General features: G+C 46.3%; 6 protein-coding genes and 1 long non-coding RNA gene across 13 annotated transcripts; 3 read left to right on the forward strand and 4 right to left on the reverse strand.

The window, feature by feature from the left end:
* The first annotated feature begins 9,092 nt into the window (after window positions 1–9,092).
* On the forward strand, window positions 9,093–30,313 carry LOC125751550 (solute carrier organic anion transporter family member 3A1-like). The gene is made up of 10 exons (XM_049030522.1): window positions 9,093–9,764; window positions 15,181–15,646; window positions 25,360–25,458; window positions 25,944–26,216; window positions 26,933–27,097; window positions 27,176–27,374; window positions 27,611–27,746; window positions 28,333–28,505; window positions 28,819–28,883; window positions 29,551–30,313. Exons 1-10 carry the CDS (start codon window positions 9,609–9,611, stop codon window positions 29,925–29,927), a joined length of 2,109 nt encoding a protein of 702 aa, XP_048886479.1. The 5' UTR covers window positions 9,093–9,608; the 3' UTR covers window positions 29,928–30,313.
* A 6,876-nt stretch (window positions 30,314–37,189) lies between these two features.
* LOC125751553 (alpha-2,8-sialyltransferase 8B-like) lies at window positions 37,190–47,906 on the forward strand. Of its 2 annotated transcripts, XM_049030532.1 has the most exons (6): window positions 37,191–38,483; window positions 40,581–40,631; window positions 44,057–44,188; window positions 44,276–44,533; window positions 44,742–45,035; window positions 45,305–47,906. In XM_049030532.1, exons 1-6 carry the CDS (start codon window positions 38,386–38,388, stop codon window positions 45,588–45,590), a joined length of 1,119 nt encoding a protein of 372 aa, XP_048886489.1. In that variant the 5' UTR covers window positions 37,191–38,385; the 3' UTR covers window positions 45,591–47,906. The 2 variants fall into 2 exon arrangements, with proteins under 2 accessions (XP_048886491.1, XP_048886489.1); XM_049030534.1 differs by lacking the exon at window positions 40,581–40,631 and having other exon boundaries at window positions 37,190–38,483.
* A 524-nt stretch (window positions 47,907–48,430) lies between these two features.
* On the reverse strand, window positions 48,431–52,416 carry LOC125751555 (membrane protein FAM174B-like). The gene is made up of 3 exons (XM_049030536.1): window positions 51,529–52,416; window positions 50,501–50,632; window positions 48,431–49,575 (listed from the first exon to the last, which is right to left on the reverse strand). Exons 1-3 carry the CDS (start codon window positions 51,789–51,791, stop codon window positions 49,572–49,574), a joined length of 399 nt encoding a protein of 132 aa, XP_048886493.1. The 5' UTR covers window positions 51,792–52,416; the 3' UTR covers window positions 48,431–49,571.
* A 555-nt stretch (window positions 52,417–52,971) lies between these two features.
* Window positions 52,972–61,815, reverse strand: LOC125751551 (repulsive guidance molecule A-like). 3 transcript variants are annotated; one of them, XM_049030525.1, is made up of 4 exons: window positions 61,353–61,815; window positions 59,153–59,268; window positions 57,021–57,529; window positions 52,972–56,441 (listed from the first exon to the last, which is right to left on the reverse strand). In XM_049030525.1, exons 1-4 carry the CDS (start codon window positions 61,364–61,366, stop codon window positions 55,767–55,769), a joined length of 1,314 nt encoding a protein of 437 aa, XP_048886482.1. In that variant the 5' UTR covers window positions 61,367–61,815; the 3' UTR covers window positions 52,972–55,766. The 3 variants fall into 3 exon arrangements, with proteins under 3 accessions (XP_048886482.1, XP_048886483.1, XP_048886481.1); XM_049030526.1 differs by lacking the exon at window positions 61,353–61,815 and adding an exon at window positions 59,472–60,398; XM_049030524.1 differs by lacking the exon at window positions 61,353–61,815 and adding an exon at window positions 59,383–60,398.
* Window positions 61,816–69,064: 7,249 nt separating this feature from the next.
* LOC125751558 (uncharacterized) lies at window positions 69,065–85,459 on the reverse strand. 2 transcript variants are annotated; one of them, XR_007400671.1, is made up of 4 exons: window positions 85,321–85,459; window positions 75,001–75,973; window positions 74,089–74,880; window positions 69,065–69,887 (listed from the first exon to the last, which is right to left on the reverse strand). It is a non-coding gene; the product is annotated as an uncharacterized LOC125751558 (long non-coding RNA). The 2 variants fall into 2 exon arrangements; XR_007400672.1 differs by having other exon boundaries at window positions 75,001–75,152; window positions 85,321–85,396.
* On the forward strand, window positions 85,328–87,882 carry LOC125751556 (uncharacterized). Of its 3 annotated transcripts, none has more exons than XR_007400669.1 (2): window positions 85,328–85,413; window positions 87,184–87,289. XR_007400669.1 is itself a non-coding variant. In XM_049030537.1 (2 exons), exons 1-2 carry the CDS (start codon window positions 85,559–85,561, stop codon window positions 87,522–87,524), a joined length of 336 nt encoding a protein of 111 aa, XP_048886494.1. In that variant the 5' UTR covers window positions 85,519–85,558; the 3' UTR covers window positions 87,525–87,882. The 3 variants fall into 3 exon arrangements, 1 of the variants encoding a protein (XP_048886494.1); XR_007400670.1 differs by having other exon boundaries at window positions 85,338–85,413; window positions 87,217–87,286; XM_049030537.1 differs by lacking the exon at window positions 85,328–85,413 and adding an exon at window positions 85,519–85,586 and having other exon boundaries at window positions 87,217–87,882.
* Window positions 87,883–92,084: 4,202 nt separating this feature from the next.
* Window positions 92,085–96,671, reverse strand: lysmd4 (LysM, putative peptidoglycan-binding, domain containing 4). Its single transcript, XM_049030535.1, has 3 exons — window positions 96,543–96,671; window positions 95,469–95,737; window positions 92,085–94,689 (listed from the first exon to the last, which is right to left on the reverse strand). Exons 2-3 carry the CDS (start codon window positions 95,733–95,735, stop codon window positions 94,165–94,167), a joined length of 792 nt encoding a protein of 263 aa, XP_048886492.1. The 5' UTR covers window positions 95,736–95,737; window positions 96,543–96,671; the 3' UTR covers window positions 92,085–94,164.
* Window positions 96,672–143,695: the final 47,024 nt, after the last annotated feature.

Here is a 143,695-nt window from a genome sequence, read left to right on the forward strand (position 1 = left end):
TGGGCTGGCCCCCCATCCTGGGTTGTTCCCTCCCTCGTGCCCATTGCTTCCGGGATAGGACCGTGACCCAAAAGGATAAGCGGTTTGTAAAATGGATGGATGGATGTCTAATGACACATTAAGTTAATATGGGTTGCATATTTATTTTGAGTGTCATACGATTTGGGTAAAACGCACGAGTCATTATGTCATTTGAAAAGACAAAAAAATTCTATGAGGGAAAAGTAGCCCATTATAGACAGAGGTGCAAAGTCACAGAGTCACAACTGAGTATAAAGAGTCACAGTCACAGAGGACTCAACTGGTTGGTTGAAACAAAACCTTGGTCTGGATTTGTACTCTGAGAACGGAGCTGAACTTTCCACCTCCGTCTGTAATAGATTACTATTGAGAGTAACTTCCCCAACACTGGCTACCATGTTTGGTTATGATGGAGAGGAGGTTGTGAGATAAACCCACTGGATTATGCGGCAACATTGTCAAACATTTCTTAAAGTCACAAGGGATTTGTGATTTTGCAATAAAATCTACTTTTAACCCACATAAATTCTTTTAACACTGAGCTTGCTTTTGGCAGATGTGACCTGCTTATAAATCATTTTGTAAAACGTGCTCACTCTGAAATCAGGGCGTGTGCGTAGATCCCCTCCAGGCTCAGATAGTACCTGCGCTGCGGAAGGCGCGTGCCCTTTGAAGTGCCTTTAGAGACACTGAGCCACAGTGACACCCAGTGAGCAGCCAGGGGAACCTGCGGAAGCGCTCTTCATCTTCCATCATCGCCACATACAGTATGTACCACCAGAACACACAAGTCGAGACTGCCGGCAACATTGATTTCTTTAACGAAGGAGGTTAAACGTCGTCTCTGTGACAACGGGAGGTGTGTACCGTTTCACGTAGGCTGCCCCTAATGAGTGTTTCATAGAAACGGTAACATTTCCTTTGGTTTGTGGGTGTTCCTGAATCTCTGAAGACTTAGGCGGGTCTGGGACAGGCCAGCAGTCGGTCATCTTCGCTGGCTGCTTTCCTCTGCCGCACGCTACATCATGCTGAATTCTGGGCTCTCTGCGAATTTACATCCGCCCGATAGCACTGCATGCGCTGTCATGCAGACCGGCATGTCGTCGCTAAGCCCACGGCCCCCCCCTGGTGGCAGCTCGCGGTGCAGCGCGTACTCCTCTCTGACGCAGGACTGCAGCGGAACAGACCACTTCGCCCGCTGGGCTGGGAGTCTAATTACTACCAGGCTCATATAAAAGCAATTACATTTTCCACTTGGCCAGATCCATATTGTTTAGTGATTTGTACTAATGAAAGATCGCTGATAAGGCTGGTTTGAAAATTCAGTTTTTTTTTTTTTTTGCAGTATTATAACTCATTATTGCGTGAATGTGAATGTGTGTTATGCGGCCTCTGCACTGTAATCTGTAAATAGAGGAAATCTAACGAGCTCACGTATGATCATCATCGGACCATGTCTGGGACTGTTTCCCACTGCAGATATAACACTGTGTGGCTTCATGCTCAGTCTCGTCACACCCTGGTGTCACATCTGAGTGCATGCAGGTCTACACATGCACACCGGTGTGCTCAGGTAACTGTAACCGTGTTCAGGGTCTAATGGCAGCTGTGTCAGATCCTGACGAAGATCTCCTAAGAGCTTGGTCTCCTAAGAGCTGCGAACTTGAAAATTAAGTGTTTAACCCCAAAACGTGACATGCAGCTTGAACAGATTGTTGAAGCATTAACCATTAATTTACAGTGCAAAATCACTGGCATAGCTTATCAAATTTATGGGGTGGTGCAGTGGCCAGCACTGCTGTCTTGCACCTCTGGGACCAGGCTTTGGGTCCCCGCCATGGCTGTGTGTGTGGAGTTTGCATGTTCTCTCCGTGTCGTCGTGGGGCTTTCTCTGGGTACTCCGGTCTCCCCACACATGGTGGTTAATTGGAGTTACAAAATTGCTCATAGGTGTGAACGGATAAGCAGATTCCAAGGATGGATGGATGGATTATATCTTCTGTACTCTGGGCTCATCTGAGACCTAAATGGTAAATAAAGCAGAAAATGTTGTGTTTTTTGTTGTCCTGGAGAGGAACAAACCATGTAGATTGTGTGGGATGAGTATGTGGGTGAGTATGTGGGTGAGGAGGGTGGGATCCCTGCCAGGAGCAGAGGCAGACATTTCCGGTCCAGAAAGTAAAAATCCAAAACAAGATTTTGTTTCAACCAACCGGTTGAGTCGCTGTGACTGTGACTCTTTATATTCAACTGGTCGGTTGAAACAAAATCCTGGTTTGGATTTTTACTTTCTGGATCGGAAATGTCCGCCTCTAGCTAGGAGAAAGGGAAGAGCCCCCCCAGCCCCACCGCAGTTTCCAGGGTGTCATCTGCCCTTTCAGTTCAAACAGGACCAGAGCTGGACCACAGGAGAAGGTACCTCAGTCCACAGGGGGCCATTTGTGTGCCGCCGGCATGCTCTCAAACTGTCCCACAGATCTCCCGGAAAGAGATGAGCTGCCTCTGCCGTGCTCCAAACAGCGGGGCTATTTTAAGAAGGGGGGGGATGATACCCCAGGGTCCCGTTAAGCGTGAACTCACAAGGAAGATGGCTCTGTGTTCTCGGGCCGAGGGTCTCAGGGGGCGCAAGGGGATTTCGGCTGTAAAGGCATAAATGTAGACATTCAAATGACTTTCATATTGTCTGGGTTGTTTTAAATCGAACAGGGTTTGGTTAAAGAGCCCCCCTACCCCGGCTTGCACTCAGAATTAACACATCCATGTCCATGAGGCGACCAGTGCCGTTATTGGGTGAGTGACGTTTATTGTCAGGAGCCTTTTGTTTAGCCCTTCTGTGTCACACAGGAAGTCCTCATTCTGCCCCCCCCCCCCCCCCCCCCCATGTGTGTTTGGTTTAATAGCATCATACATGTATTGTTAGGTAGTAACATTTTAATAATGTTTTGAATTTGTGTGGCTATGAGGTTCAGAGGTCTATGACCTTATGTACCCTGTGAGCAATCAGGTGGATGTTATCAATATTATTAATATCACAGCCCTCAAATAGATATGTTATATAACTTCACGTTTTATTTTTCTATAAAATCTCAGATTTATGGGTTTCTGTGAGCTAATCCTCCATCTGAATCTATACATTAAATAATACATTAAATCACCCATCCATTCGACCCTGTCCTGCTCAGGGTTGCGGGACATTACATAATCATTTTATTTTATTTCAACTTCAGTTCCTGCTTTTATTAATCTGCTGTGTCATGCTGGTCAGCGGCCGCCAAAATGGAGCAGGAAGGCCTCAATCAAATAAATAGAATTGCCAAGGTCACTGATTTATTTCTGTGCAGGTTCACACCAGTGAAATACGCCTATGAACGCCTCCCACCCAATACAGAGGGGAAGGACACATATTTAATTTACACACAGGTCATATCAGCAGTTGAGATATACAGTTTTTTAAGCTGATCAGTATTCATATACAGTAGGTTTGGTGCTTACTCCAAAAATATCATAGTGTGTGTTGGTTTTTATGAAATAGCTTTAAATAATATTGCAATAATAGCTATTATGTCTAGCAATGACCTAAAACATATTCAGTCACAGATGGATGTGTAATAATATATGTGAGAAGGATGTGTGAATTATGCTGAAAGGGCACTTCCTGCCATGGTAAAGTGTTCAGTGAGACAGTCCAGGCCCCCAAACACCGCGTCCAGGGCACTGAGCGAAGGTCACATGACGCGCTCGAGCTTTTGTGCCAACTTACTGAAGCATAGGAAGCAAGGCGGCGGACAGTCCTGCCATCTGCGGTCGGCTTACGGGCCGGGTGTCTGCGTCCCCCAGAGGTCCGCCAGCCTGCTCTGTCCTCCGTTCATCACAGCACGGATCTTTAAAAGTTCTGATGTTTCCGTATTTACATCATTTTTGGCAGCCGGTGATGAAAACGGCCCTTTGTGTTTGAGCTCTTTCTGGCGCGATCCCTCTGGAGATCACAGCGTATCGGTTTCTCACCTTAACTTTAACGTCTGCTTCAGCGTCCGTGGGAAATACCGCGAGTGAATCCGCCCCCTTTGCTGACCTCTCAGCCCTTGTGCGGGGTACGAACGGTCCGCTGACCTCGCTGCGATTGTGGTACGTTTCTCGCTAGTGTCTTCTCAATTCTGGTCCCTCGGGGTCTTTAAAAGCCTGCATTTTGCCGGCCAGTGTTTTGGCCTGAAACCGTGGGGGTGTCCCCAGACCCGTGAACACGCCCAGGGACAGAGTTCCTCCATTCCTGCTGGAATGGAGACAGAGGTGCCCAAGCTCTCAGCTCCGTGCTCTGACATCCACGGAGGTCTGTCCCTGTGCTACACACTCGGCACACACCCTGCAGGACTGACCCGTGACAGTGTCTGGCCTTCCAGAGACACAGAGCAGACGCTATGTGCAGCTCCAAAACACCGCCAGCAGCAGAAGATTTTAAAGGGTGTTGACCCCCCCTCTGATTCTCCCAAAGGAACCCATAGTTTTGTCCGGAAAAAAGTGGGTTTTCAAGTAATACAAGTTAATTATTTGTTGAGAAAAAGGTGTGGTATGTGGCCTGCTTGTTCTCCATGGAAGGTCTGCTTTCCATCCACTGACCTGTGATGGCCGCAGTGACTTTGGAGGGAGGCGTGGCCACGGCGTGGGACCCCAGGGTAGCTGCTGATTGGCCATGGGCCCTAAGAAGCTTGCAGCAGGTCTGCCTGCAGCATCAGAAGAGCTCAGCATTAATAGCTATTAAATTGTGACTTTGTGGATGTGCTGGAACGGACAGGCCGATTTATGAATCGTGCTGGATTTCAGCCCTAATGAAAAAGTATATCGACGTGGAAATGCGGTCAGCCTGCAGTTTCTCCAGGTGGGGTGGGGGGCGGGCTGGACCTATTCCCAGATCGCGTTCACCAGGCTGGGCCCCTCATGTAAGCATTACAGAGCGTCGTGTCACTGTCCGTGGGAGGTGGTGTGGGGGTGCCTGACGGGGACCCAGCAGGACATGGCTCGCCTCCCCCCCTACTCATCATGCCACGCCCAGCCCAACCCCTCTGTCCTTCCGGAAAATGTGGAAAGGCAGAGGCATGCGTAGGAAGCACTACAGCAACACGTATGACACATTAACGTGCAGTGAGTGATTCACACATCATCAATATTAAAAGGCATTTTAACACACATCAAACTAGCAGAAATGCAAGAACGCCGAGATTTGGCTTTACCGCTTTTACTGCACCTGCGTGAAGAATTACGCAGAATTTGACTAATGAATGACTAATGGTTCTGTTTTCACCTTGATTTTATTTACTCCTGAGAAATGTGTGATGTATCCTGTATTTTCACGATTTTCAGAGGACACTTGGCTGGGTAAAATCCGTTGGCCTGATGGCAACATACCTGAGCTAAAGTCTCCTTACCTCGACTTCTCCGATCTCACAGATCTCACGCTGTGATCTACTGTTCCTCCCATGAATCTCCACCCCCCCAGAGGGAGTCAGTCATGGCTGCTAACTTGCATCCTGTCAGTCCTGTTCTCCAGCTGTCAGCTTAATCTTATTACGTACAAACCAAGTTTGCAGGACGTCATTGTCACTGTTCTGGCGTGTTCTGTAGAGACGCCAGGCACGGCCGACATCCGACCACGGGATGGCCACTCATCGCGCAGATTTGTGTAGCTTTGCGGTGGTTGTAGATGTGAAGCATCGCATAATCATAACCGGCGATTGTGGCGTCCATTAAGTCATCGAAAATGCACTCCAGTAAATGCCATCAGCTGTATAATACTGACTCATGTATTATTCACTGTATGTTTTCTTGGAACAGTCAAAACCGATGTAAATAAACGAAAGAATAAAAATTAAAATGAAAACCCAGACATCAATTGTCCAGTGTGGAGCCTGCGAGCTTTAAATTTGATTCATGGCTTCCGACAGGACAGACCCGTTGGGATATTTTTAGCAAGGCCCAGCGTTGTTCGCGGGTGATTATGTAACCATACTGCCACACTAACCTGCATACGCTGTACACCTGTCACTTTCAGAGGTGTCCTCCAGGGGGTGCTGTGCTGTGTCTGACAGTGTCACTATCCTCCTCTCTTCCTAACATCAACTCAGGACGGTTTCCTTTGGTTAGCAGCATGGAGTGACCATTTGACTGGGTTCCTTGCAAAGCACAGGATTATTTAACTGTTAATCCCTTGCCAGGACTCAACCGCTCCAGCTCTGGCTCTTGGTTGAGAAGTCAGGTCTATGTCAAGCACGGAACAGCGGATGACATCATAGTGACGTGCGGCCATGATGAGGCTGGCAGGCTGAACCTGTCTGCCCATGTCTCTAGTATAACCTGAAATATTCTGAAGGTCAGAGTGTCAGTGGAAGCCCTGTGCAATAAGCAGCCCGTACCCCCCCCCCCCCCCCCCTCGTGACTCTCAGTATCGCACCACTTAATTCGTCTTGGGCCCTTTCCCTCCGAAATCCTGTTGCTCAGCCACCTCCCACCCCCCAAAAAAGTGCTTGAACTGGGTGCCCCCTTACAGATGGTCTGTAATCCTCATCTCACCCATCACAGAATCCAACACAGGCTCTACTCTAATCCCACAACTGTTGCTATGGAGACAGCGCACAAGAGAGCGAGAGGCGTCGCACAGACTGCCAGGCTCGATTCGTGCATGAGAAACAAACATCATCGCTCCATGATGCCGACATAACAGGGTTCCGGATTATCCTTGCTATCGCTTCTGACCTTACTTACAGTGCCTCTGATATCTTTGGCCTATTCTTGCGATCACCCCTTTCCTTAAAATACCTTTAATATCCTTAGTATCCTGGGATTGATTTAGGCTTATTAGGTGTCAGTCTCAAGGTCTTGGATTCTCGATTATACTGGTGGCCTCATTGCCATCATCACAACAATCTACTTTTCTATTGTGTGATACCTACAGTGATGTAAATGGCATGAGAAGTTCTGTCTTTCCAGTCATGTGATGATGTGATCATTTTATTCCCTGTGTGCTGGCTTTAAGGGCAGGCATCGCAGCTCCCGTGACGGGCGAAAGGTCTGCCTTCATTGTAAGCTAGCTGGAATGTCAGACGTCGAACCATTAACCCCTCCTCAGGAGGGCTCTGCACCACCGAGTGCTGTCAGGGGCTGTTATTCTTCATCACCGAATTGTGTTGCTCCATGTTCACAGACAGAAGGCCATCAGGGATCATTTATCATGGATCAGGGTTAAGCTGTGCTCCCATATTCAGACGATACCTGCAAGCGCTAGCTGACAGCAGGGGGCAGTAGCGGTATCAGTACCCCCAGACTGGTAAAGCAGCCATGGATTATTGATGGAAAATGTGCTTTCAGAAAGATCAGATCAGAGGGGATTCAGCCCTCACTGACACACACACACACAGTTTGTAATTATGTCTTTGTGGGGACTCTCCATACATTTCTATGAGGAAAACTCTAATCCCAAGATCACACCCCTAAACCCCTACAAAATACAAGATTTTTGGTATTTTTAGTTTTTTATTGCATTCACAGATTTTTATAAAATTGAATTCACCCTTATGGGGACAGAAAAAATGGTGCCCATAATGTCAAAATATTTTCATTTTTTTGGTCCTCGCAATGTAATATATACATACCCACACACACACATGTGAGTTCCCTGTAAAATGTGTGTGAGCTGCATATCCAGGGTCCCTCCCTTTCTGGAGGGCAGATGCAGCTTCTGCGTTAACATGCCGGCCGTACTGCAGCATATTCTCCATCGAAGCACCCTCAGCACGTCCTTCAGGGCCACGCCTGGCCAGGCCCCGCGCTGGGCCACCTCACACACTCAGCAGTTTCTCCCCATTTCTATAAATAAACACCCCAGGCGGACCTGCCCGAATCCTCGGAAATGTGTTCCATTCAGGCGCGTTCGGTGCCGTGCCAACGCTACGCCTGACTCCCGCATCACAGAGAGGCGTGACGAGGCATGAAGAGGCTGCCCAGGCCGCCCCACTCGCGCTCTCGGCCTCTCGCTGCCTCCTGCGGCACTCCACAAGACATTCATTTTTCCTGTTTTGCTTTTCATATTGGTAACTAAATGCTATGTTTTGGCGTTTCTCATCTGTCCGTCATCAATAACTACTGGACTGGCTTTAACGAGAGCCAGAGATTCACGCCTTCACAGGGGGGTCCGTCATAGCTGTAATTAAAGAAGTCCTATCTCCTTTTCTCCTATTCTCCCTCAAATGGGGTAGAAAGGTGTGGTGTTCTATCCCATCCTTGTGTGCCATACATCCTTTGATAGCCCCCCCACAACCATGACCAGGATAAGTAACTAGAACATGGATTGATGTGTACTCAATATTCAATAATATCCAATTTCTTCTCAGAATAGTGGTGCATTCAGTCACCAAATCTCCAGATCATTAAAAGTCCTTAAAAAGTTATGCCTCTCATTAAACACTTTATGACCAGTTGACCTACTTAGTTTAACTACTTCTAAGGTTGCCCACGTGTCAGTAATAAGTCAGGGCTCGGCGTCCGAAAGAATATGAATGATATATTTATCATGACGTGAGAAGTGTGCTATGGAGTGGTGTGGGCACCGCACGGCAATAACGGCCAATTCACTGCTTGAAAATAACAACTGCAGAGCATTTCAGCGCGACATCCATGCTTTATAAAGAGGACAATATGGAGTCCCTGTCTTCTCACATTTATTGAAAATAATGGGAACCGACTATCGTGCGGTTTCTCGACCGCTGCTTATTGACGTAGATCAAACGGTGATCGTGTTCAGTGTTCACGGTTTTAGGACATCGCAAATAATAGCTTCCAGATTAAAGTAAAAACCTTTTTATGGGATAGACTTCAATAATTACAGTACTGAAGCTACACAAGCCTGCTGTAGAGGCACATTTGTCCTAAAACAAACAGAAATAATAAGCAGAGAAACTCGTCAGCGGAAGAAACACGCATAAACACAAATATCTAATGCAGGAGTGCATTAGTTATATCTGAGCAGGAAGCTGAGATAAAGATTAGTCGCCGAGGTTAGGGATAAAGGAGACGCTTCCTGGCAGCCTGTGGTCCTGCTGCTGAGCGTTTGGTGCAGGCTGCACAGCGCCCCTGGCGGCAAGCTGGGGGAACGACAGTGCGGGCGTCCAGCATGTAGCGCTCATACCTTCAGCAACTTCTCATGTAAACGCCGAGCAGACACGGCTCCTACACAATCACGGGGCTCTTTGGAGGATGCACTTTTCCCCCGAAAAAAATGCCGCTCTTCAAAAAAAAGCGGCGTCCTCCACTCTCCGGTATCAGCAAGAAGCGCAGTGAGGAGATGTCAGGTCCTGCGTTGCTGCTTATTTGCCGTCGGGGCGACAATGTCTAGAAGCTGCCAAGGAACGGAGGTCTATTAACTGCCTATAAAACTGCAGTTATAGCTGCTGGCTGCGGGATGTGCACGGTTAGGGTGGAAAGGGGGTGAAGAGGAATAAGCGGCCGGCCGCGGGATGCGCTGAACGCGGGGCAGAGACCAACCCTGCGCCGTCATCTCTGTACTTTACAACATTAAGCAGAAGCAAACGCCATATAAAAGCATGCAGCTGAAGGATGAGAGGTGTCCGGAGAGGAGTAGCGGGGACAGTCAGCGGGATGACGACCATAAGAAATCATCTTGCTTCTCAAATATAAAGATATTTCTGGTGTCGGAATGTGCGCTGATGCTGGCGCAGGGCACGGTTGGGGCATACCTGGTGAGTGTGTCTTTCCCCTCATGTTTGCATGCTCTGCATATCCCTTTTAGGGCTGTTTTTTGTGGCATGCCTTATGACTTGGCGAAACGTAAACGCGGATGGTTGCTGATGCAAGTCCTTAGTCTAACCGCATCATCGGCATGCCAAGGAACTTGGGATAAGATTTAATGCCGCTTTTCCGTCCTCCAGCTGCGGCTCGGACGCCGGTCGATTCATCCCCGTCCACCGCGACCTGCAGGCTGCGCAGTTTTGGCTCCTGCGGGAATGTTGCGTGACCATTGCGGGGAGTCAAAGTGACGCGTCTTGGGTTAAATGTGCTGTCGGATGCGGTGTTTCACCACGCATTAAACTTTATATACCCGTTTTTCTTGTAGATTAAGGGCTGTTATTGCAAGGTGTTCTGCGCGAAGCATGCCTTTAATTTTCCTTGTTTCATAATTTCTTTCTTTATATACGACGAAATGTTGCGGTGTTTATGTCGTATAACTGCGAGGGTCCTGTAAAGTTCACCTAAGCGCGGTTTTATATAACATAGCATGAATTTTTTTTATATATATATGTTTCGCAAGAAGTGCTTGGAAAGTGTCCGGTAAATGGTAGATTTTTGTTTTACCACTAAAACATTTCACTTGAATCACATACAGCCTGTGTGCCTTTCTTTCTGTACCCCCACCTGCCTATCAACTATCTACTGAAGAAACATGTTTTAAACATGTTAAACAGCAAAGTCGTAGGTTTGGTTTCATCATTGGTAGGAACCAAATCAGTCACCTAAACAGACAGGGTACTTCCACAATATTGGTAGTGACATTTCCTTACCGTCCATATCCAAATGTATGTCCTTGTTAATGAGTGCCATTGATATAAACGTACATTAGGCCTTTCAAACAGTATGTACGTTTTTAAAGAAATACGTCAGTATTACTGATGAAGACAAACAATTGGCTTCAAGTCAGACACATACAGTATAACTATCAGTTTTTTATTTATTCTTATATACGTATTTCTTAATATATACTAACACTATTTTTTTGTATATAACACACAGGATTCTGACTAAGGGAGCCACTTTGACCACAAGGAAATCTAGGTTGTTTTATGTCCGGATTATTATACTTAATTCTTACATTCCTGCACCAGGAATCACAGGGTACAAGGCAGGACAGCACTCTGCATGCCATGCCTGACCGTCTTAGGGCACATGTACTGCATGCCTTTTGGACCACAGGACGAACCCCACACGACATTCGGAGGCCAAGCTGACTGCCGCACACAGCAGGGATGTGCGCACCCCCATCGTGAAGAAACTCGCACCCCCACAATAACAGCATTCAAAGTCCCTATTACTTTCAAAGGTTATTCTGATTTGGGATTTGACCTTATTTGACAGGTTAATTTCAAGCTGTTTCAGAAGATGTCTTAAATATTTATTTCTTTTTCCTTTCCTTTATTCTCTTCCAGCTCTATTTCTTTTGAAGGAAAATGTTTTTATTTATATGTCCAGGAAAATGCAAAATAATTGTGACGTATTGTTCAGTTTGTTGAGCTGTTAGACTGGCACAGGCTGCTCGCAGATCCTTAAAAAGAAAAGTATTTATCTAATTTATATAAAAATGCCTTCATTTGTATTACAATGTCTAAAATGGCACAAACCTGGAAAATAATACTGATTTAACTGCAGTTTTCAGGATTGGTCCTTGTCCTGGCCCCTTCTGTATCTCAGTTCCCCATTTGCCCAGCAGGTGTCGCTGGCCATCCCGTTTGGTCTTGCCTCCTAAGGTGCTCTCCTGTTCCTTGTGGGTCCTATTTTTTCTTGGTTTATCTATCATTTTTCTTTGCAGAGAGAGGGATGGACACAATCTTCCATAGCTTGACTGAGAAATTATCCCAAACTAGCCTGTAAATAACATCATCTATCAATTTTCAGTACTAGAAAGTGCAAATTCAACAAAAACTGTTTGGATGACACCAGTTTTGCATCTTGGTTGGATCCTGGTCTGGCCTACAAAGGCTAAACACAGCAACTGTGATGAAACTGAAAAGCTGCAAAGCTTTTTTCACCCTCCACCCAAATGTGTAGTAGGTTGGTAAATGATAGTTTTTTCTCCAAAACCGAGCACAGATGGACTAAGATATTTTGTCATGAGCTGAAACAGAGCCTAAGAGACCCAATGTCGGTCAAAACTCATTTTTGATGAAGTTACAGTGAAGTTACAGTGTCTTGCCTTTGTAATGCAGTATTAAAGATAATGACTATGTGGCTTATTTTACACTGCGAAGGAAATTCTTCAAACTCTGCCTAATGGAAGTCAGTGCTGTGGAAATCATACAGCGGGTGGCTGCAGAAAAACACCAACAATCTAAAGCAATCTGAAGCTGCCCTTAATTTTTGTTTTGAGTGCCATTAAAACGCCTTAAATCTAACCGGCCTAAACCGGCAGATGCTCTGTGGTAGATGCTTGCATCCAGTGGTTACATTTGGTTTGCAAATTTGTCATTTGGGTGCTTCCCGAAATCAAACCAAGGAGATTGGTCTGCACCTGGATCATTGGCCGGCTGGACATTTGCATGGTCCTGACAGCAGGTATCAGGTCCCTGTGTCCCTTTGATGACTTTTAGGGGCAGTTTCCCGTCTCTGCCCCCTATAGGTTGAGGAGTGTTGGTGTGACAGTAACTGACCAAACCGTTGTCCTAAGACATGATTCTCTAAAACCTGAGGCCTGATATACGTGATGGGACAGCAAGTCCTACATCACTAGTTTTAAGGATATTATATTATTTTACAGCCACCAGGAACCAAACCACCTGAGAACGTTCACAGCAGTGATACGTTTTCAGGATTAATGAACATTTCTAATATGTTTGATAGAATAGGTATGAAATACAGATTTTTCAGCTGTCTATAAGCGACGTCAAAACTTCTTATGACCACCAGCCACATTTTCCCCGATTCATTTATCAAGTTTTATCATTTATCAAAATGGATTAATGAACATCTGGAAATGTAAAATTAAGATCCATTTTAGAGGTGAATAGTAATCAGAGCCAGTATCTATTTTAAGCCTAAGAATATGATATGAAGCTGTAAGACAGGAAGCCATTTCATTAGGACTGTATCTCAAGAGGGCCTGTAAAGAGAGATGACTAACAGCCTGATTTGTGACACTGTTAAACTATTATCAGATCCTGAATCTGCACAGATGTGGTCAATGACAATCCATTTTATTGCTTTCAAAACAGAAAACGTAACTTTTACAATATATGCTCCTTTAATTTCTAAAAATATCTTCCAGAAATGATGTTGCCCCTGTGTCCGTATAGCTGGAGCGTTTAAAAGTGATGTTGTAATTCCTAGCAGATATCAACCACTGGCCGAGCAGGTCGGTTTCTGCTAGACCTAGTCGTCGTCTTTAGAGGGCGTTCAGCATTCTCCAGGAGAGACGTTTTCCTTTTGTGAAGTAGGGCTGAGACTCTAGTGTGGCGGGTCAGACTCCTGGGAACCATCCGGAAGTTTAGACCATATCGTAACAGTAAAGTGGGAGTCACCGTGAATGAGGTTATGGATTCACAAGGGATACAGGCTGGAGACACTGTGGTAGAGTAATGGGCAGTACATACCACAGTGATGCCTTGCAGCGCCACCTAGAGGCTCTGGCCTCAGCACAGCATGGGGGTGCTCTCACTAATGATGACCCCGGCGATAGTGAGACTGATTGGGAGGAGGCCATTTTCCTTGGATGAGTACTGCTGCACACTCGCGCCTCAGTTATCGATTAGGGATAACTGACCTGACTTTGAGTCTCTCACTCCTCATGGACTGAAATTAGCTAAATGAACACAGAGGGAGGAAAAGTCAAACGGTGCTTTTCAGAAAAGACACTGTGTACAGACGTAAAGCAGATCCCTCAGCTGAGTTTGGGTAGGGGTCGGTCCTTCATTTTGTCATTTTAATCAACAAGATTCATGCATAATGAAGGAAGCTAATTTAACAGAAACTGACAAGAGTTTTTAATGAGGAAAAAAATTGTAAATATGAATATTTAAATGAGGAGATTAAAATATTTATCATAATTTTAATGACAGTGGCACGATGACTCACTGGGTAGCACTGACTTCAAACCTCCAGATAAGTGGGTTCAAATCTGACCCCCCCCCCCCCCCCCCCCCGCCCGGTTTACCTGACTCTTTCCCCTGAATGTGTGCCCCATTTTGAGTTTCTAAGTGCCCCGTTTTTGATAACTGGCAATTAAGCACAATTTGGTTAATGGCCCTGGTTGGCCTCACCTCCCATTCAAGCACCTCCCCCTTGAAAAATCTATGCACGGCTCTGGAAGTTAGCGTGTTCTGCGTGTGTGGGTGGCTTTGCTCTGGTTGTTCCTGTTGATTCCTACACTATGACATAAGCTGTTCTGGTAAGCAGGTAACTTCTATTAAGCTCACTATGTTCCTGGCTGAAGCCTAACCCTGAGCCCAGGGCATTCTGGGTATGTTCTGAATCCGTGACCCTTTTTGAATAAACAGGTGCTTGCACGTTTTCCTGCTGTCAGTAATAACACAGATTCAGTCAGTACATGTGTTGTTTATATTTGCTTTTTAATTCTGCTATGTTTTAATAAGGCAGCAATGATATAGATGTAGAAAACCTCTGGGATCAGAATGCAACGGTCTGAATTTCAGTAAGATGCATAAAGTGTGATAATGTCGGAACTGATGAAAAGCAGCTAGAAAAAAAGCTATGCCTGCAAAGGAAAGTCTGCCTTTTGGAAAATAAGGTAGTAGCTGATTTTCGGAAATTGCTCGCTGAAGTATTTTTACGACCGTCTGTAGCTGTCATGTAATGGTCACGTTAATGGTTATGGTTCTGAGAGACACGGAGCGGATCCTGCGGATCTGCACAAATGTGGACGGAATTACAGTGTGTGGCTTTTAAGTGCTGTAAGTCCCTGGGAGTCTGCAGGGCCTCATTAATGTGTCCTTACAGAAATGGGGAAAGGCGTCGATCCACGGGCCTCCGGCTGGGGCGTTTACACCACACCTCCAGGGGAGGGACCTGGAGAAAAACGTCACCGTCGCGGCAGACTGACTGACTGTGGAGCACATTGCTCCTTCACATGCTTCCTGTCACCTTCCTTCAGCCCCCCCAGGTTCCCCCCACCTGGCCTGATGTCACTTCCTCGAGGCTGTCTGCCGCTCACATTGACCCCGTTTCAGCCCATTAACCCCTTTCTGGCACATTCCAGGCCGTCATTGCAAATAAGAAACTGTTCTACATGCTTTGCCTGGTAAAATAAAGGTTAATGAATGAATGAATGAATGAATGTATCCCCCCTCCTTCTCCCATCTGCTCTGCACGCTTCCCAGTACTGGGCCAGCTTCTGGCTCCTTCCCTGAGCTCTTGTTCCCTGCTGTCTTTCAGCTGAGCGTCTTGACCACTCTGGAGCGGCGGTTTAACCTGCAGAGCGCCGACGTGGGCGTCATCGCCAGCAGCTTCGAGATCGGCAACCTGCTGCTCATCCTATTCGTCAGTTACTTCGGGGCCCGGGCCCACCGGCCGCGGCTGATTGGCTGTGGCGGCATGGTCATGGCCCTGGGCGCCCTGCTGTCGGCCCTGCCCGAGTTCCTCAGCCACCAGTACCAGTACGAGGCGGGTGAGTCTTGGAGGACGGAGGAGGGCCGGGACCTTTGTTCCAATGCCTCGTCCCCCTGGACGGAAGGCTGGGACTCTGGCTATGCGTGTGGGAACAGAGCCAACACCAACATGATGTACCTGCTACTGATCGGGGCCCAGGTGCTGCTGGGAATCGGGGCCACCCCAGTACAGCCACTGGGCGTGTCCTACATCGACGACCATGTACGCAGGAAGGACTCGTCCCTCTACTTAGGTGAGTGAACTTCAGAGGCTCTTTGGAAATGTGTGCCCGGCATTGTGGGTAAGAGACGTTATCGGTCCCTCCCGTCATGTAATCCTACATGTCCCCTGCAGTTTTAATAACTGCCGTTATTAATAGACCATATGTGGTTTCTATTCATATGCAAATGTGTGATTTCTCAGTAAGTGTCGGGGGCTTTAATTGTTGATTTAAAGGGAAGTGGATCTGTTCTGTAACGGCTAAGCACAGGGCCCCACTAGGCTCACGTAAATGACCAGCTGTTTATTAAATTACATGCCTTTCTGTGAGGAATCTGTTTAGAGTGCTCTAACCTTGGCGTCAGCTTTCTGAGTGCCCTATAATATGATCCATCCGGCTTATAGACGTGTGTAAATATGCCCAAGTGAAGCAGCAGAGCTCTGTTTAGGGCCATCCCCGCCGGTTTAGGGCCATCCCCGCCACTTTTCCTCGTCCTGTCATGCTGCCGACATCATGACCCGCTGTGTATCCCTGTCATTCCGCGTCTCCGTAGGGCGATCACACACCCTCTAATGGGTCATTCTGAGAAAATATGGAGCAGGAAGACAGAAGGTGACCTGACTTCTGGGAAGGACTTATCGTCCCACATGAAATATATTATACAACTCTTAAAACTTCGAAACTTTTTCAGAAACCCTGTGAAATTGGTCCCATCCTCGCCATTAACAGAAATGTATTTTTCTGTATCACTACTGTCATTGACTTGTCATTGACCGAGTAATGTGTATTTTGATGTGATAGTTGTATTCCATGAATAATGTGGCTTAATTTGCAAAAATGTTATGGCCGTCTGTTTTCTGTCCACATAAATGTAATTTCCGTGGTGTGTAGGAGGCATGCAGGCCTCTTCTGGATACTGATGTATTCCTTCCGCCGAGGATGGGTGTGTGAGAAACGTGGCCTTATTTGATTGTGTGTCTTTTCTCGTTTTTCTTATTTACACACCCAAAGCGTTTCCATCCTCACTCTTCTAACATGTGCTGATCTCCCCAAAACGTAAATCTTTCTCCCGTCGCTGTCCGACACTTTTATCCAGACCTAACGCTGGGTGAGCGGTGAACCGCAAGTGTGGAAATCTGATAGCGAGGGGACACGTGTTGACGGCAGGCGTAACAGCAGCCGGATCTTTCACTGAGCGTCTCATGAACTTTGGGCAGAAGCGGCCAGTTCTGGTTCACCTGCAGTCATCAATCTCTCGTCTGTGGGGGCACGGGAGGAGAGGAAAAGGCAGCTAGATTACAGAAAATAATCCCCCCGCAAATCCACCATCTTTTCATCTCCGTAAAGGCACTGACATCCTGAGATTCGAGCCTGACAGAGTGTAGATGAAACATCACAGGCAATGCCTAAAACTGGCCTCCAGCATATTCTGTCTCCTTGGACTTAAGGGTGTTAAATATAGTTCACACAAGCAGACCAGTGTTATTTTTGGCTGATGTATGCAGTAAGATTCCCTGCATGGTACCGCAGACATCTGGATTTACATGCATTTGATTAGGCCTCACCTGGGAACGTCTCATCTAGTAGGTTTGCATCTTCATAGCATGACCCTGAGCAGGTCTGTCTTTCCATTTTTATCACATGATTGCCATGTAGTTGTGTACTGTGCCCTTCGCTTTAAAGCTGGTGTAATTAGCGATTGCTTTTGTTTTTTTCTAGATGTTATTATGTCCTTAGATGTTATGTCCTTAGAAAGATGAGAAGCTTAACATTTCTGATGAGACAGGTGGTTTAACCTGAAGGAATGTGTTTGATTGAACATGCCTAGAGTTCTCATTGATCAATATTCAGATCTATTCCATTGGTTCCCAGTAGCAGGCAAGTTAAATCAAATGCTGATAAACAGGTTAAATGTAGCTCTATTGTACTTCTGTGTGTCCGTTTGTCAGACAGTCTGTATGCCTTAAATTTCCCTTAATGTGATTGTATCTATGTGTGTGTGTGTGTACAAATGCATGCAAATGGTGACATGTACCAAAAACTCAAGTTGCACTTCCTAGTTTCCTGTGACATTATGTCAGATGAGGTGCATCGTGAGATGTGGCCGTGGTGGTGAATGGGGTTTCTGGTCCTGGCCCCAGGGACCCCTGTGCGTACTGGCCTGGCTTCCATTCCAGCGGAGATCGTAATTAATTAGTCCAGACGGAGCTGTTGATTGAGTGACTCACACTAGATCACGTTCCAGGCCTCGGAGCCCACCAGTAGTATTTTGGAGGGAATGTGAATTCAGGAAGAGCCAGGGTGTTACCACGGGCATGAGGACAGGCGTGGAAATGGGTGCTAACAGAGCGTTAGCGCTAGCATTACTCTGAGTGTTAGCACGAGCCTGATGACGGACGTGGAAATGGGCGCTAACAGCATTAGTGCTAGCGTTACCCTGGGTGTTAGCACAAGCCTGAAAACGGACGTGGAAATGAGCGCTAACAGAGCATTAGCGCTAGCGTTACCCTGGGTGTTAGCACAAGCCTGAAAACGGACGTGGAAATGAGCGCTAACAGAGCATTAGCGCTAGCGTTACCCTGGGTGTTAGCACAAGCCTGAAAACGGACGTGGAAATGAGCGCTAACAGAGCATTAGCGCTAGCGTTACCCTGGGTGTTAGCACGAGCCTAAGGACGGACGTGGAAATGAGCGCTAACAGAGCATTAGCGCTAGCGTTACCCTGGGTGTTAGCACAAGCCTGATGACGGACGTGGAAATGGGCGCTAACAGAGCGTTAGCGCTAGCATTACTCTGAGTGTTAGCACGAGCCTGATGACGGACGTGGAAATGGGCGCTAACAGCATTAGTGCTAGCGTTACCCTGGGTGTTAGCACAAGCCTGAAAACGGACGTGGAAATGAGCGCTAACAGAGCATTAGCGCTAGCGTTACCCTGGGTGTTAGCACGAGCCTAAGGACGGACGTGGAAATGAGCGCTAACAGAGCATTAGCGCTAGCGTTACCCTGGGTGTTAGCACAAGCCTAAGGACGGACGTGGAAATGGGCGCTAACAAAGCATTAGCGCTAGTGTTACCCTGAGTGTTAGCACAAGCCTAAGGACGGACGTGGAAATGGGCGCTAACAAAGCATTAGCGCTAGCGTTACTCTGAGTGTTAGCACAAGCCTGATGACGGACGTGGAAATGGGCGCTAACAAAGCATTAGCACTAGCGTTACCCTGGGTGTTAGCGCTGCAGTGGTGTGGTTTAGGCTTATCTTGCAGGAAACCCACAGGAAGAGGTGAAGAACGTGCAAAGCCCACACAGGCTGGAGCTGTGGGGCTTCACCTCCGTCTACCAAAAAGTGTTCAGTCCTCCTTAAAGATGCTCAGAATGCTGACGCTCCCTCCATCCCCTCCATCATACTCCACTAAGGTGTGCGGTTTGGTCTTGCTTACGGTGACTGTTTTGCTGTCTGTTAGCGCCAGTTCAGTTCACGCATACGCCCACCGTAGGCAGGCGACTTGAATCAAGCCCCTGTCACAGCTACGGCCAATGGCTCTGTGCCTTGGTCCCCATGCGAATGCTGGGCTCCTTCCAGCATGGGAAGCCAATGGTGCGCCGCATGCTCCGGGTGCCCGGCCACTCCTCCATCCCGCCAAGTCCATCTGCTCCCCAAAGCCTGCTTCGGTTGCTTTGGATTTGCCGCCTCCTCCAGACTGAAACAGCTGCCACAGCAGTAGAGAGTGCAGACGATCGGCGTCACCTTTGGCTTCTGATCCTCTGACCCCTGCTGGCCGAGCAGCCGGGGGTGTCTCAGCTGCACCCCACCGTTGGCGCCACCTACTGGCATCTTCCGTGTGGTTGAAGAAACTGCCACTATTCTTGTCCTGCAGAGCAGGGCAGAGAGGAAGGTATGACGAAGCCCACAGGATACATGCAGGCCTTCACTCTGCGTAACAACTGGGTCCCAACATATATTCACTCTGCACTTGCCTCCCATCTATTGTAGGGACATTTTTCATAGGTTTAAAGTTATGGGTCATTTCCTGTGTGTCACAGGATTACTGGGTCACTTACACCTTTTACTCTGATAATGAATGTTCAGTGGCCGCAGTGTGATATCAAGATGTGCAACAGTAGGATAAGCATGTCAGTGACGTAACAGATTGTTAAATATTGACACTTTTAACAGGAATCCGTGTATGTTTTCTTACTCATTTCTCAGGTCGCGTTGCAATGTTGTTTATTTTACATGGTCTTGAGTTTTAGGTTACAGTGGAAGACGTGTTTGTCAATAGACGCATGCCATATGTCAGTTTCCGGTCAGCCAATACAACAGCAGTCCAGTAATGACGGGTTCAGAGGGGTTCAAGAACAGGCCAGCACCCTGTATTACTGTGTCCTATGGGGCAGTAATGTTCGCATGTTCCAGTCGTATTTTTGCACCCCCTTGAGGTAGTTCGTGCAGCTCCTTTCATAATGCTGCACCCCTGTTCTGCTCAAGTCCATAATGATCATTCAGATGTCAGGAGAGCAGAGCACAGATGACCGAGGTTATTTGACCTCTGCATTGTGACCAGTGTTTTTCAGGCCATACCTCAGGGACACACCCAGAGTGGCAGCTGGGAGGGAGCAAAAACGTGGACTGTCCAGGGGACCCTGAGGATCGGGTTGAGAAACACTGCATTGGACAGAGATCTATCACCTAGAGATGGACACCAAAAGGTCCTTGTGCTTTGATTTATGGAAGGAATGTTTTTGGAGGTCAGGGCTAAGTGTGGGGACAGCAGTATTTCATTCACACGCAGTTTCAATAAACCCACCATTTCCCCATTAACCAGCTGCTATAAATCATGCCTTTGTCTCCCAAAAGTGCCCACTGCATTCGCATTCACAGGGTAGCCTATACTCTGAGGTTTACAGTAACAGTGAAAGGAGTTGATTCTTACAGTGTTGTTTAATTGTGAGGGGGTAACACTGCTGATTTTTAAAGTGTCAAAGTGCAAGGTTTCTGATATTAGAAATGTCACACTGATGAACTGCCACTAAATATTGACGTGAGGATTTTTACCGATCGATGGTGAGTCCCTTGAATTTTTTGGCATATGACTGATCTGACTGATTTGCTATCAGACATGACGTTGGTCCTTCCTCACCCACGATGCAACGGGGCACGAGAGCGGCTCTGGCGTAATTGATATCATTAAAAAACTAAGTTATGAATCACGGTGATAGGATCCTTTCCCACTGGTATCTAAACAAATTACAGAGAGACAATGAGAGCAGAGTCTAGCTGCCTGATTTAATTAAAGGCAAGATGTAGTGCAGAGAGCGTAACATATAGGATGTTTGAGGGCATAAGAGAAACACAGCAGAAACACGAATCACATGACTGGGACATGGAGGCTGCTTAAGGAAATGCGAATTACACAAGCGTGGCCTCTGCCTTTTAAGGTAGTCTGAAGAAGGGACCCATTGTAAACAGGAAACTGCTTCCCTGATGGTCAGCATCGAACAACACATTGTTTGTTTTCGAAGCAGTAACAGCCTTTTTGTGGCTTTTTGTGGTCTGTGTTACGAAACAGGATTTCTTGCTTAGCCAGATTTAAGGTATCCCAGTTTAAATGGACTTTATCTTTCTTCACGTACATTTAGGTCAGACCACCTTAAATCTGGCAGGTTGTCCGGCTAAGTAAGAAATTCCGCTTTGTGATATAGACTCCAGGTCTCTGTGGGCCGCTGGACGGTGGAGTGTGGAGATCCTCCCTGGGACCCCAGAAAAGACATGATAAGAAGATACTGGACAGCAGCTGTCTGGGGCGCCTCCAGCTGTCAGCTGAGGCCTCTCCTCCACCTGTAGGCCCGAGTGAGGATGTAGCTGCTTCTGTTCATCCCGGGAGAGACCTGTGGAGGACATGAGTCTAAACATAGCAGATCAGGACACGTCTGGCTGGCTGTCATGCTCTCCGGACAGCAGACTAAAATGGTCGCTCTGAGAGGGAGGGAACACACACCTGGGGGGTGGCGCGGGGGGTGTCTGTGACTGTGGAGGACACTAGGGACGTGAACTTTGATGGAGGCACTGCCGATGTCGGTGCTTTTTGATTCCTCCCCTAGCAGCAGTCCTCCTTTTCTGGATCGTTCCGGATCTGTGGGGAAACGGTGTTCCTCGGCCTCAGCATTTTGAAGCTCGTCTGGAACGCAGTGCGGTGTTTCTGCCCGAGCTTCAGTAGGACCGCAACATGCAGCCATGGGAGATGCAGGGTATGCAGGGAAAGACGACCTGCTTGCCCCGAGTCTGTACCATCCCACAACGCAGCACCTCAGCGGTCACCTACCATTGCGGTGCCTTTATTCCATAATGGTTCATTACTGGCGTACAGAAAACCACATCCCAGCAATATCTACAGCATCTTTGAACACTGTCTCTGAGATCATTTACAGCATTACTGAGGCGGGCAGCTCCAGGAGAGTGCAGCTGCACTACTGCAACCACTTCTGGAAATGCGGTGATGTGAGTCACATTTTCCATTCCTGGTTGTTAATTAGCAGCTGCGGGCAACATCCGCTGTGCCTGGCCGGTGCCTGGGGTCTGATGAGTTTAGGATCAGGATTAGGGCCAGTGAACCCCCCCCCTCTCAGCCCATGAGGTTGAGGGTTTCTCAGCTTCCCTATGTATATTTCACCTACCTTCTCTCATGGTCCCTGTTCTAATGCTAGCAGCCTTAAAAGCTTTTGTGAATTGCCTGCATACGTGTTGCTGTGTGTGATGCACCACAAAGGCACGGCTGTGACACGGTGGCCTCAGTGACCTCATGTGCCTCCAGCCCCTTTGATTGGCTGAAACCCGTCCAAGGTCTTGGTGTCCCTAAAACATGCTGATTAGTGCTCCTCTGGGAGGTATTTAGATTGAACTGCACACCACTGAAACAGCAATGAGTTTTATTACCTTCGGTTCTTTAGATTAATAAGGAAACCCCTTCCTGTCTCCCCTGCGTTTGGCGGGCTGGAGCCCCGCCCATTACTGCACTCTGATCTGGCTGAACCCATCATGGTCACATGTCTCCTGGCCCCCCATCAGCTGCTCTCTCTATAGAGGGACTTCCCACCGTACCCAGTCCTTCCTCAGAGCTGACAGAGCAGCCCCATAACTTCTATGTCTGTCTGACCATATCAGGCAGCCACTCTATCATTTGTCTGGATCTATTTGCTTGTTATATGTGACCCGAGTTATTGCATGTAAAAGCTCTCTACACTCCAGCAAACATGCCAAAGGAAATTCCGAAATCGAGTCCAGCTATTTGTTTCTGGTTGCTTTAGGTCGCTTCACGCAGTCCTTCCTTCCTCCGTATCGGGTGTCGCACACAGTTTCCCGCACTGACAAAGGGGCATTTCAGCCGCTCCCGGCTACTTTCTTCGATGCGATGAGCCTTCTCCGCTGCCTCATGCGGCTGTAAGCCATGCACCATGCAGAATGCGCCCTCTTGTGGCTGTGAATTACATAGGAATTTCATGGAGAGACCCCAGAATGGCGTAGGAGGGAGTTTGATATTGGTAGGGGTGGGGGTGGTGGTGGGGGTGGGGGGGGGGGGGGTGAGATAGAGAATCCAAATTAAATATTGGGAGGCACATGGTGTGGTTTGTTCACCCCTGCCAGCAGGAATCGGTATGCTTCAGGTATCTGGTGCAATATAGATGAAATATAAATGTATATTTGTGGCTTCTAGGTGTGGTATATAGGGTGGTGATGGCAGTGATATGTCCTGTGTCCTGAGCTGAACTCCGTAACACCAACGGACACCACTAATCAGCAGAGCAGATGTCCGGCAAGTGAAGAATCCACCCTCCTCATAATTTCACTCCAAGGCGTCATTTTCTTCATATTTGGAACTAAAGGAGGAGTGTCTTCTCATAGGGGATCCCTCTTAAAATAGACGACGTTCCCCAACCCCCTTTAATGCTCGCCTGTGTGATGTCGCCAACACACATAAATCCTGCAGCCCCCACCTCTCCTCAAAATCTCTGTCGGGCTTCTTCACTTATGTCCTACGACGAGCTGCCCCGCAAGGTCAGGGGAATTATAACTAAGTGACCATCAGAAGCGGCTCCTCGACCGGTTTGCTCGCCTACGAACGGTGAGGAGCTTTCCGCGTCCCATCTTCAGCTTTGTTTCGCTTCTTCGCGGACCGGGGTGTTCGAGACGGTGACTTTGACGAGATGAAGTCATATTGAGGTAGAGGGATATTTTTTGATAAACCTCATTAACGAGCACGTCAGACTGCCTCGGCTTCACCTTGCTGAACTTTTATGAGCTGCCTGCTGTAATCATTGTTATAGCAATCAACATACCATGACTTTAATTAATATTTCCTGAATGAGACCCCGTAAAATCTGGCAAAAAAAAACTAGCATTATGTAAGACTGCAAGATACTTCTCTAGGTTTTGTTAACGTTCATTTGTGGTAATGACTGAAACCCAGCCGGACTTCACTTCTCCAAGGGTAACCGGGGGAAATGGGAGTCACCTTGCTGAGGCCTGCTGACTCTGGCTGGTGTCAGGAATCTATAAATATTTTTTATATAATCCAGGCCCTGAAGAAGATGCTGGTAAAATACATTTATACATAATTTCATTTTTCTAAACAAAGTAAGACAGCATGACAAAAACTCCATTTCTGTCATGTTTTCTGTCTTTTTTGAGTGATGCAAATTAATCTTGTAGGGGTGTAATAGTATGCAAAATTCAAGGTTCGGTTTTGGATTCACGGATCGTTGCGATTCCGGTACAGCAGGGAAAACAGATTTTGTTTTGAAATGATTTATTATTCAAAATTCAAGCACCATTGTAAACCAAAGGCAGTAGATCTGAACGACAGAAACCTAAGAGACACTTAATTTCACATTGTGAAAATAAATATGTAAAGTCATTTTTCTAAATGGTAACACTTTACACAAGGGGGCACAAGTAACTCATTTGTTACTCAAGTACAAACCGTGAACAAATATAGTAACTGCATGAAAAGCATGAACTGTTGTGGTTGATTAATGATGAATAAACATGGGATCAGTATGCAACTAAGTTGGATAATTAATAGATAATTTAACAGTGTCCTACTACATTATTTATTTGTGCACCCTAAAGTAAAGTGTTGCCAATTTTTTTTTAAATATGACTTTATAACAATCATAATGAACTAAATCCCATGTCCCCTTCTACTGAGTATGGTCAGATATCTGTAGTGATAAACGGCCGTCTAGCCATAATTATGTTTTTTTTTTTTTGCTCGGTCTGAATTTCCTGGCAAGAGCATCTTTAATGCCACTGGGAGGCTGTTTCTGCTTTGCTCCAGTTGTACACACACTCCGATGATGTCTCAGATGAGTTAGCGTGTCAGATTTGTTTCCAGCAACATATCCGACGTCGGTATAGCAGAACCGGCAAACAGCCTTGGTCCTCTCAATTGCTGTCACTCCAGTGTTGTCATTTTTTGGCAACCCCCCCACAATGTACCCAAACTGTCGGTTATGACTGACTGTACCAGCGCTGGCCGTGACCCACTCGCAGTCACGATTAGCATAATGTTTTCCGTGCTGAGCATCTACCTGTGAAATTAGGTTCCGTCCATGTCAATAAATGTATTCATTCGTTTCACTGTGTGTACTGAACTAAAAATGATGTAATGAACTTTACATGAGGAATACTACGTGCGTCGATTCAGCCCGAAAATCTCCTGCAGTCTTAACGGCATGTATCAATGCGTTCCAGGCATCTTGTTCTCAACACTTGTCTTCGGCCCAGCTTGTGGTTTCATCCTGGGGTCCCTCTGCACCAAGATCTACGTGGATGCAGTCTTCATCGGCAGCAGTGAGTCTCTGTGTACGGCTGCGTCGTGTGTAGACGTGCCGTTACACTCTGTTTTCACACCTTCCTGCTGCCAGACACAGTCACTAAGCCCAGTGACAGACAGAAACTCTGCTTGTTGGCATCTAATCCCACAACACATGTTGTTTACATGGCAGGCACCTTTTCCAACCATAGTCTCACTGAATGTTCGCTGTTCCACTAGGATTTTAAACACGATATATACTTTAAAAATAGAATGTGTGCAACAATGGCGAAGCCGGCTAAATGCTGCAGCTTTAAATGCGCCGTAAACCCGCCTGCGCTCCCTGTGTCCCAGGACTGCTTGATTATTTAACGCTGTGAACAGCCAGGTGTGCCTCCAGCAGATATGAATAATTCACTGACTGGGCTGTTTCCCAGCCAGCCGAAGCTGTGTGAAGGTTACGTCTGTCTCGTGTGAGTTATCCGAGCACCGGGGCACGGTGAAAAGGCGCGGCTCTCCGCAGGCAGGCTGGACATCACCCCCGATGACCCCCGCTGGATCGGGGCCTGGTGGGGAGGCTTCATCCTGTGTGGGGTGCTGCTCTTCTCCTCCGCGCTGCCCATGTTCGGCTTCCCGCCGTCCCTGGTCGAGCACGAGGAAGTCGGCAGGTGCGACAGCGAGCGCGCCATGCTCCCGAGAGAGCCGTCCCAGGACTGCGAGGGAACCGGGCCCAGCAACGGTGTCCTGGGCCACCTGGAGGATAGAGACGGCCCGTCCTGCTGCGAACAGCTCAGAGGTGAGCGGGAGCGTCACAAGTACCAGGATAAAAATACCCTCACAAAACCCTTTCTCAGTACTTATAAAGATACTGCTTATGTTGTTGAGATGTTTAGCAACACCTATGGATCACACCATATAACTGCATCGTCCGCTCTTTTACATTATGCCCCTTCAGTTGTTAGGCGGGAAACCCCATTTCCTGCTGCTGGAGAACTGAACAGATTGCAGTCCCCTTGAAAAATAACCAAAGGACAGACGATACCATATTGTCTGTCTTAAAACCCAAGAGAGTAGCAATTCCCCTCTCTGTAATGGTGGTTTTATACAACACCGAGGCAAAATAAAGTGAGTGATGTTCGTAGCCAGTCCTCTAAATTCTCGGGTTTCTTTCTGGTTTCCTGTTTCACTGGATTTTTCTTACTATGTCTGCAGTGAGTTCCGATCGAAACAAGCTTACTGAAAATAGAAATCTGCAATTGACCTGTCCTAGTTGCTGCGTTTCCATTCATGATTTAAATGACTGCATGTACAACCATATATGGTTTCATTCTCAGGTCACTGTACGTCTGGTAAGATTTATACACAGTGGTAGGTCAGTAGCAGCAGAGGATTGTGGGAACAGAGCGATACCTCTGCCTGCCGTTATGCCTTCTTGATGTCGCAGGTGCGATGGTGTGAAATCACAGATATTATGAGTGTTTGGAGACTTCTGTCCTCACCCATTTTCTGCAGTGATTCCCATGGTGACCAGACACCTCCTATCCAACCCTGTCTTCACCTGCATCATCCTGGCCGCCTGCATGGAGATCGCCGTGGTCGCTGGCTTCGCTGCCTTCCTGGGGAAGTACCTGGAGCAGCAGTTCAACCTCACCACCTCATCAGCCAATCAGCTTCTTGGTTAGTTGCGCGTAATGGTGGTGTCGGGGTGATGTCGGAGCCGTGCCCTGGTCCGTGTCTGATCTTGCTGGTCCGTAGGCATGACCGCCATCCCCTGTGCCTGCCTGGGTATTTTCCTGGGGGGTCTGCTGGTGAAGAAGCTGAACCTCTCTGCCCTGGGGGCAGTGCGCATGGCCATGATGGTGAACCTAGCATCCACAGCGTGCTACGTCTCCTTCCTCTTCCTCGGCTGCGGCACGGGGCCCGTGGCCGGGGTGACTGTGGCTTACAACAACGAGTAAGGGCGTCATTTGGTACATACAGGGGAGACAAGAATCTGACCATATTTGGCACATGCTGCATGAATTTAACTCATTTTACCTTAATTTTGCGGCCCGAACAATTAATTTTCCAGGAGTTTGTATGTCACTGTGACTCATAGCTGAGCTTTATAACAAAAATCGTGAGTGAAAAGCGAACATCTGGAGAGACACAGAGAGCAGAGTCGTGCCTCAGACACCATGCCCTTGTCAGGAGCCTGCAGGCCGGCCGGAGACCGGAGGCGGCCTGCGTGGACAGCTGCGGATGTCACACGTCGTCTCTGAGCCCCGTGTGCGGCTCAGATGGGGTCACCTACCTGTCCGCCTGCTTCGCAGGCTGCACCCGAGCTGTGAGTACAGCCCCCTCGCCCCCCCCCCCCCAGGGTTCATGAACCAGACACATCCCGCTTTTATGCGGCAGTTTGCTTGCAGAACAGATAAGAAACAAACACTTGAAGTAAACCCCTGAAAATCCACTTTATATGCTGTTGTTCAACCCTTTTCTGGGGGGTGGTAATTCTGTTTATCCTCATTTCAGGTAAAATTTACATGTAACGTTCCAGCTGCCATTTTCCCAAGCTGGGCAAGCCCGATAAGTGAGGGGAGACTCCCCCGTGTTTGCGTTTCATTACCATAACAGAAGCGATGGCCATCACATCCTGGAGTGGCGCTCGACGTTTAATATCAGGCAGCCGGAGTAGTTTAATGCCAGTCTGTGCTTGTAATAGCTGCCCAGCGGGGACACCCTGAGTATTACTGCTAAAGCTTTCAGACTAAAACCCGTCGCTTGATTACCTCTGCAAGCTGCACCTTGATTGCCGACAATTCATTTTTTTGCGAGGCAGTTTAAAGGAAGTGATCTCCTTATGGTCGTCACCTTAGGTGAATAAGTTTAGTGACCTGCTATTAAATAGATCTCCGCCTCGTCTCCTGTAGAACCTGACGGGCTGTACTTGCATCGCCGGTCGCCGTGACGGCGGCACAGCCAGCCCAGGGAAGTGCCCCAGTCCCAGCTGCCAAGAGGCCTTCCTCATTTTCCTCTGCGTCATCTGTGCCTGCAGCATGATTGGCGCCATGGCCCAAACGCCTTCCGTCATCATCCTCATCCGGTAAATCATTGCACTGGATAAGGGGGGGGGAGGGGGTCTCCACAAAGGAACATGCCCACTCATGCACACAAACCCCCCTGTTGCTCCACAAACGGAGTGGTGAGCTAATGATGCAAAGGTCATGGGTTCAAATCCCTGCAAATGCATTAAAGTCACTTTGGATCAAAGCATGACTCAAAGCAGTAATTACGAAGGGTATCAGTTGCTCGTGTTTATATATGCACCTTAAGTATTAACCTCCCATCTTAGAAAGAATCTGAATCACTTCTGTGAAATGATGTTACAGTGTATCATCGTTGTTGTTTTTTTACAGGACGGTGAATCCGGAGCTAAAATCATACGCTCTTGGCGTGCTCTTCCTCCTCCTCAGGCTTCTTGGTAAGTCCCAGCTGCAGGCCACAGCCTGCTTATGCCCCACACACCCCTGTGTCGCCCCACACACCCCTGTGTCGCCCCACACACCCCTGTGTCGCCCCAAACACCCCTGTGTCACCCTATATACCCCTGTGTCGCCCCACACACCCCTGTGTCGCCCCACACACCCCTGTGTCGCCCCATAAACCTCTGTGTCGCCCCACACACCCCTGTGTCGCCCCATATACCCCTGTGTTGCCCCACACACCCCTGTGTCGCCCCACACACCCCTGTGTCACCCTATATACCCCTGTGTCACCCTATATACCCCTGTGTCGCCCTACACACCCCTGTGTTGCCCCATATACCCCTGTGTCGCCCCAAACACCCCTGTGTCGCCCCATATACCCCTGTGTCGCCCCAAACACCCCTGTGTCACCCTATATACCCCTGTGTTGCCCCACACACCCCTGTGTCACCCCAAACACCCCTGTGTCGCCCCATATACCCCTGTGTCGCCCCAAACACCCCTGTGTCGCCCCATATACCCCTGTGTCGCTGTCCCAGCCAGGGCAGGGCTGCTATCCTGCCTCTGCAGCGCTTTTTCACTTTCTCATCCATCCCTGTGAATTGTCTATCGATTCATTTCTTGGGGCAGCTGGCTTTCCTGACAGTAAGATGTGCTCTGTAGGGTTCATCCCGCCTCCACTCATCTTCGGCGCAGGGATCGACTCGACGTGCCTGTTCTGGAGCACCGTGTGCGGCGAGAAGGGGGCCTGCATGCTGTACGATAATGCGGTCTACAGGCAGCTGTACGTCAGCACCGCCATCGTCCTCAAGAGCATGGCCTTCCTGCTCTACTGCACCACCTGGTGGTGCCTGCGCAGGAACTACAAGAAGTACATCAAGAACCACGAGGGCTACCTCACCCCCACTGAGCTCTTCGCTTCCAACCTCACCCTGGACAATCTGGGCAGAGATATCGGCCAAAACGCAGCCAGCAGGACCAAGTTCATATACAATCTGCAGGACCACGAGTGGTGTGAGAACATGGAGTCTGTTTTATGAGGCGAAAGCGGAGCAGGGAGGCGGCCCACTCTGCATTCAGCCATTCGAGAAGATGATCATCAACTTTCTTTTTCCAAAGGAAGAACTTTTTAATAAAGAAGATGAATGTAATTTCACTTCCAGAAGATGAAAGATGTTCTGCTTAATGCTTCAAGTCCAGCCTATTAAGAGTTAAACGGCCTGTCGATATGGTTTGTTTGTAACTGAGCATCTCTTGGGTTAGTGGGCCACTAACCCAGGCACCTCCCAGCAAGGCTAGTATCCACGGTTACCAGTGGGTTTACATTTTTATTTACTTTCTTACTGATCACGTTTTTCTTTTTTCTGCTTTTTAAATATACATTATAGAGTATTTGTTTTGATGCAGATTTATGTACATTTTTAATTAAGGCTGTCTTAACATTAGAATTTTCACTATTAAAGATTTTGTAATAAACTTCACCGAGTCTTATTGCTTTATTATGGTGAAATTAGCACATTCTTCGGAACATTGACGACTGTTTATCTCCATTAAGAATCAATCAATAAATCTGCCAAATGCTTCGAACAAACGTACCTCTTTAAAATGGCAAAGCCGCTCAATAATTAGTGCTCCAAATCATAATTAGTGCTTCTAATCAGGAAGGAATAAACAAGGCTGCTCGTAGACAACAGAATGAATATCATTTGTTCACACTTTCTCCCCTGAGTTCCCTGGGGGGGCTTGTTTTGGTGGGGGGGGGAGGGGGGGGGCAAACTTTTTTCTTCAACCTGGCTGCAGTAATGCTTCAGGGAGCAAAACACGTTGCGAGCAGAGACTTCAAAACTAGTTCGCTCTGCAGTGAAATGGAATTTCTGCCTGTGGAGACGCCTTAAAGGTGCTGCTGTGAATATTTTATTTCATTTTTATGTGCAGCATTTTTCTTTTTATTGTCTTTAATTTGATATTCATACATTTATGGCATGAACACTTATGTGGGCCACAAATCTCCATAAAAAGACAACAATCGCCTCTAAGCAAAATGGAAAATAAAGTTTTATTGACGAGTTTCAAAAATTGTTGAATATGCCCTTACTTGACTGATAGTATAAATGTAAAAGGCTACATAAAGAGAACAGTATCATTAGTTAAATCAGGATTATGGTGAATATGAGGTTGAGTGCAGCTGTTAGGTAAAGCCAGGTTACTCTCTCCCTCCCTTTATTCCCTCCACACACTTACACAAGCTATCTGGCCAGCATGATGCACACAGAACCCAGTGCGGCGTTAATGTGCTATTCTGTAGCAGACAAGTCGCTCCTGTGTATGAAAGAGTCCATTAAAATGGTCCCGTCGGGGTATCGCTGGCAGTCCGCGGTGCCAGTCCACGGTGCCAGGCTGCTCTGTGCCTGCAGACAGTCAGCGATTCACCGACTGGAACACGACATTCAAATTTGGTACGTTTGCAGAGGCGGGAGGCAAGGCTTTCAGCCCAGTTCTCATTTGAGTTTTCATTCATTATGCCCAATTTTTCCATGCAGTCATCCATTGAATCCAGGTAAACAGAAAACATGAGCTATGTAGCACATGGAACAGCAGGTCCATCAAAGGCACTGTAGCTCTCATGCTAACAGCAATTTAGCAGCACAAACACACCCCCACAGCAGTTGTTTACAATGTAGGAGGAAACCCAGGTTCAAATCAAGGTGGGCAGGGGCGGACTGGCAACAAAAAGCAGCCCGGGAATTTGGGGGGGGCGTCCCTTTGATAAATTCTTCTGATCACAATCAACTAGTTGGCCAGCAATGAAATAAAGCACGATCCATTAATTAGCTCCTGCAATCAACCTGAAAACAGGTTGAAGATCAACGAACGGGTTGGGCACCCCTGGTATTTATGCTCTATAATGTCGGGCTTGGGGTAGGCAGACCGGCCCAGACAAAACTGGCCCACCAAGAAAATTCCAGAACATTCCGATAGTCAGATCATACCTGAAGGTGGGAATGCATTCAAATACAACAACTCAGAGGTATGTGATGACACTACACTACCGTGTCACTCTATTCACATCTGCATTTGTGATCACCAGTATAGTGCATATGCTGTGACCAGCTTTACATTGGAAATAATTTAACATTCATTGAAATGATACTGGTATGTGGTGGGTGTCCATCCAGTCACAGTCAACACGATCAGCTAAGCTTAATATATCAAACAAAGTGTGACCTTTCAGGCGATACAGATTGGGGTCAAAATGTAATTCTGGGATTTTTTTACACCACAAACATACGAAATTGCACAAGATGAGGGTGCATGTGCTTCAGACGGGTGTTCTTTGATCTTTTACATTTGCCACCTGCTGAAAGGCGATTGTACTAATTGCGCATATGATTAATTTAGGTTTCTTTCTGGAGATTAATTTCTCCTGAAACCAAAGCTTAATTGCAAAAGTACAGTACATAGCTGTTTTGAATAATCTGAAAGAGCTGTGTTTTCCCTCTAGGTTTCAGGACTGTCCGTAAGTGGCGGGACTTTAATGAATAACAAACTAGCAGCACTCACACACATAAATAAAATATCCTTACTGAACTATTCTCAAGCCCGAATTTCTAATGGAAAATAAGATTTTTTTCCAGTGTTTCATTCAGTCTCTATTAAAAGTTGAATAAAAACGAAGCATTAACTGGTGTTGTCATGCCCGGCTCATACGATCCTCGTGTGTGCCACGCCCCTGATTATCCACGTGTGCTTCCCTGATTGTACCCAGCTGTACCCTGTTCTCTTGCCTATTTCAGTCCATGTCTTGCCTTAGTTCTGGGTCCGTCATTGACATCAGTCGGTGTCAGATGTTCCCCATAGTCTCCGTTTCCCTAATAAATTCCCCGTTTTCCCGTATTTTGCCTGCCTTACCTGCTTCCTGCCCGTCTGCCTGCCCGTGCGCATTATCCGCTTACCGGCGATCGTGACAGGTGTGTGTTTTGTAGTGATGGCCAAATCTTCATGAACCATTTGCTGTATTTAATGACTCCACTAGATGGCGCTCTCCATTAAAAAAAAGGCACAAAGCAAACCCATCTAGTGGGGTCAGAAAATACAGCAAATGGTTCATGACGCTTCATTTGGCCATCACTAGTGTTTTGAAAGCTTAGTTGCCAGAATGGATGGATCCTTTGAGTTTTGCTTGTGCAAAGAGGAACATAAATGTGAATAGGTTACATTAAAAATAATGTCAACCCCGTAGGATGTATTACATTGCCGTTAACATCGTCATATTTGAGCGACGTGTCGGTGAAAAACAAAGTTCATGTGAAAGTGTGATTTCAAGTGACACTCTGGAGCATTGCTTCAAAACAGCATCCGGGAACTCATGCATACTTTTAAGTATGATACAGTAAGTAATTGTGTGCATTTTGCTGGTTTTTGAACAGTTTTTGGGCTGGGAACTGTCAGCTGTATCCAGCAACCCTGTTTGAATGTGCTTAGAAAAGCCTCATTTCAGGCACAGAATTTGTGACAGTCTGTGACAGGCCAACTTAAGGGTTTTCATGAGCACAAGGAGGTGCTGCAAGAATGTAACGAACATAATAATCGTTTCATAGTGCTGCTTGGTTTCGCAGGTTTACAAAAGCTAATGGCAAGTTAAAAGGAAGAAGGAACATCGATATGAGAAATTATAACCCCAGGTCTCACAAGTATCATGGGGGAGCGACCTGTGTGTGTGTGATTTATATTACATTATGGGTCCCTCATATTATATAATACAAATCTTTATTTTGGACATTGTGGGCACCATTTTTCAGGTCCCCACAAAGGTCTGTGAATTCAATCAAAAAAGCAAAAATGACAAAAGTCTCCTATTTTCTTTGGTTACTTATAGTCAAGGTTAGGGCTGGGTCAGGGGTTAAGGGATTAGTTTTCCCCATAGAAATGAATGGAGAGTCCCCACAAAGATATAATTACAAACCTCTGTGTGTGTGTGTATATATATTTACAGAAAATGGTGTCTGCAGCACCAGATTTTATTTTGAGGAACCATCTGTTCATGAATACTAGCTGGTCCGCTTATGCTAACGCGCATGGATTGCAAAGCTGCACTTTCCGGATACTAATTGCGATGCTAATTCTCTTTTAGTTCTCTGAGCAAATGCTTCCCTTAAAATCCAACCTGCGAGAAAATCGTTGTTCAATAACTGCATGGCTTAATAATTAAAAAAATAAATAAATCAAATAAATCAAGTGCACTTTGAAGAACCTGGGGGTCTGAACTGCTAATAACGTATCAAACTATACCAAGGGGTGGCCAGTCTTATCCAGAAAACGCTGCTGAATATGTGGTTTTTTTGTCGCAACTCCATAATTAGATAACTCATTAGAGGACTAATCGACTGAAGAATCCACACACCTGAGTTTGAACAGGTGACCTAAAGGTTATCCCAAAAACCTGCACACACACCGGCCCTTTGCAGATAAGATTGGACACCCATGAACTGTTCTGGAGAAGGTTTGCGAAAGAGTCGCAGTATTTAAATGTCAGATATTTCTTAGACATTAATATTCAGGACCGATGGGTCCAAGCCTGTGATATTTGAAAGGCGGAGTGTACAGTATCGGTCGTCTTGAGTCATTGTCGACTTTAAGTTTTAAGACGTTTAAGAACTGTTGAGGTTGCAGTGAATTCCACCTGTTGATGGTGAAGATGTTTTATTCAATGACAGCGAAGCTCTTTCAAAACTTAACACAGAAGATAAGTAAAGATCGCATGGATGATTAAAGTTAAGTTTCTGTGCGTTAGTCCAGAGTAATCGAAATATTACAGATGGTAAAGAGGGTGTTTTCTCCAAATGCACGGCCCACAGTACTTCCACACATCAGGCAGAACACTGAGCACTCCTGCATGCCTAATTTCACTCTGGTAGAATCACCATTCACCAGAGCATGCTGGATAACTGGGCTTTAAATCACGTTTTTTCCTAAGCAGGGGGTTTTGCACTGGTTTATCGGCTCTGACAGGTAAATGTACAATAATGGTACCATTCAATCATAATTTCACAGGCTTTAACTGTGCAGTTTTATTTAGCTGGAAATATGTGGCTTCCAAGGGTCAGAAGTAAAATGTATATTGACTGTCTAGTGAGTTGAATAGCTGTTGAACAGAATAGTGAATTTCGACTTGACATTCAGTGCGGCAGGGAAAGCACTTCACACCACTGGCATTCAAATAGCATTTATCAAAGGAGGAAAATAGCACCAAGCTGAATATTTCATAGTTCAAATTCCAAGGGCCATCTGCTTTTTAACACCTTTGCCTCTTTATCCTGTCAATCTCCAGCCATTCAAAGCCAAAATGGAATTCAAATAGGCAAGCCTTTGTAGTGCCACCTACTGGTCGAACTTGTAGGGAGCAAATTGACCCGTGTTCCGCTATCAAGGCGGAAGCTCCAACGACTAACAGGAAATACTCTGGAAATGTTTTGATACTTGAGTTTGCTGTGCACTCAAATCAGTGAATCTGTATATGTGACAAATGTATTAATAGTGCAGTCTTCTGACATATGATTGAAGAATTTTTTAGAGATGACCAGGAAATATAGCATTTAATTCATTCAGGCAGACATATCAGACTGCCGGTAAGACAACGGTCACCTCTTTCTGTTTACTGACACGAAGAATATTGGAAACCAGAAGCACACACAAGGAAAAAACACTTAGGAGAAATCAAAACACTTTAATTGCTTTCATGCTGAGTGTTCCTGGCTTGAGAAAGGGGATAATACAGAATTCTTTAAAAGTTCTTTCTTCGTGGAAGTCACAACGTCCTTTCAGGTCGATGCACATTGTAAAGACGGTAATTCTTTTAAGGAAACTAAATCCGCATCTTTAATCCCCGCTGTCTTGGAGCGGAGACGGTGCGAACTCACCAGTGAAGGACTAACAGTTTACACAGCTGGTGATTGGGGGCAACTGGAAAAAAAAGAAATGGTTGCCCTTTTTGCTTCATAAAGATCTTACCGCACAGTGTGGCGATTTGGGAGGATGGGGGAATTTTCCTTGTTGTTTACGCAGATCCTCTCCAAACTACCACCTCTCGTGCTTCCCAGTTAGCGTTTGGAATTAATTTCCCGCTCGTGCGACTTCTGGATAACCAGCCTGATCCTCAATAAAAGATTTGTTTTTGGGGGATTCTGTGGCCAATAACCTTAGGCGAGGCCGATACGCATTTCACGTCGGTGTTGAGCCGAGCTCCGAAAAACACCCTCTCTTCAAGCCACCACTCTTCTGCTTCAATATTAAGAGGAACATTTTTATGCAAAATACGGCATATATTTTCATTTATCCCTGCATCCATTTTTTAAATCTTTTATCCTGTTGAAGGTCACAGTGTGAAGTATTTTTATAAGCGTGTAATGAAAATTTTGTATGATTTTTACAGGTGAGAAAACCAAAAAGACGTTGCTACATTTCATTTGCAGCACTCCCCACCCCCCACCACCACCTCGAAAAAGATCACCCACAGCCCCAAACCCAGTCCCCCCACACGCCTTGATCAGCATAGCAAAGGAGATGGTGAAAGGCGAGGTGCGGCTAGAGATGAATGCGGTTGGATGAATACTTACAGGCCAGAAGGACTCGGACTCACCGACAAGGTGAAACATCAGAGGCCTGGGAAATTCCTCAGAGCATAACGAGAAGGTGCAGTTAACTGAAATATGTCCGAGCACACGCCCATTTCATCTTTAAATGGAGAAAAATAAGCTGAATTCTAATACACGCACACACACACACACAAAGACATATACACACATATACATGCACACACACATATATACGCACATATACACACATACGCACACATATGCATACTCATAGAAACGCACACACACATATATATATACGCACATACACACACACACACACACACATTGAACGCTTTTTGATCACAGGGAGACATTTGCAGCCAGGTGGTCGTTCCCAGTGGTCGCAAATGGGAATGAATGAACTTGAAACTAATTTGACGCCTTTTACAAATAGCGTCACCTAACAGAGTATAGCTTAACCGAATGCTGCGGGGAGCAACAAGGCAGCCTTAACGAAGGGAAGATTCCAGACGTAAAAACCAATTACCCATGAGAAGCGGCACGTTGTTTAGTCTTCATTTTCCCAGAAGTCATGATATTGGAGACATAATGAATCTCATCAAAGGTATTATTCATGTCGTTAGCAGAGTTTCATGTAGCTGTTATCCTGCTTCATTAGCTATTAATCCAGAAGTAGTTACATGGTCGCTGTGTAAAATAGATTCCATTAAGCGCAATGAGCACCAACAGTCTTTGGCATTAATCACATTTAATATTAGTTTTTTTAGTAATATGAGGGTTATATGTGCATAATCCGCCCCTCATGTTTAGTGTATCTGGTAGCAGATGCATAGTATAAAGTAGTCAGGGTTTATTTTGAGAAAGAACAAAGCCGAGGAGGTGCTGGCAGTGGATGGAAGCACCATCCTGTCACAGAGGGCGTTCTGCTGCACATCTAACAAGCTCCACAGGGGGCATCGCCGGTTAAATGCCCTCAGACTGCGGGCGAAAGGCAGAGTCAGCCGTCCATTACACCCAGAGGCCATTACACGCGTCAAGCTGTTTGTCCGGATATCAGAACCATGTTGAACTTGGTTTGTGACACCATCTGGGCTGCAGAGAGCATAAGTGAGCATTGAGGTGCTCATTCAGTTGCTTTTATTTTAGGCTAAAGCAGTAGTGGTTGTGAAATTATGGTCCAGGGAGCTGTTTCATGACCCAGAGAGAGTCCTTGGTGTATTTAAGTACAAAACGTGTTCCAGTAAAACATTGTATAAGTGGACAATGTGCGGCACGGCTACTTGAGAGGCTTTTCATAGTATAGGCTAAGCAGATTAAATCACATTTTGGGGTCTGGGCGCATTTTTGGGAACAATCGTGGATTCTTTTGCAAGCTTGAGGATTCACCGGCACGAGCTAAAAGGTGCAGCCGAGTGCACGTTTTGTGAAGCGCCGGGCGACCCCCTCCAGCTTCAGCCCCCTCCAGCTTCAGCCCGGTCCAGCTTCAGCGTCTCTCTCAAACGTGCCATTCAGAATTAGGCTACGAGCGAGGAGGTAGCGCGACACCCTTAAGCCCGATTTAGCAGCCGATGCTCCACATTTCTGCTTCACGATCCCAAAGTGGGTTTATAATACAGTTGCACTGAAAGTTTGTAGGTTATGGGGTGTAAATGAAACGGCGTTACTCCGTAGTAAGAGCAGAGTGAAGGAGGGAGGAGAGGCAGGGAGACAAAACACAACCTGGGCATCGTGCTGTCAAACTACGCCCCTTCCCAAACCAGAAAATGACAGAAGGATAAAATCATCTTCGGCTACGGAACATGCTGGCGGCAATTAAAACATCTTAAGACCGGCTGCTTGGAACTTTTATAATTTCTATTTCGCAGCGATCTTCAGGTTAAGTCTGAGAGAAGGAAGAAAAGTCATGCCGTTTCTGTTTCGGTCACTGGGTTTCGGGGTGGTAGCGTTGTTGGCGCTGTTTTTTATTTTCGCAGATTTTTCTGAATTTAAAGAAGAAACCGGGTGAGTACAGCCGTATCCGCCGTTGCGAGAGCCGCTTTGGGTTTGGGGATGTTTCCCGAGACTTCGCACGGAGACAGGTCCTCTGCCAATGTTGTAATTTATTGTTTGGCTGCCATTGCGATAACCTCTGTCCAGAGGATTAAAATGCTTGCCAGGCATCCAAGAGTGCTGATGTTTCAGCCGCTTTGCTGAAGGAGTTGAATTTGCCCGAAGGTTTCTTTGTACCGGCAGCAAACCTGCACATGGCGCATCCCATTCAATCGGGCATTTCTTGGTTGATCTCCTATTGCATTTCCACCCCTCTACCAGTCAATCCCTCCAAACGCTACTTTACGCTTCTTTAGTAACAATGTGGCGTTTGTGCTGTTGCTTTCATCAATTATCCAGTTTCTTGATATCGCTGGGAATCATAAAGGCGAGGTCGTGTGCCTTGCTTTTTAGTTACATTAATCTGTTAATTGTAATTTTTTTCTAAATTAATTGCCAGCACTGGCTGTTTGCTGTCTGTGATGACCTTTGTTTGGTGGGAACCTGGTGGCTATTACATTGGACATCTCAGCCGTTACCAGAGTGCCTTCGGGCAGGGACACTCCGTATTTTCTCCCCTATTATTATACCAGCAGTCTAATCTCAGACAAAACCAGTTCATAGGCTATGTACAGAAAGTTTCACACAGCTTTACTGGTTTAAACTGGAGATCTCACTCAAGATTACAGCTCTACAGAAAACCCCGTTATTTCGTGGCGCTTTGTAATCAGCGAGGCAGAAAAAAAACTCAATTTTCTTATGTTTATAACCATAAATTAAGTTTAACTGACATTACCATGTTTATACTTGGGCAGAGTGGCTGTGATTAGGCGATGCTTTTATCAAGAAGCTTTTAAATATCAATAAAAGGTTTATAGCTGTCAAATGGGGACCTAAGTATTATCTCAAAGCCACTTAACCACAGCTACTGTTACAGACACTCCCTTTTCCCAGTTCACTCTGATTTGCAGCACAGACTGACGCAGTTCATATGTATGGAGCCGTTAACGTGTATACACTCGGCAAGCATACAGTTTATCATATGGAGCTTCGCACTGTTTGCTTAGTCCTTCAGACCAAAGCAGCCTTTAAGTGATTATCAGCCAGTGTGTCCTGAAGTTACTCTGACTGCCAGTACGTCTCGTTTGCGCAAAGGATGGCAAAAGGCTCTTTGGTCGATGCGACGGATAATGGATGGATGTTTAATTAGTCAGCGGAAGACAAAATAATAACTAAAGATGATGATGACGATAATTGATGATTATTAATAATTAATTAATCGGTCGGTTGATTAAGCACGGGGATTTCTTTCTCGTTTGCAAACGTCAAGGGTCGAGGAGATTCAGTAGGGTATTCCCTAAAGAAAAAAAACGCATAAATGTCAAACAAAATCGTTTGTGTCAGTCATGATGAAACACGACACAAGGTTTGAAAAATGATGCCGTAATGGGCAATGGGTTCCATTATCAGCGCCCTAAAAAGTTATTGTGATTACAGTATGTTTCCCGCTCATTGTGCTACTGTTTACCTTCAATAGGACCCCATGACATTACGACAGGCAGAGTGCTGGGCTCTTGAGCAAGGCCCTTAACCTGCAATTACTTCGTTCTGGGTATGACGTTAATCTGCATCCAGCCTCTGACTTACAGGGAAATTTGGGGGTTGGTGGCAGGATTGGCACTCCAGCCACTGGAAAAAAAAAACTCTCTGGTTCAGGTATCGCCTGCTGCATGGCTGCACTCAGGTTCTCATCCCTGAGGTGGTTTGTCGTGTGAAGGATGCAGCAATGCGCTGTAATCAGTGCATGTTAATCAGTGCATGCTCCTTACCTTTCATGACATTACTGGGATAGTGATGTCTTACGGTCTTAGGATGTAATAGGATGCATTTAGTGCCCATTCTTAGCTCATATACTAAAGAGAATCGAAATGGACTTTTTATGTAACAAACGGTGTTCCAGTGTTTTATATGGACCATGTCAGAAATACATTGTACATGTGAAACAACGTGAAGTAATGATTTTAATAACATGTAGTTTAACTTTGTTTTTTCCCCCTGGTTTTGGTCCAGGAATCTTGGAGGTTCAAGGAAACTTCAAACATTCCTTCTGAAGTCCAACAGGTCCGTTGCCTCTGTTCCTGTCTTGCTCTTTTTTGATTTCGGTATGCAGTGTACTTATGTACAACGGATTGATTAAAACTTAAGCAAAGCCTTGAATTACTTGCTGAACTCTTACGTGTCCATTCGTGAACTCGGGCATCATTGCAGGACTCGCCACACATTCCCACGTCTTAATGGAAGGGGGGGGGGGGTGGGGGGGAAATCCCCAGTAAAGACTCATTATGTTCCCAGTTTCCATAGAAACATGGGACAGCCAAATGTTTAAAAATGTAACATGGTCTCAAATTATTATTGTTTAATTAGGTAGTCCACCAAAACCTCATTGTTCTTTTGTCAAATAACAAAAGGTCACATTTATGAAGCAAATAGGTTTCTTAGTATATTATGTGTTTATGTAAACGTTCTATAACTCCACGCCACCATGTGATGCTCGAAACAGTGGTGTGGTCTGTTCCAGTATTGGCTTCTTCTGTGCAGGTAAGTTTCAATCTCAGCTATCCTAGCAAAAAACAAATCCTTTTCTGGGGGGAGATATTTTCTTCTTTAATTAACACACTGTTGGTTGCAATACAAATTTTAAAATCCCATTTAATGAAATTCAGTTATTTTATTTCTGGTAAAAATCTGCTTCGTACACAAATAGCTGATGCCCATAAGTGAGCTCCAGTCTGGGAGCTCTGCAGACCCGTAGGACGTTTCTTACTCGTACTCTGATCTCCTTGGGGCTTCCCAGGGTCCCGCTGGATTCTCCAATGATAATTTAACCCTTATTAAAGATTTCAAGGAAGTAACCGCATCAGCTTTGCGGAGAGATGGATGAATACTTGTGTTTTTCTCATAAAGCTTGAGGGAAATTTTAAATCAGAAAGAATTGCAGAGCAGCCGGTGTATATGAACAGGAATGATTAGAAAAGGCTGGAAATTAGAATTAAATTAAGCTACTAAAGAAAATATGGCGAATTGTACGCGGCTGTCTGTCTTTTCTGTTAGCACAGAAACACAGCATTGCCAAACCTGTTGTACTGTATATGATTAGAGTCTGACTAACAATCTCCAAACCCTACCTTTTGGTTTGTGTTTCACGTACAGGAATATCCGAGAACTGACTTAGCTCAGCCCCCAGGTCACGCCCATCTATCACACTCGCATCTCGAAAAGGGCCTTTTTCTTGACTTTGGGGTTATTGCAGAAAGTCCGGTTCCTCCGGCATTTCATGGGTCACGGCTTTTAAAGGCGCCTGTCCCAGATGGAGGCTGATGGATCTCCACATGACCTGGAACTCCATCTCAGTTTGAAGAGTTGCTGTTATTTGAAGCAACAACATCGTGATTCTCATCTAAGTGTCTTTTTTTTCCCTCTTCTTTTTGACCTGACTGGCTTCCAGGAAAGTGCCATCACACGTGTGTGAAGATGCTTCACTGGTGCTTTTATTTTCTATTCAGTTTAAGTATCACATACTGGGTTCGTCCTGTTTAGCAGTGACTGGGTTTGTGTCAGTGCCGAAAAGGAACGTAGCATCACTGGCTCTCGCATGCAGAAAGGCCTTTCCTCACTTGCTCAGAGGGACGCTGCCTTAAAAAATGCTTTGTGTTTTTGGTGCCCTCAGGGAGGATGGTGTATGATCAGAGGATCTGCTGGAACATTCCATGTTGCTTTTTTATTAAGTATGTATGAAGGGTGTCTGTACTTGTATTTGGTTGTCCCCTAATCCCACCACCATTGGGAAATTGCCTGGGAAGATCTCGATTAACTCACTTGCAATATGTTTTGTTTACATTATCAATGATTAACGAGGCTTGCAGTGTGTCGTGCAAATATACCAGCTTATATACCAGCATCATTCACTTGTCTGCATCACTTCTTAATATAGCTGGGCAAAGTCTCTTTTACACTTTGACATCCCTAACAACACATTCCCAGGGACAACCCTTCTCATCAAAAAGCCCAATTAGTGATCGGTCTGATGCTTGATTAGATCATTTTATTCTTTTGAACGTCATGCTGCCCTCAGAAAAGTTGTTGCAAATTGTCGGTCATTAGCGCAATGCAGCCAAGCTACCAGAAATTGTAACACAGAGCATTCAGAATATATGCAGTGTCGCGTAATGATTTGCCATCACTTGTGTATCTCTGGGATTTCTGAACACTGCTCCATATCAGTGTCTCCAGGTTCCCTTGGCAACATACTTCACCTGACCCTTCTGATCTTCTGCTCACTGGCTTGGCCATCATCACTATCAATCATCATCATCATTTTTTCAGTTCTTCACTGTTCCATGATGTTCAGGATAAAATGGGTACAGACAAAAAACAGTGATTGCCCATTAAAAATCACAGCGTGTGACATGAAGATGAGGAGTACAAAGGACCACTGAGACCCAAAGTCAATCTGATCTATTAAAACAGAATAATGTTATCTGCTGCTGCGCTAGTGTGGGAGATTTTGGTTTTCTATACATCTCTGCCTGGTCCTGTACTTCATTACCGTGACCCTGAAGAGGTCACATGGTCCACCACTATTTGGACATCGTTGGCTTTCGCTCCTGTTTTTACAGGCAGATCTCAGGGTCTGTAGCCTTTCATGACTCACCATTAACAGGATATAATCCCAGAGGGCGCTTAAGGCCATTAATGTGAGCTCTGGTCTGTGATAAAAATCCACCCCAGATCCCCCCACTGACCATCCCAACTTCAGTAAATTAGACAAAGACGTTTGAAAGGGAAGTTGCAGTTGCATGACCACACGCCCATCACGATGATTGTATTGAAAGGTCTTTGATAAAACAGGCTGTACTTTTACTGCCCCTTCTACTGTGTTTAGTTTCTTCAGGCAAGAGCCAGTAAGAGTCATAAGCTCTTCAGTGTGACCCTCAGCAGGTGAGGCAAACTCTCCCTGCAAATGTCTTGGTAAAAAGGAGCTGAGCAAATCAGCTCGAAGTGTGTTGTGCGGCCTGTGGGGGGATTGGGCTATCATCAAAAATCCCATTGTGAGTTGCCATAGTGACATCCTCCTAGTCACTTTGATTCTGATTTATGAGGACCTTGATTGAAGAGTGTTTGTTGTGGAGAACACTGATGCCTTTGATTGGTTATTTTAGCCTGTATTGGTTACTTTGATTAACTGGAGTGCCGTGGACAGACGTAAGTTACTCGGCTGCTTCAAACCGCACTCTCAAGATAGGACTTTGATTTGAGTGTAAACGGTTACTGGCTTTTGCGGTGCCGTCAGCGGATCCCTCAGAGGAGTGTGCCTGACACTTTTGACATTGACATAAACTTTAAAGCAATCATTGCATGTTTGTAACTCTGAATATCCTTAAAAACACCAGTGATGGTACTTACAGCTGACCGCTCACTACTTGTCTTTATGGCATTGTGATTCTTGGCAATAAACTCACAGCTCTTCTTCACATTTTGAAACCCAGAAACTTCGTTCCTGAGACTCTGCCCACTTCATCACTGGATGCTCTGGACCATAAGCCGCCCCAGTCCCCAGGCAGCACTGTTCCAGTGGCCTCTGGCTGGCGCTTCAACAAGACCCTCTCAAACCTTATAAGGTATGGTGTGTCACATCTTCTCCGTCTTTCTTTCCAGTTTGATCTCTTTTTTTTTTTTTTTGCTATTTATTTTTGTTTTATTTTAAGGAAAAACATCTTGAAGTTCTTGGATGCTGAGAGGGACATCTCGATCCTGAAGGGCATTTTGAAACCCGGTGCTGTCATCCATTACATCTTCGACCGTCACAGCACCATGAACGTCTCCGACAGCCTGTACCGGCTCCTGCCCACGGCGTCTCCCATGAAGAATCAGCACCACAGACGCTGTGCCATCGTAGGAAACTCGGGGATCCTGCTCAACAGCAGCTGTGGCCCAGAAATCGACTCCCATGACTTTATCATTAGGTGAGCTGCTAAATTACGAGGACTCATCTGAACGTGCCACATGGTGTCTCCAGCCCGTCTGGCCAATGCACACCAGGCTTTTATTTAATCAGTTTGGGGGGGGGGGATGGGGTGCACTAACAACTGCCCCTGTACGAGGCCTATTTACAGGCACCTCCCTGGCAAACAGGCTCCCCCAATGGTGGTGTCCTGGTGCTGTTCCCTGCAGGTGTAACCTGGCCCCGGTGGAGGAGTACGAGCGTGACGTGGGTCGGCGCAGCAGCCTGGTTACCATGAACCCGTCGGTGGTTCAGCGCGCCTTCCGCGACCTGGCCAGCCAGCAGTGGCGGGATCGCTTTCTGCAGCGGCTGCGCAGCATCGCCGGCGGGGTGCTGTGGATCCCGGCGTTCATGGCCAAGGGCGGCGAGGAGCGCGTCGAGCTGGCGGCTAGGCTCGTCCTGCGGCATGGCCTGGACGTGCGGCCTGCTTTCCCCTCACTGCGGCTGCTCGACGCCGTCAGAGGGTGAGCGTGCTAGCGACTGCCTGTGTCATCATCTGCCACTGGCGATCGGATGGCTGGTGACTCCACCCACCACTGGTACTCCGACTGACAGTGACTCCACCCATCACTGGTACTCCGACTGACAGTGACCCCACCTGCCACTGGTACTCCGACTGACAGTGACCCCACCCGCCACTGGTACTCGGACTGATCAAATTGATATCAGATTATTCATTCACAGGGTGCTGTCCTCTCTGTCTTTATTAATCATTCTGTTCCTTCTTTGGCAGGTACTGGCTGACAAACAAGGTCCAAATTAAGAGGCCGACGACGGGTCTTCTCATGTACACCATGGCTACCCGGTTCTGCGACGAGATCCACCTGTACGGATTCTGGCCCTTCGCCCTCGGACCCCAGGGGAAACCGGTGAAGTACCATTACTACGACAGCCTGACGTACGAGTACACGTCGCATGCCAGCCCTCACACCATGCCTCTGGAGTTCAAGACTCTCAGGGAGCTGCACAGACAGGGGGCGCTGTGTCTTCACACTGAGGCCTGCAGCACGAGAACGTGAGCTTCATGGCTGATCCTGTGACAAACCGGGACCTCTGTGAATTATTTACCCAGAGTGGCCTCCTGCCTGAGGCGTGGAGGGATAAACTCAGGTGTTGTCTAAGGAAAATCCTGCAGTGAGCTGCCAAAACGAGTCACGTACAACAGCTCTTACGCATTTTAGAGAGCCTGCATACTTAACAGCATGGAGTAACGGTTTATTTATTACAAAAGAATGCGCTCCCTGCATCCCGTCTCTCGCTACGGATCAGTGACTGACCGTTTTCATACGCCCGGGACCAAACGGGTCGAGTTTTAAATGTCTCTGTTTTTGCTGAGGGTATTTCCAGTGTATTTCTGAGTGTCGCATTGCCAGTCATACAGACCCGCTGTGAGTTTCTCATTGGAACGGAGAGGGCGTATATTTCTCCCTTGTCCTTTTGGGTTATTTAAATGCAGAAATGTTTGTATTCTAGATGCCCTGGCCTGTTTGAACGCAGATTAAAGGGTAGATGTGTTTTAAGGAAAGTGGGTTTGCACACAGGCACCGCTGATCAGGAGGTAAACAGAGACAGAAGGAAGGGTGCAGCTCAGATCCTGGAAACGCCCAGGCATTTACATACCGGGCAGGTAGAGCTACCTGGGCTTGACTAATAACGCCACACTGTTTGTTTTTAAAGGACTAACTCCTGCATACTGAGTGTCGCCTGTGTATGAATGCGATTAGTGCATCTTCCCCCAGCTGTGCATTAAAATGAAGAACATAACAGGTGCAGTGTTCCAAACCCACACCCCCTGCTCTTCTCATTTGCTCGACTAGCCCCCCCGAAAAAGCAGAATCGCGTCTCACTGTTACGTCGTAATTTTAAGAGTCTTCTGTGATCATTTGCGGTTCTCAGACGCTGGTCTGTACAAGCTGCAGCTTCACCACTGGACTCACCCTGTGTTTCCCTGCCCTACTCTAATCTGGGTAAGACACTATTCCACGTTCATCCTATAAAATACTTATTTTGGTATCACTCTACAGTTCCGCTAGTTTATTTTGAAGCAGAACTAGTTCATATGCCTTTAAGTCACAATCCATGGCAACTGTGAGCCAATGTAACCAACTTCTGTGACCTCTTAAATGAAGCGTGACAGCTTTAGCGAAAGAGGGGGGCATTTCTAACCGGTTCACCTGTGAGGAGGTGGGGAATCTCATCAACGATGCTGTATTGCGTTTCATTCGCACACTTCATCACCCATTGTATTTTATTTACGAAAATCTTAAAGCCTTAATCTGTATGATTAAATATAAAATTATACATAATTATGATGCCTGTTTGCACAACAGTGTTGAAATACAAACACAGCCAAGCTTGAAGAATGCATCAATGTTTGCTCCCCACCTCCAGGAGAGAGAGCTGTTCTTGAGCTCAAGGCCAACGAGATAAAGTGCCATTAGCCTTGGAAAAGGTCCTGTGCTACTCCAGGTAAACACAGCTGAGTAAATGTGCAAATGTGTCGGAAACCAGGAGCAGAGCGCCGTTATTTTTTCTGCGAGGCAGTGCTAGCTGGTCCGGAGGTGGCACCTCCCAACACTGGTGTTCCTGGCCCCCAGACGCTCTCTGGCACCAGGGGAAATGAAGCAGCTATGGCACATTAGCACTAAGCGGATTGATCCAACCTCTCGTCCATCGCGCTAATGCTGCTCGGGCTTAATGTTGTACAATGGAGGAAACGTGCAGAACATCACAAAATGCTGCCTCGGTCGCAGTATTACATGCATGCATGTGGCAGCTGCCGCCTCGTTAGCTAATGAAGCACGTTACCTTCGTCCTTTCTCTAACAGAAGCCGGAACAGGTCACCGGAGGACGTGCCGTGAAACGAGCGAGACCTCAGCCACGCGCCATTTATACTGGAACTGTCAGCCAACAACACGTACAGGGAGAGAACATTGCATTCCTCAGAAGCAGAGATCTCAGTGCCTCGGACTGCAGAGAGACGCAGGCATGTGGCTCTGGAAGCAGACTGACAGTCGGCGCGGCAGCAGCACAGCAGAGATAAGGGCCGCTAACCCGAGCGCCAAACTAATTATACAGGGGATTAAAAACTTAGAGGCACAAGCAAAGTTATTCACTCCGTAAGCCCAACCCCGTCTCTCATGGCATGATTCTGCAGGGGGGAAAAAAATCATTCTGACACAAAGTTAGCGTATGAAAGTTGATTTTCGCCTGTCTGGAGGAGGCTTATTTAATTTTGGGTCCGCTAAAAGCAACAAAAGGCCAAAACGGCAAAGTGGCGCATCAATGAAACACCGGAAGAATATTGAAATGTCAATCACATGTGATGCAGAGAATACAGACCACTTTTTCCATTTCATTTTGCAGATGCTTTTTATCCAAAAGCAACAACTTTTGAGAAAGAAAGAACCAGCTAATTCCGCAAGCAATTTGGGGTTTAGGGCTTTACGCGCAACAGTAAAACCTCACTACCAACCCTAGGATTTGAACTAGCAACCTGATGAACTCTTATCACAGGCTGCATCCTAACCCCTAGAACCAGACACCCAAATGGTATTTCTCAATGCCAAGAACATACTTTGCAGTCTTGGCAAGGCTGGTCTTGCTAACATGCCTCCTAAGAACGAACTTGGGACGCAATGAATCATAGGATCGGTCTCATTTGGCGAGGATGCACCCGACACATACTCGATATATGAGGCAGGGCAGGAACGACATCTGGGGTTATTTACTGTCCTCTGTACTTCAGTTCCTAATATTGAAGCTCATCCTTGGCAAGGTAAGGTCACGAAAAAAGGGATACAAAAGATCATAAGAATAGTGAAGTATGAGAAACGCCTCAAGACAGCAGCACTCATGTCACAGTGCAGAGCTGTAGAGTTTATTAGCCTAATGCTCTTACACCTACATTCCTGGAACTACCATCTATACAATAAAAAGGCTGTATGTATGTTTGTTCTGTAGTTATACGACATGGTTTCCTACGTTAGAGACAGTATTGCATACATTTCACCAGCCACAGGGGCTATGGATAACATTTAAAATCAGACTAACTACAAATAGGATGCTAAACTCCAATGTTCCAGTAAAGATCGTGACGTTGTGAATCAAAATGGGCAGCTTTCGCACATCGCAAACACTCAGTGTCCTGGTAGAAAAATACTTCTAAGCTGACACAGCGGCGGATATTTACTAGAAAGAAGGTCCTGAATCTATGGTGCCCAAAGCACCAGTGGCATTGGCTAGTTACAACACAGGATCTCAGTAACGTTACAGAATGTTATACAGCTAGAAGGGGTCACAACAACTGGAGAATCTGTCTTTCTAGGTTATGAAGCTGTAAAGGAAAATAAAACCACGATAACATTACATGGAAAATAAGAGGAAAATAAGAAGTATGGCTTCTGAAGATCATAGTTATTGATACACAAAGTATTCTGGCCATAGGGAAACTTAAATTCCCTCTAAAACACCCTGGCGTAACAGTAACTGATTGATAGCATTAAGATAGAACTTCTGTTTCACACAACACACACTGAGCTCCTGGGAGATTTACTTACACAAAAATGTTATAAGAGTAGAATGAAAAATAGTTGGCTTGGAGAGATAGCCAATCAGATTTTAGAGGAGGTGGGTCCGAGCGACTAAAGGAGGCAGGACCAACCAATCAGATGTCTTGCTCCCGCCTCCAATAGTTTGCTTGCACATACCTCCTCTGTAAGTAAAACTCCCACTAGCACACACTGATAGACCTACAAATGTGAAGTCCAGTAGATCACCCATATCAACAGCTCAGACGCTGGAAGAACCGCATTATCTATGCAAGAAAATATAATGATTCTTCTGAAGATCAGAGAGATGTCTCCAGTAGTCTAGTGGTTCAGATTAGAATGAGAGGTAAAGGGAGTGAGTAAACTGAACAAACTGATTGTCCTTTTCTTTTTTACAATCCCTGCAGAAACAGTCGTGTAACTGTACATAGACTGGGTTACGGTGGTCTTCACCTGGCAGGGGGGAGAGAAAAATCAAATCAGTAGAGCACTGCAAACTGTAAAGGAGAAGACCGCTTTAGTGACAGAGAGGTAGACATACACTTACACAAGCTAAGATTTATATCTCTGAACATAAAGAATTTTACATATTTGAGTTCTCTGTGATGATTAGACTAAAAATGAAAAAAAGCTTGACTGAAAAGAACCTTTATTAACATCTACAGCACTGATCTACAGCACAATAAGTTATGCTTCAACCTGTGGGGGCAGTTTAATTATAGGGCCATTGTTGTAATTGGAGAGCAGAATAATGAGCTAATGATGAATCTATAATAGAAAATGTACACCTATTAAGCTGGGTTTAAGTATTACGGGTTGCGCCTATGCGCTAGTCATTCAATACTGAGATGCAGAAAATCTACCAAGATTTCTATGAGTCTACACAGCACTGCCTGTATTCTAATTAGTGTAAAAGCATGATCAAAATCAATTTACCTTTCAATACGTGAGCACTCTTTAAAAAGTACAATACTACCAACAGACCACCCACAGACCTAATTTGCTCTTCCAGGTGGAAAATCTCCAACTTCAGCCTCATATGTGTAGTTACCACCTCAAGAGCAGGACAACCACTCCAGTATAACAAGGAACCTTTTCGCTTTAAGTATTTCTCATTGCGTGAACAACCTGGACTTCCCACGTTTCGATTACTCTCCCGAAGCCACTTTTATTGACATTGCATCTGATCATCCAAAGACACATTATGAAAATTTCCCCCACGTTTAAAAATGGACAGGGAACCAAATTGTAGCGCCTCCCGGTGGAAAATGACAACATGTTAGAAAAGGTCATTTGAGCAGCAATGGACCTATGAAAAGAGACTGAGCAATGCAGCTTCGCATTAGAGATATGATGGAGGTCGGGGAGAGTGGCACACCTGTACTTAATATCGAAGAGGGTCGAGTCCTCCTCATCTTCGTTCTCCTCATTTAAAGGCGCCATCTCGATACGCTCCGCCGGCGTGGTGATGATGTCGTACCGTCGTGTTTTCCCCACCTTCCTCCCAGACCTTCAGAGAAAAGGAAGCATCCACACAATTTCACTTCAATACAGGGCTGTCAAGTTTGGTCAGCTGGCTGGCGTAAGATTTTCGATTCCAGACAGGCATTTACACCTATGTGACAGTTTTATTACCTTGTAAATAGTCTTTAGGGTTTGCAAACTACCCGATCACTTTTGATGCAGGTAATTTCAGGTTTATAACGTCATAATATAAATTTGCCGGAAGATTTCTTGCGCGACCGTTAGAGTCCGAAAGCTTGACTGTCACGCCAGATGCGTGAGAATTGGCAGCCCAGTCAATATCGTTCTGAAGTATAAGGATATTTGTAATCCAATATTTAAAACCAGTAAACCCTCCATTTTGTGAAATTGTTCCGATGCTACCTACCCTATTGAAATCCCCTCTTTTAAAACGATAAAGAGTATCCAATACCTTCCATAATTTGTCTTACCAAAAATACTCCTCTATTATACATATCGCGTCCATTTTTATTTACTAAATAAAACAAAACTAAAATATCACTAAACTAGATTCTTGATATTAAACAGGACAATATGGACATGCAGCAGAGGAGCTACACCTGCCGGACGCGCTGCCCCTGCGCCCCTCACCTGGAAAATGATGCCGATGAGCACGGACATTATACATAGGGATGCACATAAAATTATCACGCAACTTAACCTTTACGTGGCTAATTTGTAATTATTTCGCCGTACAAGGGTTAAAATACGCGTTAATTTCTTGTCTTAACAGCGTGAATGCGTATTTATTTTACGTGCATTCGCGCTGCCACGACTGGGAATCGCCGCGCGCATCGATTATGCGGTCAGTGCGTACTTGAGTGCCAGTTATGCGCGTCCCTGATGAAATAAGTGCAAATAAAGATCCGGCCGTGCTGTTACCTGTAAACCTTGGCGACCAGGCAGGTGATCAGGAGGACGGCGGAGACGCAGATGATGACGCCGAAAGCCCTAAGGGTGGCCAGTTCGCCGAGGAAGGGGGGGACGTGCGCTCCGACGCTCAGCGTGCCGTTCCGCGGCCGCTGCGGCTCCGGGATGCTCGCTGTCCGGTTCGGCCGTAAGCTCGGGGCCGGCATGGTGCGCAGCTCCCCATGCGCAGCCACAGCTAACGCAATAGCCAAGCAGACGCGAAGCGGGACCGGCATTTTGGATGCCCTTACCGTCGATTCGCTTTGCGGAGGTTATAACCTATATGGCGACCATTTTGCTAAATTCGCAATACGATTAGGGTTTAAATGGTAACTGACAATCCACCGTACAGCACACGCGAGCAGCTGTTAAATCCCCGCCGATGGGTCCCTAAGTAATTTCTCATGTACCTGAAACGGTGACTCGGTCTAAGGCGACTTTAAATATTAACGAGTCGCATCACAATCTGGAGTCCGCTCCGGGTTTTCATCAGCTCTCTCCGCGATCCTCCCTGGTGCAATCTCCCCTCCCCAGTGGCTTTATTTCGATGGATAGTTAATAATAGGACGCGCTAATCCAGCTAAAGCCGGACCTGCAGCGCCGGGTCCGGGTGTGCTGAGGATAAACGGGGATTTAAAAAGGACGAAGCCGCCGACGCTGCGTTACTGGGGAAGAAACGGATGAAACAGCTCTGGGCTGTTTCCTATACATATAAGGATATAAACCAATATATGACATGTCGTTATGTTTATTGTAATGCTTCATACTGTAATGATTTATGTCTTAAAACCGAGCAGTACTCATGGAGCAGAACTAAAGTGGTCGTGCGTCTTATGATGGTTCTTGTCTCATTCTGATCCGCAGATTACGGTATAATTAAATTCATCTCATTCATTTACGATGAATCAACGTAACCGGTAAACCAGTGCAAACCGGGTGATATTTAGTTGTGTGCTCAGTAGTTTTTAAAAGCTTTTGGGGAGATATTCCATAATGAACACCAAAAGCATGTTTACTTTTAAATTTTGCAAATGACGATCCCACATACGATCAGCTGTACGGTACAGCTTCTGTATTGTTTTATACAAAACAAAAGTAGCAATGTTCAATTTCAATGGAGAGTGGTAATTATAAATTGGGGCCACTAGATGGCGTATTGTCCACACCATATATTTTTTTTAGAGTAATACTAACGAAACCGCTGTTACTATCACGTTCGCTGACAACTAACTCCCTGTAACCTAACCACTGGCACATAACACTGAATAGTAAAATACTCCTTGTTTTGGAGACTCATCAGGACTTACTTGTGATATTGACTTAATTCATTAATGGCCTCTGGTATTTATACATCCACCTGTAAATTCTGTAGCGTAACATTTACATACAGACAGTATTATATAAAGAAAAAGACCGTTTCACAACTGTGTGACAATCTTTACTCCTTCTAGTTAAATCTTTCCACAATAAGACGTAAAAACAAAACCAGACTGTACAGAGTGATTATATATTCCTATCACAAATGGTTATTTTCCCCCCCAAAAAATTGCTTTTTTATGTTAAACATTTAAAGTATTAAACAGCCATTACAACTTCAGATGACACTGATTACCTAAACAGTATCAGCTTTGTGTCTGAGACATTTTTTAATCTACAAATTTCATATACATGTCAAAGTTCCCACGTGTGATTACATGAATGGACACTCAATGCTGAAATACAACAGCTTACAGGAAAAATCCACAAACATAAATGAGTCCAGTGTGTGCAAACTATGTTATATGGCAATCAACGTTTTTTCCCTATAAACAGCTAAAGAACACCGACCAGTTGACCTTTTAAATCAATACTGAATTTTCACAGCTTACAGTATAAAATTCACTCTCTTTACTGATCACTCTTTAATATTTGATATGCAACAACATAGCTGGAGGGTTTAAGATTTCAAGACAACTGGCATATCATACTATGTCACATACTGTCAGCATAAAATACAGTTTCACAATAAATAATGTACAGTATTATCTGGTGTTACAATCCAAACATCTTCTGATCTGGTTCTTCTTAATCCTCTTTTCCTAGCGAAACATAAAGTGCGTTTGTAGTTTAAGAGCGACTCGCAGCGCACGGGTTTTCCATTCTGTGTTCACTGTTCGGTGAGAGACAAACGTCTGCATGTGGCCTCATCTGTCCTTCCAGTCCCAGGCAGGGAGGTTGTTACGATCTCCTGACCCTCACGCCACAGTCAGCCAAAGCACGGCTGACAGGAGCACATCACTATTATAGTGCACTACCCAGAATCTTGGAACGGTCTTTCTGGCACCATGCAGGTCTGCAACATTCATATTTTCGCAAATCGTACTTAAATAAAAAATAATACTTACCTGCTCACCCCTCATACAAAACCCCAAAAAGAACAGCCTGACAATAATTCATTGTTCTTGGCCTTTTGTACAACCGCACATTTTATAAGGATATTTGCGGACAGTGCATTATCGCAGCAAAGCAGGTTCACGGTTAGTCGTGTTGGACTAACTTTCCCTAACCTTGGCCAGCAGGCCTGCTCCGTGCTCTCGCCGCGCTCCTCATCAATTGACGAGACGCCGTCCGACTCTTTTTTTTTTTCTTTCCTTTTTTTTTTTTTGAGTTGCTGTAAGTTATGTAAAGTGGTTCTCGCGTACAAGTGCTTCTTGTTCTCCAGGAATCCGCTTGGGCAGCTTTGATGGGAAGAGAGATATTGGCCAGGAAAAAAAATAAAGTCCAGGATCAGCAACGCAGCTCAAATGACCTTCAGTGCATTTCTCTTAGTAAAAGCTGCTGAAATCAGCCTTGTGTGTCTCCAGTCATGGAGAAGACTGACATCATGACACATAAACAAGAGTCCACACCTTTTAACACCTTATCTGCACCTCTGCACGTCTCCTCCTCCATTCCCATGGCACAGAATGGTCTTCAAGAAATTAGGAATAATGTGTCGAAGGGGCAGCTCTCCAGAGTGTGAAATTAACTACCACCATTAAAATCAGAGAACTTCCATCTCTCACAATTCATGGTCCCTTTAGGTTACCTGCAGCATCAGAATGTCCATTTAGGCCAAACCCAAAGCCAACAGTCCACCTCCCTCAAGCCCTGGCTTAGTTATCTGGAAACAGATCTTCTCTTGAGAAGCTTTTACCCCAGTAATCCAGTGGTCCAGAGAGAGACACACGATCCCCAGCGAGTCCAACAGCACGGGCGGATCCGCAGATTCACAGTCCCGTTCTGCTCTTCACATTTAACAATCTGGCCGTACTAGTATCTTCAGCTCAGGGGCAGAGAGCAGCCTCAATCTAGCACTGAGCAAGGGGACTGAACCACGTCTCTGAACAGCCACATCCCCAGATTTTTAAAACATTCATCTACAGTGAGACAGACATGTGTCTGTCGCCACAAGTGAGACAGACGTTGAAGGTAATACAGTATCAGAGCAGAGAGCTTGTGGGTGTAGTTACACTCAGAAGACATTAGCAAAGAAACATTTTCATCTAGGAATTAAATACACTTCTTATTTTAGACACAGGACATCTGGGTCTAAAACGATACTGTTGTTCATCACTCATAGTAATTAGATATAAATAGTCCTGCACATTAAACCACTTCTGACTTGTCATATTACATACTTGTATACCCTGCTTCTTTCTGTAATGTGAACAGAGAATTCACTGTCCCATTTAATAAATAATAATTGTAACAACATTATTGAGTCACAGCACACACAAAATATTAATGACTCAGAAAAGCTGAATTTTTGAAACCCGGAGTTTTTCTGCAGGGTTTCCCTGATCCCAGCTGCTTGCTAGAAACATGCTGTCTACAGACATATAGGTGCTTTCCTTCTCTGAATGGGATGACATCGCAGGACATGTCTGCGGCATCTCCTCATTCCTCTGGAGACCCACACCAGGGCGGTGGTTCTGTAGGAAAAAATGGTAATGCGACACAGACTACTAGTAGATGAAGTTCTCCAGAACTTCGGCTGAAGGTCACGTGTGGCTCTGAAATGACAATTCACTGATAGATGGTCTGATGAGCTGGTCGGTAGGGCTGTGCCTGAAGCCTCCAGAAATGACTGAATGACGCTATACCAGCAGAGTAAGAGGGATCTTCTGCAGGTTCGGCCCACTGGAGGCCATATGAAGGGCGATGGAGGTGAGTGACTATGGGTTCGTGGGTCAGCCCTGGATCCACAGGACAAACAACAGGAGGCCGACAGAGCCGACAAGTGAATAGCAGGCATGCGTTGCCGGTGCAGAGCTGCCTGCTTTCCACACGGCTTCAAAGATATGATGTTTGCTTTTGTCCGAATGGAGCGCTTTCGCGTCCTCGAGAGCGTAATAAGCCGCCATAGTGAAACTGACGTCTCCAGAAGTGAGGAGGTCGAAGACGCAGGACTGGAAGTAGAGATCTTCGACAGGGAGGCGCTCCTTGCACGTGGCTGTGGCTGACGAGTAGGTGAAGCCCGTTTTGCTGGTGGGGGCGTGGCCATCGTCAGCCGGGACCGCAGAGGCACCGAAGCCGATGCGCTGGCTGAGCGGGCAGCCGTCCCGGCAGAGGTACAGATCCTGCTCGTCCCTCTCCTCCAGGGAGTTCACCACCTCCTTTGGCATCCGCACGGCGAACGTCAGGTAGCGGCCTACCTGTCGGACCACAATGGTGGTGCCGATGTACCGGGCCTGGATCTCCACGTGTTGACCCGGAACTTTCTCCAGAATGGCCAAAGCGCTGGCCCCATGCTGGTCACCTCCGTTCTTGGAGCCGTCTGCAAATGCTGCTGGAAGCTCGTCCGTTTCAGCGTGGTACATCTTCTGCTCTACACATTCCTGGAAGTTCTTGAATATGATGGTTAGCTGTTTGAAGAGGGAAGTGTAACTATTAGTATGCGTGTTTGTTTAAATGATTTGAATGCATTTATTTGAAATAAAACATCTTTCTTTGAAGACCTCAACAGGCATGTCTCTGCTTTGGACCCCACAGACATTTAAAATCTTTCTTTGTTCTCTCTATTCGTTCATGTCCCTATAAACCATAATCACAGGCATCGCTACTCAAAATCTAATGGGCAGTGCTAGGAAAAATGGAGCCATGTTGCAAAGAGCAATAACAGACTAGGCAAACAGGACCAGAATCTGTGACTGGTATTGATGGACTAATCATGTGCTCAGTTCTTATAAAACCTGGAGCTGGTAGTTTGCCGCGTCAGACCCTCCTAATGAAAGGTTTTGTCCCCTGCAGAGCCCACAGTGACGGCTACAGACAGAGAGTAGGGCAGAGAGCCGAGCTCCTCGTCCACAGACCTCTTCTGGAGGTCCCTGAAACATGGAAGCTGATGATTTATAGCTTTATAAATGTACGTTAGGAGTGAAAACAGTTAGTGAGTGGGGTTGGGTGACTTAGGTGCGCAGCATCTGACAGCAATACCTCCTCACCTTACTGGTGGCCGTAGCAACAGCCCCAGGCAGCACAGGTGTGTTGGTCACCTGGACGGAGAGGTACTTGTTGTGGATGAGAGGCCACGCCCCCTCCACCCTGCAGGTGTGGAAGTCATCGCTGAAGGTGCGTAGGTGCGGGTCCCCGAAGAAGCCACAGTGCGTGTAGTTGGGTGGTGCCCCGTGGAGCAGGAGGCTGCGCTCGTAGTGACACACCTCTGGGCCATCCGAGCGTTCCTGGCTGTCAGGGGATGGCAGAGGGGGCGGGGCCGGGGTGCGGGCACGAGAAGGGGGCGGGGCTGCCTCTCGGGAGCAGTTGTGCTGTCCCATCAGGTCCTCGACGCCGTGCTGCGCGGAGTGGTAAGTCAGGTCACCGCGGCAGGCACGTGCCGTGCGCCGCACACATGCGTCATACGCCCTCAGCGCCACGCAGAACTCCCCGGGCCCAGAGCTGGCGGCTGAGGCCCAGAACTCCGAGTTGCACCTCAGGATCTTACACTGCAGGCTCACTGTGGAGGGAAACACATGTGAAGGGAGGAAACTGCAGATCTGCTGGGGGATGAGGTCTGCACAGGGAAACAGGAAGTGAGAACGTGGAGGAACAGCAATAGCCGACAACAAAAGGAATAATGGATGTATGCATGTGTGATTATGTATAGTCCTGGTACAGATTTCTTCCCCAAGGTACAAACAGCATTAATGTACCCCCAATGGCACACAAATGTTCCTCACAGTCCTTTTACCGACAGTTAGGGAACAAATGACAGACCCTTAAGGGTACAGCCTCCGTGACAAGTAATTGTATCCTCAAAGGTAGAAATTGGTACTTTTTTGATGACAGCATATGGTATGTATTAGCATATCCATCTGCCTTCATTTTAAGAATAGCAGCAGTGTATTTTTTATTTAAGGCATCAGGACAGCAATAAATTAAACCAGTATAAACAGATTAAGTGAAGTACTGAGTTTCATTGCATATATGACAATAAAGACAGATCGCGTGTTTTGAGGCAGGCACACGTCAGGCAGACCCTGACAGCCTCCTTAAAGACCCACACTCCCATTCCCCTTTACTTCCCTAATCAGTATAACCAGAGACATTCTAGCAATGCTTCCCTATGCTGTTAACCAAAGTGGACAGAAGGTATTAATCTGGCCACTACAGTTTGTAGCTAACAGCGGAGTCAAGTCGGTTAAAAACCCAATTAACAGCAGAAATTTCCCAGCGCACTGCTAAAATGCATTAAAATCAATAACGTTTTCTGCTGACACGAAGAATCCCATCTTTTTAACACATTGTCATGCTGTAATAAATTCTCGCCGTATTACCCACAATGCTCTGCAATATCTTGCACCATTAATTTGGGGACAAGGCTGGATAGCGCTGTTTAAGCCAACAGCCGAAATCTCCATCTGTAACTCAAGGCTGACTGGAGGTGTAATAAGAGCCTGACTTTAAATAACGGAGCAATTCATCACCCCTGTTGTACCATTGGGTGTTTTCGCTTCGTATCCACACAGATCCTTTGAACTCAGTTTTTAGCTCTAACTTGATCTGAAAGGCGCTAACGCGTGTTGCGAACCTATTATCTTCATCTCTCCATCACAATTTCTTCAGAGGTTTAGAAAAGCGCCGTATAAATATGTTGTAATAATAATAATAGTAATAATAATAATAATAATAATAATAGAAGATTACATCAAGCTGACCTTTACACTTGCTGGTGCCACTAACAGTACAAACAGAAAATCATTCATAAATGTTACAGCAAGACGGTCTGCTGAAATGTGCCTTCAGCACAATATCACGGCTGGCCTCACCTCTACTGGTTAAAGATGAAAAATCGATACAACGTTATTTTAGTTAATGTTCACAATTACAACCCTCCTGGATGACAGCTTCCGTTTACGTGCATAAAAAGTATTATTAATATATTAAACACAAACCTGTTAAACGTAAATAATTCTCCACAGAAATTCCCTCCAGTCCTCCCATCCGACTAAGTAAACTCAGAGAGATAATGGAGATTCGCAGGGAAGACAGCAGACACTTAAAACTGGTATATATTATACTGGAATTTACCTTTGACGAAATCCATTAATCATTAAGGAAATGAAAACTTTTACCTTACCTGAAGGGCAGATGTACATGAGCAGTACGGCGAACTGCGAGACTGCCCGCAGTGAAGGTCTTGCTCCTTTCCCCATAACCATCCATCCAGCTCGGGGTGGCCCTCGTTTCCTCTCCCTGATTAGATCAACGAAAACGGTGGCAATCCCTTGTGTTATTTCCACTGCAAAAAATCACGGAGGCTTTAAAGCACCTGCATGAGTGCATTTTTTTCCAGTGCCAGCACCTAACCTCGTGTTAGTGTATGAAGCTCTCCTTCTCAGATCAGGGTGAGGGAGTTCAACTTTCGGAGAAAAAAAAAATTGCGAAACGTCCCTTACCGGGGCTGTTTGGGAGGCGCAGCCCACAATCCTCCGGTGAGAATCCCAGCCTTTTACCCTCCACCGCACCCCACCCGGCCAGGTTTCACGTTTCATCCCGACTTTGCGTATGGAAAAGTGCATTTTCGATATTACACACGAGGCCGGTTATATAGACCCGTTTTTCAAACAGTAAAATATCTATGTTTTGACTGTTTCATCTGAGGGGCACTTGCTTAAAAAATAGCCTACAGAGTCTTCACAGCACTTTGTTTTACCAGTGCAAACGTCCACGTTTCATACTTTTATATACCGAGAGATCTCGCCACGGCTCACTTTGCCAAGATTTCAGCCAACTTATTATACAGACCTTCTGTTATACCGGTTCATATGGATTGCCCAGGGGGGGTAACTAAATAAGTAACAGGTTATTAAAATGCACCTTTCCCCATCTCAAATTACACAGGACATACCTTCACTATTAACTTAACTATTTACTATTATATTTTTATGAAGCATGTCTTCATATGGCAGAAATATTTAAAATAGTTTTAAGACAGAGAAATCACGTCTTATACTCTGCATAGATATTTGGCGGAATATTTACCAGTTTACTGGTTGCAGTTCAAAATCAATTGTATGCTATGACTAACAGAAGCCTATATCTATGTTGCATTCATTAAAGCAACGCTTTTTTTTACACCCGAGAGTACCAGAACCCTAGCATGAAACAATATGACAGCTGCAAGGTCCATGAACTTGAGTCCCGTTTCCCGAATAATTTGTCCTGCCAAGATCACAACACAACCCAGACTCACTGTAACAGTGCCCACACTCTATAAAGGACCACATCATTACTCCTGAGGTTCCAGGTACCATTCAGGGCCTTCACTTTCCATGGTGCACATGTAGCATGCGAAAAAATGTTAAGAACAGCAATAGCATATATGTAGTATAATCGAGTGCCCTTCATTTTAATTTTGCTTATGTCACTGGTACCGTACAAGCCGACACAGTAAGACACCCCCATATTAAACGCTGAGTAATATAATAATTATAGTAACTCTCCGACAGGCGGCGCTTTTATGTCCACTGTTATGAACATACGCATCTGGAAATCACGACAAACACACGTGATAAACATACAGGTTACTCGGCACGTTGGGTAATTCTGAAGGATCAATTATACCTCCCAGGAATTAACGCGTAATTACAGAAACAGGGACTTTCTAGCTTTCTAGGCTGCACGTGACCTGCGAAACTCGCATTATTAACGCTTATATTAAACTGGCACGGTTAATTACCTCCACCACTTTTGCAATTAGCACAACTGAAAACAAGCTTAGAGTTCTAATATGAAATAACCTAAATGAAGATTCGTCAGAAGTAACCAAAGTGAGAACAGTCACTCTACAGTGCTGAATGAAACTGTTTCACTTACATTCCCTGAAATAAATCATTATATTTTATTCCAGCCCGGGTCTCTTAAAACCCAATAAACACCAAGCATTCCAATTCCAGACCTACGCTTTGGGGATTTTCCATATTAAAATTTGCAAAAGCGCAATCAAAGCAATTCATTTTATCTTTAATAATGTCTTCCGTTTATCTGCATGCTCAGTTGGACGCGTTCATCTGCATTCACTCAATCTAATACGCCATGCAACAGTAATTTTATAGGATAACTAATTATCTTTTTACAACAAAAGCAGGTTCCCGGTTGAGTTACTGGATTTTTAGTTACTGCACGAAGAACGAATGTGCAGCCGTATTTCCCCCAATAATAAAATGAGTAAATTGCATCAGTTACTTCCATATGAAAATACTGTTAATATTTAATGTTGAGTAGGCTAGCATTGTGAGGAACCTGGATCAATGTCATCTAATGACTCACCGTCTTACCTTTGTGGATGCATGGAGCTCTCCAGCCCAGATCCCAAGCAAGCTCTGCTGCGTACCCGGGGGGAGCCTATGGGCGGCACAAACCCCAATTCCAGTGAAATCCAGGCAAATGCTCTCTTGTATATGTGCGCCGTACTTCGTGTGGTTCATCCGAGCGGGAAAGGCAGTCTTCCTTGCATGCTTGCCCCAAGTGCTAGACAGACACCGTGCAACGAAAGTAATTTCTCACGACGTCTGGCGACGGTACTTGCGCTGGAGGTCCTGTCATCTCTGATTTGCAGCACACCAGCACTCTTGGCTCAGATTCTGTTTTACACCCTATGTTAGACATTCGGAGATCACCGAGTGTCTTGCTGTGACACTTATGATATGAAGGAGTATATATGTTGTATTTGCATCTGCACAAACTACCATTATTTAGTTATTATCAAACTGCCTCCGCTTTCTCTTATCCAGTGAGGATGTTGAGAAAGGCTTCAGCGCCGAAGGCGAGACAAACCGCAGTGCGCGTCGCTCCCGGGACAGCAGCGCACCTCGCCGCCACCAAGCCCCGATGCCTCGGTGCATGTGTAACTCTGACAGTCATTCAGCTCCATTAGATCATTAGCAAGATGGGAAAAATTTGACCCTTTTTGCAATTTGGATTAAACCGCGATGTTTTTTGAGGAGACACTGTAGAAAGGAATAAGATTCCTGAATTTCCCTCCGGCTATTATTAAAGTACCTGTCTATCTCTCTAACTGTATATATGCAACTAATTAAGCTATAAATGGCCCGTACCAGGTAAACGCAGTTCTTTAGCTGAAATGATGGCATTATTTATTTTTTAAATAAAAAAAAATTATATATATATATATAATATATATATAAAACCACCTGAACCCAAGACAGTTAACGTATGTTTTTGTGGACGAATCCACAAATATAACAGGATTTCTATACAGAAGCACAGTTTTCATTTAAATATTCATGTTTCACAAAGGCCAATTCATAAGACAAACTTGTTCAAGTGAGAATCCCCAAGCAAAGCTGACAGGTCTGAGAACGCGGTGTCCCCTCAAGCCTGTCCTCATCTACAAACCGCAGTTCATTGCTTATAGTGCCGCTTCGCTGGCTTGCAACGTTTTGCTGGAATTCACTACAAGTATACGGTACCGCAGCGCCGCACTTATTCTCGGTTCTGTGTCGATTTTTAACGCTCCCTTACAATTTTAAAAATAAAATAACTAGGTACCATGTATGGTATTTGCATGTATTTAGTCTATCTGGAGACCCGTACATTCAGTTTTATGAGTGGACGCCAATTACGCACAGAGCCAATTAATGAAGGCATTTGAATTTCATTTTGAATAGATTCGAAAATCACATAGCAGCAACATTGTTAAATAAACAGGAAAAAAAGCTTCAATTTGAATTACTCAGTCTTCAAGTATACACACTTATCAACGGATGTGTATAGGCTATATACATACAGTATACGTCTATATCTAATTTTGTCATGTAGGTGTTCGACAATTTTCTTTCTCCCTTGATCACACAGTATCCCTCCAAAGTGTCACCCTGCTTAATCTTGACAGTCCATCCAGTAAGGAAACCATGAAGTTAACATTCATTTAAAGACGTACAGACTACGGGTCCATACTGCAACTTACGAAACAGTGCAGTTTCATTCAGAGCGAATGGAAAGTGCATCAGTCACACAGTGTTTATCATTCTTGTTGGGTATAATTGTGCAGAGAGCAGTTGTAATTCCTGCTCTGAAGAACTGGCATTAAAAGTCATTTCCTACATGAATAAACACACAACAAATATTCTGAACATGTACAGGAAGATCAGACTGTCAGTGATAACGACTTTTGACTGAATACTTGAGGTATATCTTTGTACGCCGTCGGTAAGAAGCATCTAAAACGTAAAAATCTGTATTTCAATTATACAAAATCATCACACCTTTGCGACCATTAAGGAGTTTTTACTACATTATTAGTACGCTGTTTCCCTGCTTTAAAAACCCATTAAAAATTGTATTGACTACTAGCTCTTTTCGGACAAGCAGAGCAGAACAGATTTCGCAGCACATTAAGAGAATTGATGAACTACACTGGTGATTTTAATTTTAATGCCCGGCACAATAAAGGTGCAGATTCATCTTGTGTCTCACAGTTTATACGGACTGTCTATATACGGCTAGCAAGTTCATGAATAATACATGACGCAATCTTTAAAACAAGGACTTCCTAATTACTACCTGCTTACACAGATAAAGGCATTTCGGGTAATGGGGGTATTGGATTTAAATCATGAACAATTAGGATCAAGTTTAATTGACTTATAGAGGCGGGATGGTAGATGACGTTCTGTGACAGTCCTGTAGTTCTGCGTTGTGTTGTCACCAAGCACATTTGACCGTCCTCTGTCTCTCTTTGCCTTGTCTTTTGCTGTAGGACAATTAATGGACACTGCATGGCTCCATGGGTCTATTCAGCCATACGACAGACAGGGACCCCTCTGGCCGAGTCACACATAGTGACGGGAGGTTGCCCGTAGCGAAACGCACAGACCTTCCATCTCATATTTTCCTACAGGTTCATACAACTAATTGTGTATAACGCTGAATCGTTCACACAGCACGTCATTCTCCACCTGGAGATGAATCGAGGACAGAGCAGAGGTCTTATTTAATTAAAAGAACTATTTCATTAAGTGGTCGTTCCAGCCTTCACCCATTTGAGCTCTAATTTCTCATGAGACAAACGAAATATTGGACCATATAGTGACCATTAATAATTTTATCCATCTCATAGAATACATCACAATATATACTGTTAACAGGTAAGTATGTGCCATGGTTAAGATTATATGAACAAAATACTGCAGAGCCAAAACGGCTTTCAGGGTGATAACTGTCAAGGAGTAGATTATAATAAGACAGAAGGGATTACAGCAGCAAATAAACAAATAAACTGAAAGCATTGTTTCCATAGTAACATCCTCTTCAGCAAAGCTTATGTTAACCACCTTTAGTCTGTAAAGTTTGACCATTTGTGTTATGGACATTTATAATTATAGGCAGAATGTGCTTTCTTAGTAACTGATAATGCTGGTGAATAGCAATATATTACATTCACTTAGAAACTGGGGCAGAGGGTGTCAATAGCTGTCTATGATACAAGAGAATAAACAGTATTCAGCCATATGTTCGAAGCTGCTACTTGAAGTCATTGTTACAAAGGTGGCTGGTAGCTTTGGTCTGTGCCCATATGGGATCTGGTGAGGAACCACTCAGGAATGCAGTGAAGGGCTTCCTCACTGCCAGGCCAATGGAGGTAAGCAGTTTCACACCAGTGTGGTGGATGAGGGCAAATTATTCATTAATATGAAGCCGTTCCATGTTCAGTTCAATACGGATCATTAGTGGCTCTAAGGTGACATCTGTTACATCGCTGTGGTTTGTATCTTCTCATTTAAACGGCTGAGCGTTAACCAGCGTGTCATAGCACAAACCTGCTGGTCGATAAGTTCACTCACTGCTTCTGGCCAGTTTAGACCACGATCATGTGAGTCCTGCAGTAAATACCTCATTAAATAGTACAAGGAGAAGGGAGAGGGGCTGGAATGAGTCGGCTCTGCACGCTGAACATCTGACAGGCTGGAAATTACTACCCCAAGGAATTTCAAATATTCCCCTATCTATAATCTCCAAAGAAGATGACAAGAGGTGTATTCATGTTATTAAAGATAAAAGCCCATTTTGATGGCCGCTAAGGTAGATGGCAAGGTATAAAACACTGGTCCAGCACACTGGTGTACCAGCACTTCGCTGTGATGGAGACTCGGGAGGTGCTGCTTGTCAGGACTGCCCCCATTTGCCCAGCAGGGGTCACTGGCCATCCCATCTCCCATTGATTTCCAGTTCTGTTCTGTTCCTAGTGTGTTCCCCTGCTTAGTCAGGCATTTGCTAACTAAACATCTATCATAGATGCATATTTTTTGTGTTCTTGTACCCTAGACCTTGTTTTATATACCTTGTTCATTTACTCGTTTCTGCGTGGCTCCTAGCTTTCGTTCTTCTGGTTTATTCCTGCTTGTGCCCCAGTTTTGTAAGTCGTGTAATCCTGGTATCTCCTATTGTTTAAACCCTTAGTATTTCTTAATGAGCCTCACCTGTGCGTTGTGGTTTCCAGCCCTAGTGGTTAGTTAATTGTTGTGATCCGCACCTGCCCCTCATATGGCCCTTGTTACCTATGCATTTAAGTGCCGGCCCTCACTATGCTACCCAGCGGTCATCGTGCTTCCTGCTTGGTTCCTGTGTGTCTTCCTTGCATGTTTTTTTTTCCCCTGAACCTGTTTAATGTTAGTTTTCCCCTTTCTTGGTTAAATCCTGTTTAGTTCTAGTTTAATCACCTGTGTTTGTCAGACCTCCTTGCGGCTCCTTTTTCGTTCTGTTTTTGAGATCAGCTTCCGGTAAAATTCCTCTTTTCTTAAGCCACAACATGAATCACCTGTCACTCCGCCTTGCACCGCCGTAACAGAGCTGAGCTCCCTGTGAACGAGGGTGAGGGCTGCTGGCTGCATGTTACACGCTGTCCTAGAGCTGAGAGGAGCTCATCGCCGGCCTCCTCCCCATTCGGGTGTTTTGGTAGCACGGCAGAGGGAGGCAAAGCAATTCTCCAGCATCCTAATGTTTCATGCATGTGACCCAGGGCTGACGACCCCAAGCGCAGACCAGTTTCCTCAGGGCATTTAAATTTTCAATTTGTGCAATGTTGCTTATAGTTTAAATATATATACATATGACATATGCATGATGTAATTCAGGATATATACCTGGTTTGCTGCTGCTGGAGTCTCCTGGGACATAGAGCAGAAACCTTCTGGTTAAGAATCTGTGCCGCCTAGCATATTACCCATCATGCATTTCTCCCAGCTTATGCTAATACTAAATAAACTTAACCAATTACCTAAATTCTGTAAGAATATTATTGAACTCAAAACAGTTAAACAGAGACAATCTCCCTGGGGAGGTTCTCTACTGCATAAAAAAAAAAAAGGCTTGTTTGTGAAAACGAAAGATTTTTCCACTCAGACATCCACAAACCTGGCCAGTGCCTGCAGCTCTAAGTACATCTGCAGAGCGTTTGGATGTTCTGTAATGCGTCTAAGGAACATCCCGAAATGGATCCACGGATAAAAAAAATATATATTTGCAAACAGTCTGTAAAACGTGATCATTCTTCCAGTGTTTTATTGACAATATTAAAGCTGCGTGACTTTTCCATCCAGTGTTGAAGATTAATCAGATTTATCACACTGCCCACATAAGCAGCATTTCTTACTGCACACCAGAGTGGGTCTTACCCCATAGAACCTGCCGCCTTTTCACCTTTACACTCGTCAGGTGTCCTTTCTCACAGTTTCATTCTGCATGTACCAAGACAAATGAATTGTACTTCTCTCAAGAAATGAATTCCTAGAAATTTAACAATGACCATAAAAGGGGATTTCCATTTTAGTATACAGTTTACACCCTTTAAGTAACAAGATACAGTAGTATTTCCTGTGCCAGTCCTTGGGGCCCCACAAGCAGTTTATGTTTTTGCTCCCTCCCAGCTGGGAGGGAGCAAAAATGTGGACTGCCTGGCAGGGAGCAAAAACATGGACCGTCTGTGGACCGGATCAGGAAACACTGACGTACAGTGATCCATGACAGCCGCTAAGGGAAAGGTGCATCTCTTCTAGATTAATGAATGTTGACGGCATTCTCAAGCAGCCAGGCTACTGCCTAATAAAGGTTCTGCTTTGGCATCACCAGCAGCCGCAGCAGGCCCATTAATGATGCCTACATCACTTAAATATGTGGAGATGCTTCATTACTGCAGAACGAGAACAAACTGTGATCCTCCCCCAGTACTCGAACAGGATCAGGCCAGGACCCGGTCACATGCCCAGCGTCGCACGTGCAGGGGAGTGGCGACATGCTGCTGTGACAACCACGGCCATCGTCCGGTCAGCCACCAAGGACCCGGATGTGGGCCCACAAACCCTGGCTTATCGCAGGCCTCCAGTCCACGGCTGGCCGACCGAGGTTACCCAGAGCAGGTGTGGCTCGTAGAGAATCCATTTTAATGAGCGCCTCACTGACACCTGGCAGCGCAGGAGAAGCGGGAGAGGCAACCAGACGCCTGCCTGGTCCTTGGCTCACTCTTTCTGAGACATGCCTCATTGCAAAGGGCCTTCGTTACAGTTTTAGGATCAATACAGCAGCCTCGAAACTAAAAGCGAACCAAAAGAAAAATCCTGACCGTGAAATAATGCTGCCTAGTTTGAATTAGTTGTGTATAAATTAAGACTGTGTGTACTGCATTGTTACTTATGTCTAATAGGCTGGGGACGAAACGGCTGAGGTTGGCAATATAGTGTGAGCAGCGAGGTTCATGTGGGGTCTCGATGTCCTGTCAGCAGGGGCATTTTAATGTACAGGCTTCCCCAGGCTGAAGCCCAGGGGCCTCCATGAAAAAAGGGGCCTCAAATGTTATCGTCACCACCCGCAGCCCCCCCAATCAACGGCTACACCATTGTAGGATATAGCAAGGGGGGCCCTGCCCAGGTGAATGTGGCTCTAGCTGTCAGTGCTGTGCATTCAGTCTGTGATACGCTGCCTGTAATAGTCATGGCGCACGGTGAACTCCCTGTAAACCCGGAGCGTATCGGATGCGTATCGGTGCCAAAGGAGGCTGGAGTGTTCAGCGTGCGATGGGAGCCCCCGGGGGGCCTCCTCCCATGAGAGTGGCACCGCTGTTGGCTCATGCTGAGACATGCTCCCACTCGCGTTCCCGCCGCAGACAGGAGAGGCGATGAGTAAAATCAACGGCTCCGCATAATCCAGTAAGTGTTTCCTTTTCTGTTTAGTCGTCCACGTTCCACGGCTTCCTGTGCCGACTTGCCGACTTGCTCAAGAGCTGTTCAGCTTCTTGAATTTTTTTATTTTTCACCCACACGACAAGTCATGGTCCTCTTTCTGCACAGCCAGAATCCTTGACAGCGACATCCCCCCATAGACCAGCCACATCTACACAAGCTGGGAACCGCAAACAGACGACGTGTGGCTGCTTCTCCCAGCCGCTTGTAGACTTGCCTTCCTCATCTTTACTGGTGACCTCAGTTCCCAAGAGCTGCATCCCTGTATAATTTCAGTGTAGATGTTTGCTGATGCCTCCTCTATACCCGAGATCTCAAGTGAGCAGCACCTCCATGAAACCAAGTAGCGCAGGAGAGCCGAGTGTCTCCATACAGCTTTCCAGTGCCAAGCCCATATCCAGTGCCAAGCTCTTCATCTTCTCATTATTTCATTAATGAGACATTAGAGCTTTCCTTGGCTTAATCTCTGAACTTGTTTGCGCAACAAAATGCAAATAAGCTTCAAGCTACACCCTAAAAAAGCAGGCCGAGAAATGTTCACTGGGGAACACATATATAATCAGGGCAAGGCTTACAGGGGCCCAGACACTAGGGGGCCCATGAGTATACAGCGTTGGTTTGGGAGGGGGGCATTCGGAAACAATTTTTCAGGAGCCTGGCCATGCCTTTGAGTGGCCTGGTGTTTAAGCAGCCCTGAGCAGGCGATGCTCAGTGTTGATACTGGGCCACGTTTCCACATCTGAAGTGAGCAATTAACTTGATGGACAACACCTGGATAAAAAAATTAGACAGTGTTTTAAGTATAAGAAGTTTATTTATTGCTGTCTTGCGATACCATTCAGCAAACATTTGATATCTGAGATGATCTGTGAGAAATATGAGTACGGAATAGAGAGAAACACCTCACCCTAGTCGTTTCGAACAGGATGAGCCAGTAGACTGTTTTAGCTCATTATAGCAACAACATAACTGATATAACAAAGTAAGAGGGAGTCGTGGTCAGCATCTGTAACACAATATGATATCATCACAGTTGGCGTGTTGAGTCAGGGAAGGTAGAACTAGGACGAGCCAGAGATGGGGCACTGGGGTGTTCAGGAAGATCAGGTTTAAGCTGATAGTCCCTCAATGCCGCTGTTTCGCTGGGAGACACTGACTCTCCCTGAGTGTTTGCAGCTTTGTTGGCCTCAGGTGATCATGTTGTGTTCTGATTCCTTGGCTTGGCAGGGAGGGAAAGACCCATCAAGCGCAAAAAAAGGCCAACATCACTCATCAAACTGCTTTTCATGGCACGACAGCCCCACCCCTGCTCCTCATGTCAGGGTACTTGAGCTTCTGAAAAGCCTAGCGAAGTTAACCCTGAAATGCCCGCAGGTCTCCCTCATGCCGTCTTGGCAAGGGACGGCGAGGCTGAGGAAGGGGGATTCCATCTCACAGAAGAGCCGGTGATTCTTTAGACTTTGCAAGTCAAATTACTGGTCTGCCATTTCTAGTTTGCGTCCGTTTAGTCTGGTCCAGAGTCCCAAACAAACCCGGGCTGCACTGTAGACTGCTATTCCCATACTCAGTGGAGCCGTAAGGAAGATGTGCACGTACTGGCTAGCCTGCTGGTATCATCTGGAGGAGGTACAAAGCAGGATTGAATAAGAAATCAATCAGTGAAGCATCAGGTATAGGCAACACAGCCGAGATGAATCATTACCTGCTCATGATTCTCCATTTGCATAATGATTACACAGATAAATTGCATGTTAATGATCTAGCAAACACAAACATTTATCAAGCCTTTTGTCCACAAATGATGCAAACATCTGATACTTATACATCTTATAAATAAAGCATCGTCCCACACACCCGGAGGGACGGATCCTGCAGGTCATTATGGCATCAATTTGTGACGCGTGTGTGTAGCGGCGCCCTCTTCAGGTGAATCAGATTCAGCTGGCAAGCAAAGACGTTAAAGCAGCTCAACACATGAAGGGCAGGATGAGTCAATAAGTCAGTGCCCCAAATTTACACTTTGGGCCAAAACTTGCATGAGCAGTTTGGTAATTACTAATCTAATACGCTGACAGGCAGACAGCTACCATCGCTCTCCTTAGGGAGATCAGCGATGCTCGCCTTGTCTTCCTGTTCGTCTGATTACTGCGGAGACATGCTATCTTTTAAATGAGATCATTAATAACACCTGTGAAAAACCTTCAAAAAAAGCGATTCCTCAGAATGCAGGAATGGCCCGTTAGTTTGGTTTAATGCCTGGGAAGGTGAAACTAGCCTAACCCTAAAGCAGATAAACAAACCCATTGCTCTTCTGAGTCATTCTAAATGCTGTGAAATAAGCCAGACAGAAGTCATGGTGCCAGACTTGTATGGTGATTTTTTAACACGCTTGTGTGCAAACTTCAAGCAGGGTATCTTGCATTAGTCTGAATTTTTTATAGATCAAAGGAGGTGAAGCTACTGAAGGTCTTTTGCATAAGGTGACCTGACCATTAAAGCTGCCGTGATGAAGGTAATGTGACTGCTGAAGGTGATTGGATCATAAAAGGCAATGTGGCTGCTGACAGTGATGTAACCGTTATAGGTAACACCTTTGTTAAGTGTGAAAAACAGCAAGGCCACTTGAATAGTAGAGTCTTAGGCACAGTCCTCTGACAGGAATCTGCTGCCAAATTCAAAACTGCAGGCCAGGTCATTGTCGCGCACCAGGGCTCAGGGCTGTACCGAGGGCAGGACAGACAGCTCTGTGCTTGGCCATGCATGGTAGCATCAGGGCCCGGGCGTGACCTCGGTCAGGGTTTACCAAAGAGCAGGAATGGGCTGCAAGCACACGGAGCGTGACCACCTGCCGGAATAATCCCACAAGTGTGTCTGGGTGTGCATGTGTGTTTTCCAGTGAGGGAAAGGCCTTGTTTTCAATCAGCAAACCAAAGCTGTTTGCAAATCCCTCTATGACGTGAGAAGTCTCACTCCAGACGTTTCTCATGTGTGGATCCCTGATGGTGAAATGAGCTGCCAAACCACATCCGATCATCGGATTCCTTCTCCAACTTCAAGAAACGCCTCAAGATCCATCTGATCCAGGAACACCTCTAGTCGCCTGATGCCATTTTATGTTCCCTGAATGCTCTTAATGTTGCACTTTCTCCTTACTTTTCTCTTTATTACGTTCTTTATTTGTTTGGACAATATTGTGTAGCTATTATGTCTCTTGATCCAATACTGCTTACTCTTATACCTGGGCGTTCATTGGAAGCTCAGCCTAGCTGCACTCATGCCTAGTCAGCTCCTTGCCAGCATGGACACCTGTAATGTACTATTTGTCCCACTTGTATGTCGCTTTGGACAGTATCTGCCAAATTAAATGAATGTAAAATGTAATGTAAAGGCACGTCTTTCTTTCAGCTCCACCTGCCTATAAAACGATGAGGGCAGATCTTCTGTTTGCTGTTTGTGTCTTGGCTTCGTTTGAACCGTGGTTGGATGCTGTCAACCGCACTGGCACGGCAATTAAAAACTCTCCGGAAGACGGGAATGCAAATAAATGTAATTCGCATAGCCGGACACGGCGACTTTAGCAGTGTCAATGGGTCTCCTATGCTGCGGCTGAGAGGGAGGACAGAGAGCGGGCGAGAGGAGAATCGTAGTGGCACATGTGTTCAGCAGCATTCAGGGAGGCAGAATCCTGACGTGGTGGAGCGAGGGGGACAGAGAGGATGTAACGCAGCCTGCCCCCCCCCCCAATCCCCAGTTACCAGCCGTCTTCTCCACAAGCTCTGCCAGACAGACAGGGTGACCTCTCATTGCTCACAAGGGGAGGACCAGGGAAATGTACTCCGAATTTTAACAGCCACCCCCCCCCCCCGCCCCGCACCCGCTGCTGTCACCGGCCCCCTGTGTCAGCACCGTGTGCCCATACTACTGTTATTATGGTCTAGGACTCCAATTACGGCGTGTGCAGAGGAGACCGGCAGAGGCCAAGGACACCGAGCTGAATACCAAGCGCACCGGGAGCCATAACTGTGTGGAAGAGGAAATGGTACCAGCACACTTTGCGTTCAAGATGTCAGACATAGTGCTGTACAGGGGACTCTGCAAAGAGCTGTGCAGTCTTCTCCGTTTTTAAAATAGACCGGTGCCTCAAATTTATACTGTAAAAATAATCATTAAAGGTGATACATTTAAATGCAAATGACTCCATTTTTCATGCAAATAACCTCAGTGTGGTGAACAGAGAGAAGCTCGTTCCTGTCACGATGCACATTATGTCTGACAGACTGGGACGTATTGTTTGCAAATCCGCTGCCTCCGTTATCATGAAGAGTCCGGGGAATGGAGAGAACAATATGCTAATCATGCAAGGAGACGGAAAGGGTCTGAGACAGGCATGCACCTCATTCTGGCTGCGTGCATCTCAGCACGGAATGGCTCTGTGATAACCCATTACTTTACGGAATAGATCAGGGTAGTACCCGTGGGGACAGATGACTTTTTCACCAGGAAGGCTTGCTGTTTCCAGCTAAGCTCTGCAGGTATGTTGTATCCCCTCTGGGCTATGCGAAAATTACATTTATGCCACTAAAAGTTTTGAGGATATAAACAGCAGCCAACGTAACACTGTTACGTTTCTGTTCCTGCTCTACAGCTATTTTTCGGAATAGCATTTGGCCTAACTGCTCTCACTCCGGTTTCCCCCTGGCCTCACTCTGCTCTCACTCCGGTTTCCCCCTGGCCTCACTCTACTCTCACTCCGGTTTCTCCCTGACCTCACTCTGCTCTCACTCCGGTTTCCCCCTGGCCTCACTCTGCTCTCACTCCGGTTTCCCCCTGGCCTCACTCTACTCTCACTCCGGTTTCCCCCTGGCCTCACTCTGCTCTCACTCCAGTTTCCCCCTGGCCTCACTCTACTCTCACTCCGGTTTCTCCCTGACCTCACTCTGCTCTCACTCCGGTTTCCCCCTGGCCTCACTCTGCTCTCACTCCGGTTTCCCCCTGGCCTCACTCTACTCTCACTCCGGTTTCCCCCTGGCCTCACTCTGCTCTCACTCCGGTTTCTCCCTGACCTCACTCTGCTCTCACTCTGGTTTCACCAAGTTAGATCAGTTTTGTGCAGAGTGATGTAAACGAACAGACCAGCTGTTTCTGACAATAGGTCATCTTGGCTCTTCTGTTTTTGGACAGGAAATCACCGGTTTCCCCCTGGCCTCACTCTGCTCTCACTCCGGTTTCCCCCTGGCCTCACTCTACTCTCACTCCGGTTTCTCCCTGACCTCACTCTGCTCTCACTCCGGTTTCCCCCTGGCCTCACTCTGCTCTCACTCCGGTTTCCCCCTGGCCTCACTCTACTCTCACTCCGGTTTCCCCCTGGCCTCACTCTGCTCTCACTCCGGTTTCTCCTTGACCTCACTCTGCTCTCACTCTGGTTTCACCAAGTTAGATCAGTTTTGTGCAGAGTGATGTAAACGAACAGACCAGCTGTTTCTGACAATAGGTCATCTTGGCTCTTCTGTTTTTGGACAGGAAATCACATTAATCCCATCCCTGGAAAGAACAACATACTGTTCCACTAAATATCCTTCTGTTACATGTAATTTTCTTTCAATAAGCTTGTAATTATGAATTATGGGTTGTTGCAGAAGTGGGAGGGCAAAAACATTAAAAAATGTATGCTAAAATGACGTTAGAAGGACACACCTGTGTGCTAATTTCATACGCCTATGTCATCGACGGAGAATATAGTGATGACCCGTTACATTCAGCATGATATTTCGTTAAATGGGCAGAATAGCACTTAAATGTAAAATGGGGTGTCTTTTACCTTTTAAATGCAGAGAAGGTGATCGTTTGCTAGAGCTGTGTGACCTAAGAGCAGGAGGAACATGTCATACTAGGACCCGAGGCCTCAGCTGGTCTGGTCTGGTCTCCAGCGCCTGCCGGATGGGGACCCACCGTGCTCATCCAGCATGTTCCTCTGGTTCTACTTTACATTCCTCGTGGTGCACAGGGACTGTGCTCAGCCCTCTTTCTGACCTGCGAGGGCTGTGCACACGCAGCTGCAGTCTTCAGAGCGGGGGATGGGAAAGCCCACAGGGGCAGAGGCAGTGAAATGAAGGATTTCAAGCGTTTATATTCAAGAAACCTTCAAACGCTCAACAACAGCCAAACATGGTTAGAAGATAGACGGATGTTGCAAATAATCTTGCTCTGTCCTTTAGCTGTATCAGGCAAATTAGGACGTTCTTAAGACATTGGGAAGATACCGGGATTGATTTATTTTTTTAAGGTCCCACATGAGCCACATACGACCCTCTGACGTCCTTCTGGGCCACCTGTCACTTTCGCAGTGACACTGATCACCCAGTCGTCCCTGCCAACAGGCATCTGAGCAGACAAACCATGTCTTTTCTTTCATTGGAGCTCTCTGTAAGCAAGCAGTTCTTCACCATGGCAACTCCAAGTCTGGCACACAGTTATTCAGTATTAGCCAAGCGGTTGATGGACACCGAAAGGTGCTGTCCTGTCGGCTTATCAGTTTCTCACGATCTCCGCAGCATCCAGCCTCTTTGGCACATGCATGATTGACCTCCATCACTCCTCACGCTGGGACAACCTGCAGAAAAGTGCCCTAAACGTTAGTGTCACTCTAAACTGACATCATGTATCAATCTATCCATCCAAACAAACTCCCACATAAACATAAAACCAGGTGTCATCTTATGAATAACTCAACTAGGTCTGCTCCTTTCTGGAACACGGAGGTGAGAAGAACGTGGAGAATGGTGAGATGCTGAAGAGACAGCTCCCTGATGAGAGGCATAGCAACTCACGCCTGCCTCCTGGTCCGTGAGAAAAGTGGTGGGAACATTCAGATCACATCGGGTGCTGTAATGAACATCCAGAGTGTGAAATATCCCCCCCCCAACTGATGTACAAAAGGGTGAGGGGTGGGCTTTTGGGGGTGGGGAACTCAATTCCTGTGTGGCCACTGAAGATCCACATGGTCTCCCTCTCTACTGCTTCTTCTCTATTGTTCTAAACATGAACACAGGGGTAATCTCCCAGCTACCAGGCACCCTGAGGCAGAGGCATACAGGATAAAGGTGAGCATCTCAGTGTGAAGCGCGGAGCCAAAGCACATATAGAGCAAAATCGGACTGTCTGGAGAGGCGCCAGCACTCCAGAATGACTGAAGTCCCCTGAAGCCTCCAACCATGGTGGAAAAGAGCACACAAGACTGGTGAGGTGAAATAGGGGTAGATTCACTAGACATGTTCTCTCCCAACCAGAGTCGTGTGCCCAGTATGCAAACAATGTCAATGCAAAACTAATACACGCCGATAGTGGTAATGAAAAATAAAATGTTTACTAAGATTAATCCTCCCATGTTCATCGACCAAGCAGATTAATTAAGGGGTTAATTAAAAGCTGTCAAGATGCCCAAACAGAGAGTTACTCATCTGTTGACAGAAAGTGTTTGGCCTCATTCAGATGAACGTGACACCTGGAAAACGCTGAGGAGCCAAAGGCAGCCTGTCACTGGCTCCTCCCACGGACCCGGGGGTCCTGTCCGGATGCAGCCGGGCCTTGGACCGCTCAGGGAGCTGGCCCAGACAGCTGGACGAGCGGCCACCTCATGATTCTGGTTAGCAGACCAGCCATACGGTGTCTGGTGCAGGGAGGAATGTGTCTGCTGTCTGCTTTGCCTGTCAACGCGTTTGCGGAAGGACAGAAATGCCAGCTTAAATTTTAACATTCACGCCATGACAGTTTCATGTCTCACAAAGACGCCTGAAAACCACAACAGAGGATGCACAGGAAAAAGGTTTAGCCCCCATTCAGAAGAGCTCCCTTTTGGGGACTGAAAAAATGATCCCTACAACTTCAAAATAGCAGTCTTTTATCACATTGCAGTTGCAGTATATACACAACACGCACACATACACACATGCATACACACACACACACACACCAAGTTGGTGTGCCTATCTAAATGGGGGCCGTCCATTCATTTCTATGGGAAAAACCCTAATCCCAATCACGACACCCTTAACCTCTACCCATCCCTTACCTTAATTATAAGTAATAAACCCAAATATAAGACTTTTGGCATTTTTACCTTTTTGATTGCATTCATAGATTTTTATAAAACTGAGGTTATCCAAATGGTAAAAAAGTAAGGAAGTTTCAAGTTTTACCGCACTTTGGGGACATTTTGGTCCTCAAATATGATGCAAATATGCAAACCCACACACACACACACGTACACACACACACACACACACACACAGCCACCTCTGTTCTTCATCCTCCTTAATGCCTCTGTAATCATCCCATAATATGCTGCATAACCTTCACTAAAAGAATGCAAGTGCTGCTCTATTTGTTACATTCCCAGAGGTAATTTTTAATATGAATCATTAACACAGCCAAGGATTTCAGATAAATGTTGCTAAAAATGTCAGTGCTGTGAGCAAAGACCACAGCACATGCAATTGTAGTTGCACTTTATATTTTATAAGGATAGTTGCCTTACTAGACCCAGGTGTTCAGCTGCCTGATTGGGTTCCAACCAGCACAAGAATGTGGGTTACAGAGTCCAGTGGATATCTAATGTCGTCCAGCAACTTGGCCGGATAATGAAACCTTACCGGGTTTATTCTAAGACAGCTAGTAAGTACTTCGGTGTTCAGATTTCTTATATGAAATCTTCCTCTGTCATTCCTACATAACAGTGATGCACACTGCACAATTATATGTGGAAAGGAAATATGGCAGAAACTGTATGTTTATCTACAACTTAAAAATAACCTCATGGCTGATACTAACTGCAGTCGTTTTTAATTTTTAACCTGAGAATTCTGACCCTAGCTGTCACCTGTTAACCCTAACCCTCCATTACTGGACTTTTAAATGCACGCATGCTCATCCAGCAGCACATTCATTTCCCCACAGCTATTTTTAGGGGTGTAAATAGTAAGCTTTGCCATGATGTGATTCTGCTTCAATTTTGCATGGCAGCGATTCGATATCTGGCGATACATGAAGTGTTTCTGCATTACGACATGATTCGGTTCTGTGATATATGATCAATATATTCAATGCAGTGAAAAAGAAATTGATTTTAGAGGAATTAATTTGAATTCAAAATTACTATATTTTTCATTTTAAAAACAGAACATCCATCCATCCATTTTCCAAACCGCTTATCCTATTGGGTCGCGGGGGGTCCGGAGCCTATCCTGGAAGCAACGGGCATGAGGCAGGGAACAACCCAGGATGGGGGGCCAGCCCATCGCAGGGCACACTCACACACCATTCACTCACACATGCACACCTACGGGCAATTTAGCAACTCTAATTAGCCTCAGCTAAGACTGTCAGCATTAAGCTTGAGAAAAAAATATTCATGTATCAAAACTTAAAATGTTTACACAAGAAACGTTCTGCCTTTCATTTGTACTTTAACCACTAAAAGGTATTTTGGTGTTTGTATAACTCTGAACATGTAGAATCACAGGTATGCTAAAGTACATGAGAAGTACTGTAATGTATTGGTCTCTACCAAGATCAATATTTGTTGAATATTACACGACATGTTGTTAATTGGATTAAATCGTATCGTGTCCTTAACAATCGACATATCGATTAGAATCGATCAATTGTTACACCCCCAGCATTTGTTATGTCCTTTGAAATGATTAATCAGGAAGGGTTTGGATCTGTGACTGGAAAGCTTCTCTCTCCTTCAGTATCATCAGAGGTTCCTTAGAGATTTACAAAGTGGTTCATCGCTAGCCACAGTAATATATGAAGCACTTGCCAACCACCAAAGCTTTTATCTTAAATTCCTTCGGCCATTTTCCACAATTATGCTGCACTCCTTGGTTTAAAAGAAGCGAGACCCATTTTCTGATCAAACTGCAGCGGTATCATTTTAATTAGAGCACCTTGCTGATGGGGAATTCAGCCCAATAATATGTCTGTGAACTGCAGAATCACCGCATTCAGAAAAGATGACAGTCGCTCTCAGAACTCATCAGGGCCGGGGAGCTCATCAGGCCACGCCGGGGAACACGGCAGATACCCGATTCCCAAAGCCGTGCTCATTTGCTTGTCTACCTAAGCTGCTGTCTCTATGGCAACCGCAGCCAGCCCAGGACCGAGCATCCTCCTGTAGAGGAGCACACGGCGCAAGGGAGCAGAGAAATGAGTTCATTAGTGTGCAGAATCACAGCTGGATCCAGGAATACGTGGGTGAGAGCCTCCATCCTTTAATTACAGCTGGATTTACGGCTCCTACTCTGGGTCAGGAGGGTAAAAACAAGGTGTCCCCCCCCCCAGATGCCGATGTAGCTGACATCACTAGATCAGTATGTAAACTACATTATGAAACACATGCAGAACTGTTAATGTCTGACTGTCTGATTTAATGGAGTCGAGTGGGCAGGGTTAGGATTAATGCTGGGAAAACACACAGTGGAGAAACACACAGGCCCATTCCAGTCAGGTATATACAGCACTCTCTGTGAATGAAATGCAGTAATTAACAGAGAAACAACTCAGACTCCAATTATCTTTCTGACGGCATCTGTTCAAACTGTGGGCACTCTCACATAGTACTTTATTAATACTAATTAATGATCTGCTCAGTTATTTGAGGGCTGTGTGTGTTCTAATGTAGAATTATACATTTTTTTAATTGATCTCTGTTCTTTCTGACTAATACAACAGAATAAATACATGCAAATTATCAACATACTAACAAGCGGAGAGCACTGTTAGTAATACACATGGTAACAAAATTTATAAGACAAATACTGGATTATATAGGGAATACTAATAATTTTCTCCATATCACAGAATAGATCCCAGTACTTTTAATGTAGACAGACAGATAGACAGACAGACAGACTTTATTGATCCCGGGAGAAATTTGATATGCCCAGAACGCAGCAGGCAAGATGTCTGTTAGTTATAAGCTGATAATTCTTGCCTCAATTCTCTCATGGGGGAGACGATGTTCAAAGCAGATGTATCAAAAATGATTTAATTAGCACTGTGCCGAGTTTCCCCCCACATCAAGGACGCCAAACTGACTGCATGTGGATTGTCACCAGTCCAAAGAAAATAAACTGTAATACCTTGAACAGCTGATGTGGTGGATGGTGCGGTGGTGCAGTGATCAGCACTGTTTGCCTCGTCCACCTAGGACCAGGGTTCATATCTCACCACAGAGGGACTGCAGGTGTTTTTCAGCAGGCCGGCAGGGAGGGACAGAGCCGGCCAATGTGCACAACATACATTCAATAGCTATTAAATAGCTGCATGCCCGATGCCCAAAACATTACCATAATTAAAAGACAATGCTGAGGAAGGATATAGATTTTTAGCCAGTATCAGAGTGCATGCTTCGGAATAGGAAGTCTGTGGTTAATGAAAAGGGATGATTGTAGTGAGCCGTGACCCCATACCTGCCTGGCCAGATACTGCTGTCTTCTGCTAACTCTCCAAATGGCAGATCATGGAATAACACAGCTTGAGAGAAAATGATTCCCTGTGGGATTCCGGGAAGAATCCAGCCCACAGAGGAGTAATGCGGAGACGGAGCGGAATACAAACTCCAAGCCTCCTATCACCTTCCAGCCTTTTCCTCGACGGACCCACAGGCCCACGTCACTTATCATATGCTGTGACAAGGATGGATGTTTATTTACTTATATTCAGGTAAATTTCCTGACTGAGGAGATAAGAACGCTCCCTTAAATGGAAATTGAGCTTATCACCGTCTGTCTGGATGCTGCAGTTTTTCAAATACCACTAGAAAGGGGTAAAGCGGGTAAATGAAATTATAGAATGGAAAGAGAAGCTGGCCTCGAGCCCCCAGATGACACACGGAACGTACCAGAGTTTGGGCGGGGTGGGCTGCAGCTGCTTAACCCCTCTCCGCTCCGTGCTCTAGGTGGACGCGCTGCACAGCAGTGGTCTTTCAACAAGACCACTCCCTAAGTGGACTTCTCTCTGTCTCAGAGCACTGACTCATGTAGGCACTGTGGGGGCGTTACCTGCATAGCAAGTGGGGGACACGGACCCCATCCTGCCCTCTCTGCTCCCAATCAGACAAATCCAACCCCCCCCCCCAAAAAAAAAAAAAAATGGATCAGTTTCTTCTCCTTCCTTCAGACACTTGGCAGCTTTAGGTCCACAGCACACAGCTGCAAGAGTTTTTTCGAAATCCGAGTGCCTCACTGAAGTGAAATGGAGGTAAAATTACTAGAGAGAGAGGATGGTCTGACCTCACTGCAATTCACTTCATCTTAGACGCAGAGATTACCAGACATTACTCGTAATTGCTGGAGCAAATTGAAACTGATTTCGTAACGCAATTGAAATCCATCCTCCTCATGTAATTGCTCTGAATGGTAATTGCAATCAATTGACATACATTACCTAAACTACTGTGTGCAGAATGCTCTAATGAAGGTCTTGAGGCATTGTGCAGCAACTCTCGTATCAAATTTAATCTCAAATATCATGAGCCAATATCATTTGTAGATTAAAGGCAACAACATATGATAATAAAAGGAATAATCGGGATGTGGCCCACTGTTTATTTAGAATGACAAGGTTTAATGTACCTTGAATGTACCTTATTAAACACTGTCTATAAAATCCATTTTCCTCAGGAAATTAAACCTCAACCCAGGCCTCAACTCCCAGCTCCCGGGAGCAAAACTGTTTGGAGATTAATGCTCCAGGTGTGTCCAGTGAATAGGGGCAGTTCTGGGGGGGGCAGGGAGGCCAGTGCCCCTGGGACAACATCCATGGACCCCCAGTGGTCTGCCTAAATATGTATACTACTGGGGTCTGAAATGAACGTGTTATTATTCCAATATTTACATTTATATGGGGGCTAAAAGTTTGTGTTCTGGGAACAAGTGAAACACAAACGTGAGCACATTTTCTTGACGGACTCGTAGTATGGCTACGCCAGGGAGTGTGGGTACGCCGGGGAGTGTGAGTACGCCGGGCAGTGTGGGTACGCCGGGCAGTGTGGGTACGCCGGGCAGTGTGAGTACGCCGGGGAGTGTGGGTACGCCGGGCAGTGTGGGTACGCCGGGGAGTGTGGGTACGCCGGGGAGTGTGGGTACGCCGGGCAGTGTGGGTACGCCGGGGAGTGTGAGTACGCCGGGGAGTGTGAGTACGCCGGGGAGTGTGGGTACGCCGGGGAGTGTGAGTACGCCGGGGAGTGTGAGTACGCCGGGCAGTGTGGGTACGCCGGGGAGTGTGGGTACGCCGGGGAGTGTGAGTACGCCGGGCAGTGTGGGTACGCCGGGGAGTGTGGGTACGCCGGGGAGTGTGGGTACGCCGGGGAGTGTGAGTACGCCGGGGAGTGTGGGTACGCCGGGGAGTGTGAGTACGCCGGGGAGTGTGGGTACGCCGGGGAGTGTGAGTACGCCGGGGAGTGTGGGTACGCCGGGGAGTGTGACTCTGCCGGGGAGTGTGACTCTGCCGGGGAGTGTGGGTACGCCGGGGAGTGTGAGTACGCCGGGGAGTGTGAGTACGCCGGGGAGTGTGGGTACGCCGGGGAGTGTGGGTACGCCGGGGAGTGTGGGTACGCCGGGGAGTGTGACTCTGCCGGGGAGTGTGGGTACGCCGGGGAGTGTGGGTACGCCGGGGAGTGTGGGTACGCCGGGGAGTGTGACTCTGCCGGGGAGTGTGAGTACGCCGGGGAGTGTGGGTACGCCGGGGAGTGTGGGTACGCCGGGGAGTGTGACTCTGCCGGGGAGTGTGGGTACGCCGGGGAGTGTGACTATGCCGGGGAGTGTGGGTACGCCGGGGAGTGTGACTCTGCCGGGGAGTGTGACTCTGCCGGGGAGTGTGGGTACGCCGGGGAGTGTGAGTACGCCGGGGAGTGTGGGTACGCCGGGGAGTGTGGGTACGCCGGGGAGTGTGACTCTGCCGGGGAGTGTGAGTACGCCGGGGAGTGTGGGTACGCCGGGGAGTGTGACTATGCCGGGGAGTGTGGGTACGCCGGGGAGTGTGACTATGCCGGGGAGTGTGAGTACGCCGGGGAGTGTGACTATGCCGGGGAGTGTGACTACGCCGGGGAGTGTGACTACGCCGGGAAGTGTGGTCGAGGGGCTTCAGCTGGTGAAAGGCAAACTTAACTGCATTGCATAAATAACATATCGGTTTTGAAAATTGTCTTGGAGGACATTATGGTCAAATGCATCTGCCCCCCCCCCCCCCAATAGAATGATGGGGCTGAGTCTGCCTGCCCTAGTTGAGATGGTCTAGAACCTCCACTGCCATTGAGGCCAAAAGACAGAGCGACCTGCTCTCAGCTGTGACGTATGTTTACCGCACCCTGACTTTGTGCTTCAGATTAAACAGAACAAGTTACTGAAGCTCATTCACAGCTGGTGCGAACGACGCAAAGAGCAAAAACACAAAGACACATTCAGCTGATTTGTAGCAGTTTTTTAGGTTTGTTCCAGGACGTGCATCTAACAACAGCCAGATGATGTTTCTGAGATAGAGAAGCATGACAAGCACAAATATGTCGTATATATAAACGTGCATTGTTAAAAAACAAAGAGTATCATCTTGGCAGAAACAGAGCGTCTCGCTTGGTTGGATGTTGCGTGTCAACATCGGCAGAGTAACCGGTCTGTTCTGGCGTGTGCAGGATGTTTGTTAGACCTGACTGAAGTTCTGATGGGTAGCATCTGAAATATTAATAAGGAAGCATTTTTTGATTTCCTCAATAAACTGAAAACAACGTGGCCAAAAAAAAAAGCTCTCGGCGATTTGGACTGGGAAGATCATTCATGGGGACTGACGACAGGTCTGCAGGTTGAGGGACTGTGTTAAGGCACGGAGCATTTTCATCATCATTACGTCCTGCTGTATATTTGTGTTTGAGCTTGTATGCCATTCTGAATAAAAGTGTAGAGAACTGCTTGACTAAACCTGCATTTGGAGTAATCCTTCAGTACAACCACTGGGGGGCATAGTGGTTAAGGAAGCATCAGATTGCTTTATATCAAATCAGTTAAATATCATGCCCTTGCATAAGAACACTTTTGCAAATATAATGCTAGCACTTTCCATGAATGGCATGGCTATAAGAATCTATGAACAAATGTATAACATTATAATACATCGTAGCCATGTTTATTATGCATAATGAATGCTCTGTGAAGCTCTATGATGCTGTCAACTATAGATAACTTCAAAATGCAGTACACAGCATCCTTAATTACTATACTGACCATTATAATGCATTATAAACGTATCTATAGTGCATATAGTTCACTGGAGCTTATGAAGTATTATAATCAACACTATAATGCCTTATGAATGTTAATAGAAGACATTGCAATGCTTTATTAAGTCTTTTACCAACCATTAATATGCATCATAAAGGACTCTATGATGCATTACAGATGACAGATTTAAGTTAAGTGTTACCAAAATTTTTCATTATACTTTTGATCTTCATGAAGCGAAATCTGGATCAATTTCTCCATGGGGGGGTTAAGGAAGGTGAACATGGCATTAAGGCAAAGGCAGCTGCATGGATCTCACTACTAGGCAATCCCAGCTAACAGCCTCTGCTGCACCATGGTTTAGTGGAACTAAAGTGGACAAGACTAGCATTTATTAGACAGGCAGGATGACCTAATGTCAAAGAGGATCAGCACAATGGTTTATTTTAAACTTCTTAGTGGGTCACGACCCTAAAGGCTGAGGGAATGAACTCTGATGTCTAGTTTATGAGCTTTATTCTTTTCTGCCAGTCAAAGCTCACAACCCAGCCTTAGTGTTTGTCTCCTTTATCCTCACTAAACCACCACACAGAGGGAAAATGTGAGGTTTACCTCACAATATGCCACCTGCTTCCAGCTGTGACACCAATCACAAAAACATAAGGAGCTCGGACTTCACCTGCATGAAACCTACGGAGCAGAATAAAAGCCAAACTGTCTCAGAGCACGAATTATCTTTTAAAAAGCCACTAGAGGAACATATAAGTCTGGGTAGAATTAAGCCTCTATATTTTAACCCCAGAACTACCGGTGTTAGCTGTCCCAAGTGTCTGTTCAGGATGTGGCCACACTAACCCCATTCTGAAAACATTCAACATCATTTTCTGATAATAGATGGTCTGGTGAGTCATCAGACCACAGACACATTGTCTGCTGATTATTCTTATTTTTTACAATGATATAAATCTGATTTCCCTTCTATACCATTCACACACACACACAAAAATAATGATGAAAGTGAAGGTTGCTCCGTTTTCCCAGCCTCATGCCCTGTGCCCCATGGTAACCGAGAGGTTATGGAGGATGGAGAGATGGAGGGTACGGACAAATAAAATCAGTTGAGAATTAGCTGGCTGTCATCTCCTACAGTAAGCAGCACCCGACATGAAATCCCGAACCCGCAACACTGCAGCGCTTAGACAGAAAGCACCGCGGCGGCACACCGGCCGATCGATGGCCTCTTCGCGATAATGAATTCAGGCTCCAGCGTCCGATGCTTAAAATCAGCCTTAAGCAACATTTCACAATTTAGCAGCTAAGCTTTCATGGAAATTCATCAGCTCAGTGAGACGGATAAATTCATAGGCAAAGCCGCCTTATATACAGGTAGGAGACCGTGCCTGTTTTTATGACCTTATATACCACAACAGACCTAAGCATCAGTTCATGACGGCTAATTAAACGCGACATTAAATTCATTCTGGAGATTCCTGTTGTCATGAGGAAACGCTGGCGCTTTAAGGTTGCTTTTGGAAGGAGCTGATGAAACGCACGGCTTACTGTCTCCTGCGGAGCGTGTAATTACCCCCCTGGATCACAAAGCAGATAAGCACTGCAGCAAGTTCTGAACTCAATTTCCCTGCACCTGTCAAACTTCTTCAGGAAAATGCGACAGACGCTACGAGTATAAGATCTTCCTCGGGACAGACGGATGCAAGCGTGTTTTGGGGCAGCTAGAGCGCCCCCCTCCCGCACCCCCATAGGAGCATCGATCTTACCTCCTGACCAGCGGTCCTCCAAAATGTCACGCGCGTGAGAGCCGCCGCGAGCATCGATCAATCACGACGGCGCGAGCCCTCCCACGAGAGCGCGTAGGTTTCTCCTTTTATTAAAGCAATTATTCAGACTTAAACTAAGTTGAAAATGCTAAGGGGACTTGAAATTTAACCAGCAGGAAGACCAGGAAAGACCAGAAAACCTCACACTGCCAACACAATCTCTACTCTGGGTCTCCAAATGCCAACTGCAGTCAGCAATGTGAATGGTATATACATTCGTGCGATTTATATAAATGTATTTTTAAACCCTTTGGCATTAGTTGTTGCCCACAGTGTGAAGGCTGAATATTATTCATAGTCCAAGTAACTTGATAAATGATGACAAAAACATTTGCACCCAACGGTCTATTTTGAGCGGAGGATACTGCACGTTTATGCACAGGTTATTGGGCCTCACACCATAAGAGGGCCCGGCCAGGGCCGTCCACGACATGCCTGAATGTTGCTTCCATCAGGCACTGCATTTTGCTTCAACATCTCTTCCAATTGTTTCATGCTATTTACTTACATTCCTAGATGATTTACATACCTCGGAAAAGTGCCATTTTATCTCTATGCGAATATAACTATCTCATACGACACTGCATTGGTAACTAACATATTACCAGACATGCTGTATGACTGTTAGTATTCCACAGTAGTATTTTTTAGGATAATAGGAATGCAGTATGGATTTTCCGTTTCCATTCATCGGAGATCTTGTTATTGTGTGTGATTGATAAACTGACACTTTTTGCTTCATCCAAGTGGCTGTATATTGGGGGGGGGGGGGGGGGGGGGGGGCAGTCAGAGATGTGCTGCGTTCATCTACGCTTAAGCGCCAACAACATTCAAATTTCCATGGAAATGTTCTTTGGACTGGGGACAGGAACGAGAATATAAAGTTCAAACCCTCAGAGATGGTCTGAACATTACTGGATGCTTATAACCGGTCCGGAGAACATTATTAATGAAGGTTTACATTATATGTAATGTACCCCAAGCATATCACACTGCTCGACTCCCAAGAGTCAAAATCCAATTTCATTTCCTTAGACCACAGACAGAAGAGCACACAGCAGAAAGCCATGGTGAATGCTCCCCCTACTGTTCAGTCACAGCATGTGCCATGGATAAGCAAGGCTAGCATACCAACCAGCAAGTAAAAGGTTATTCCACCTGTAATTTATCCGACTTATATTTGATATAATTTAAACTCTCGTTACTTGAGATCTACATTCATCATATTAAAGAGAAATCATTGCAGACATTGGAGTCAGGGTAAAGGATAGGGATGAAGGACACGCACTTGTACCTTCAAAGCACATCTCCTCATACCTCTGACAGATTAACTAAAGCGCATTTAGTCACCAGAGAAAATCTGCACTTTCTGGCAGGAAGGGTCCATCTCTCTTTGAGGCGGGGGGGCGGGGGGCTCATTTTCTGCAAGGCTCAAGTCTGGGACTCGAGCCAGTTGCTAACCACAACGGCACAGCTGTGACAGTTCTAATGGGGCTCGCCTGTCACTCCCCGTACCTGCGAGCTCACGCGCGCAGGGCCATGCCGTGGTCATTAGCGGAATCCCCGATGTCAACATTAGCGCCCCCTAAAGGACACACGTTACATGTGACAGAAATGTGACACGCAAAAACATGTTTAGTGGAAAAACTATGCAAAAGAATTATGTACATTCTGTTCTGTTTAATTATTTTGAAACAATATAACGGCGTGCCCCCGGGCACAGGGAAGGCCTCCCGCATGCTTGAGCTACGCCTCTGATCACACACAGAGTGCAGCCTAAGTCTGTGTCCATTCTACCCTCAGCTTTGGCAGTCATCCTCATTCTGCCTTCCTCAGGGCTTATCACCATCATCATCATCATCACCATCATCATCACCATCACCATCATCACCATAAACATCATCAGCACCATCACCATCATCACCATCAACATCATCATCATCAACATCATCACCATCACCATCATCACCATCATCATCACCATAAACATCATCAGCACCATCACCACCACCATCATCACCATCAACATCATCATCATCACCATCAACATCATCATCATCATCATCAGCACCATCACCACCTTCATCACCATCATCATCATCACCATCACCACCACCATCACCATCATCATCATCATACTTTAGCTTCTCCCTTCCAATGGATCTCTGGCTGGCCAAGATCCTCTCCCCAGCAGGAGGGGGGGGGGGGGTGTGTGTTTGTGCAGTATACTATATATTGATTAGTCAGAGTGATGAGCAGTAATTCACTGGTTATGAAGTGAGAGATTTCAAAGTCTCTCCATAGTGCATAAAATTAACTTCAGAAATGAATAATGAATGAGCTTTTCACTCAGTGGGGAAAGAACAATTGTGTCACGTCTCGAGAGTACCTGTCTGTAAACACACTGTAAGATGGACTGCATATCAGCATGAGGACTAAAACAAAAGAGAATTTACAATTCGGCAAATTTCAGCCTTACAAAACCTTTAAAACGAATGCATCGAGAAGTGGATCGGATTAAATTTCTGAACTAGTACATCAAATGATTAAAAAAATATATTAAAAAGATGGCAGAAATATTGATCAATTGTGTGTGGCTCCATGGGTTACCAGAAGGTCGCTGGGTCAAATCCTACGGTAGGCAGAGTGATGTCGCCGTTGGGTCTTTGAGCAAGACCCTCAGCCCCAATTCCTCCCTGCCTGAACTCAATTTAAATTTTCAATTTTATGTCTCTTTGGATAAAAAAAATCTGCTAAATTAGCACATATGCAAACTTACCCTCAGATTCTGTATATCTGAACAGAGATAAAAATCTACCTTTAAAAATTGTATCAAAATATCTAGGTTTGTTTTCAGTGGTATTTCTCCTGGGCCTTTTCCTTATAAGGTGGACTTGCGTGATGCTGAAGGAATCTGGAGGGACTCCCCGTGGTTAAGCTCAAAGCAGGAATATCACCGAAAAAGGTTTGCCATTAAAAGCTTTGTGATGCAGCATGAGTCTTCGTGGGAGGGCATGTTGAATAGGAAGTGTTCTTCTGAATCGGGGTTAGATTCTGACTAGAGACACAAATATGAGCAATCGAAAGAAGTGCCCTGAATTGGAGCCCCGCAGTCCGCAGAAATACAATAATGCATATAAATCTGACAAACATACCAGTATCAACTAATTGAAAAGAACAAAATGCAACAAAAAACATCAGTCTGTAACCATGAATCTTTTTAAATGCAAAAATGTGGGATTCCTCTAACTTAAGAACGAGTGATGGACTTAGGATTTTAAACAACAGAGGGACAGCAGAATTGCTTGGTTTTTATCGTGTTTTGTCACCATGTGCTTCACTTTTTGCACTGGCAAAGAGTTTTAAATATCTGTTGATCCAGAAATGATCATTTGAAAACAGATCAGAACTTCTTAGAGCACCTTCGTACTGTAAACCAGTGTTATTCTGTGATCCACACTTGTGATGACAACCTCAGGATCAGACCTGAGTGAGATTACAGGACAGGAGAGAATCTCTGCGCTTTGCTGATTAGGACTAATAGCTACCTGATTAGGATGGCTGGACCCCATCGTCATTAGTTTCAGCCCTGGCTAGCCAGCAGCTGCAGTAGGACTGACATTATTGACTTTCCTCTGCAAGATGGTTTTATGCATTTTGCATAAATATTACACCGGAATTGAAGGTCACACATTAAAACTTTCCTTGCTTTTGTAACTAATTCAAATAATCACACAGATATAAGCTTGTGAAACGTACATACAGTGGGTGGTCAGTGAAATAACAGGCTGTCTCTGTGATTGTCTGGGCAACAAACCATTTTCTGTAACCACTTGTCCCATTCGGCATCACAGCAGAGCCAATCCCAGATGCTGCAGGCACAGGGCAGGTGAACAAACTAGGATCGGGTACCGACCCATTGCAGGGCACACTTAACATCTTCTTGGACTATAGCAGGAAACCCTCCAACAACACGAGGAGAACATGCAAACTCCACACACAGAGCTGCAGCTGGGACCTGAGCTCTGCTCCCAACACTGTGCTAAGCACCGTACCACCAAGTCCGTAACATTCAGGCAATGGTGGTAAACTGTAACAGTGGATCTCATCAAAGACAGGGGCGGGGAATAAGGGCCTGGTTCAGGGGCCTAATAGGGAAATTACTCTGATGACTCAGAGATTTGAACTTGTGATCCTCCAATCAGGGTACAGCACCCTAACCTGCTGAGTCACCCAGCACCCCCGCGGCTAAAAAGCGCTTCGTGAGAATTAATCCAAGATGTACCAGCTTCCTGAATTTTACAGCAATAAAGCGTAAAAATTCAGGAGAACAATCCATGGTTTGACGGAATCGAACCAGGACAGATTTATTTCGTAGTAAATGAGCAGAATAGAAAGGTTGAGCATCACTCAGCTGTGCTGTTGACAGGACGTGTCAGCGCTGTCTAGCAGGAAGGCCGTCCCAGATCCAAGGCTTACAATCAACAGACTTTCTTAGAGCCTGACTTACATCCGCTCAGCCGTCATGCATCTCCAGGTAGGTGACAGACACCGATGCTACGGCCGGCTGTTTGTACAGACAGAGCGTTTAAGACCACAACACCTGACACGTCATCGGCGGGTAGCGACAGCATTTAAACACCTGGACAGTATCCCCTTCCCATTCAGACGAATAACTGTAATGGCGATCTATGTCCACTGGCTTATGGAGGACCTACCGAAATGTGACCATCACCTCAGCCAAATGTCAGGCTGTTTACTCACAGCTGTCATATAAACAAGATCAAACTTAATTACAAAATGACATGGATTTAGGGTAATTTTTTTGTTTGAAGGGTAAGATGAAGGAGGAGGCAATTCTAACGCCTCTGAGGTTTTCAGTGAGGTAGGTCTCACACGCAGATTCGTCCCCCTCCCTCCCCTGAACACGCCTCCCTCATCAGAGGCTCACTAGAAAGGCTTTTCTCACACTCGGATTACCAGACCCAAAGGCAACGCGAGGCGGTGAGAGTCAGCCATACCGCAAAGGCAGAGCCTGCAGTCGCGGCCCATCTCCTGTCGCCGTCTGTGGTCAAGCTGTTTTTCATACACAGAGAGTAACTCTACACCTACAATCAGAGGCATAATTCCACGTTGCCTTTCATGTGCAGATCGCGCTCGTCTCAGAGCGATCGTCCCCATCGGTATCGGCCAACCCACGAAAAGACATCTTAACCTGACGTGAACCCCGAGGTCAATCGGAAAACGGAGTCCTTGTCCTGTTCGCATTGTGGATTTCGTTAGCAGTGGTTCCTTAAGGCCCTTCAGCTGTAAATAGAGATGTAGGCAGAAATTCGCCCCCTCCCCCAACTAGATAAAGAAACACGGGACACCACCCCCAAGTGCCCAAGGATAAAATTTGCCAGATGGGGGGAGCAGGCTTGTGTACAGGACAAATCATATATTTTTGGCATTTTTATTTTGCGAGTGAATATTTGTGTAATATACTGTATGGGTGGCAACTCACCCACCCACCCAAATTTGCACATTTATTTGGGTCCCCTGAGCCTGCCTAGGTATTCAGCCCTTATTCCACTGCGCCCCCAGTGGAAAACGTGTAAAAGTACCAGCTCTGCCCGTGCAATCAGGAAAGGAACAGAAATGAATCGACAGGAGTGGAAAGTGAAGCGCCGCGTTCAGATGATTAAGCAGCCGGAGTGTGAAAAACCAGCTGTGGGGCCGGATTCGGCGCAAACCCACATGCTAAACAGCTAATTGATTTTTCATTAGGACAGAGAAGCACACTGACGCCCCACATCTCCTGCCTGCTGGCCTCTCTCACACACACACACGGAGTCCAGTGACATTAGCCACACAGCTGTGCGGGGCAGCATCTAGAACCGCAGGGGACTAGGAGCCGGTCGGCCCAGCTGCCAACGTGATTTAAGCCCAGAACCAAGGTAACCTTCCGAAAGCAGCGCTGGGCTCCCAGCTGGCTCTCGAACAACACTGTGGAATGGAATTATTCAGCTATTCTTTTGCTGTGCAGCTTGGCAGAAGGACACGAATAGGCCAAAGTGTCCATGTTATTACGCAGCGCTTCCATAAAAAAGACTTTTAAGTGTTACTTACAAAAACATCCTGAGAGTTTGCTGTGTCGTGCCATTTTTGGGATGAACCTGAACCACAGAAAAGTGGGATAGTCTGAAGTCAGGACCTAGTTTGTTGACCAACCAAGAATTGGAAGCTTCGCTAGTTTATTGTTGTTTGTAAATGTACAAAGGATGACAGAGTGAGAGGCGGATAACCTGCTCAACAGGGAAACTCCCAACGGTACCCGGTTACAGATATTTTCTGTAACTACAGGTTGGATGGATTGTACTTAAGTGTGGACAAGAAGGCAATGGCTCATATATGAATATGAATAAACTCAAACAAACTCTGCTCAACTAAAATGTCACGTTTACGGAACTGCCCCTTTTGGTAGAAGACCCTAAATATACAACACATTTTATTCAACTCTGCTCTCCCTCTCTATTGCTCCACCTTCTGACAACCTGCTCTGATCAGACAAAACGAGCCACATTTTCATTCAAAGGCGATATGAATGTGATGTTATGGATGGTTTCTGAGAAACTCACACTCCCCCTGTTGGTCGTTAACCAGAAAGACGCGACACAGATTAGTGACCAGTCTAAGTGACACTTCCAAGAAAAGACACTTCGTCAAATGTCAGAAATACTTTAATAGAAAAACTATTCAGACGTTACAAATGTGGCATTTTTGTCCGAATTCTCATTTTCTGCATTAACATGAATATGAATTACTGCACTGTTAAGAAACTGACACTCTTTTTTTCCTTCTGTATTAAAATTATTTTAAATACCAAGTGTTAGTTTGGCACATAATCACAGAGAGGTAACAGCTTTGGAGATTGGAAGCATCGAACATGATACCAAAAAACAAAACTAAATGAACCATGAATATTTTTACAACAGGCCCATTCCACATCCGCAGTTCAATTGCAATGTGTTAAGATTGTACCACTAAAATAATCTTTAATCCACAGAAAAATGCTGAAGTTCCTTGAAAATAAAACTGAATAAATTTTAAGATAAAAGTAAACATAAACCGAACCGTTTACAGAAATCCCAACAAAAGTCATTTAATTGCAAATAAGATCACATGATAATTATGTCTTTTTCAGAATTGATTAGCGAGTCTAGCCAATCCAGATTTAATTAAATAACAATACTGGTTTTATTACATATACAAGAATAGTCAAAGTGCCTGTGAATAAGAGCATCAATGCACTGAAGTCCCAACACGCGAGGCCGAAGACGCAAGCAGGAACTTATCCAGCACCATTTCTCATCCACATTCGCTCAACTAAAAGACATCAAGTCTTATGTTCAGCTTAGAGCCGGATAAAACAGGACTGCATAGTCCGTACAGAAAGGCGCTATATAAGACAAAAACCTGACATACCTGGAAGATCACGTCAGCTTCAGGAGGTGAAGCCAGGCGAACGAAAGCGGATCTGAATCCCACGTAGGTCACTGTCCCCGCGCACGTTTCTTATCGTGCACAGAAAACTCTCCCATGTGGCAATGTGGCAATAACTCAGGTTAAATTAATTAACCCAGATGGTCACTCGGATTACAGCATGCAGTTAAAAACGCCTGTTCCGAACTTAAAGGTGCAGAAGCACTTAATGGTGAGGGTAATATGTCACTGAGCCACGCCCTGTTTTACTCTAGTATAAGGTGAAATACATCTGACAAGCGGCATCTCTTACACGTCATCGTACAAATAAAACTGTAATTTTTCCAATTAAATAAGTTATGGAGAAAACAGATATAGATAAATAATATCACAAAGTACAGACTAATTATTTACATAGGCTTACATCATACCGATCAAAATTGGTTACGGAGTTTCTCTTACTGTATAATTAACAATTAAAAAAAGGTTTAATATATAAAATAGCGTAATTCCTGAATTTTCAACATTGGTTTGACACGATATTGGCTTTGCAAAGTGAACTTGGCAACTGCATCATTAAAGCCAAAACTACCTGTACCTTTTACGGGTTTTATTAACAGAGATCTACTGTTTTCGGTAAAAACGTTTTTAGTAAGTAGGGAAACTAATTTTAGCATCACCACACCGTACAGGACATCCCTTAATGCTCATCGCTTAAATATGCCCCTTAATACTCAGTATTATTTAGCTTACTCAAGTTGCAAAGGTGCCACTGTTTTTCAAATAAAATTCCGGCTTATTAAAATAACTGAAGAAAACCCTACACAGCAAAGGACGTGGGCAGGGATGTGCATGTATCACCGTGTTTATGACATTTCACACTGGTGTTTTAATCATCTGATCTTTTAGTAGCTCAAAATGCCCCAACTTGGGTGGCTCTAGACTATTTTAGCTTAAAATGTAATAATGTATCCTAAAGAAATGTCGGAACTTACCTATGGCCACAGATGCACAGTAGGCTAACTAAAGATAATAATAATAAAAAAAAACTAAACAAAATTCTTGGCTGCGTGCCGGGTGATGTAAGGAGCTAGAACCATAACAAAGACAAAAGCTGTAGACAATTGGACAAGCAAAAAAATTAGAGGAAATGCACGCAGAAGGCAAAAATGGTGTTTTTTTTTTAAAGGACGATTATAAGGATGCAAACGTCTTTCCGTTAGTAATATGGAGAAGGCCAACTGCCATCGTGGCGATAAATCCCACATGATCATGATGATCATCAGGTCCACAGCAGCTCACTTTCCCTTCCTCATTTCCCTACTGAGAGGGAAGCAGGTGGCTGACCAAGCTGCCGTTCGTCTCACTGCCATTTGAGGTAGACATGGAGGTGTTGACCATGCTCTCCAGGGGATGTATCACTCTGTCCTGCGTTTTGTAGTAAACGACATAAAAGAGAGGCAGGATGACCCCGATCAAAAGCATGAGAACCACAGCGTTCCACCACTGGATGCCCCAGTCCGCCCCATGGCTGTGTGACGAGCCGGCCCCGGATGTCTGCTGTGGGACCCCCGGGCCGCTGGACGGCACCTCGTCCTGGCTGTCCGTGGTCTGTATGAGCCTCTCGATGTCACGGTCGATCTCTTTGAGGAAGTCAGTATAATCAGGAAGATGTGGGGCGGCGGTGCCCTGGGAGGAAGGCAGGTGGGATTCTGGGTGCATGTAAATCAGCTCGTTGTTCAGCTCCGTTAGAAGGCCGTGCTTCTTCACGGGGATTCTGATGGATTTCAGGGCATACAAGTCTTGCTCACGGATCAGGTTGTTCAGCTGTTTTATGTCGGCTACCTGTTTCACGAGAGAATCAGTCACCCCTCCTGCAATATTCCACTACCATTTTTACGACAGTAACTTACCTGTAAGTTCTAAGGAGATTAATTAGATTAATTGACTGTGGCCCAGTCACACTCTCCCCCAACGGATCCCTACTCCTCGCAACCCTCGCCTTCTACATTTTCTCGCACTCCTATATACTTTCCCCAACAATACAAAAAAATCTTTATTAGCCCAATTTTGCGTGATTTGTCCCAATGAAATAAGGCTCATAAGATCTGCATCTGTGGCTGTCCCTTCATGTGCAACCACTCTGCAGCGCTGATTCAGGTTTGGTATAATTTATCTGAAGCTATAACTAGTTTCAGATCTTCACCCACACATCATGTCGGGACAGTTTGAAAATGCTCTGGCAAATACTTTTTGAGTTATCGCACTACCGAACAGAGCAGGCTAAAAACCATATGTACCCCATGTCAAAGACAATTTTGGTCCAAAACTAACTCAGTATAAACTCTTATTCAGGAAATGCAAGTGGCTGCAGATCAATCCTTTTTACCTCCTCACTGAGTCAGTGCTGTGAAATCTGGAGTATGGAGGACCCGAAGTGACCCGAAGTTACAAGCCGGGGGTCCACCAGCACGCCCCCTTGTCAGACGCATGGATGCCGCACACAGACTTCTAACCAGAAAGGGGATCTGCCCTCCTGCCCTTGAGCCAGGTTTCTTAACTGCGTCAGTAAAATCATACATGACTCTAGGAGCATGATCCTACTTCTGAGCGGCTGGACTCACCTTGCAGCCGTACTGCAGGGCCAGCTTGTTGAGGCTGTCGACGTGGGAGACAGGCCGCTCCAGCAGCAGGACGCCCCCCTCCCGCGCCCGCTCCTGCCCGGACCTGCGTCCGCGGGGCCTCCGCTGCGCCATGCCCAGCTCCTCCTCCGAGGACTCGGCGGAGTCATCGCGCACACCCCTGAAGACGTACACCTGACCATCGGCGCTGGCGTGGACGTCCACCGGCGCCTGGAAGGCTCGGGGGAACCTCTCCCCGGGGCTGCCCATGGCTGCGGGAGAGAGAGCGGGGAAGACCAGTCACCTCACTGACAGCTCGCGGGAAGAGAAAGGGGAAGAGGGCTCGTGAGCGCAGACGCCATGCAGGATAGGGCCTGGAAAGTTTCTTTTCACTTCGGAAATGAAACAACCGTGTTGGTTTTAGTAAAGATACAAATGCCGAGAGTAGCTACCTCCCCCCCACAAAAAAAACAAAAACAAAACAATACAGCTGTTCATCGGCTTGAAATACACAGCGCTGCTGAAATGGGCTGCATGTGCGCGACACTTCACTGAATAACCGTACAGTCTTGGACCTCGAACTTGTCTGACAGACGTGCTTATCACAAGCCTACAGTCTGTGGCGTCCCCACAAACGCAAGGCTACGATCAGCCGACTAAAGACAGTCATTACCGATGGCAGATCAAGCGCATACTTTGCTGCGGGCACCACACTGAAGTCCGACGTGTTTACTGACAAACAGGAGTTCACACTCGGTTTTCCGGTTAAGTAGGTAAATCCGAAGGTTGACTGTGATTCTCATACTGGACACTGTCCTGGCGATTAACTGATAATATCACCCCGCCATGAACACATTTAAAACGCTGACGATCGGCCCTCGAGACTGCATGTAGCATTAACGGCGCATTTTAATGACAGCAGCAAAGCGCAGAGAGGTAAAATCACGGATACTTCAAAGATTAACTACCTGTCTACGTGAAAAGTTATCCTGACAGCGCATCGATAACGAAATTGCTATAAGTTTTAAGAAATCCATGACTTAAACGTGTGAAAATTCAGCCATAAAAGGTACTCACCCGCTTTGAATGCAGGGTGTTTGCTGCCTACATAATAACAAAACACTAAAAGGCTCACATTATGCCTGAGATACAAAGTAACCACCGCGCTGCGTGGCGGCCAACCCCTGATGGATCGGAATGTCCACCAATCACGTCAATGGTCGACGACGCCACTAGCCAATAGCGCAGCGGATTTCTCTTTCGGTTTTCAAGGTAGGTAGACTGAGGCCCGCTGCTACGTGTTATGTCTCGTACTTTGCCCTAGGTGGACGTATATGTACGTAGCATACCTTTTGTGCGTCCTTCGGAAGTTAATGTATTGCATGCGCGTGGTTTCTTTGTGCTGCATCAATTTTCTTCGAGTTTTCGGTTTCTTTCCGCAATCCAAAAGCATGCAGTGAGAGTAATCTCTAAATTGCCGGTATTGTGTACAAGTATGTCCCACAATGGACGAGAATCTCATCCAGGATATTAGCCTGCTCTGTAACTCGTGCGTTTGTTAATATGCTCCAGGGTCTCCGAGATCCTACGCCGAATAATTGGTTGGAAATAGATGCATGAATTTCTTAAATATTTCACACACAAAAGGCGTGTGACCATACATTTTATGGACCACTAGAGGGCAGCAGTAGACCAACTCAGGAGTAATGTGCATTATATTGAAAATATATTTTTCCACTAGAGGGAGCTAATATGTATTAGAATTTAATGTCTTGACAATGCACACACAAAAAAAAATATGGAAACAAGTCACGTGATAAAAGAACAAATCAAAGATTTCAGTGTTTCATGTAAAGTTCCCTTTAGTCGTAAACATGCCACTCATGACAGTATGAAAGGAAGGCAGTCCGCAGAGCTACCACACCTGTGTGTTTTTTGAGATACAATTTAATTAGCACCTGCCTGGTGGGGGACATTCTAGCACCTGAAACACCAAGTAATGAAGCAATTATGAGCACAACCGGGTCTCGCAGCCGGGTCCACGAGGCCTACCTGAGAGACAGCACTGAAGCCCAGTAATAATACAGCCAATCACATCTCTGTGTTGGTGAATACCTGACATTTGGGAAATGGTCACCTTAGAGTGTATTTTACTTAATGCAAAATAATCTACATGCACAAAGGCCTAAGTTTGTTTGTAGATCTTTGTATCGCCTTTTATATTCAAGTCAATTCAGTTCAATTTCTTTTTATATAGCGCCTTTCACAACAGAGTCGCCCCAAGGCTCTTTATATGGATGTGTTGGGATACGTTACTGCATCATTACCACAGAATTATACAAAAACATGCAAAAGGAAAGACAAATGAAAGAAAGAAAGAAAGAAATGAAGAAAGAAAGGAAGGAAGCCGGCTGACAACGAAGGAGAAAACATTTGTTAGTATTTTTAGAAAGCAAATAATTATACATGATATTAATATAGTGTGGGGTCTTTTTCATAAGCAGTAAATGCAAAATCTGACGACCTGCAGTAAAATGATGCTCGATAATCCTGCATGTTCTGCATCGTCTGCAAGCCCTTGCTCTGCATCATGGTCTTCACCTCTGGTGGCCCGGAATTGATTCCTGCCGAAGCGTGGAAGTTTTAACATGGGTGATGGCTGATGGCTGGTCGAGGCCACTGGAGGAATTGCTGGGTGAGGCAGGGTTGGGTTTGGAAACACAAAGGGCAGAGCAGAGTTCAGCCCGGCTGCACCTGCAGAGATGCAGCCAGGCAGAATAAGATGGTAATGGAAAGGCTTATATCTCGGATGCCGGATTAAGGACCTTTGTCTAGCCTTTGTTGAAGAGAGGGCTGTGGTCTTTAACTTTGATAATTAAAAAAGGAAATTTATGTTGGTTGTCAGTCTCTGTATAGCTATGAAATCATGTTTAAAAATGCCACATAATTTTGCTTAGATATAAAATGTTTGACCTTTAAAGTGCTGGCGGTTATATGTGGATATACATTCATCTGGTGTGAGCCTCATGTTGGAATCAAAATAAAGGTCACGCAGGTAATGAAACTGGTCAAATTTACCAGGGAACTAATTATCTTCGGGGTCAGTGCTGGTCTCTGCTTTCACACCACGGTATCGTCACATTTCCCGTAGCTCATGAACACAGTGGATCTTCAGATACCTCAGGCAGGCCCTGCGTTTTTCTGGAACAGAAAAGATTGCATCTTAGTAACCTTGACCCTTCGTTTGTCATTTTTCAGGCTAATCTCTGTTAAAAGCCTCATCTTTGTGTATTTTTGAAGCCCTCTCCCATTGGTCCCATGTCCCGTCAGTCAAAACGGGGACGTGGGCATTTGCTTGCTGCCGTGTTTGACTAAGAGTCCACTGAGCAGGGCGGGGATTCTGCTTCTCCTGCCTTGTCAGCTGATGCTGATGATGCTGGTGTCTATCAGCTCTGAAGGACTTTGCTCTAGCTTGGGCCTGCGGGGAATGTAAGCTCACCAGGTGCTCCGTGTGTTAATCATTGCTGACAGAACGGTAACCCTAAAACTGCCCTCTTGTGATGGATCAGGTGCACCCACAAACTGTCAGCCGAGTGGGATTAATTATTCTTTATCTCAGAGCCTGTGGGCAGTGCGCAGGGCGGTGAAGAAGCTGCACATTCAGATCACAGTTACACACCAGTGTGGTCTGGAAGTATGGAATTCAAGGATGTTTCCTTACGGTGTCCCTTCACATAAGCGCTGTGAACAGGTGTTATATTGTCAGATGTTTATTTATGGCTAACAATCAAAATAATTAAATGAGTGAATTAAATACATTAAATACTGTACATCTGGACCGAGTTTGTCATTAAATATGTAAATCTCACCTGGAAGTAAAGGGATTCTGTCCTTGCTGTTTCATTGGCTGTTCCGGATTTAATTCAGGACTGTCCTTCAGCCAATGGCAGCTAGGTGGCAATGTGGAGCCTTCTTGGGCCCCCTGAATCCTTATCATTTCTCATTTTTGGCCTTGACCACTCCTTCCAGCTGAATTAGACACTAGATATGAACCATGAAAAAATGAATTAAATATGAAAAAAAACTTCCCATATAGCTCCGAGGTCATAGGTTTTAAATAAATGTGATTGAAATAATGATGCTTTCAAATGATGAGCTTATTAAAGGGTTTTGGTATCGATGGAATCACTCGGTCTGTCTGCATTACCCATAATCCTCTGTATTACGAGGAGGGAAAGTGGGCACGGCAACACTCTTTGTTGATTGGTAATGAAAGAGTGCAACTCGTTGCGGTGATGAGGGTTTCACACCCTGTGAGATCCAGCGATGCTGATTCCTTCGATCCACTGCACATGGTCATCAATCGATCTTCTCCATGACCAGTGCTGAGTCAGGGCGAGCCCCTTAAGCACAGGGAACAAGGCAGGAGATGCAGCTCACCCACCACACACACTGAGCAAATTAGAGAGTCCTCAATTCTGATGCTTTCATCCTTTGAATATGGGTTAAATTTGAGGTTGCGATTAATCAGACGCATCGGTAATTTACTCTGCTGTTCTTTTGAACAGTTTCTTTGCCATGGAAACCAGCCGCTTATGTTCCACAGGGTCTAATGGTTTCTTGGATACTTTGCCGGAATATGACTACAAACCCAGCTGTCTGCATTCTCAGTTGTGCTTTAGGCATTGATTAAATATCCACAGAAAATATTCTTACTATTATTATTAACTATAAATTAGGTGTGTGTGTGTGTGAGGGGGAGGCCCTTTTACTGAAACACTTAAAGCCCTTTATAGAACCCCTTTGTTATATCTAATGAAGATACAAAGTCTACAGAGGTCAACAGACTCCCGGTGACCCTCCTAAAGTCTGCATATCACTGCTACAAATTGCTATCTGCAGCGTGCCACACTGTGCAAATGCTTGCATTTTTATGCAGCTTTCGGATTCCGGATCTCCATAAACACCCCCTACCTTTAGAGGGAAGAGCTGCAGTTAGCATGACCCCCCCCCCCCCCATAAGCCTGAAACAGCCTGCGTAAGTCATTTTACATTCACGCCGCACCTCGCATGTTGTCTTACTTGTGACGCTTGTGCAGCGCGCACTGCTGACTTACAAACAAACGCTTAACGCCGCCTGTAAATGCTGCTCCTCCTCCATGATGGAGACAGACAGTGCGGACAGGGGTGATGGAGCGTGAGGACTGAGCCTGAAGATGCCCTGTGGATGAACTGTGAGGAGCGGGAGTCCGTACTGCGTGGCTGTGGCGGAGGACATGATTACACGTTAATCCAGGATAATGCCTCTTTGCTCACACATCAGAGGATTAAGCAGCACGATGCCCAGTGGGAGGTCTTGCCTCCTCATAATGTATTTATTTACATTTTTGCATGCTGTTAGTGGAGTAATAACAGATCGGAAGGCAATGCTGCATTTTTTTCCGTGGAAATATCTCTCTCAGATTACAAATGTTTGCATGGGTGGTATTCATACTGCAGTACCAGGCTCTGCTTGGTCAGTGGTACTGAGAACGTCTCACACCAGTAGACTTTTGGATTAATACCGTGATTAATACCCTGACACTGTCCCAGCTGTGCAGGATCGGCTATCCGGTTATGCGTGTAAATGTGTGTTTGTTGTGGCTGACCTGCCTAATAAGCCTGGCTAATGAGGCGGGTGGTAATGGTGGATAGGGGCAAAAATGCCTCACTCTCATTCTGGATTAGCGGCACAGCAGCATACACAACCCCCCCCCCCCCCACAAGAACCAGGAACAGGAGGGAGTAAAGGACACAGTTAAGGGCTCTCACAGCCATTTCAGCATCCTAAAAGCAGAAAGGTAACACTTTACCCAAAACTGTCATCTATTATCACTATAGATACCTTCATAATGCATTATAATGGTCAGCATAAGAATTGATAAAACATCACTACATCTTCTATTGACATAAAGCATTACAGTGTTTATGATACTTCATAAACGACAATGAAACTCTTATCTATAATGCTTTATGAAGCCTTCGTGAAGCATTCATTATGCATAATCGCTATAATGTGTTTTGCCGTTTTTATAAATATTTATAATGCTTTATGAATGCATTATAATGTATTATGAATGTGTTCATAAATTCTCATAGACATGACATTCACAGAAAGTGTTATATCAAGAGAAAATGTATGGTACTGGGAGTCTAACTGCAACCAGACAGACGCAACCCAGTTGTCATAACTCATTCCCAGAGTACCTGAGAGTTGGCTCTGCCAGGAATGGGGTGGACATGAAGGTCCGCGGGGTGATGAGGTTCCTTGGTCTCCTCAAGCGAAGGAACCACCATCAGGAAAGGCCTGTTTTCCTGGTTCCAGCACCTCCATTACCTCTGTACTTCGTCATCATACAGTAATACACTGGAGAGTGTCAGGGCAGGTAACAATTAACACGCCTGTCCTGATACGAGTCGGCTTCCGACGACAGAAGAGGCCCCATCAGGCTGAACACCCCAGGGTGTGACCTTTGATTAGTAACTAGGGACTGCCCTGAAACATTTCCATCTTCATTAAGGATTTCTAGTAGAAGATTTAGGCTTAAGCTGAAGTGAGTGACTAATAGTTTATGGTTTGACACAGGATCCAAAAGGTAGATGTTTGTGTGGCGAGAACATTGGGGAAGAACTGTGGTCACTACCTGCTAGCAGACTATCACAGACAGGACTGTACCTTTAAGAAAAGGCACTTTACCTGATGCAGTCTGTAATTATCTCCTGACGCTTTTCCAGAATGTTCTATGATTCATAACAAAATGTTTGTACGAAGAAACACAGCTTGTGGGTCACTTCTCAGTCATGAAACCCGTGCAGTCAATGTCAGGACATCCGCTTCATCTCAAGGGGACCTAACTGAGTGAAGGGAGCCATAATCCCCCAAAACAGAAACACAGGTTAGTGAGGTGAGTTAAACAGGGTGACGCCGAGTGTCTGGCAGTCCCCATCCCCTCCTGTCGGGGAGGGCTGGGGGCCAGCAGGGAATGCGGCTTGGTGACACGGAGAATCCGTCAGCCGCGATCGCGCAGGATGCTCAGTGAATCTGAAAGTCCAAGCCACTCTTTCCGGTGACTGACACCATGCGCTTGCACATAAATTCAAAGGGTTGTAACCCTTTCCAGTCTAATGAGCGTCACCGGCTCTCCTCCTGAGCTCCCCAGAGACCTCCGATCAAGCCGTACCGTACTCAAACACAACTCTGTCGTGAAGAGCAGGTGTCCAAACTTGCAGGTCAAACTCATGCCTGATGCACCTGACTCCTCCAGTTACCCTCCTTTCAAAAGGTCATTATCCTGGCGGTTCGCATACTTTTCGCATCAATGACCTTGATTGGCAATGTGGCCTGTGCGTGTTGGTTATATAAGGCTGTCTTTATTTTTTATGATGACCGAAGATCATATCACATTTTAAGAACCATTCATGCAGAACTCGTTTAATTCTAAAGGGTTCACAAATATTTTCCTGCATCTATGTGTGTGTGTATATATGTCGAAGATATATATATATATATATATATATATATATATATATATATATATATATATATATATATATATATATATCAATGTAATATATAGGCCAATACCTCTAAAACAACTTGAATCCTAGATGTTGTTGTGTCACTATGGGTTGTACTGAGGTAGAGGCTGCTCCGCAGACCGTTCTTGGGTCCTGCTCTGCATGATGTGGGCCTCGACATGGGTTACGCACTGCTTGTCACATAATTAAAAGATCAATCGTGCCTTAAAACAGAGCACTCTGCTGTGCAGACACACGTGGGTGGATGTGGCTGATGAGAAGCACCTTTCTCTTCCATAAAGAGCAGCCACCTGATACCACCGTGTGTGACTTCATGGGAGTCTGCATATTCAACCGCAGAGCACGTTTCAAGTGTCTAACAGCCTCATCGATGCGGTTCAGGTACGTATACGACGCCCGATCTGTGGGGGGTCGTGGTGCAGGAGGGCGGGGGGGGGAGAAGGCTGAGTTTCCGGCTTGTTTGTGTGAGTTTCAGAAAGAAAGGAGAGCATGTTTATCGTGAAGAACTGCAGAGAACTGCAGAGACTCGCCCTCCCTTCCTGACTCGGTCATGGCCCCCATCCACCATGATGCCAGAAGCAGGCCCAGGTGGGATCGCTCATCCCATCATGTGACTCAGCCCCCCCCATCCCGAATTAAACTGGAAACCATCAGATTACAAACCTGGGTCCTCATGTGAAATGAAGTGATATTTATTAAATAATGAATTTTCACTGATGCTTTCACCTCAGCCGGGCACAGTAGGACCGAATCGTTTAGGAATCGGGCCGGGGGCCGGCTTGTCCGGAGCCATGATCTCGATTACGAGTGGCCCGGCGCTGGGATCCCGCCGCGGTCCTGGCAGCCGTGGTAGCCTGACGTGCAAAGGCAGCTCACGCCGGCGGGAAGCTGGAGCCCTTTGCGGGCTGATGGATCGGGGGTGACAGGCGCTGGGCGCAGTGTGAGGCGCTGGCACCGGGGCGTGGGGGGGGGGGGGCGGGTTCAACCTGAGGTTAATGTAAACAAACAGCTGACGACGGGATGCCACAACTTATTACAGAGCGAGCCGGCGGAGAAATCCCTCAGTGCCACCGGCCCTGGGCCTTGACCCGCCCCTCCCCCTCCCCCAAAAAAAAGGACCTGCAATTTCCTCTGTGACAAGACATATTAAAGCCGTGCTGCGCCCCGCAGAGCTCTAACGGCCTTCCTCCGCCACTGCTGACTCACACAAAAAACCTGAAACCCAAATCCTCCTTGGTCAAATGGCGCATACATTAATTATACTATACTCTTAATTATCGTGCTTGTGTTTATTTTTCCACAATCCAGCATGGGGTAACAGTGAGATATGGTAATGTTTGTTTTATCCATTTATCTAAGAAATCCGCGCCTTTAAATACTGCACTTTATCTGAAACAGAGCAGGGTACTGGCTCAGACACGTCTAATGTTTAATTACTTACTTGCCATGTGTATTTTCTACTGTCCTACTGGCAGCGATTTGTAAAAGCAGTACGTTTCATTAACTGAGTCATTATTTTACTGGCACACGGCACCCGGTGTCGGCATACACTGTGGGGGGGGGTCCACGCCACTCTTAATTAAATCCACCCCCCAGCACACATTCTCCCTTTTACAGTTGGGTGCTTTTCCAAAAACCTGGAGCCCGTCTCACACTCTGCTGAGAGCCTCCTCCCAGAGTCACTGGGGGACAGGTAGAGCCCCTCCCCCCTTTCCTCCGGGTCACTAGAAACTTCTAATTAACTTAGCAGCATGTATTAAACACCTGGGAGGAGTTTTATAAAGCACCTGGACGAGAAAGCGAGTCAAACAAGCCCACGCCGCCGGAATATTCCCCCCCAACCAGCCGCGGCGTGCAGCTGGGCCAGGAGCCGGGTGTCCTGTCAAGTTTTATATTCACCACTTACAAATTAATTTAATTAAATTTTAATTAATTGTGCCTCTTCCCATGTGCCAATGAACACTCCTGTGATGTCACAGAGCGGGAAACGCTGTATGAGATATGCTTATAATACAAAAAGCATATATATCCATTTGAACAAAAAGGTCCAGATTATTTCTGCCCAATTCTCTTTAGGATGATACCCACAGTCACGGTTTCTGTTTGCTTGGAGTTCATTGTTTTGTCTGCCCCCTAGTGGATGGAAACATCAGTCGACTGTGCTTCTGATTAAAACATAGTGGATGGCCTTGAGGTGGCCCCAGAACGTTCTGCTGCTTGAACAGATAAAGCCGTGTGGGTAGACACAGGTGTGTACGGTTCTCATCTTACGTTCATAGGCCAGGCCAGGGATTCTCACAGACTACAGCAGACAGGCACAGGGGGGGTTTCTTTGCAAACCGTCTGCCTTTGTTCCATTGCCTTTAGTAGGTGCAGGTGGGCACGTATTTCTAAGCAGGCAATCTGGAAGGACAGCCACACACGGGGAGGTCCTCCACGCGTCTACGAGCAGCAGCCGGGGTTATGGGAACCTATGACGTCAGCCGCGTTTCCTTAACAGCCACCGGCGGCTAATTAAGTCGCGAGGCACCGTAAGAGCTGGTCTTTGCATTGAGGTAAGCGACAGGAGCTGGCTGAAGCTCTCTCCACATCGCTGAAGACGTTCCCTCCACCTGACAGATCTCTGGCTCCGCCGAGCCAATTAAGAAGCCTCACATCCCAGAGTTTAACTTTCAAAGTCGGCCAGGAGAAAGTATTTAACCTGAAATGTATCGAAGATCTTAATAACTTTATACATGAAATTAGTGGAAGGCTGCAATTAAGTTCCCCTGCCAATTTCCAGTCACTTATATTCAAGCGTCCATGGCAACCTTCAGAGTATTATGTCGTATTTATTTAAGTTTTACGCGCAGGATTTGCTGCAGTTATCAGATTGCAGTGCACATTGTAAGGATGATAACCTCCAGTCCTCAGGATAACATTTCCTCAGATGTTTGCCTGCAGAGCACATACAATTCCAGCCAGAACAACAGTCCTACATGAAGGACTGTATCTGATCTTATCTGAGTTTCACATGAGATCAGTGTTTGTACAATCAGTATATCCATCCATCCATCCATCCATCCATCCATCCATCCAGGCCCATTTCATTCAGAGAGGTGTGAGCTAAGTCAACATTAGAGCAATCGAGGAGCGGGGACAGCAGTCACATGACCATCTGCTGGAGCATCGGAGATGCGTGCACTGAAATGGGGACCTCCTGTCTGTGAGATGAGGCCTGTGATCCCGTGAAGCATGCTGACTGTCTTCAAGGAGATCGGGGTTGTTTTTTAGCCTTGGACGATCTTATGCTTTGCATGTTCCTGGATTCTTAATGAAATGATCTTTTCTGGCTCTTTCTGTGTGTTCGAGCAGCAGCATGGTCCGGTCTGGAGAGATTACGATGTGCCCAAACGACTCTCATCAGCACAAGCTTAATCATGTTTGCGGTAACTGCGTAATTAGGAAGCAGAGCTCGGTAATTAAGAGGCGATCCTTCAAGCTGGGGAGCTTCTGAAGCCAGCCCTAGACACGGATGGAGACGTGGCGTGTAATCGTGTCAGCGTGGAATGTGAACACTGTCCAAACTTTATTAAAGTCAAATTACTCCTGTCAGGCTGGCAGTTCCTGAAGTGGAAACAGAGTGAACTTGATCTTCATCCTCCGATGCCTGTCTGAGCGAGTTGTCTTTCCTAGATGGCTGATGTCCTCGTTCTGTCCTGATGTCCTCGATCTGTCCTGATGTCCATGTCTCTCGTGGCTCAGTCCACTGTCCTGCCGTAGGATTATGAAATAGGTGAGACATTTGATTTGAAGCATCTTCAAAGATTCTATGTAATGTCATTTTGGACAGCACCTTGGCAGTTTGGGACAATTTGGGCCCAAATTGGAGGCACACACACACACACACACACACACACACGCACACACACACTTTGACACACACACGTCCCCGAGCTGACCATGTGACTGCTTGGGGCTTTCAGCACTGCCCCTCCCCCACTCCCACACAGGCTGCGTCTTCTCATTAGACCAGCGCCCCCCCTTCATATATTGTCCTCTCTCTCCAGGCCTCATCTGCCCACCCCCCCGGGACTAAGCGGCAGGCAGGACGCTCACTGACAGGCCTGGATTTGCCTCTTAATCCTCTCCTGCCGAGAGAGAGAACATTTGGGGGCTGGGGGGCCCCCACATGGGCCAGTCATTCCCCAGCTACACAGGGGGGTGGGCCCAGGGAGCCTGGCAAGCTCAGGTGCGGGACCCTGACCGCTGCAGCTGCACACACGATTAAGACACCCACGGCGCCCCCGAGCCCGGCGGGGGGGGGGGGGGGGGTTAGGGCTCATCGCTCTGATTGGTCCTCGGGATGCCACCACTGAAGCCCCTGGGCATCTCGCTTCAGTAGCTGATTGGCTGAGACACAGGGTCAGGTGGATGAAAGGGCTCTGGTCAGAGCGGGCAGCCGGCTGGCCGTATGTGAAAAGCGGAGCAGGAACCCAGAGCATCGCAGCCTCCCTCGACTACCCCAGCTATTCAGACCCTTTCCAAAGGCTCAGGGCCATTCGCTGCACTGTTTTCATTTTTAATTTGTGATCTGTAAGCGTCATACTGGCAATGCTTTGTCCACTCCTGCTCATCAGCGCCCCTCTGAGCATGCAGCTAAAATGACAGAAGATTTGTCTTAGCGCAGATAGTGATATCCAGCTATATATCATTGAAGAAGAGTAAATGTCAGAGAGAAATGGGAGATGACTTATCAGTGTGGAAGATTGTATTTGCTGCCTTGAAGCAGAGCTGAGTAAGATTGGGGCCCATGAATGGGTTCTGGGAATGCAGCTAAAAAGCCTGTTGGTTGTGCGTGTTAGCTATGCCTGTTAGCCGTGTCTGTTAGCTGTGCATGTTAGCTGTGCGTGTTAGCCATGCCTGTTAGCCGTGTCTGTTAGCTGTGCGTGTTAGCTGTGCGTGTTAGCTATGCCTGTTAGCCGTGTCTGTTAGCTGTGCGTGTTAGCTGTGCCTGTTAGCTGTGCGTGTTAGCCATGCCTGTTAGCCGTGTCTGTTAGCTGTGCCTGTTAGCTGTGCGTGTTAGCCATGCCTGTTAGTTGTGTCTGTTAGCTGTGTATGTTAGCTGTGCCTGTTAGCTGTGCGTGTTAGCCATGCCCGTTAGTTGTGTCTGTTAGCTGTGTATGTTAGCTGTGCCTGTTAGCCGTATTTGGTAGCCTTTTGTGTTAGCTGTGTCTGATAGTCAAATCTGTTAGCTGAGCCTGTTAGCTATATCTGCCTAACCTTTTTCATCCTCTCCTTTGATGAGTACGCAGGACCATGCAGAGACGTGCCGCGGATTTAGGGAACTCATAGTGAGCTGGGGAGATGTTCCCCTTCATGTTTGTTTTTCACTTGTCCTTCCTTGAGCTGTCTTTGTGCTTTGATGGTTTATTCTATCCCAGTTGCACGCCCCCTTATGATGATCTGCCCCTTCATAATGACACCTGTGGTTCGTACCAACATGGGGGGATTACAAGGGTGGTGAACTTCACCTTGCTCCATGATGTGGGTGTGCTCTCTCAGTCACTCTCCCTCACTGTATGTCATTTTCTCTCCCCCCCTTTCTGTCTGTTTTAATCTCCCTGTGTCTCATCTCTAAGTTCACTATGGACTGACATGATAGTCCACATCAATGAGGGTGTCAGAAGATGCTGAAGTTCCTGAGGAAAGTTCCTGGATGAGTCCACATGGGCTGCTGTATGGACTCCAGGACCCTGCACCTCCAGCACCTGCATAAGTCAGAGTCGTGGTCATTTTTGTAAGTAATAAAAAGATGTTTGTTTATCTCTGATTGTGCGTTTCATTCTCTTTACATACATTCTCGCTCCATCCCGGCTAAACTGAAAAACATATGACAGTTAACAAGGACAAACTTTTGGCACACTTTAAATTTTGAATTTAAATTAAAATATAGGCATTTCATCTAAACTGCACTCAGACACACACGCGCATACACACACACATACACACACACACACACACACACAGGTTTGTAATTATATCTTTGTGGCGACTCGCCATTCATTTCTAGGGGGAAAACTCTAATAATCCCAAGAAGACGACCTTAATCCCTCCCCAGCCCTAACCTCAACCATAAGTAACCAAACAAAATACGAGACTTCTGTAATTTTTAGCTTTTTGATTGCATTCACAGATTTTTATAAAATTAAGGTTTCCCTTGTGGTGACTGAAAAAATCTCTGCACAAGGAAAAAGTCACTGGTTTTTATCACACTGTGGGCAAATCCGATTCCCACAATATAATAATTACACACACACAAGGAAGGGTGTGTCATACACACACACACACACGATCAGTTCCCTGTAGGATCTGGGGGACTGGGGGTGATTTTAATTCGACTTACAGGTTTGTAATAATGACAGACCCGCCCGCCGGAGGTGCTCGGTACGGTCAGTGTTCGTAACCATGACACACCTGACCTCCGAATCTTTACGGAGCTGCCAGGAGGCCCAGAGTAATTTCTGCGCCTTTCCCCACACTGTCCCTCTCAAGGTTGCAGGTGCGACGGCTGCTGGTTTGCACATGATGACATTTTCTAAGAAACTAACTAATCCCACAGGGACGGATACCTGTGGCATTAACATATCTGCTCTAGAGTCTTCCCCGACTCCACAGTTACTCGATGTAAAAGGCGAGCGCACAAACACATGGGATAATAACGCTGGCGGCATCACTGTGACATGCATGAGCATTCAGACATGGATCACAGCCCATGCCGTGGTGAAAACAAACAGCATCCTCAGTGTCTGGGGACTGCAGTGTGGTGCAGGCACTCATTTCTGTACTCTGGGCTCCGTTTGAATTTTATTTTATTTATTTTTTTTACATATTTTGAGTCTCGCTCGGCGAACACAGAAAGTCACCTTGAGTGCTGATGTTCTACATTCTCTACAAGCAAGCGCTTTGAAGCAAAGCTGATAATGTTCTCTAGAGTCTTCAGGGGTCACGCTGATTTCCACCAAATGCGGCGCTCGAATTAAATATGAATGAGAGCGCAACTTCAAAGCGAGACCCCTTACCTCGCCAGATCTGAGAGCGTGTGCCGTACGGTGATAAAGGAGGGATTCAGGTAATGTTTTTTAGGAAAAAAGGAATAAAGTATTGATGCAGACGGATCTCACTGCTCTTTGTGTGCCAGGTAAACACCGGGTGATAGTTCCGTCCGCTTTTACATGGAACGTCTTCATTAGAAAGCTGTACTTCAGTGTAATCACCCCAGACACAACGTGCGTTAGCTATTCGCTGTTCTCTCTTCAGCGTGGTTGTGGATTTGTCTGTGTCACACCTGTGAGTATAACCCAGGGCTAACCTTTGGAACCAGACCTGTTTACTGTAACTCTTTTAATTACTTAGTGAAAATATACCAAGTAGGGTTTTGTGGCTGGGGACCAGTGCAGATCTGCAGATGAATTAAATGGCTGAACAAGAACAACAATAACAATGACAACAACAACAATAATAACAACAACAACAACAATTACAACAACAATAACAACAATTACAACAACAATGACAACAATAACAACAACAACAATTGCAACAACAACAACAACAACAATTACAACAATTACAACAACAATAACAACAATAACAATTGCAACAACAATAACAACAACAATAACAACAACAATAACAACAATAACAATGACAACAATAACAACAACAATAGCGACCACCAACTGCTTGAAAGAGGAAGGTCAGATCCTGAGACGTGCACGTTATTCAGACAGTGACAAGGTGGACACACTGTCCAGCAGGAGGTCAGGGCGGCATTTATCTCCGGATGCTGGGAAAATGTGGGCAGCTCTCGTGGTTTGGCAGGAGAGCGGGTTGCCTCACGCCTCTCGTCTGCCCGTCTGACACCTGCCAACACCTCCCAACGGCCCCCCTCCCACCAAGGCCGGGTGGTGGAGGAACCGCTTAGCCCTCAGAGGCCGAGTTCACCACCGTGATACAGGATGGGTATGGTGGAGCTCCTAGTCGTCCACCTTACAGGCCAGATCGCTCACCCTGCTGACCAAGCACATTTGTGGGCCAGTTCAGAGAAGTTCCTCCAAAGCGATCAGAAGGAGCTGTGTGACGGTGGCCCATCCATGGCCCGCGCCACTCTCTTCTGCGTTTCTACCACATTCCCCTCCATCTCACTTCCTTTTTTATTGAATTTTCCGGGTTCTTGTAATTAACTGATGTACGGAGAGTGGAGAGTCTGCAGCAGAAGCCCAGTGACAGAGTGTGACGCAGGATTGATTTATGGACAGATGATTGTCAACGTGCCAGCGCATGAAAACACCTGGAAAGGTGACGAAAGAAGGCAGCCATACGTGTCCCCAAGTTTAACCAGAACGAATGGCTTTAGTCACAGCTGATGCGGTTTGTATTCAGCTATCAGCGTATGCCAGGATTGTTGCTGGCATGGGGGGGGTGTTTCATTTTACGCCGCTACAAATCAGGATGACTCAATCATCTTCTGAAAGGGACGACCCAGTAAAGCCAAATCCCTAGAGTACGTCCATAACTGGTTTGGCTCACCTAGACATCTAACTTTTGTTTCCACCAACCAGAAGTTGAAGCTGTTTTCAGAAAGAACCACAATTATCTCAGCTCTCAGTATGCCTCCACATCGGAGAACTGTAGGAGAGCGTCCCAGAACCCTAGCAGTGCCCAGTCTAAGATGTTCTTCCCACTGCAGGCTCACGTTTGAGCTTAATGAGCTGTGTTACGGAGCTTTCACAGTGTATAGCACAATTATAGGAAAAACTGTAAATATACTGACAATAACAGGCACTGTAACAGACAGAATAAAACCAAAAATGCCGCATAAAATATGCAGGAAAGTTTCTAGTTGGTTTTTGAAGCGCTGCTTCCTTCTTATGGACTGAATTTAAAGCCATTTTCTTGTAAACTTGTCTTGTCTGTCATGTTGAGCCTGAATATGAAGTATAGATCATAATAGCCTGTGTGGATTTTTTTTTCAATCACAATTTGCTGCTTTTATGTAGAATTTCATCTGAAATCTTGGATGATGTGCGAAGGACCCAACAACGCAATTTGGGTCACTGGGCCGAAGGACATTTTTTGACACCCTGGTGAAGTCAATTTACAGTTCATTACACTTGGCTACATTGCAACATGTAAAATGGTCAATATTTCTACTCGTAAGCTGGAAAACTATACAACAGCTGCTAATATTAAAATGTAACAAAAACTGCTGTTCATCTCTGTGCTCTGTTTTTGTCATTGTTACTGTGTCATTGTCTTGCAGTATTTATTGCTTGTGTTACTTGCTGCTCCTCTTGTCGTTATTATCTGCAGCTGTCAACGAACTGGCCTGCAGCAGGTGTGTGACTGAGCACCTCAATGTGCTCAGTCCTTCTGACAGTAAACTTGAACTTGAAAAAGTGCAATACCATGTTTCGCCATTGAGGGGGGCTGAAGGTCTATAGCAATGACATAGGATATGCCGTAATTAAGCTACCATTCACGGGCCGGACCTTCTTAAAAGGTAGTGCACATATAAATTATGAGCTAGTAATTTACATTGTAAAACACATTTCTTTAGTTAGTTTAATTTTAAACCTATTTACAACGTAAAGCCTTTCACAGCATTAAGTCAAAATGCCCATAGTATTTAGTGGATTAATTACAGCACATTAATCTTACGGAACAGCCCTTTTAGCTCTCAGAAACACTTAAGGAAAATCTTTGGACATAATCAATGAGCAGCCGCACAGGTCAGTTCTGAGGCCGCTTTTCATTTATGAGGCCTGTGCTGCCCGAAGCAGCCTGTCCAGCATGTGCATGAGGAGCACGATCTCACGCCGCTTATTCGTGGACGGTACATGGCAGCAGTACGAATCTGCTTTCATTCACAGAAGTGAGAGTTACTAAGTAGTACAGAGGCACAAGCAGGAAGCGGTTAACCCTAATAAGTAAGTAAGCGGCTTAAGGCAGACGTGCGTCCCTCCTGGGGCTCACCTGTGGCTCTCTGGATCACCCTGCCTCTACATCAACCCTTCAATAAGGGCGGGTCATCCAGGGGTGCTGTGCAAACCATGTGGCAGGATATGATAAAGGCAGGAAGGCTGGGCCCGGAGAGTTAATCGTGAGAGCAGATTAGTTTTTAAGTACTGGGGTCTTACTGAAGAAGTTTCTCAGCACTGAGATATTATTTTATTTATATACGGACTGGTTCCTTGCTGTCTTACAAATGCCTGTAATTTTCACCTGTAACCCTTTTAGCAAGGATAATGAATATTTAGATTTTTTTTTAGCTGAATGGCGATATACGATGTATATCTTGATATTTTTCCCCGTAAAGAAAGACAGTTCCAAGTCAGAGCCAAATGTCCCCAATGTCACACGGGCACTTTTATTAACAGAAAAAAAATGACTGAGAAAAAAACCACTGGCATCTATTACTTTTCCAATCTGCTCCTCTTCTAGCTCGCCTGGTGTCTGTGCCTGTCTGCATGTTGCCGCTGAATGCAGGACTTCTGAGTGAAGGGGAGGAGGGTGAGTTGTGTTCAGAGAGGGAGGGGGGTAAGGGACTGTGAAGTTTTGCGAGACAGACAGAGAGAGGAGAAACAGGCGACCCGCTGGCTCTATAAGTATAATTTTAAAGCAGCATAAACTACATCGATATTAACGATACAGTCTTGTCCTATATCTTGTATGAAAATATATCGATGTACCTTAAAACCTCGATATATCGCCCGGCCCTGGTGTCAGGTGTTTTGGAAAGCCTGAGAAATCACAGGGCGTTAATGACACAGTTCGTGTCAATGTGAAATCTGCAGTGGCCCGTAAAACACTGGAGTGCACACACTGCCCCTAGTGGCTAATCTGGGGTAAAACCGGGAAAAGGAGAGATGTTGCCCTGTTGTTACTGCCAGCTGCTCTATTGCCGGTGGCTGGTCTTTCAGTGTCAGGAATTTAACTGCCCCCCCCCCAACAGCAGTGCCCTCCTGTGTGGCATGTCGTCCTCGAGCTGACATAGTCAACAGGGCGACCCCACCACTGGCAGGGCGCAGAGCAGCGCTCGAGTTTTCAAACCTCTTCTGAAATATCTTAACATATTATTCGTGCCCATATTAGCTCACCTCTGAGCTCCATGTCTGTGGGATTGAGGCTGGTGGCTGATGACTGTCCAAGGTGTGAAGCCCTTCCTCTCGTATGTCATGCTGTTCAGGATGGACACTGTGACCCGATTTCAGGAGCGCCTGCTGGTAATAGATGTTCCTCTCATCTCTTTTCTTGGGTGACCAACAAAGAAAGAGATTTTACACTTAAAATCACAAACATGACTTTGGTTAGTTTAGGACATGATGGAATATCACACTGTTGGTTATAAAAAATATGGCCCGGAAATATTCAAATATTGAAAATTCCTCTTTCAGCTGAAAACCACAAAGTTGTTCAAAGAGACTTCCTTGTCAGGGATGCCACTGGCCAGAAATTTTAATCCATATCTTTGTGTATGTCTGTTAAGCATCAGCATAATTTATTTATCATTGTGTGGAATCATACCACATTTTCTCCGTTTGTAGAGCTGTAAAGATGCTCGTAATCTTAAAATGCTCTATGCTGAAACTCATCTCTAAATCAGTATATCTGCCTTTAAAGTTTTGGACTAAAAGATATGAAAATAATGGAAATAATGGAGAACCTACTTCAGGTGAATAAGAAGCTTTGAAGTTTGAGGAAATCTCACTGCCACCTAAGTGCTTAATGCGGGCTCACCTCTGCAGACCACTGTAATCTGCATGCATCAGGTGACATTAACCTTACGTAGAGCTTGTTCCGCAGTGCTTATTAGAAAAATCATTTTGCTGGAGCAAAGATCATATGCGGTTTAAATGGTCTACAAGAGGAATTTGGGTATGAATTGAAACAGCAAGTCAAATATCATGATGGCTTTTTCCAGATTCGCATTCCCTGCTGGACCTCTTGTGGTCCTCACCCCCCGATAATGTAAGATATGCATCACGCACTGGCAGTAGGGCCTCCGCCCGCGGTCCGCTTCGCGGGGACGCCACCCTGCGTGCGGATATCTTCATCCTTGTGCCAGTTCTCATTTGCGATGATTTGCATGGCAATTATGATAAAACAAACACCAAAGTCTCTGTGGTCTAACTCCGTTCTGTGACAAATAGATGTCAGCATCCCTTAATTGGACGGAAGGCTCCGGCGATCTTCCGGGCCGTGTGGGAAATGGATGGGGCCGTCAGGAAGCCCAGCCGGGGGCTCTGCCGCACGCTCCCTAATTACCCAGCAATACCCACAGCCCAGGCGAGCACGAACAGCATCTCTGTTGTCAGACGCAGGCGTACAGCGGTGCCGTGGACCTGGGCGAGGCTGAACTTAAACACACCTGCATATGATGATGGTAGTTATTATTATTATTATTATTAGTAGTATAAAACTAGTATTATATTTTATATCAGTTGGACTTTTCTTCTCTATTGCTAATTCTTATCCACATGACTGCTGCTAATTTTAAATAATACACTGTGTGACGCTGCTGTAAGACGATGCGACTGTACTGCTGCAATCTCATTCAGCATTCCGCTTGATGCTGGGCACATATATTGTATATATTATTTTCCTTTTAATTTTCTAATTTATATGCATTAATTTTATTAATCTTTCATAGCATTGGGGGAAGCACGCAGTGTTTTCTTGTACATGTACAATGACAATAAAGATATTCTTCCTCGTCTCTCCCTCACAATTTTAAGATTACGTTTGATTATCAGGATATGAGGCGATATTCTGACGTTTTGTGTCCATGGTTACAGGAGCATGTGTGACAGAATGTTCTGGGAATCAATAGCAGTGAGATATCTGATGCTGCTTGTTCAGGTGATCAGACTGGTCCTGCTAAGGCTGCACCTACTGTCTGCTGACCACAGAGCTGCTGGCCAGGTCCACCAGACCTTATTCTTCTGGGCTTACTTCTAGAAAGTCCTCTTGGGTTTTTATCTATGACCCTAGTGGACCATGAGTTGATATTTACTCTGGAAACACAATGACGCAAGAAAGTTGCAGTTTTCTGCTTGAATGTCCCCCTGACTGAATCCATCGATCATCTTCTTGGTTGCTGACTGGGAGGGGGCACGTTTCCTTCTGGAATAATGCCTGTACCTCTGTTGTTGTACTACTGTTCTGGTTGCCTCTGAGATACAGCACGAGTGAAGCTCTTCAGTGTTTCTTCTCCCTTGGCCCCAATTTGGAAGTGTTGCTTATCCATTGGTACCTGGTGTCTGGTGGCAGAGAGCATGACAAGATTTGTTCCTCCCAAGGAATCCTAACACTCCACCTCTCATTGTCCTCCACTGCTAGTTCACTGCAGCTCTCTTAACGTCTGTTTTCTTCAGAAACTCTACTCTTCTATTGAATTTTAACCATCTGTAAAATTCAGGTACAGCAGGGTTACATTGGCAAATGGCAGTGGAATGTGGTTATTGGTAATAGACATGCCTTAGTCAGTTTGAGCATCAGTGGTTATTAATCATAGACAGGTCTTAGTCAGTCTGAGCGTCAGTGGTTATTGGTCATAGCCAGGTCTTCATCAGTCTGGGTATCAATGATTATTGGTCATGGCCAGGTCTTAGTCAGTCTGAGCATCGGTGGTTATCGGTTATAGCCAAATCTTAGTCAGTCTAAGTGTGAGTGGTTATTGGTCATAGACAGGCTTCAGTCAATCAAAATGTCAGTGGTTATTGGTCATAGCCAGGTCTTAGTCAGTCTGAGTGTCAGTGGCTATTGGTCATCGTCAGGTCTTAGTCTGAGTGTCAGTGGCTATTGGTCATAGTCAGGTCTTAGTCAGTGTGAGTCTCAGTGGCTATTAGCTTCACTAAAAAAGTATCTTCTTTATTCTGCTTCCTAGATCTTGTCAACTTCTGAAAACAGCATAAAAAGTCCTAATGAAAGGCAAGCAGGTATTACTGTGATTCTGCTCCCCAGACGGAGCCTAATAAGAAAGCGTGCGATTAATTGGGAGCACATTCCTCCTTCTGAATGCTAAAGTAGGACGGCAGCCATTGGGGGACGCGCCATATGTGCCGCCCGGTGACAGATGTCACCTCACTGTCGCGGCACCAGCTTCCACTTTATTGTTGCTGTTTGAATCGTCGGGGGAGAGCGGAAGAAACACACATGGAGAATAACGCGGAGATGTCCTTTCCGCCGAGAACGCCTTCGGCTGCATCGAAATTAAGGACACGGCTGTGTTTCCTTGTGCTAAAACGCCGCCGCAGAGATGAGCCGTCTCTGATGTCAAGACGGGATAAAAATAGAGGTTCTCTTATGTATTTTCGTTCCTGAAAAGATTCGCAGGCAGGCAGGACGCTGTAACTGCCCACAGCAATGTCAATTAAAGTGTTTACTGGCCTTTCCGGGACAAACCGCCTCTCAAAAGCACAGAACCGAATCGGGAGTCCCGACGAAGGAGGCCGATTCTGCCTCGTTGATGGGCCTAATTTGTGATTTGCTATCAGGACACATTCTGTGTTGGGGTTAGACGAGTGTTTGCAACATAGAGTGAATGGGAAACCAGGAAGCAATGGGACAGTTCAGGGCGCGATTTGAGATCCTAAGATCTCGACACGAGTCACTTTCAGACGAGGCCCTATATGAGCCTAACAATCCTCATTAAAATGTTGCAGTCAGGGAAAGTCACCTTTTCCAGTACATGGAGCTGCGGTCGATTATATATCAAAGCTTCAGATCGGCAGAAAATCATTTTGCCCGTAACTTTCACGTTACCTGTTTGCGTCCTGCCATCTTAAAGCCAGTTCAGAGACTTTTCTGAATTTTCTTCCCAAAATATTCTTTAAATAAATAAATACAAGCGATGAAATAGCTCACAGGAAATGTTAGAATCCGACATGACACAAATCACTGCTGCCAGTAAAAACAGAAAATCAGCCTGAAAAATGAATTTCTGAGAAGCTTTGAAGTCTGACATACATGTAGGACCAGCTACTGAGGCCGCATATTATGTATTGGGTTTTTGCTTGGCATTTTAAAAAAGATTAAATGCTTCAGAGACACCCATTAAAAACCAAAAAGAGGCTGAACTCTTAAAATGGCTGAACTCCTTTTGTATTCTGAATAATTACACTGGAAGCCGGCACTAGAACGAGCCGTAATAACCTCTGAAGTCCGTTTATTGTCTCATCTAAAAAACAATGTTTTGGCTCCTGCTCTTTACGGGACGTAAGAGGCCCGGATGATGCGTTCCGCAGCCTTACCGGCGAGGCCCCCGGGGGACGCGCCTGTAAATGGTATCTCGGCAGACGTGCTCTGAAGATGTTCTGTAGATGAACCGAAAGATGCTAATAGTCTCCTAGGGAAAAGAAGGAGTTACAGCCTGAGTGGGGCAGGCAGTGGGGCCTCCTTGTTAGGGAGAAGTAAACTGATGTTCTCCTTTTTGTTAGGGGAGACGGGAGAGGGAAGTTAATCAGAGAATAGTATAAGATTACTTGTGAGAGTGTGAGTGCGAGCAGAGTGATAGACGGCGTGTAGAACAGTGTCAGCCAGAGCACAGTGAGAAACTTTCAGTGTGTCCACGTCTGCTTATCTATCATCAGAAGATCCCCCCCCCCCTAACAACGGTACCAAGACCACAGCCCATCTGATGTAAATGAAAGCAATTACGAAAACGCCAAGCATAATTAATGGAACGGGTTTAAGATGAGAAAACACTGGGGCGGGGTGGGGGAGGGTGTTGTGGGGGTTGGGGGCGTCCGTGACGGATTCCATCCCGCGTCCCCCTGCTCCTATCCCGTCTCTCCCTGTACTATGACATTCATCGGGGGTCACCAACCTTCCTCCACTCTCCACGATCTCACCGTCGCCCACACTGGTTAGTCTCTCCCGGGGCAGAGGGTGGGGGGTAGCGGTGGGGGGCTTTGAAGAGGGGAAATAAATTCGGCTGTCCATCCACTGCCTGGGAAAAAAAAATTAATTGCAGGCTGCTCATCCTGTCCAAATACAACAGGGGCATTAACATAAGCAATTTGCTTCCAAATCCTTTCCACTGGATGTTTAATAGAGCACTGGACCTGGTCGATAAGCCTGGGAGTCCCTGATGTATTACTGTTGTCATAATATCAAAATATTATAGAGATGTAACTCACCCAAGTCTATTCATAATTGATAAGAACAAAAGGTTTTATAAATGAGGGACTCGGAACACAGCCTATAATTACAGCAAGCAGACGAGGGTGCACTCCAGAGTCAGTTACACTCTGAATGGAAATCATGATACCGGAGATCTTTTCCTCCCTTAGGATCCGGCAGATAATAGACGCCTCTGCAGTGTCGACAGGGGATCGAGCGCACGGCACCTGCCTCGCACGCCCGAGGGCGACGTGTCCGGCTACCATGGCAACCAGCCGGAAGCTGTGTCAGCGGAGGTCGTGCTCACGGGTGCCGATGGCGGCAAAGCATCGCGGTCCATAGGAGTCCGGAGAAGTGATACAATTGTGTCGAAGAAGGTTGACACTGAGCCGGTTACAGATAGTGGTCACACGGCCATCGGCCAATCAGAACTGAGAAAGAAGCATGTCGTTCAATTTGTCTGTTTGTCAGTGGTTCACAATGCCAAGCTCTTCATGGGCAGATTGCCTGGACAGTGCATAAGACTGTCATGTCACGTCATAGGCTATGGGGGAGGGGGTCCCCAGGTGGGCAGTCTGATGTAAAAGTTGTTGAAGGGGTGTGAATCACATTTTCTCTCTTATGGGCTTTTTTTTCAAGCATATAAGAGAAGCATTGCAGTTTACAGTGTCTTGTAACGTGAGCACAGAATTCTCTGAAGGACAGGTGGGAGTGGGGGATGGTTTAGTTTATATTTTGCAAACTGGGATGGTGGTCCGTTGTAAATTTGACCAACCGTGTGTGGTGGTGGTGGTGGGGGGGGGGCAGCTATAATTATACCCCCCCGACACACATGCCTTGAGAGCTACGCTAATGCTACTGTAATGCAGACTAGCTTAGCATTAAACAGCAGACTAAACACATGCCTTGTTTTGGTGTCCCTCAGGTTACCTAAGCAGTTCAGTACCACACAGCAGGTCTTATCTTTCTTTTAAACCAGTCTTTGAAGAATCCTACTGGACAAATTCATGAATGCTTCAATAACATTAATATTTGAAGAGATAAAAGAAATAGTCCTCGGAGACTCTTTAAAAAAATAAAATCAAATAAAACCTTTGAATCCGAGAGAGAGGTCCTCGGAGGGCACTTTGAGAGATAGACCTGAAATCGGATTAAGTTTTGAGCCACAGAGGAGAATGAAGATTTAAGGGAGATGGGTTTCAGTCTCTTCTAATTACTGCTTCTCTTCTGGAAAGACATGGGGATGGTAAGTGAAGAGTCAGGTGAGAGCTTTGGGGACAGGAACTCAGGTGATGGAGTCACGGTGAGGGCTTCTGTGGTCCAGAGGGCCACTTTCCTGGCTCGCCGCCCGGCACAGACACCCTCTTATTGCCCACTTTGGGACATCGAATTATACGATGTCGAACAGACAGCCTGAGTCTTTTGTCTTCGTAAAAACGACATCATCAAAGTGACCCTTCATAACATAATCTTGCGCTCATTAAGTGCTTATATTTTAGTGGGAGACCTCAGCTGATCCAGCTGTTGACATAACGTTGGCTGGCGGGGGCCGGCTGGGAAAGGTGCAATGGGCAGGGTAGTCGGGAGGTCAGGGGGTTCCTCAGTGGGAAAGGGGAAAAGTCTGAGAGGAGATAGAGGGAGCGAGAGAGCCATGACCGCCCGTCAGAGAGGGAGCAGGTCCGTTATCGACCCATCCCAGGACTTCCCTTCTACCAAGTCTAACATGATGAGATCCCACATGCAACTCCAGGAAGAGATGATTAACAGGACACGGCCGGGGATGTGCTAACGGATGGGGCCTATGGGCCTTCCTGTCAGGGGACAGTGGCCAACACAGGAATGCCGGTCCTGGTAGGAAGTGTGTCGTTGATGAACTGCAGCCATGCAAACACCCCTGGTGCCCAGACGCAGTGTGAAGCCGCTGTGAACTTTCCACAGTCTCTTGTTACATACTTAGGCTTCATTTACGCTCTTTTTGCTGAGTCATTACCAAGATCCACTTGGAGGAGCAGCGGTCTGATCTTAGGGTAGCTGTGTATCTACCTGCCATGTGGGATTCACCTATTTGGCATCTGACATCAGCGTAAACGATGGTCTTACCTTGTCATGGGATCTCAATCTCAATTTTGCGTCTTTGGATTATTGCGTCATATTTCATTGGAAATGATTTTTACTTAAAATTTGTAAAGTGTGAATGATCCAATAAATTTTTTTTTAAATTATAATAATAAAGCCATAAAAATGCAGAAGAGAGCACATGGGTGACCAGATCCATGATTGGTTCCCTTTTCTGTAAAATACTTTTCCATTTGCATACGCATCTCCCAGGCCTTTATTGATCTTGCGGGTCACAACCTAGTATGAACCAGTATGTCACCTTTTCGGCAGAGTGCCCACGATCTTCCTGACAGTGAGGATGATGTGCTTGGGCTCCCTTCCCGCCTGCCGCACGCGTGCAGGCTGTGCTCAGACAATGGGGTGGATGCCGGCCGGGACCAGATGAGGAAGGGGAGATAGCATGGGGGTGGGGTGGGGAGGAGGGGGGGGTGGAGCTGTCGGGGACCGCTGCACCGCTGCAGGATCCCATTGTTCCACGGAGGAAGAACGTAGTAACAATAAAAGAGGCCTGAAAAAAAGAGAAATCCATCCTGATCCTTAACTCGCAGCGAACAATCGAGCGGTTTGTTTTATCTGAGGGAGAGTCCTACAAGGCAGACTCAACTGAAGTAGTTTCCTCAAAGCCTGCGAGGGCTCTGCCCCTCTGAGGCATGAGACTGATCTTGGTAACGCCTCTGACACAAGGAGGAGAAGCCAGAGGTGTCCGGGGTCAGCATGACCCCCGTACATGCTTGTGGTCATTTCCTGCTTCAGCGGGATGAGGGAACCATGTGCCGAATGAGTCCGAGCGAAAGTGGCCTGCCAGTTTGCCAGTTGGAGAGCATAAGTTTTACTGGTCAGTCACCAGCAGCAGCGACACAGACGGGGATCTCCCGCTCCGCCACTCCGGTCACTTCAGAGGTCCGCAAATTCCCCAAGTAAAATGGTGCTGGGTGACCTTTGATAAACTCGCAGACGTCGTCTTTGTTCCGTCCCTGAGACACTCAGATATAAAGCTGTACGTCCTGTAACAGAAGGATTAACCCACTCAGGTTGGTCTCGGAACAGATAGCAAGGAAATCACACAAAAGTGGCATTTCTACGCTTAACTGGTTAAAAAAAAAAAAAACTACTTTTAATCTGGGAGATGACTTTGCTAAAGATTTACGTGTGTAGTACCGAGCCTTTCGAAAGCTGCATGTTGGACGTAGTGTTGGATTCCCTGCGTCAGTGAATAGAGACATTTACTACGTTAAGCTCCAGATTTCGTAGCCGGGATTACAGGTTCTCTCGATTCTGCGTTTTCCCGTGACAGCTGAAGTGTATGTAAAAGAAAAAGGCATAATCTCCAACCCATACGTGTATCTCTACATTCCCATCAGGAGCAGACTTGGGCTTAAGTCCCTTATTCTTGGGAGAATGTGTGAGGAGTTTGCTAGTGTGACCTGTTAGCTGTTTTTCCTGTATGATAATGCCTTGGCACTATGAGTCCATCTGTATATGCACAGATATTTTGCTGCTCTGTATCCTACAGCAGGTCTTTGCCAGGGCCCATGCGAGCACAGCTGACATTAGAAGCAGCAGAACGCTTCGGGCAGGAGGTGAGCCTCACAGAAGCTTCCAGAGAACAGCTAGCAGTTTTCTGAGAGCAGACAAGCATCTGCCCGGGTCACGGTGTCGGTCCACAGAGTGATCCGTGTTTTCACAAAGCCAATAAAAAGAGGCTTTTTTCTCCAGGTGGCCCTTGATTGGCTGCGGCCGAGACAGGTCAGCACACCTGAAAACCGCTATTTAGAAAGTCACTCTCAAATAACGTGGACTCTTAGACAGCCGGAGGAAATGGGGGATTAATGATGCAGGTTGCGGGCACCCCCTGACCTCACGAAACTGGTGGTCTTCTGATATCTTATTGAGGACGCCAGGAAAAAAGAGAAAACCTTTTACTTGGACATGAATGAGAGGGGAAGAAAGGGGCATTTGCTTAGAACACCTACTTTTTGAAAGAGGGGTTGGGTGCCATTTAATGGAGCTCTCCTTTCACTTCTCAAACTCGCTCTCCTGGTAACAGAAGGTGTTCTGTCTATTCATACATAAAAAAAATGGAAAATTAATAAAAGAGGCAAGTTATCAAAAGAATAAACATTCTGGACAGCCGCAGAACGACGACTGAAACGGAGCCTGACACAGTAATAGGAAAGAAAGCACTGAACTTTCCCGCTTTAAAGCACAATAAAGACACACATTAAAGTACACATGTGGGTTAATAACCTGACATTAATCACTTCATAAATAATTCATTATCTAATTCTTAACCAAGGCCTGGCATGTGTTTATTTCAGTAACTGAACATGTAGCAGCCAGTGCTACACAGAGCAGAGCTCTCTGGTGATGAGGACCAGGCCCGGTCTGATTTTTGGCCATCGGCATAGCCAGTACAACAGGACAAACGCAGAGAGTTAAATTCAAAGGCTCACATAAGTACCAGACGCCTGTCACACGCCATCCACGCGCTGCCTGCTGTGTGTCTGGCCCAGGGTGCCGCTAAGAACGTAACGTTTTCGAACAGGTGACATTTTCCGGAAACGTAAAACAGGAAGCATAGCTCCAATTAGCTGGAGAAGCTTGCTGTCTTTGCACATGTCCATGGTGTGTGGGTAAAAAGTCCCTCTGGGGAGGGATTCTCCAGCCTGCTGCTTCCAGATGGTTCTGCTCCTTTAGGCATACATGTGAAGGAATGTACATCGCTAGCTTGATTAAGCATAGACAGCATGCATGCGCTATTATTTACATAAGTTCATTTAAAATTCCATCTATCCATCCCTTTGTCTTCAAACCACTTATCTAGTATGGTGTTGTGAGCGGTAAGCGAGCCTGGAATGTATCCCAGAATGCACAAGGTCCCAGGCTGGGGTAGACCCTGTATGGGATGCCAGTGCATGGCAGGGTACTTTGAGCTGTTCTGAGGCATCAACACCGGGAAAACAGGTAAACCCTGCATGCACAGAGCAGGCTGGCATCCGAATCCAAACCCTGGAGGAGCGAGCCCCCCCCGAAACAGACAAAGTCAGCACTGCAATCATGCATGGTTTCTATTAACCGACGGGGGGGGCATATCATCACGGAAACCACTGTGAAAATGAGGCGCTTTGTTAGAAAGCCAAGCGAAAATATTGGATTAACCTAAGAACTGTCCATTTAAAAATGCGATGTGGTGACTGGCTGAGTTAAAGGTGAAATCGATAGCAGGGAGAAGCTTTAGGACAGTGATGAAGGAGCTCGTCATCGGGAAGTGACTCTTAGAAATGAAGTGTCCAGAAGTCGTTCAAGTTAACAGATGTTTCTATGTTTGTTTTTCCTTGAAGTGATGGAGGGAGCCCTTGTCCACATATGTAACGCCCCCCCCCCCTCATTTACCCAAGAAAAGGGTCGGATTTGGCCCAGTTGCTATTAACAGCCCTTCTCACGCTCATGGTGAAATATCCTTGACCATCTGTCCCATGCTGTATATTAAAAACAGGAGTTAAGCAGAAGCACTGATGGCTTCTGTTCCCAACATCTCTTTTAAATTTTTCTCCAAGTCAGTAATTTGAAATTCACCCAAGTAGACATCAAAAGATGGCTGTGGGGGTGGGGGGGGGGGGGGCGGATAAAAGAGGTTATTGATGATGGGAGCAGCCCAGCGACAGGCCAGAAGGAGCGACGCGTTGACTGTGAGCCAGAGACGAGCTGCACTGTGAGACACGGTGGGAATGAAAGTCCGGCCTGTTTCCTCTTTCTGTCTGAGAGAGTCCTCAAACCATAACAAGCCCGACGCAGCGATTTGTAAGTCAAGAGTCTGGCAGAGAGTGACTCTGTGGGTGTCCGGCAGCTGGAAGAGCCGGCTATGTGAATCTGGCACCGGTGCCGATGTCCGCCTCTCCCCGGCTGCCCTCGGCGTCGCCTCTGACCCGTCCCCGCCAGGAGCGCGACCCGGTCTCTTTGATGGTAAAGCAGTTCTCCACTGGAGTAAACTTTCCCAAACGTCAACGTTATGAAGTAGGGTGGCTACGGATACAGGAAATAGCGCCATTCAATGCCTTCAGAATATTAATATGACGGCTTGACATCAGAGGACACCGGATTCAACAAGACCCTGTTCTGCTGTCCGATGTTAGCGTTCAGAGTAGCTTTCAGATGGAAGGATATGAGATCAGTGAGATTAGTGAATTTTCAAACAAACTAAAAAAAAAAACAGAATAAAGAAGTGCATTGTGGGATTGCTCTAAACTGCAGACAAGCACTGCAAGTGTTACATGCCCTTGGCCCCACTGCGGTGTTGTGGGTTTGGAGCATCCTCCCCGCTTTTTTCAGGGTACTCTGATTTATCCCTACCACCCACGGTAGGACTGGGGTGATCACACAGGTCGGCATGCCAGGGTTGGGGTTAACACGCTTCACCGTGCCTCCTCTAAGCGAGGAACTCCGCAGCAGCTCAGGGAAAATGCTGGTAATCACACACCGTGGAGTCAGTGGGCTCCTTGGTCAGAGCGCAAATTAATCGCTCGTTATCCCTGGCCAGACCAATAACCAGAACTAAATCCCTTAGAAAATTTGTGGAAGCGTCTGGAATATCACTACATGACAGAGATAATCGCCATCGTTAAACCGCCATGAATAGGCGGATTTCCGATGAAAGCACGGTGCCAGTTTCCTGCAGAACAAACCCTCGTTAGCTCCATGCTACAGGGCATCTACACCGTCTTGGTCACACACCGCAAGTTGGACAGACATGGATTTCTTGGTACCTCCATTGCCTGGTTCATTATCCACTCTGCAACTCACCTATCTATCATCAACACCAACCTGTGTGGCCAAACAGGGGTTTTTATATACCAGCGCTGCTTAGGGTCTGTTTTATTGCTTATCTGTCTCTTTGGATAATTATTCCTGATGTCACAGGTTTATTCAGGGACTGAACATTAACATGTGACTCAAAATGGGGGGGTCCCCAAGGGTTTACCTGACAAAACAGTGTGTGTTACAGCACGGACCTGGGTTTGGTCCCGGTAAACAAGGCAGGAGAAGGAAGTGGGTGGTTGCGAGCACATGTTAGAGGAGGGGTGTGTCAGTGCCAACCCCCCCCCCCCCACCCAAACTGGCATAGGGGTTGTTTGTTTAGGAGGATAAAAATACCAGGATCATCTCCTGCCTGGAAGCCCTGAAGATGAACTGAGATTATGTACATTAGCTTTGCTAAACGTATTTATACACGACTAAACTGAAAGCATCTGCAGCCAAACAGCGAGAGGACGATGGTACACCCATAATGCAGCACTGGAATATCTTCATTATGTTGTCCCTTTGGATAAAATGTGACAAAACTGTACAACGAAAAACCTGGAATGATGTAACGATTGTTGCTACAACAAGACATTTGTTAATGAAATAATCAGTGGCACTTCCATTATGATATGTTAACCTTTACTGTGTGTTAAGCAATGGATTAAAGTTTATAGATAAACAAAAATAAACAAAAGGACAAGCAAAACAGATGGCATCTGGCTGAGGAGATGGCTGGGGTGAGATTCTCAGGCAGTGCTGGATTCTTGTCCCTCGACGGAAAGCAGGAGTGCGCTCAACAGCGGCGATAAAGGAGGACTCGTTCATCTCGAGTGCAAGGGCCGTGACCTCCGGCATTTTCATGCTTCGATATCCCGCTCTCACGCATGCACTTCAGGGCCCTGCGGTACCGCCGCCTCGGCCGGCTAATAGTAAAGGTTAGCGGGGATCAGCGACACCGGGGCCCCGCCTCCCTGCCCAAACAGCGCGCTGAGGGCCCTCGGAACGGCGGGCTCCTTCACGGTGATGAATGGCTTCTCTCAGGCGCTCTGTTCCCTAGTTATAAGAAGGGCGACCTGATCACTGGATGATTTTATGAAGCCATAAAAAAAAAATTTAAAAATCGACGCCCCCTTTCAGTCAGCAGAGGCACTGCAGACAAAGACATTAAGAAGAGGAACAGGGTACAGCCTAGAATTCTTTTCTGTGTCTCATAGCTCAGATTCCATCATCGATGAATATCTACTGGAAATACCATCCCACTGACACAGCAACAGAATCTATAGTGAACAGAATTCCAGTTGCTTACGCTGATACACCTGAAGATTGGGCTGGGTCACGCCTCCGTCCGCTAGGTGCCTCATATACCATCATCCCCGGCGAGGCTGGCCAGTCTTTAGCTGCCAGCTGGCGACGGCGGCCATGAACCGCCCTGGTTTAGCCCGTTATCACTAACAAATACACTTAAGCTTAAAGGTTAACAGCCAACAAATAGCTCAGCTGGTCTCGTCGCAGCCAGAGACTGATGTCAGTGAGCGAATGACCCTTTCCGCTTTTTTCCAGGCTGTATTGATCCTGTCCACCCTTCTCATTCCTCAGCCCGCCCCCCCAATTTCCCGCGCTGTGCGCCGATGTCAGAAATTAACTCCACACAGTGTAGCAAGGTAAAAACACATGGGTTCTTAATGTACCCCCTTTCCCCGCAAATGAAACATGGCTTCTTAATACATTAATCATAGTCATAAATAGCATATGAGCATTTATTCAGTCATATTATCAAGAAATCATTTAATAATATCATACAGGAATTTTCCAAAATAACAGTACTGCAGTTTTTTTTAGCTATATGATACCAAAATCACTGTTAAAATGTGCTGCATGGACAACTTCTCATTTGACATGTTATTACAGTTTATTTCTAATGTTTCTTGTCAGGGTTATTATCGTTATTAGGTATATTACACATTTTTTAATTAATAGCAGTTGTCTATGTAGTGTCTTGTGATAAACTGATCATTAATCTAATTATGTTTTCAGTTGTACACACTTCCATACCGTATGTATAATTAATATGGTAATGATGGGAATATGGAGTTTTCAACCGGATACTAGCTTTAGTTTTCAAGCATGAAAAACATCAACTAAAGATCAGTTAAATTAACGATTTTAACGACCTCATCATGAGGCCAGTTCAGCGATGGTGTGGATTTGGGGGTGTCGGTGCATTCTTGACATTCAAGTAAACTTGTAAATTGTTATTCCGCATAATGGCTCAATAAAGCACATCAATCACTGATGATTCAGGAGCAGTTGGAGCTCCATGGGAGGCTGGGCTGTGACCATCCTGGGCAGATAAATGTTCTGCATGAAGACATATGAATTACATGAAGCTACAAGATACACCATCAAAACACCAACAATCCATTATAGTACAGTACTAACTTGAGTTAATATCTTCAGCCGTAAACGTCGGACACCCTTTTCGACTGGAAAGGAGTGTGAAAGAGGTACCGGCAGACAAAGCCGTGAAGATCTGCTCACAGTCCCCGTTCTCAAGTGCGGCTCTCTGCCCAACATGAGTGATTATCCAGTGTCCTCCACACGATGACACTGTTGGACCGCATTCCCTCTGAAGAATGTCCCTCATTTGCCCGGTTAGCAATCTTAAGCTATAGCTTGTCCTGCACGCAGCCTGCCCCCTCTCACAAGGCCCAGACGCCCCTGGGAGCCTGCCCGCCCTTGGGATTCCTGTAGTCCTACCCGCAGGCAGCATGGGGATACCCCCCCCCCTGGCATGTCACATGACCAGACAGGAGACAATGCTGCTTATTGGGAGACACGCTGGGCGCGGAGCTATGGGACGATCGTGCCGTCTCCTCGCAGAGAGGAGGGCGTCCCCGTCTTCACGAGCTCACCCCGTCCTGCCAGAACTGAACCCCACCCCCCCCACCCCCTGCCCCCCCGCCGGGCCTGGAGCCCCCTTTCCCAGCAATATCGGGCTCCAAAACCAACAGTGGACCTTTTTATTGCGTCCGCATGTGTGTGCTACATTATCTGCGAAGAGGTCGGACTCCATATCCTCCCAATTACCACACAACATACGAGAGAGAGAGAGAGAGAGAGAGAGAGAGAGAGAGAGAGAGAGAGAGAGAGAGAGAGCGAGAGAAGGTTAAAGTCCAGATGGTGTGTGAGATGCATTGCTGCTACAGGCATCCTTGATTTATGGGAATCCATAATGGCAGCTCTGTTCTGATCTGGCGGCTCTTCACCTCCCTCTCATGTGCAGCTTTAAACTCATCAGATTCTTTCAGGACTCTCATTAATCCTGCTCTACAAAGGGAGGTGCCGCTCGCAGAATTAGCGACTCGCTCGCCTCCCCTCCCCCGCTGACTGATGAATGATAAACTGACGAGCAGACCTAATCCCAGAGCGCCGCCCCGCTGGTCATCCTCCGGGTGCCTTTACACACCCAGACAGGCGCGTTTCTGCTGGAAATGTGCCGTGAAATCGGGAGCTGGTTTGCGGGGATTCCCGCGCGCCGGGACCGAGCCGCGCACCCAGCACCGCGGCCCACAATTCCTTCCTCCTCATGTTTCTGCCCGGCGACCTGGCTGAAAGGAAGTCGCTGTGTGGGATTTTCAATAAATCACATTTCAGCTCCTCCGGGACCCCACACATGGCTGTCCAAACACGCCCCCCCCCTCCCCCCCACTGTGTTAGCACACTCCCCCGCTTCACCCTGCCCTCCCCACACTGTTTCCCATGTTCCTTTGCTCTAAATGATCCGATCGCTTGCTTGTCTATAGAGGTACCTTAAAGCTTTACAAAATGTTTGATTATAAGCCTAAATGTTCTAAAATTTAGCTTCTCAGCATAGCCCACACACTCTGCTAAACCCCAAACACAATCAGCCCCCCCACCAGGACCCCTGTGTGTTAGACTCTCGGTTTTAAATGAAAACACATTATCCAGTTCCTGAAACAATATTAAAAGTGGATCTCAGCCCCCCACCCCCCCAAACACACACAGACACACACACTTATTATTAATTCCTACTTTAGAATAAAATGTTACCCTGTTTTCCCAATTGTTGAAACGAACAGTAAGGGATTCTGCCGACGGATTGCATGCCGTTTATGAAAACTGTTTTAATTGTCGGTGCCTGTCGTCATCCTGCCATGTGTAAATGGTAGGATTAGGACCAGCAGGTCCCAGAATCCTCTGGGAGACGCGTCTATGCATATGCGAGCTCAGATGGCGCTGCACTTATCTCCGGCTTACCTTTCCTCCCGACAGACAGTTACCACGGCGATGACGGCTCCCTCTACCTGTCGCGGTGCCACTCGGCCCAAATGCGGGTGAAAGCTGCTGGGGGGCACCGTCGTCCTCTCGCCGGGCGGCGCTGCCCCGATCCGACCGAGCAGCCCGATCACGTGAGGATGCCGTAACAGATTTTCTGAATGGAAGAGATTAGAGGAATCAGCCAGACTGCACACTACTGCTCCACCAAATGTGAAGGTATTATGGTCAGAGTCAACACTGGCATTATGTTCTTAGAACCCAGCTGTATTAAATCGATTCGAATCTGCAAGAAAGAAGCGGCACAATAAAAAATTATGAAGATCCCAGTCAGAAGGGAAAGTCAAGTGTCTGTCGAAACATTTATATTCAATCTCTGTTTCATGTTTATTCTTTTTACAAAACAATTTACAACGCGTGGAAGTCAACGGGAGCCTGGGATAGAGCGCAGGGTGTCCTCTGCTCTGCTATGACATGCTGCCTCTGGATTAGAAACTGGATTAGAGTCCAGTCCATTTTTGAATGGAGGGGTGGAAATGGACCCCACTGATTATACTTTAATGATTTAATATAATCATAAGTGCTGTGTAACAGTACAAAACATTATACACCTGTATACACACCAAACACAATGACTGCCTCCCTACAAAGATTTCTGACACCTGGCCTGGTCCCTAACCTGCACTCCACCACTAAAACCATTTACCAGTTGCTCCATTAAAACCAGGCCATTCTGGCTGAGAAGGGAAGAATGCTCAGAGACGTTCGCGCTACACCACACCAGCCCCGTTTGGAAACTGGGCCCGAGACCCTGCCCCAGCATCGGGATTCCGAGGAGGGTCTTATAATGTTCCTTAGATAATTACAAACAGAGCTATTCGTAATACCCTCTGCAATACAGTTACTGTACTTCTGAATGACTCTGTAATGAGTACGAAGTCACACAGTAATTACACCAAGCTAGCTCTGATTTAGCCGGGGAAAAACGTGGGTAATTACACGCAAAAAAATTACCGGTGCTTCGAGTAGAAGCAGCACTGAGCTATAATTTAACCCTCTGGTCCAACCAACACTGTTAATAATGAGACAATGTTAGGCATTCACAATTAAAATGTAGTATGACAAGATAAGGAAATGACCAAATATAACATTTAGGGTGAGCGCTGAGAATTTAAATGTCAAAATAAAATAAGCATAATTAGGTGCATTTTCATAATTACACAGGACAACTAGCAATGATTTAATTTAATAGCTGTGCTCACAAACTGGGCCACATTAGGCATCGTAAACGCAGGTGTGTCATAAATTATTTAGGCATACTTGGAGGTCCCGTACGAAGACAATGGATTTTGTATGAACTTCCATTTCCTTCCCTAATGAAGTCATACATCGAGGAGGAACCAGAGGGGACTGTCACGGGCCGGGCTGCTGACCCCCGGATCCGGTGTCCTTTAACACGGACGCCATCGGACACGCCTCACCGCCACGGTAACCTGTTTCACAGAGTCTTGTTTTCAGAGTGGCCTGTTTTATACCCTCTCTAGTAAGTTGAGAGCTCTGACTGTACAGTTAGCCTGAATCCACTTTAAATCAGCACTAATTCAATACTGATGCTTTCCTCTGCGGACGTACACCGTACCCAACACGCGTTAATTAACCCTGAAGCTCTGAATATAAGGGCAGTTGCCCTATCCCATCACACAGCTGAACATCAACGGACTAGAGCATAAAAATGAACATACAGGCCTCCTGATGTCAATGATAAAAATTAATACAAAAGCAAACGTCAGGCCCAGGCTCTTTTAAGATCCACCAGTTTCACTTGTTTGTATTTGACTACACACACTCAGTGGAGACATGTTTTGACAGACACAGCTACACACTCACACGCTCACAAATTCAATCAAACAGCTAAACAATTACCGAAAACAGAACGCTGCTGATCCATCAGTCTGTGTTGTTAGGAATAAGCGAGCCGTTAGACCTGATTCGGAGTTAATGGCACCCCCGGCAGTGAATGTTTACCAAAGTTAAAAGTCTTTGATTCTTCATTTAATTACTCTTCTGCTGCAGCCAATATGACGCAAATGAACTTTTTAAAAGTCCATTTTGACACCGTGGATGTTTTCTTGTTCCACGCTTAAACCCAGACGTCTATCCAGAGCCCGTGGACGTCTGCGCTCCCGGAAAGGAGGCCTTTCCTTTGCAGAACCTCAGAAACTGAGAACTGGCAGCCGGGGCAACGGGAGACCGGTACTGAGGAGATCCCCACCCTGCTCCAACGTTAATAAATTATAAATGCGTATAAGTGTGCATGCCTAGCAGAGAAAATACATTTGCACCTACAGGGGGCGCTGTGACGGGGGGGGGGGGCACCCCTTTCAGATGGACATAAAACAGTTAACTGGAGTGGCGTCATGCTTGGGGAGATCCTGCCACTGCATGCCTCCTCGCCCCCCTGACCCGAAGGCACACACCTGGCTCCGGGTCGGGTTACGGCTTGGCTCCCAGGCTTACAGGTCAGGACCTGGCAGTTCAGGCCCCTAATCCCTCGCAGGGCGGCGTGCGGTGCAGAGAGGAGCCTCCCACGCCCCCCCGGTCAGCCTGGCAAGATGACCCCATTTCCCCCACGGTCATCTTTCACTTCCCAGCCCTCACTGGAGCTCTGGCCGGTTAGTGGCATCACCAGGGCAGCAGCGACCGCCTTTTAACGCCCCCGCTCAAGGCAGCGCGGCCCCTCACGCGGTGCCAAACCAACATTTACTCTTGTCATTTTTTTTCCGGCGAGAAACTTAAGCCTTCATTGACCTTGTGACATTTAAAATTCCGTCCATGTGAGGAAGCCTCACAGCACCGTTTGCAGATACTGTAGGAGATTCAGAAACTGTAAAGGGCTTCACTTATATATGGTGCATGTTGTTGATTGTTGACATGGGGGGGGGGGGGGTCTGCGTGACATAAGCTGATCTAGCAAGCAATGTGATCTAAATATAAATAAATTCAAACACAGAAAAATGCAAGAAAATTTTTTATTTTAATATTCCACAATAATAATAGCAACAACAGCAAGAACAACCACAATAATAATAATAATAATAATAATCATAATAATGATTATTATTATTATTATTATTACAATAATAATAATGAATGTATGCTCTGTGCTGATACACTTGAGAAAAGATAGTTTAGACCAGTGACGGTGGCAATTTGCAGGTTTTTTCCTCGGGCAACATTTGAAATGAGTCTCTAGTCCAGGTCACCTTTTCATTTACAAGGTGAACAATGACAACTATGAAAAAGGGAAAGAATTTTTTAAAAAAAAAACTGACATCAACACACTAACATTAAACAGGTTTTTAAAAAACCAACTCTCTTTATGTAATTTGAAGGACAGTTATTACCGACGGTTGCGGAACTAGGTATCGTTGTCATCCTTTAAATTCTCCTCGATGCGTTTTAATGAGGTTTAATATTCTTTTTTTTTTTTCAAGAAAAACATTGATTCAGGAAATGCTGACTTTAAAAGCGCCTGGATATGAAAATAAATTAGTACAGTAAAATTATGCTGGACGTGTTTTTATTATGCAATAAAATACTGAAACCATCGGCGTTTGTTGTAATCTTCACTGACAGGAACTATTATCACTGACTCTAATACTTTAACCATATTACATTATCTCAGCGTGGCCTAGTTACAGTAAAAGTACGTACAAATCAGAAGGTTATTAATAGCAAGTGTACCAGAATTTCGATTTCAGCAGCACAAAGGACTCGCAAACATTTAATCTGCGTATTGTCTAAAAGCTACAAACTCGTAGCCTTGCGATCATTCATCCATTTCAGTTTAACAAGGTAATTTCCTTATTGTCCACCAGGGGGAGCGATGCCACTATTATGGAACTAAGATGGGAAAATTTGGCAATTCCCAGCACAGAGAGGAAAGCACAGATATATATGTACGAATATAGTATGCAAATGACAACATTAGATTGGCTTCACCAAGCAGTTTACACACTGACATTTCCAAATACAAATGTAGCTCGAATTAGCTGTGCTGAGGCGCTGTGGTGTCTTGCAGCCTTTATGTTGGTTAACAGCGATCATTTGGAGAGTTCTGCTCACTTCACAAGCTGGATAACTAAGCAACCCCCCAGCAAGCTCGTAAAATGGAAAGTTAAAGCTCTGCTTCCTCCCCCCCCGCGTTTATGACCCAGAGAGCAAGACGCTGTGATGGACCCAGAAGCACTTAATGGCTCCGTCTGACACGAGTCTGCGGAGTTAACAGGATAATTGATGGTCTTAAGGGTGCGACTGAGGATGAATAATATCGCAAGTGAGAGACCCTTCTGATGGTTGACTTCTTTGGATGCCTGATACCTACAATAGCTGATTTTCCATGTGTACTGCTCACTAAATTCCACGACTCTGCTAGGAGGCTTTTTCCGCACCTCCGCCTCATGTAAAGAAATCTTCCTTTTGTCCGGACCTAAAATGGTCCCCAACTAGCTTCCATTGGTACATTCCAGCAAAGCTTCTTCCCGCTCTCCCCATGATGCTCTGCGCCCGCTATTGTTCTTGTCTCCATAGGCAGGTCTTTGGCGAGTCTGGGGTTCACGGCTCCTCAAACGGTGTCCTGCGCGCTTTAATAAGCCGTGAGTCAATCGGGGGCCCCGGGGTTCCCCCCGCTGGGAGACGCCCATTACTGGCGTGGACCTGAACCAGCAGCTCTCTGGGGGACTTTATTTGGGTACGAGGGACCGGGCGACGCATCAACGCTTCACCGCAGCTCTGCCCGTTCACACTGTGATACTGCGAACGGCGAATGTTCGACAGCGTTCATAATTTAATGTAACCTTTAACCACGCAGTGGAAATGGGATATGGCTGACAGCTGATAGGGTAATTTTTCTGCTTTACTGGTGTACATTACAGCACTGGTCCACGTGCGCCTGACATTTTAATAAGGCAGCAGTAACCAGTCCCTTCAACCTGTCACTCAGTATAAGAAAACACCTGAAAAAGTTGCATTTATCCGCAGCCTCTGCCAGACATCAGAGAAAAAAAGGGCCTTTGAATGCATTTCTCTCCTATTTCTCTCCTGCACTTATTTTAGTCTCGCATTTCAACGCGAAATGGGGACATTTCGCGGTAAATGAATCCAAGTGGGTGTGGGTCAGATGGGGGGGGATTTTCAAAACACGCTTCCGTCCAGGGAGGCACAACGCAGTGCATTAGGTGCATGAACTTTCGACTGAAGCAGATTTACCTCCGCCGCACTTCCCACAATCCTCCACTCGCACCAAAATTAGGTTCCGTCCTTCCCATGCGTAATTCTAAATCATTCTGAAATCTCTCTGTCTGATAATCAGGTTGCGGAAAATAGCAGACAGAATATCGAGGAGAATGTGAGCAGAGTGGAGCCTCTGGCTCGCTCTCCCATCGGTCAGGAAAGCCGTCTTTGTTCACACTCTAAGACAGACAGATGGCTCGAGTTCCACCGTAGTCCCAGACAGTCGCGAGGTTTTGTCGGTGATATGAAAAACGTCTCAGTTTTTTGCATCATTTAATCCAGCGTGGGATGCCCCGCTCTGACGCGGAAATGCAGACACGCGCATGAAACATTACTATGGTAAACAGGAACGAGATCTGAAATGCCGACTCCTGAGGTTTTCTTAGAGATCGCAACAGCGTGGAAACGCAAACATCACGGCTGGGGACGGCGCTCAGACAATGACTCTGAACATCTGCCTCAGGATGCTATTAGAATCAAAGGTGCCGGTTACTGGGAGGAAAGAAAAATAGGTCCCTCTAGCAGAGAGTGCTGACCCCTGGCCGTCAGGATTTGGAAGTCACCGCTGGCTTCCTGTTTCACAAATGGAAGACTCACAGCTGTATCCCAGCTCTCTACCCATGTTCCTGGTCTTTCCTGCTGCCGTTATGTTTGATTGATTACTTGTTAAGTCTTTTCGCTCTGCTGTCATCTGCTACACACTACGCATGCTTAAAATACCATTCTGCACCCTCCTGTGTGCTCCCCTGCTAAAGGACACGCAATATATCTCGGGTGACGCTCACAGAAACTACCACTAAATGATGCAGCTATTAATACTGCATTTCATCTGTGACGATCGTTAATACATAGTCTTATAACAGCCATCTTGTGTCAAAATACTTTTCATTGTAACAAAGATAACTCTAAAATACTAATTTTAGGGCACAGATATGGGAGATTCTGGGTGCTGGCAAACATCGGAGTGTTTTGAGGGCAGAATGTGTCCTGCTATGCGTAACATGACACAATCAGAACGCAGAGACTTTTCTCTAAGCCTTTCATATTGACTGACCTGCTTTATTCAACTCATGGTGATTTATTAATGGGAATGAAAAGAGAATGAAATGGCGTTTATCGTAATGACCCACGCAGCAGCATCAGAGGAACGTAACGGTTTCTGTTTAGTTCTCTGTGCGAAATCTGGGCTCTTCGTACTCGGTTGAGAAGCCGCCGTGTCTGAGAGATGGGAACATGATTTACTTTGCTGTGGTAGTACTGAGAGCGAGGGCTTGTTGCAGGTCAGTGGCAGGTCACTGTCCTCTTTACACTGCCCCGTTGGAATAGAGCCAGGGGTTTGGGAGGGGGGGGGGGCGTCTGTCGGCAGCAGGATGGAGAGAAGATGCCACATCTTGTGGCTGAACGTCGCTCCCTTCTCTGCTCAGGTCTCTGTCTTCCGTGTGGCTTGTTCACTCCTTAACACGCACCCCGCTTTGCTCCCCGGTGCTCACCAGCTCACCCCGCCAGGCTCGCTTCGGGACGCCCCTGCTCATGGGCCCATTAGACCCCAAGAGGGATGCAGGGTGCAGACTGGTGCGGCTCATTCCGTGGGACATGGAAAGAAACACTCCTGACAGTGTTTAGCCCTGTATGAGGTTGAATTCAATTAGAAAATAAAAACAATTTAATTGTAGAATTTTTTTTTTTATTTAAATTTTGCAGGTTTTGAAATATGAAATATATACTTAAAAAAATATTAATAATATTAGAAAGTGTAATAATGTAATAATAGTCTGCTTGGTGGAAACATCATGTCACAGAAAGATTGTTGCTGTGTGTAGCTCCGTCGATGTCAACCGTTGATGTTGTTCCAAGCAACCCCCTCACGAAAGCAGAATAAAAATAAACAGGACATTCATCTGTCACCTCGCAGCTCTCGGGGTGGGTGGGTGGGGGGGGGGGAAGCGAAAATGCAAAATCAGTAATTTCTTATCAACTGCAGCAAACTCCTCAGGCAGGATGAAAGGTTTGCTCTCCGTCTGCATCCCTCGCGGAAGTCACATGCCACATTGCCATGGCGATCCTACGACAGGGCACGGCCCAATCAGAGCCGCGGCCATCGCCGTGGTGATGGAATCAACCCACGACTGACTCGAGGCCCATTAAAACAGTACTCCGATTCTGAAGAAGCTCGTGTTTCACTGCTGTGAAGTAAGACCCTGAAGATCCTCCGCGAAATGCTTACCGCCGCTTACGGTCGCGACGGTGATTCTGCGAGGCTCCCCGTCATGTTTTAATGCATCCCAGAGGCGCGGACTGTCCTCTGGGACAGAACCGCCACGTCAGATCAGCTCTGACTGACAAGGTCAGGACTTCCTCTTGGCTGTAAAAAGATGAGGCATTTTTGTTAAATAAAACAAGATGTGTAAGTGATGTCTGGCATGGAGCTGCCGCAGATTTCTGCCACGTTCAGTCAGGAAAATCGCTTTGCTTTTTTAATAGACTCAACTGGAGTGACTTTTTTCCATTTTAACGTTATGTGTCTGTTTGCTATTTACTCCCAAAGTTGCCGTCATGAAAAAACTAACAGTCACTTTATAACTGTAAAGTGTTCTAATGTTTAAACAATCTTTAGGCGTTTACGCTCAATATTCTTATTTAAAAGTTTAAGGAAAACGGCTCTCTAAATCTCATAAGACCATTTTATAAAAGAGGATGAGCTAATGCCCCTGATTCAGCTTACATATTCATAAGCAATAATTCCCACAGACTGATGTGATAAAATAAAATTCACGAAGTGGCTCTCAAACGCAATAAGCCTAAAAGCACTGTAACAGCCTAACCCCACCCCCAGCGCTGCGTTCGTCGGCAGAGCGGCCGGAGGGGGGGCTGTTACCTGATCACCAGCCATTTGGCTAATAGTGTGAATTCTAGAAGGGATTAAATGTGTCATTCTTCTAAATGAAGCAGCTCAGCCGGCTGTTAGCTTCAGGTTTTCACAGTGTCCGGAGATATGGGGCTGTCAGCTCCGACCAGTCATCCTAACTGAAAGCTCCCGCTAAAGGGGGGAGGGGTGGGGGTTGGGGGGGGGTAGGTGTCTCACAGGACTCATGGTGGTGGTGGTGGTGGTGGTGGGGGGGTCACGGACACAACGGTGCTCCTCCCTGCGCACGTGAGCCAGCCACACCAACTGGATAATCATTCCAGGCGGGAACAACTTCATCTCAAGGGGATTTCATGGGCGGCCTCGCAAATGGGCCAATCAGGCGGATTCACTTCAAACAAAACACTGGGAGGTGTCTCTCAGTCACTTGTCACCCAAGCCACATAAAAGAGCACAAGGCTGGTGCTCAGTTAAGCACCCTGCACTCACTCGTTTGAAGGACTTACACGACAATAGTGGGGCCCACGAGAGCCTTTGGTACTGAAACGTTTTGTGTTCCGCCCCCAGGGTCTGAATAGCCAGCCCCCCAAGGCTTAGAGGGACAACGCTGTCACGTCAGAGGAAGGTCTTCTGGCGGGGATATCGTCAGTGGACATCTGTGTTCAGACACGATGTGCCCATGCTTTGCTGGATTAGAATGTATGCAATGGTCCACATTTCCGCTTCCATGCAATCACCTCCCGAAGACTTCATCTCCCCAGGAATCGATCTCTTAGGTAGCGACTGGTACATTCAATGAGCGACGGAGGAGAGCATGTTGGAAGCAGCCATGTGTCCCACCTACTAACGGATCGAGTCATGACACCGGCATCTACGGCATTTAGGAACGTTGCGATCCTGCGCGGGAGGAAGAGGAGTGATAGGATTTCAGCAGCAGAATAGCGAGCAGCAAGGTGACCCTTCTCCCTCGACCTGGGCCTGAACTCAGGTCCACAGTAATGTCAATGTGTACGACCACCGGAGAAGACATACGACTGTTCACCTGACGGATGGGATGACCCGCTCAGCTCTCCAACTATAAGGGAACCAGTGACTCACAGAAGGTACTAGCCTTGTCATCCTTGGTTCATGTACCGACCAATGAGCTCCATCTCACCTGTAGCTTGAGATGTGGTGTTCCTGCCCCCGCAGGAGCCCCTTGACCTTCCTAGGATCCAATGACGGTTGAGTTTACCAGTTAATAACCTGGTAGCTGTCGTCCAGCTAAGGCATCGGATCTCCTGCCCCTGGCTTTTACTGGTTATGGGGAAAATCCACAGAAAGTAGTCTGGCTGTATTGGCATTAGTGAGATTCCCAGTGCCGGGAAGGTGTCTGCTGGTTATGCACTTGTAAACAGGTGTATGATCTCTGCAGAGCCACTAGCAGAGTGGGGCTCAAGTAGGGGGTTTGCGGAGTGTGTGTGTTTGGGGTGGGGGGGGGGGAGGCTGCAAAGTACAACCCACAGGGAGTCAGGGGGGCCCTATAAATCAATAGTGGGGAATGTGGGGGAGGAGAAAGGGAGGGTCTGAATAGAGACACAGCCTTAAAACAAACACAGACACACACTCTCCCAGGTAAGGAAGAAATAGTTATAAATTAGAAGCTGCCAGTACTGCGATGTATATTAATAGTCACACCTCTTTTTAATGAGTTTGGCATTGGCAGCTGAGAGGAAATACAAGTCATCATAGCTCAGAACACCCCCCCCCCCCCGACGGAAGAGCGGCAATAAATCTTGGGAGAGCAGGTCTCACCATAAATATGTATCACATACATCTGTTTTACATTCTGCATTTAAATCAGCAGGACCACCGAATAGCAATGAATCACACGCCCTGACGCTCGATCGGATAACAGATCGACCCTGATCTTCGGAGGGGAGAATTTAGAGGGCCCCGTTCAGGAAAGTCGGCCCGATACGGAGCTTGGGCCCGGCGCCAGGGTCCGGTCGTCAGGTGAGGACCGCGGGGTAACCCTCTGGAATCGATTTATACCACACATCCTGGTCTCGTTCGGCACCTTTCGGCGGCCTGTTTTTGCGTCTCTCTGCTCCGAGTCACATGATCTATCCTGCAGACCCTGAATCAGAGACACCGGTCAGTCCCGCCGATCCTCACACTGCTGACAAGACGCAATGTCATCATACTGACAGACAGATTCTCCAGGAAAAGTTTACAGAAGTGTCTTGATTTTGGCTTGATTTTTAAAGATGTATTTTTGACTGAGTGCATCCACCCTCAGTGGAGAACCGCCCATTGTGGACATAATGTGAATGATTTTAAAGCGCTTCCAAGTAAACAATGACCCTACTGTTCATCACAGAGAGGGCAGGCAGGGTTTTAGGTACACCGTCACTGAAAGCAAAGCACTCCTCAGGGATTTTCATGCACCACGAAATCCTTACCTGCTCTTTGGCCAACTGAAAACAATCCATGAGTTTGAATATGATGAAGACTCACTCACCTCTGAGCAAATACCCGCTTATTAGTTCTAAAAAGTGTTAATTAGTGTGCATAGTTTAAAATCCACACCCAGAGAGCCTTGTGCTCTGTGCATTATGGTGAAATGTGTTCTCTCCATGGTGAGAGTTTGTGGAAACAGGATTTGAAACCAAAACAAAGAAATCTGACAAACCCACATAGGATTCTTCTCACTGAACATTCAAATGGTCTCGTGTTAACAGCTGTGTTGTAACAGCTGTCTGTAAAGTCTAAAGCTTATCCAGCAGACGTTTTATCTGTCAGCTGAGCTATTTTCATGGACTGATCTTTGTGATTTAAATATTGTAGTTCATCCATTACCACTGTGACTAATAACCTAACATTATCCTGTAGGATTCACTCCCATCCTGTCCCTCTGCCTCCATCAGAAGAGAGAATCAAGATGTAATGTATGTCAGCAGGGATTTCAGAACTGGGGAAGAGAGTGTCCCTCAAACTTAAGGTAGGTGATGTCAATTACCTGAGCTCTGTAACAGTCATGGGGTTTTACCCCAGCTAAAGGGGGGGGGGTCACACGACAGTATATCTACTGCTAAATTTATCTTCTTATCTAGAGAGAATAGCAGAAGAAAAAAAAAGAAAATAATGTGTGCATGTGGAAAAAGGAGGGGAAGGGGGCCAAAAGGAGAACAAGGGGGGCAAAAGGAGGGCAAGGGGGGCAAAAGGAAGGCAAGGAGGGCAAAAGGAGAACAAGGGGGGCAAAAGGAGGACACCCAACGGCAGTATCTGGACGAGTCGCCACCCTATCTGTGGTGTCTTTTGCGAGGAAGTGTCCCGTGGTTCTTACATGGAAGGAGGTCGGCTTTGGTCTCAGGTTAAGGGAGAGAAGGACCCTGCTCAGGTACATCAGCTTCTTATTAGCAAGGGGTGATAAGAACATGAGAGGTGTTGGTATAGTGCAGTTACCTCCAGGTCAACCTACATGCCAAGCCTCACCTCCCAAAGTCAGGCAAACCAGCAACATCTTGGTATAAATCAAAAGGAATCATTTACTCTCCTTATGCTCCTAAATATCCAATGATTATTTGGTAAAATACGAGAGGTGAAACCATGAGTAAAAGGGAGCAGGCTTCAGGAAGAGCTCCTATTGCTCCTGTCTTATTTATTGTTGTTATTATAGTTTTACACAGGGAGGTGTGTCGTCTCAGTGGGGGGATTTGTGGCCTCACACCCCCAGAGGTGGGGGTTTGATTTTCGGCCACTGCTCCGTGGGTAGGGGGCTTGCATGTCTCACCTGGTGTGATGCGAGTTTCTCACCAGTCCACAGACGGGCACTTTGACTGGCATCCCTAAGATGTGCGTGTGTGTGTGTGCGCGCGTGTGTGACACACCCTGCCTTGTGCTCTATGCTGCCTCTGATTGGCTTAGGGACCCCCCTCCATGACCATCTATGGATATGTATTCATGCACACATTTCTCCAGCAAGAGTTTTAGGATTTTGCTTCCTAGTTCATATTTGAACAGAGACTGTGAGCCCTGCTCACCTTCAGCCTCCTGCCCAGCGACGCGAGCGTGAGCGAGACATCTGGGGGCGCTCTGAGCGACAGGGGCAGCAGGCGGGGTCTGCTGAAGAGGGGGGGCGGGGGGGGGGGGGCAGCCATGAGGGCTGGGGCGTGACGCACACCTGCGTTTCCTTGGGCAGTGTGTGTAGCAGGGGTCGTCTACTGCCCAGTAGGAGGATTTGGGGATGATTAATTGCGCTGTCTGCAGAACAGAGGCCTGGAAACAGCGGGACTCTCTGCATATGTAAATACCAGCAGCCTTCGAGCGGCGCGACACCATTAGCAAAACTGCCGGCACGCTAATTATAGATTTACGCTAAGATTTATATCACATCTTTAAGGCGCTCGTATCGAAAGTAAACACGGGTCTGCACTAAAACACACCTGTGCGTCTCCCCTCCTCGATCTCCAGCGTGCACTGCGTGTGCTGTTTGTGTTTCCGTTAAGGATGAACCACGTCTCCATCGCTCCCTGCAGCCTCTTCATTTCTCCCGTGAGCAGACATCACTTCAGACATGATTCACCACAGAAATGGTAGCCAAGCATATTTTTTCTCCCCCATGTGCAGCTCATGCATTCATAACCCTTCCTTTCCCATTTCTGACATAATCTCCTTGCATTGTGTTCCAGTCAAATATGCACATATGGATCGGAAGAATGCGGACACAAAATGGTGAATTACGCACTACTGGTATGAACGATGGAGCAGATTTCTGTCCATTCAATATCATTTAAAATCCCCCCTGAAATACAAACGGACTCCAAAGCGACACAGAGGGCATCGCCCCCCCCTCCCTGCTCCTTTTCTCTCCCTCCCGCCCAGGAATGCGTACTATGCTTGGCATTTAAAAAGGTCAGACATGTGTTTGAACATCCAAGCCGTTAATGTCTGCTAAACGGCCACAGATTCTGACGGACGGAACCGGGGCCTCGCCCCGGTCACTCGTACTCACACAATTAGCGGTTTTCAGGAGACAGTGAATCCCCAGTCCCCTGCATCTCCACACACGCGTGTGACAGACCCGACAGCAACGCCCCCTCCCCCCTCCCCCGGCATCCCTGACTCCGTTTGC

This window comes from Brienomyrus brachyistius, chromosome 11 (genome assembly GCF_023856365.1).
Source record: "Brienomyrus brachyistius isolate T26 chromosome 11, BBRACH_0.4, whole genome shotgun sequence".
NCBI classification, from domain to species: Eukaryota; Metazoa; Chordata; class Actinopteri; order Osteoglossiformes; family Mormyridae; genus Brienomyrus; species Brienomyrus brachyistius.

Coding starts and splice junctions, on each gene's coding strand:
- LOC125751556 (XM_049030537.1), top strand. CDS start 85,559: ATGCCAACTGCAGTCAGCAATGTGAATG. Junction 85,587..87,216: donor TGCAGTCAGCAATGTGAATG/GTATATACATTC, acceptor TGCCTTCCTCAG/GGCTTATCACCATCATCATC.
- LOC125751555 (XM_049030536.1), bottom strand. CDS start 51,791: ATGCCGGTCCCGCTTCGCGTCTGCTTGGCTATTGCGTTAGCTGTGGCT. Junction 50,633..51,528: donor CTGGTCGCCAAGGTTTACAG/GTAACAGCACGG, acceptor TTTTCTCTGAAG/GTCTGGGAGGAAGGTGGGGA.
- LOC125751553 (XM_049030532.1), top strand. CDS start 38,386: ATGCCGTTTCTGTTTCGGTCACTGGGTTTCGGGGTGGTAGCGTTGTTG. Junction 40,632..44,056: donor TTCCTTCTGAAGTCCAACAG/GTCCGTTGCCTC, acceptor TTTGAAACCCAG/AAACTTCGTTCCTGAGACTC. Junction 44,189..44,275: donor ACCCTCTCAAACCTTATAAG/GTATGGTGTGTC, acceptor TTTTATTTTAAG/GAAAAACATCTTGAAGTTCT.
- lysmd4 (XM_049030535.1), bottom strand. CDS start 95,735: ATGGGCAGCCCCGGGGAGAGGTTCCCCCGAGCCTTCCAGGCGCCGGTG. Junction 94,690..95,468: donor CCCTGCAGTACGGCTGCAAG/GTGAGTCCAGCC, acceptor CTCGTGAAACAG/GTAGCCGACATAAAACAGCT.
- LOC125751550 (XM_049030522.1), top strand. CDS start 9,609: ATGCAGCTGAAGGATGAGAGGTGTCCGGAGAGGAGTAGCGGGGACAGT. Junction 15,647..25,359: donor GGACTCGTCCCTCTACTTAG/GTGAGTGAACTT, acceptor AATGCGTTCCAG/GCATCTTGTTCTCAACACTT. Junction 25,459..25,943: donor TGCAGTCTTCATCGGCAGCA/GTGAGTCTCTGT, acceptor GGCTCTCCGCAG/GCAGGCTGGACATCACCCCC.
- LOC125751551 (XM_049030524.1), bottom strand. CDS start 59,594: ATGCACTTTTCCATACGCAAAGTCGGGATGAAACGTGAAACCTGGCCG. Junction 59,269..59,382: donor GCTTCATACACTAACACGAG/GTTAGGTGCTGG, acceptor TGATCTAATCAG/GGAGAGGAAACGAGGGCCAC. Junction 57,530..59,152: donor CATGTACATCTGCCCTTCAG/GTAAGGTAAAAG, acceptor TTCCCTCCACAG/TGAGCCTGCAGTGTAAGATC.